General features: G+C 38.2%; 14 protein-coding genes and 1 long non-coding RNA gene across 24 annotated transcripts in view; 11 read left to right on the top strand and 4 right to left on the bottom strand.

Moving 5' to 3' along the window:
- zgc:100868 (uncharacterized protein LOC554458 homolog) overlaps nt 1-6,576 on the top strand; it is a 7,642-nt gene extending 1,066 nt beyond the window's left edge. Inside the window, exons 1-10 of one of the 2 annotated variants that reach the window (XM_027161196.2) lie at nt 1,579-1,607; nt 1,954-1,974; nt 2,178-2,340; nt 2,443-2,705; nt 2,890-3,035; nt 3,133-3,391; nt 3,510-3,681; nt 3,762-4,015; nt 4,142-4,239; nt 4,344-6,576. In XM_027161196.2, the coding sequence (XP_027016997.2) occupies nt 2,471-2,705; nt 2,890-3,035; nt 3,133-3,391; nt 3,510-3,681; nt 3,762-4,015; nt 4,142-4,239; nt 4,344-4,937 (1,758 nt within the window). In that variant the 5' untranslated portion in view covers nt 1,579-1,607; nt 1,954-1,974; nt 2,178-2,340; nt 2,443-2,470 and the 3' untranslated portion in view covers nt 4,938-6,576. Of the gene's footprint in view, nt 1-1,578; nt 1,608-1,953; nt 1,975-2,177; nt 2,341-2,442; nt 2,706-2,889; nt 3,036-3,132; nt 3,392-3,509; nt 3,682-3,761; nt 4,016-4,141; nt 4,240-4,343 lie in introns of those variants that run through there. The other variant, XM_027161195.2, reaches the window with a different exon arrangement.
- Nucleotides 6,577-12,535: 5,959 nt separating this feature from the next.
- Nucleotides 12,536-15,529, top strand: si:ch211-198p11.6 (guanine nucleotide-binding protein subunit gamma 4). The gene is made up of 4 exons (XM_027161061.2): nt 12,536-12,740; nt 13,474-13,584; nt 14,061-14,198; nt 14,877-15,529. Exons 1-4 carry the CDS (start codon nt 12,735-12,737, stop codon nt 14,961-14,963), a joined length of 342 nt encoding a protein of 113 aa, XP_027016862.1. The 5' UTR covers nt 12,536-12,734; the 3' UTR covers nt 14,964-15,529.
- Nucleotides 15,530-15,961: 432 nt separating this feature from the next.
- On the top strand, nt 15,962-24,309 carry cln3 (CLN3 lysosomal/endosomal transmembrane protein, battenin). 3 transcript variants are annotated; one of them, XM_027161135.2, is made up of 15 exons: nt 15,964-16,225; nt 16,299-16,335; nt 17,592-17,688; nt 17,875-17,952; nt 18,635-18,714; nt 18,999-19,084; nt 19,170-19,242; nt 20,278-20,421; nt 20,547-20,695; nt 20,780-20,862; nt 21,246-21,314; nt 21,437-21,492; nt 21,603-21,696; nt 22,615-22,755; nt 22,826-24,309. In XM_027161135.2, the coding sequence occupies exons 1-15, from the start codon at nt 16,171-16,173 to the stop codon at nt 22,940-22,942; spliced, it is 1,359 nt and encodes a 452-aa protein (XP_027016936.2). In that variant the 5' UTR covers nt 15,964-16,170; the 3' UTR covers nt 22,943-24,309. The 3 variants fall into 3 exon arrangements, with proteins under 3 accessions (XP_027016938.2, XP_027016936.2, XP_027016937.2); XM_027161136.2 differs by having other exon boundaries at nt 15,965-16,225; nt 20,810-20,862; XM_027161137.2 differs by lacking the exons at nt 22,615-22,755; nt 22,826-24,309 and adding an exon at nt 21,748-22,608 and having other exon boundaries at nt 15,962-16,225; nt 21,603-21,711.
- A 229-nt stretch (nt 24,310-24,538) lies between these two features.
- On the bottom strand, nt 24,539-30,290 carry nudt9 (nudix (nucleoside diphosphate linked moiety X)-type motif 9). The gene is made up of 8 exons (XM_027161138.2): nt 30,123-30,290; nt 29,245-29,475; nt 29,046-29,135; nt 28,863-28,949; nt 26,868-26,979; nt 26,643-26,789; nt 26,471-26,555; nt 24,539-25,211 (listed from the first exon to the last, which is right to left on the bottom strand). Exons 1-8 carry the CDS (start codon nt 30,251-30,253, stop codon nt 25,066-25,068), a joined length of 1,029 nt encoding a protein of 342 aa, XP_027016939.1. The 5' UTR covers nt 30,254-30,290; the 3' UTR covers nt 24,539-25,065.
- Nucleotides 30,291-34,427: 4,137 nt separating this feature from the next.
- On the top strand, nt 34,428-47,241 carry mapk3 (mitogen-activated protein kinase 3). 2 transcript variants are annotated; one of them, XM_027161071.2, is made up of 9 exons: nt 34,432-34,971; nt 36,336-36,518; nt 36,858-37,047; nt 38,078-38,194; nt 38,402-38,516; nt 39,633-39,764; nt 42,593-42,702; nt 43,329-43,458; nt 44,738-47,241. In XM_027161071.2, the coding sequence occupies exons 1-8, from the start codon at nt 34,760-34,762 to the stop codon at nt 43,446-43,448; spliced, it is 1,179 nt and encodes a 392-aa protein (XP_027016872.1). In that variant the 5' UTR covers nt 34,432-34,759; the 3' UTR covers nt 43,449-43,458; nt 44,738-47,241. The 2 variants fall into 2 exon arrangements, with proteins under 2 accessions (XP_027016871.1, XP_027016872.1); XM_027161070.2 differs by lacking the exons at nt 43,329-43,458; nt 44,738-47,241 and adding an exon at nt 43,048-43,306 and having other exon boundaries at nt 34,428-34,971; nt 42,593-42,853.
- On the bottom strand, nt 47,000-50,521 carry LOC125138628. Its single transcript, XR_007137881.1, has 2 exons — nt 50,348-50,521; nt 47,000-48,031 (listed from the first exon to the last, which is right to left on the bottom strand). It is a non-coding gene; the product is annotated as an uncharacterized LOC125138628 (long non-coding RNA).
- Nucleotides 49,390-58,916, top strand: gdpd3a (glycerophosphodiester phosphodiesterase domain containing 3a). The gene is made up of 11 exons (XM_027161072.2): nt 49,390-50,071; nt 50,144-50,333; nt 52,540-52,582; nt 54,887-55,022; nt 56,252-56,297; nt 56,366-56,484; nt 56,996-57,085; nt 57,428-57,561; nt 57,750-57,809; nt 57,956-58,007; nt 58,131-58,916. Exons 2-11 carry the CDS (start codon nt 50,195-50,197, stop codon nt 58,260-58,262), a joined length of 951 nt encoding a protein of 316 aa, XP_027016873.1. The 5' UTR covers nt 49,390-50,071; nt 50,144-50,194; the 3' UTR covers nt 58,263-58,916.
- Nucleotides 58,917-60,600: 1,684 nt separating this feature from the next.
- ypel3 (yippee-like 3) lies at nt 60,601-66,780 on the top strand. Of its 3 annotated transcripts, XM_027161179.2 has the most exons (7): nt 60,601-60,841; nt 62,101-62,152; nt 62,556-62,621; nt 64,334-64,452; nt 64,555-64,598; nt 64,682-64,790; nt 65,416-66,780. In XM_027161179.2, the coding sequence occupies exons 2-7, from the start codon at nt 62,107-62,109 to the stop codon at nt 65,503-65,505; spliced, it is 474 nt and encodes a 157-aa protein (XP_027016980.1). In that variant the 5' UTR covers nt 60,601-60,841; nt 62,101-62,106; the 3' UTR covers nt 65,506-66,780. The 3 variants fall into 3 exon arrangements, with proteins under 3 accessions (XP_027016980.1, XP_027016983.1, XP_027016982.1); XM_027161182.2 differs by lacking the exons at nt 60,601-60,841; nt 62,101-62,152; nt 62,556-62,621 and adding an exon at nt 63,137-63,418; XM_027161181.2 differs by lacking the exons at nt 60,601-60,841; nt 62,101-62,152; nt 62,556-62,621 and adding an exon at nt 63,139-63,484.
- A 1,275-nt stretch (nt 66,781-68,055) lies between these two features.
- LOC113652125 lies at nt 68,056-73,929 on the top strand. The gene is made up of 12 exons (XM_027161040.2): nt 68,056-68,380; nt 69,382-69,493; nt 69,587-69,680; nt 69,795-69,849; nt 69,968-70,108; nt 70,583-70,743; nt 70,840-70,938; nt 71,924-72,069; nt 72,205-72,376; nt 72,495-72,607; nt 72,961-73,045; nt 73,179-73,929. The coding sequence occupies exons 1-12, from the start codon at nt 68,251-68,253 to the stop codon at nt 73,233-73,235; spliced, it is 1,365 nt and encodes a 454-aa protein (XP_027016841.1). The 5' UTR covers nt 68,056-68,250; the 3' UTR covers nt 73,236-73,929.
- Nucleotides 73,930-74,317: 388 nt separating this feature from the next.
- On the top strand, nt 74,318-82,973 carry LOC113652219. Its single transcript, XM_027161150.2, has 15 exons — nt 74,318-75,099; nt 77,208-77,319; nt 77,396-77,474; nt 77,561-77,615; nt 77,859-77,999; nt 78,122-78,282; nt 78,379-78,477; nt 78,655-78,800; nt 79,159-79,324; nt 79,610-79,722; nt 79,818-79,902; nt 81,058-81,169; nt 81,268-81,323; nt 82,283-82,375; nt 82,528-82,973. Exons 1-15 carry the CDS (start codon nt 74,994-74,996, stop codon nt 82,531-82,533), a joined length of 1,530 nt encoding a protein of 509 aa, XP_027016951.2. The 5' UTR covers nt 74,318-74,993; the 3' UTR covers nt 82,534-82,973.
- A 1,461-nt stretch (nt 82,974-84,434) lies between these two features.
- rabep2 (rabaptin, RAB GTPase binding effector protein 2) lies at nt 84,435-94,287 on the top strand. 2 transcript variants are annotated; one of them, XM_047801092.1, is made up of 13 exons: nt 84,435-84,695; nt 85,333-85,503; nt 85,649-85,737; nt 86,222-86,563; nt 87,388-87,483; nt 87,734-87,832; nt 87,986-88,099; nt 90,919-90,997; nt 91,869-91,880; nt 91,984-92,039; nt 92,276-92,374; nt 92,593-92,709; nt 93,017-94,287. In XM_047801092.1, the coding sequence occupies exons 1-13, from the start codon at nt 84,659-84,661 to the stop codon at nt 93,119-93,121; spliced, it is 1,416 nt and encodes a 471-aa protein (XP_047657048.1). In that variant the 5' UTR covers nt 84,435-84,658; the 3' UTR covers nt 93,122-94,287. The 2 variants fall into 2 exon arrangements, with proteins under 2 accessions (XP_047657048.1, XP_027016954.1); XM_027161153.2 differs by having other exon boundaries at nt 84,436-84,683.
- A 675-nt stretch (nt 94,288-94,962) lies between these two features.
- atp2a1 (ATPase sarcoplasmic/endoplasmic reticulum Ca2+ transporting 1) lies at nt 94,963-108,826 on the bottom strand. Its single transcript, XM_027161149.2, has 24 exons — nt 108,669-108,826; nt 108,411-108,548; nt 107,369-107,386; nt 106,507-106,589; nt 104,881-104,985; nt 104,034-104,172; nt 103,202-103,282; nt 103,022-103,107; nt 102,493-102,790; nt 101,799-101,965; nt 100,604-100,692; nt 100,416-100,518; nt 100,166-100,297; nt 99,792-99,917; nt 99,488-99,706; nt 98,998-99,109; nt 98,607-98,830; nt 98,128-98,348; nt 97,835-98,037; nt 97,505-97,590; nt 97,133-97,266; nt 96,362-96,479; nt 96,133-96,250; nt 94,963-95,307 (listed from the first exon to the last, which is right to left on the bottom strand). Exons 2-24 carry the CDS (start codon nt 108,526-108,528, stop codon nt 95,270-95,272), a joined length of 3,018 nt encoding a protein of 1,005 aa, XP_027016950.1. The 5' UTR covers nt 108,529-108,548; nt 108,669-108,826; the 3' UTR covers nt 94,963-95,269.
- Nucleotides 108,827-117,743: 8,917 nt separating this feature from the next.
- Nucleotides 117,744-125,639, bottom strand: LOC113652236 (heat shock 70 kDa protein-like). 3 transcript variants are annotated; one of them, XM_047801084.1, is made up of 3 exons: nt 125,479-125,639; nt 123,293-125,166; nt 117,744-118,072 (listed from the first exon to the last, which is right to left on the bottom strand). In XM_047801084.1, the coding sequence occupies exons 2-3, from the start codon at nt 125,143-125,145 to the stop codon at nt 117,982-117,984; spliced, it is 1,944 nt and encodes a 647-aa protein (XP_047657040.1). In that variant the 5' UTR covers nt 125,146-125,166; nt 125,479-125,639; the 3' UTR covers nt 117,744-117,981. The 3 variants fall into 3 exon arrangements, with proteins under 3 accessions (XP_047657040.1, XP_027016971.2, XP_027016972.2); XM_027161170.2 differs by lacking the exons at nt 123,293-125,166; nt 125,479-125,639 and adding an exon at nt 120,246-120,438 and having other exon boundaries at nt 117,744-119,934; XM_027161171.2 differs by lacking the exon at nt 117,744-118,072 and having other exon boundaries at nt 122,785-125,166.
- Nucleotides 125,640-127,422: 1,783 nt separating this feature from the next.
- LOC125138829 (heat shock 70 kDa protein-like) lies at nt 127,423-129,057 on the top strand. Its single transcript, XM_047801093.1, has one exon. It carries the CDS (start codon nt 127,548-127,550, stop codon nt 128,715-128,717), a length of 1,170 nt encoding a protein of 389 aa, XP_047657049.1. The 5' UTR covers nt 127,423-127,547; the 3' UTR covers nt 128,718-129,057.
- A 5,846-nt stretch (nt 129,058-134,903) lies between these two features.
- Nucleotides 134,904-137,669, top strand: LOC113652235 (heat shock 70 kDa protein-like). The gene is made up of 2 exons (XM_047801083.1): nt 134,904-135,064; nt 135,377-137,669. Exon 2 carries the CDS (start codon nt 135,398-135,400, stop codon nt 137,327-137,329), a length of 1,932 nt encoding a protein of 643 aa, XP_047657039.1. The 5' UTR covers nt 134,904-135,064; nt 135,377-135,397; the 3' UTR covers nt 137,330-137,669.
- The last annotated feature ends 2,546 nt before the right edge of the window (nt 137,670-140,215 follow it).

The following is a 140,215-nucleotide window of genomic DNA, read 5'->3' as shown; positions in this document are numbered from 1 at the left end:
TCAAACATCAAATATATTCTTCAAAATTACATGCATATGCTTTCATTTACTTCATAGTCTTCCTTATAATCATCCAGGAAAGATGATAAAAAACAGAACAGTAAAAACATTTAAAAACAAAAAACAACAACATTTTTTTCTATTTTCACTCAGATATAGAAGAAACTGTCAATAAAAAACAACACTTTACTCTAATAAGCATTATACAAATACTTAAAATATTGATACAGTAACAGCCAATAGATAGTGTCATTTGGAACATCCATTAAATGATAATGTACTGTAGGTGATCTTTATTATTAAGGATCATTCACATCGTCTAGACATTACAGACTCATATGTACTGTATGTACTCTCCGATCATTTTAGCCTAAAACTTTTAATCATACTTCCTCAACACCCACAACACCCAGGCTAAAGCAGTTGCTGAGGATGAATTAATTAGAGGTAAAAAAAAAAAACAACAACAACAAACAATTATGTTGCTGAGTGTGAGTGCAGTCTTTTTACATTGCTGGCATGGGTGGAGGCAGGTTACTGTATATATTAGACACAGCCACACATTTAACACACAAAGCTCAAACAAATAAATAAAAGGTAACAAACAGGGTCTTAAGGAAACAGGTTAAACTGGAAGCCTGCTTATAGGAACAATAATAGAAAGAGAAGAGGAAAAATAGAAAATATCAAAAGATTACACACTGTTTTTTTGGAAACTATATTTAGAGCAGCATGAATGTCATAAGCGTAATGTACTTCAGGGATAACAATATATTACATGTTTACTTTTTACGTCATCTGGACAAACACACGAGTTGAACACCCTGTTTGTCTTTATTACATTTTTTTTTCTTAAAGAAGATAAAGATACAGCATTCAAAAGAGTTCTGTGGCTTGTGCCTCTCAATGAACCTTAAGCCTACATAGACTTTCAAGTAAAACTGCTTTAGAAAGCTATGCTTAGCTTAGCCTAGCTGACACGTTACACTTCACAACGCATTGTTGAGGAATCTTTTTTACTTAAATGAATCGGATTCCCTGCACTATATTAGTCAAGTCTGTTGTGCGTCCATAATTAATCATTTTAAAGATTTTAATTTGCTAGGAACAAATACCAGGGATGCATCATTGCTAATTCTTCTCTGCATTTAAATAAGATAATTAGACCAAAAAAATTATAATATAAAAAAGAAAAAAAAAGATTCTTTTTCAGCTTAGGCATAATGCTTTTCAGAGCCACTAAGTCAGGGGTGGGCAACCCGTGTCTCCGACCCGTGTCTCCGGAGCCGCAAGTGGCTCTTTCATCCCTCTGCTGCGGCTCCATGTAGATTTGGAAAAGAAATATTTAATTTAAATTTATTTTAGTTAGTTATTTAAAAAAAAAATTCTAAGATTATGATGCTCTTGTAACATTAAAATAAAGGTGTTTAATTTGTCTGTCGCTCAAAATATGCGTCATAACTGCCGACTTGCAAAATCCGACACATGTTTGGTTTGCTGCAGCCGGCAAGTTAAAATTTTGATGTCATGAATACGAAGAGGACTCAATTAGACATTGAACATTTTATCTGAAAGTAACCTTCAACCCAGCGTCTTTTTTTGTTAAGGTTAGTTCAAACTGTTCAAAATATTTTTGTTTGCTTGCAGAAATAAAATTTCGTTTACTCGGTAGCACTTCATTGATTTCATAAATGCAACAAACAGTGTTTTCTATACTTTCCATAAAGGTAAAAAATGATATATGCAGTTATCTTCATTTTAGATGTCAAAAGGGTTTTGTGGCTCCCTGTGTTTTTTTTTTCTGTGGGAAACGGGTCCAAATGGCTCTTTGGGTGTTTAAGGTTGCCGACCCCTGCATTAAGTCAATCAGATTAGACCAGTACTACGCAAAACTTTGCTACCAGTACATTTTTGCCTAACTAATGATTAATGTAATTTTCCTTTGTTTTCCAGGCTGTCATTCACAGCTAAACGGTAAGTTTTTATATGAAATATTGAGAATCCTAACGTAGTATAATCGCTAACAAAAGAAATATACAGAATGAAATCAAACGTTGGTAAATGAGATTGATTTATTGGTAAAATAAAGATATTATAAGTGTATTGAAACATGCCCAGAAAAAAAACAGGGCGCAGTCATCAATGTAGCAGAAACATTGTTTTTCTGTTTTTATCAGTCTGTGGCATAGCTTCTCTGAACACCAGGATCGTAGGAGGACAGAATGCTGTTCAGGGGTCCTGGCCTTGGCAAGTCAGCTTTCAAGTGTCAGGCCGCCATTTCTGTGGTGGATCCCTTATCAGTAGCGGCTGGGTCCTTTCGGCAGCTCACTGCTTTAAAAGGTGTAATAGAGAATAAAAAAAGCACACGTGGTTTTGGCATATAGTATAATAGTGATGAGGTGATAATGACTTTAACGGTTATCTATTTTTTTCCCGTATAAGTTACACCGGAGTGACTGTGAAACTCGGGATGTATGCTCTGTCTGAAAGCAACCCAAACAGTGTGTCGAGCTCCATCTCTATGGTCTACATACATCCCAACTACAGCAGTACTACTAGTGACAATGACGTCGCCCTGTTGAAGCTGTCTTCTTCTGTAACTTTCACAACTTATGTCACTCCAGTCTGCCTGGCTGCAGCAGGGAGCACTTTATTCACTAACCTCCAGACGTGGGTCACTGGCTGGGGAAATATCAAAACTGGAGGTGAGAAATTTTATTGTTGCTGTTATCACTTTACAGAAATCTAGTGGAGTTGTAAATGTACAAAAAATGTTTAGCTTGTCCAGAACTTTTTTTGTTCAAATTTCAATTCATAATATTATCAGAGAGTCTTGGTTAGGTGATTAAGGAATGAAGAAGTTCCAATGAGGTTCATTTGTTTCCGCAGTCAGTCTACCCTCTCCTGGGACACTACAGGAAGTTCAAGTCCCAATTATTGGAAACAGGAAGTGTAACTGTTTATATGGAGTTGGAACTATCACTGACAACATGGTGTGTGCTGGGTTACTGCAAGGGGGCAAGGACTCATGCCAGGTATTATCATCAAGTTTTACTTCTTGTATTCTGACCATTTAAATTTGAAGCTTTGTTAATTAGAAGACATAAATGAATGCCTGCCTGCACTATACAGGGTGACTCCGGAGGTCCATTGGTCGTCAAACAGGGCTCTAAGTGGGTCCAGGCTGGCATTGTGAGCTTCGGTGAAGAGTGCGCTTTAGCAAACTTTCCCGGTGTGTATTCGAGAGTTTCTCGGTATCAAGGTTGGATCAACCAAGTCACCACCAATCAGCCTGGCTTTCTGACATTTACATCCAGTGGCACTGACAGTGATCTCCAGGTGACCTGCACTGGCCTGCCACCTGTTACTACGGCAGCTCCTACATTAGCACGTATGTATATCTGCATTTAGTCTAAACTGTTCCTGATGGGGTTACCAGAAGCATATTAGCATATGGCATTGTGCTAAAATAAGCATTTAATCATTTTACATATCTCTTTTCTCTTCAGCTGTGGTGTGTGGAAGTGCTAATCTCAATAATATTCCCAGCACAAACAGTCCTTTGGCATCAGCCGGTGCATGGCCATGGATGGCCAGCCTGCAGCTTAACGGTACTCATGTTTGTGGCGGAACGCTGATAGCCCAGCAGTTTGTCATGAGCTCAGCTGATTGCTTCTCTAGGTAAAAAAAATAAATAAAAGAATAACAGTTGCTGATCACTTTTATCCAGATATTAAAACACATTTGTACCTTTCTGCCAGGTCGAGCCAACCCTCTGACTGGACCGTGAAACTGGGTCGACTCAATCAGAATGGCTCCAACCCCAACGAAGTAAATGTCTCCGTGGCTAATATCACATTCAGCAATAGTAGCAGCAATAACATAGCAGTGCTCATGTTGTCTACCACACCGACCCTTTCCAACTTCATCCAGCCTATATGTGTGGACCTAGGGAACAGCAACTTTAACATTGGCACTCAGTGCTGGACAGCTGGCTGGGGCTCAGGAGGAGGAGGTATAGGTTTTTATTTTGTGTGTAAAACAAAACAGTATATCATTCCATATCAAAACAGTTAATGCCAGCATTTTATAAGCTCTTACTGATCCTTTCCACCTCTTCTTTGTTATCTGTCTTCTATAGTTCAACAAACACTTCAGCAGTTCAACACGACTATAGTGAGCTGTGGAAATACATCTTCATCAAACAGCATCTGCATCAACGCCATACAGTTAGAACAGGTCTCTGAGTCTTTTTACTTACATTTCATTTCCACAGTTAGCAAACGCACAATAAGGAAAACTGATTGACATGTGGTCTTTGTTTCTCCATTTCTCTTCATTAGACTCATACCGGAGGTCCTCTAATGTGCATGAGTGGGCAATCTTGGGTGCAGATTGCTGTTTTAACCTTCACCAACAACAACTTGAACAGCACCACTAATTCTACCACCAGCTCCAACAGCACCACTAATTCTACCACCAGCTCCAACAGCACCACTAATTCTACCACCAGCTCCAACAGCACCACTAATTCTACCACCAGCTCCAACAGCACCACTAATTCTACCACCAGCTCCAACAGCACCACTAATTCTACCACCAGCTCCAACAGCACCACTAATTCTACCACCAGCTCCAACAGCACCACTAATTCTACCACCAGCTCCAACAGCACCACTAATTCTACCACCAGCTCCAACAGCACTACTGGCTCCACAAAATCATTGTCACCACGTGCCTCAGGTATACAAACCTTCACTAAGCTATCCACTTTTTCATCTTTCTTGGAGGCTACAGTGAAATCCTTCCCTCCATCCTCAGTATCCAGCAACTTAATTTCCACAACTTCTGGCTCTAAATCTCTGCCACTTCATTCAATTACCTCAGTCCTTCTACTGTCCCTTATTGCACTCATCCAAACCTTTGGTTTGGAATAAGTGTCTCTAATAAGCTAATATACGGGAAATGGTACCATTTATAAGGAGAAAAGTACATGATATCTCTACTGATTCATCTTTCACGTTTACAATTTTTGTTGTTGTTGTTGCACTTTTTACCTGACTGGGAGGTTACCATCCAGATCTGGAATACATATAGCTAATTTTTGAGCATTTTGATTATGTAGGCTAAATTCTATTTAAAACAAAGCAGCATGTCAACCTACAAGAAAACAAAACTAGTTTTATGGTTATAATTTGTTGAATAGTAAGGAGTTGAAGACTAGATAATAAATCAAATCTAGTTCCATTCCATATACACACGAGTGTAGGCCTCTGTGTGCTCGTGTGTATATAGAAAAGAACAGATAATACTCTAAGCATGTTTAGCATTCCTACACATTGTGTAGGGCAAAATGCTAGTTTACTATTTCATATTATTTTGCTAAATTCTGTTGGACAGTTAAAGTGGTGCATTGGTTTAGATTAAAATGCCAGACAATGCTGTACAGTGTAGGAGAGAATTCTATACAATTGGGAAATTTCAGATCTTAATATCACCAAACTGCCTACAGTCTGGTTTTTAACCCTCAAATGCTCAGCTTTATCCTGCCTCAACTGTAAGTCACTTTAAAATAAGTAATCAGGTAAATGTGTCATTATATTTTTATTTAAAATTTATTTTCTGTATGTTACTGGAAACATAAAGTGATGTAAAATAAAGTACAGTAAAGATACAGTACAATATATTTAATATGTATTACAATTATCTAATGTGAACTTTATAGTGCTGAAAGTACAGGCCAGTAAATTACTGTACATTTTTATTTAATTTCATTTTTATTTTTTTTTTATTTTTTATGATCTGTCAGTGGAATAGAGCTTAAGTTGTCGGGTATAAACTGGCAGTGATTATACTTTGGGAAATATCGGTCAAAACACAAATAAATAAATCAGCGAAGTAAAAGAAAAAAACAACTAGGCAGCATAGTTAAAGTATTTAAAGTTTAGTTGATCATTTTTTTACTTTAATATGTCATACAATTAGGAGTCATTTACTCATCTAAATTAGTAAAGATTGATTGTGGAGCTGTGTGAGAAAAGAAAAGAAAAGATAGCTTCAGCTTCAGAGTTGATGAATAGTAGAGAGTTGAAGATTAAAAACTTCAGAAACTTTATCTCTAATAGGAAAAGAGACAGAAATAGTACCAAAAGTTCCCTAATGTGATATATTAATAGTGCAAAATCAATAGCAGGCTGCGTTAGAAGATTTTAAGTTAGGGTTGTTGTTGTTTTGTTTTTCCGAGCTTTGCTCATATTCTGCAAGCATTATTGTTTCATTTATTATTTTTTAAAAGTTGAGTACATGTTGAATGTAACTATGAAACTATAACTATTCTGCTACTATAGGTTTAATAGTTTTTCTCTTACTTTGGAAAGTTTCCTATAATATGTGGTACATAAAAAAAAGGTTTGTTGGGTTGTGTGTCATATTATAGGTTTCCTTTAAAGTTTTATTTATTTTTTACATAAAGAAAAATCAGTGCACAGAAAGGATTTGTGTATTGTAATGTAAAGAAATTGAGCATAAGGTTAAATAAAAAAAATGACCTTCATGCACACATTATTAATCACTGTTTATTTACATGTCTTATGAGTCATTATTTCATGCCACCACTTGTCAGTCCTTCATATGTGCGATTCTTTCTCGTTTCTTCAGCTGAGTCAGGATTGGTCAAGATGAATCACACTTGTGGTTTTATAAACAGACTCTTAATCATAATCTTAACAATGGAATAATTGTGCTGTTTTATAAAGCACTTTGTGTCAACATCACACAGGCTTTATTATAATACAATACATGCAATGATGAGAAACTAGCTTTTTTCTGTTAGGGTTCGCCATTGCGAATCATCAGTTTCCACCTAACTCTATCCTCGGCATCCTCTACTCTCACACCAATTACCTTCATGCATGGTCGTAAATTTCATTTAACAGTAGGTGGGGACAATAAATATAAAATTTCTCATGAGCAATTTTTGAAGGGGGAACACAAATAATAGTCTAATTGTACTTATAAAGATTATTATTGTAGCATGGACACGCGTCATTATGGGCATTTTCAAAGTTTTTATTCAAAGAAAGTAAAACTATAAAAAATAATCACAACAATAAAAACAAGGAATTAAAAAAGGTTTGAAATTTTATTTAAAATTAATTAAGACACTTATGAACCATAGAAATTGATTATACAAAAAAAATACAGTGTGGTCAGTTCGGACGTAGCACAGTGCTCATTTAGTAAATATGCTAAACAGCTAAACAATATGCTAATTGTGGCCATTAGTGTTAAGTTAACATTATGCCAAGTCGTCCCAAATAAAACAATGAATGGGAAACGGCTTTGGCGTGTTAGTTACAGTGCACTATGCAACAAGCAAGTAAACAAGCTAACGTTAACCAGATAAGTCATATCTTAATCGCTAATACAGCAGATTCATGGAAAATTACATCCGTAATCAGCATTTTTGCCACAACTAAATTATGAATGAGTCTGCATCAACTACATTAAAGAGAATCGCCTTATTTAAAGTGAATAAAATCCCCTACTTAATGGAGTTGAACATTAACTGAGCTGCAGCCACACACCTGACTTGTGTGTGCAGAGTAGGTGAGATGACCTGGGAAAACAGGCAGTGGGTCAAACCATTGTGAGGAAGGGGAGGGGGAACTCAACTGTTTCTAAATGCCTTTTTGCGTTTGGTTTTTTTCTACTTACACAATTATTTAGGTATACATACATATATATATTTTTCACAATAGAGAGTGCGATATTTTTTAAATATTTTTTTTTGGGGGGGGGGCAATCCTCGGATGGGGGGGACATGTTCCCCCGTCCCCCCCGGGATTTACGCCCATGCCTTCATGTCCTTTTTAACACATCCATATATCTCCTCTATAGCCTTACTCTTAACCTCTTAACTGGAGCTCCATCTCCAACATCCTTCTAACAATATAACCATCTCCCTATTCTGTACATATACAAACCATCTCAATCTAGCCTCTCTGACCTTGTCCTCAAAATAGCCAACCTGAGCTGTCCCTCTGATATGCTCGTTCCTAATCCTGTCCATCCTCATTTCTCCTAAAGAGAACCTCAACATCCTCATCTCTGCTACATCCATCTCTTCCTCGTCTTTTCCTCACTGCTACAGTCTCTAACCCATACAAAAGAGCTGGTCTCACAACTGTCCTGTACACCTTTCCTTTGATTCTTGCTGACATTCTGCTGTCACACGACACCCCTGACACTTTTCTCCTCTCACTCCAACCCGCCTGCACTCACCTCATCACCTCTTTTCCTCACTCCCTATCACACTAGATGGTTGGCCACAAATACTTAAACTCCTGCACCTTCTTGACCTCTGGCCCTTGTAACCTCACTGTACTACTTCCCTCCCTCTTGTTCATACACATGTGTTCTCTCTTACTACAGTGGAATGAAAGTCAGCTGAGCACTCCTGACAGAAAGTCAGCTATGCCACTCCTGACATCGTCATACAGTACCATAGCTCCTCTCTCGTCGCCCTGTCATATGCGTTCTCTAAATCCACAAAGATGCACTGCAGCTCCTTTTGACCATACTGTATCTGTAGTTCTCCATTAACATTGTCAGAGCAAAAATTGCATCAGTAGTGCTCTTTCTGAGAATGAAGCCATACTGCTGCTCACAAATGTCCCCTTCATTTCTTAGCCTAGTGTCCACTGCTCTTTCCCATAGCTTCATTGTGTGGCTCAACAACTTTATGCCTCATCAGTTGCTACAAAGATGCATTCCTATCTAGAAACAAACTCCACTGCTGTCACTCTTAGACACTTTCATACCTCCACAGGTATGTCACCTGGCCAGCAGTCTTTCCATTCTTGATTCTCCTCAGAGCCTTCCTCACCTCATACTTTCTAATCTTTGATATTTCTTGCTCTACAATATACACCCCCTTCTTTCCCTCTCATTTTCCTCATTCATCAGCTCCTCAAAATACTCCTTCCATCTTATCTGCACACTCTCCTTACCTGTCAGCACATTTAAATCTTTATCTTTAATCACCCCTATTTGTTGTACATCCTTCCCCTCTCTATCTCTCTTTCTTGCTAATCTGTACAAGTCCTTCTTGCCTCACATCATGTCTAACCTGGCATTACACTCATTGTATGCTTTCTGTCTGGTTCAATCACTACTCTCTCCAATCTGAGAATACTCTCCATCACCTGATCTAACTCACTCCAGAATCTCTCCTTCTCTTCTAACTCACAGCCTAACTGTGGAGCCTAACTACTGACCACATTCAATAGCATCCCTTCAATTTCTAACTTCAAACTGAATGCCTTTTCTGGCATTCTTTCCACCTCTAAAACATTCCTCACAAACTCATCCTTCAGGATCACTTCTACCCCATTTCTCTTCCTATCCACACCATAATAAAACAGTTTGTACCCCCTCCAATAATACATACTTTGCTCCCCTTCCACCTGGCCTCCTGCACAAACAGTTTACCTACCTTCCTTCTCTCTATCATGCCTACCAGCTCTCTACCTTTCCCTGTCATTATACCAACGTTAAGAATCCCTATTCTCAGGCCTATACTCCTGCTTATCCTCCTCTCTCTCTGCCTATGAACCCTTCTACCTCTTCTCCTTCCTCCTCTCCAACCTGTAGGTCGATAGTGCCGGAGCCTATAGTTGTTAACCAGGGCCTCGACAAATCCGGTATGGAATTCACACTGAAGACTCGCATGTTTAATTTTGTTTTTCACCAGATGCCCTTCCTGACGCAACCCTCTCTAGGCTGGGACCAGCAAAGAAATCACTGGCTTGCAACCCCTGTGGCTAGATTTACAAATAATATGGATACAAACCTGTAAATTCAGGCCATATTTAACATGTTTTGTTAGATATTTTTCAGTATGCTTACAAATTGCATATTAAACCTATTGGTAAATATAATTAGATATTTCCATAAATAATTGAATTAACTTTATACATTTTTTGAAAGCTTTTATAACCAGCAATTCAATTTCACAATGCAGCTTTACAGAAATATATTTACAGAAATAAGAGAAAAGAACATTTACAAGGAACCAGACTCAAACTTACACTCCTCATCCTCATAACTACTTCAGTTTCACTGTATTTGCTGAACAGTTTTTAGTAGTTACTAGGTTATGGTTTAAGATTTTTGTGTCCTGATTGGTTTGGATTCATATCTGGTTGTTGGTTGTTAGTGTGTTCTGCTGTGTTCAAACTTATTGATTAGGATACATGTCTCCCTGAGATAGACTGCTGTCCCATCCTGCTGGCCGATGTTCCCAGGATATTTTCTAAATCCCCAGAGAAACCGACCCCGATAAAACATTTACAGCAGATAAAGCTGAATGAAAAAAAATATTAATTAATTGAGGTTAATCAGAAATAGGAACCAACTCAATTCAATTCAATTCGATTCAAGTTTATTTGTATAGCGCTTTTTACAATGGGCTTCGTCTCAAAGCAGCTTTACAGAACATAAACATAGAACAGAAGTTAAAACATAAGGAGAAAAAATAATTAATATAGTAAAAAATTAAGATATATATAGTGCACAGTGTGTATGTATGTATGTATGTATGTATGTATGTATGTTTGTATGTATGTATGTATGTATGTATTTATTTAATTATCCCCAATGAGCAAGTCTGAGGTGACTCAGGCAGCAGTGGCAAGGAAAAACTCCATTAAATTGGTAAGGAACAAACCTTGAGAGGAACCGGACTCAAAGGGGAACCCATCCTCATATGGGTGGAACTGGGGGTGAGATTACAAATATACAGTCAAACAAGTGTTGAATTGGTGTAAAGATCACATGGAGTTCAGATCTCCTCTTGGTATCATTGAGTCCAACTGGAGCTGGTAGATCTGTAGATGTCTCAGGATTTTCATAGAGTCAGCCTCATCTCAGTGGAGGTCCAAAATCTTCATTGCATGGAAGAAGATCGGAGCTGGTACAATGTCTGGATGCCTCGGGATGGGTAGAAAGAGAGAAGCAGTGTAGGGGGATCAACATATCTGCTGTTCATAAAAAAGGTGCAAATCTAAAGTATTGGTGCATAATTTTATGTGATATATTATGTGTGTGTACGCCTGACTAAAGAGATGAGTTTTTAATCTGCTTTTGAACTGGGAAAGTGTGTCTGAGCCCCGAACACTATCAGGAAGACTATTTCAAAGTTTGGGAGCTAAATAAGAAAACGCTCTACCACCTTTAGTAGACTTAGATATTCTGGAACTACCAGAAGTCCTGAGTTTTGTGATCTCAGAGAGCATGAAGGATTGTAACGTGTTAGAAGACTAGTTAGATACATGGGAGCTAAACCATTAAGAGCCTTGTACGTAAGTAGCAGCAGTTTGTAATCAATTCTAAACTTGACAGGTAGCCAGTTTAGAGATGATAAAATTGGGGTTATATGGTCATACTTTCTTGTCCTAGTGAGAACTCTGGCAGCGGCATTTTGGACTAACTGTAGCCTATTTAAGCATTTCAATGTTCATGCTGTATACAGTATCATTATATACAGGACAAATTACAAATGTGACTTGACCTGAAATTAACCATAAAATAACTATGAAAAAAAAAATTAGATGATTTAATTTACAATAAGTGCTTTGGGTGTAAGCGATCTAATGTTCAGAAGCCCAAACTTTAGGAACTGTTTTTGTTTGTTTCTATGGCATTTTTCTGGTCTAATTACAGTAAGATTATTTCGAGAACTTCTCACATATTTACTTTTTGATCTCACTGCTCGGGGAACAGACAGTTTCTATAGGGTGAACTATGTGTGCAATTGCGTCAATGTGTTGAGGTGAAGGATGACTCATTTGTGTTGTGAAGCTAATTAAACCATCATCAACAAAAGTCTAATTTAAACAATGAAAGTTTAAGCAATTAAGTACAAGCAATTAACTGACAGGTTGAGCAAAGGTATTAAATATATCTTTCAACATAGAATAATAGAGAAGGTTTTTTTCCCTAGTTATTTTATGGTTAATTTCAGGTCAAGTCACATTTGTAATTTGTCCTGTATATAATGATACTGTATACAGCATGAACATTGAAATGCTTACAGAATATACAATTATATATTCATTATTTAGTTCATTGATTCATCTTTAATAAATGCTTTAAGTGTCAGGATTGCAGAGCATATTCTGGGAAGGTGCCACACAAGAGCTGAAACAAATGATCAAAATAGAAAAATTAGTACAATAAGAATAAGAATATGAACAAAAGACAAAGAACAAAACACATAATTAGCCAAAGGGAGAGTGAACATTGTTGTATTGCACTGTGCTGAAGTGGGGAAACTAAACTGACCACATGGCGATATGTCAAATATTATGTGACTCAGTGACCCTGTGAATAATCTGTAATTTTTATTGAAAGAGTTTTAAAGAATTTATGTGATTTTATCAGTTTTTTCAAAGCTTTCCCTATAGCAGTGAGAAGCTCCACCATGGCGCAGTACAGCAGGTGTCAGTGTTGCACCATCAAGCTGATTTTTCGGTCAGTATTAAAACAAGGAAGAAGAAAAGAAACCTATAGTTACCTGGTTGCCAGGACAACGTTGTTACGTTTAGCTAAAATTGTGTTTATGGAACGCTAAATTTGTTTATTGTATAGTTTTATCCACGATTTACAACGCCGAGATGATGTACTTAAAGCGATGAATATAAAGACGGAGGAATACACGAGTACATGTGATAATGACGGTGTGTATGAACAATAGCATCGTTAGCAACGTTAGCTCTTGTATCTTTCTGAATGTTCATTTATTTTTGACCGTATAACTAAATAAAGTGTGATAGCTCTCTTACTAGGAACCTGAATATGAAGGAAGTTTTCCTTTCAGTCGTTTAGCTAGTAAAGCTAAGATAAATAGCGTTTATGCTAGCAGACAAATTTAATGTGTTTATCGTTAACGCTAAAGAAAATCTAGACCTTGCCTTGTTTTAAGTTAAAGGAAAAATAACATTAGATAACATGCTGTAAAATAATTATTAATGCTGGATAATAATGATCCTATAATATACATGCTGTATAATAATTATCAATGATAGAAATCAGCAATTAGGTTGATTATTTTACTGTAAAATCTGACAACCTAAAGAGAATTTATTTTAGAGACAAAAATGTTCTTCTTGGACATTTCTTTTATACAAAATAAAATAATTTTAGTTTTATATTTTTTAGAATATAAAATATATATTAGTTACATGCATGCATATATATATATACATACATACATACATACACACACACACACACACACACACACACACACACAATGTCTTGACGTCTTGACCTTAACGTCTTGACCTTAAGCTGCCATTAGTCAGAGCTTATTTTAGAAAATGAATCAACACGTTCTGACCAGTCAAAATCGAGAATTTAACGGAGTTACTGTGTAAAGCATCATTAATATGGAAATTGTTTATTCCTTAGGCTGTCCCCTTGTGGGCTCTCTCCCTTCCACTCCCTGCCATAATCCTGGTCTCCGTTGGACTCTATATGCTGTTTCTTGCCGGTGTCTTATGGTGCCATCACTGTCTCAAGGTTTGGCAGGACTGAGACATTGTGCTTTTCATCAATTGGCTATGTGGCTTTTTTTTTTTTTTTTTTTAAAGGTTCTTTATTTGTCATACATTTTAAATATACGTGATTTAGTGAAATATTTTCCAACAAAACAAAAACAAACTTATCAGTACCTCCTAAACTTCTAGGATTTTACGATTCTGCAATCACATACATACAAACACAAAACCAGGCAAACTCTGATAACAGACAATAACACAAAAAAGCACAAAAACGGCAAGGTACATTGCAGATTATTCTTTTGTATCAAGTATTCAAGTAAAATCAAATATTTTTTGCTGCAACAATCACAGAAAAATACACACACATACTGTAATGGTGTCTCTTATATACACATAAATGTGTAAATAAATGGAATGTGAATTAAATAGTTTCTATACAGAAGCTACACCAACTGCATGAAACTTTGATTGATAATGACTAATCTTCTTTCATAGACCCAGTGCGATCCTCAGTGTACAGACTGTTGCCCAAGCATGTCTCCTTTTGAGTACTGTCACATGTGTGCTCAGTCATGTGACTGCCGTCCGCCATCTCTCCACATGTGCCTTGACCAATCCTGTCCTTCTTCTAATGTAAGAACTACCACTTTTTTGAGACAGTGGATTGTGAACAGTCAAAACAATCTGCACTTCATATTGCATTGTAACCCAGTAAAATATTTTTAATGTCACATATCAGATAATTCACATTTACTCTTACACTGGGGGAAAATACTTCATAAAAACAATCTGATATGATGTAATGCTTGGTGGTGTTCATTACTGCCCTATCAAAGAGGCGACAAGCGAATAGCTAACGTGATTGAAGGTAACGTGAGGTATTAGCAGAGAGAAGAGAGTGTAGTTCATACGGGCAGTTCAGTTCAGCAAGCACTGTTCGCAAGTAAGACTTTACTTGCAATTCAAAGCTCAGTGTTTAAAGTGCTGGACTACTGAACAGAAGTTCAAATCCCAGTACCACCAATTTTCCATTGCTGGGCTCCTGAGCAAGGCCCTCAACTGAGATAAATGTAAGTTGCTCTATATAAAGGCATCTACTAAATAATTCTAAATGTACTCAGTCTGAAAAGGTTTTATCGTCTGCAGCCTCATTATAACTCTCAAAGGTGATGACTAACATTTTACATTTAGATTTTATTATTATCATTACGCTCTGTTTTAATGTCCTGACTTAAAGGCGTGTGCATGATCCAAAATTAATTTCTGTTGTTGTATGGTGCTCTGTTTATAATCTGATCTTGTGTGTTACAGTGTGCCATGTGGGACTGCACCTGCAACCCTCAGCCACCTCAGTGTGACTCCATCAACTGCATATGCTGTGAGATCAAGTTCAAATAGAGACAGATTTGTAACACCATGTGAGTCCAGAACGTCCAAAAGGTTTCCATATGAGGGTTTAGAGCTGCGAATGTGCTCACGTGTTCAGAAATGCATTTAATTTTTTAAGTTTCTCCATATTGATTTCACATTTAGTTAAACACATTTCTTGAATGCCTTTATGTTTTATGTTTACTGTTTACTTTCGCTGCTAACGTGCAAGTACATGCTTTTGGAAGATCATAAACCTAGCAAAGCCATTTTTCAATGTTTACTAATAGCTAATAAATGTGATCTGTTACTAAATTTTCAACTGTTTATACCAGCATTAAAAACTGGCATCATGGTCTTTCTTTTCTGTAATCTGGTCTCTTAAAAATTTGTCCATGTGATAATTTGTCCAGAAATAATGAGCACATATTGTGTTTACTATAATCATAATGCACATACTGTGTACTGTGCAATATGTAATCGGTTTTCTAGAACTGTTTTTATAGATACTTAGTTTATTTTTGTATTTGTGTAGAAACATGCTCTATAGACTTCAAATAAGAAAATAAATACTTTCATTTGTGGAAATGTGTAGATTTGTGTTCTTTCTTACTGTGGCATTTCAGTTAGAGATTGATTTATATTTACAGCATTTAGCAGATGCCCTTATCCAGAGCAACTTACATTTTATCTCATTTTTATACAACTGAGCAATTGAGGGTTAAGGGCCTTGCTCAGGGGCCCAGCAGTGGCAGCTTGGTGGACGTAGGAATCGTACTCACAACCTTCCGATTGGTAGTCCAACATCTTAACCACTAGGTTACCACATCCCCCACCACATTGATGGCATCAATGTACACGGACTGTATAATGTGGAACACTTTGCCTCTTATTCTGCATTAATAGGGAAGTATTTTCGTGTTGCACTTATTTTTCTACCTATAGTCACGCCTCCTGCGCAATGATTGGTTAACGGTTTATAAAGTCCAGTCTGATTGGTGCAGTTTTGTATGAGTACGAGGTTTTACCCAATCAAAGTACAGGAGGCGGGCATTGTCAAAAAATCGGTGTTGTCAAAACATGAAACGTTGATATGGCTGAAAAACTGAAACTTTTTTTTATGGAACTGAAAGAAAGAGATTTGTTTTCGTTGTGGGTTTGCTGACAACTCAAAACTGCGTTTTATCTCATTTAAACCCATCTGCGAAGTTACAGATTGTGTGATTTTGTCTTCACCATGGATCAGAGAGACAGTGTTAATGCTGATCCTGATGTATTGACTGGATCACAAGGTACGTAGCTAAACAAATTTTGTGCAAACTTCACTTAGTTTGTCTTATTATTTATTATGCGTTTTGTCTTTAGGTCGCTGTCAGCGATTGAGGAATCAAAGCGGGTTTTGGTGAGTCCTATTTAGCCAGTAAACAATATACTACTACACTATACTATATTAGATATGGTATGTTTATATATTAGTTATAGTTCAATTCAATGCAATAGTTCACTACATACTATCTTAAATATCCACAAAATATACTACTGCCTATATATTAAACTACTGAACCTAATGTTAATACACTACAGACCTATTAAATATACTACAGATCCGAATAGTATGTCATATGACCATATGCTACTAGACTACAGACCAATATAATATAATTCAGATATAAATAATGTACCACAGACCCATATAACACACTACAGATTCAGATAATAATCGACTGCAGACGTCCATAGGGTCTGAACTCTGTAGGATTTAATTGCCAGATATTCTGTAGGACAGTTTCAGTCATAGCTGAGAAAAATTATCAGACTCAGATCAGAAAGAGCTTTATTGACAGCCATGTTTTCACATGCAAGGAATTTGTTATAGTGACAGAAACTCCACAGTATAGCAGAATGACATATACAATATAGACAAATTGTATGTACAAATGTACAAGTGTGAAATGAGCAATTGAAATGTACAATATAGGCAATTTGTATGTATAAGTGTGAAATGTTCAATTGAAATATACGTAGTATATGTTTTAAGTAAATAGTGTGTGAGAATAGAGTATGTTCCGTGTATGTTAAGTGTTCATAAGATGGATTGCCTGACTGACGAAACTGTTCCTTTGTCTGGTCGTTCTGGTGCTCAAGGCTCTGTAGCAACATAATACACAATGATGAGCGCTATGTTGTTTCGGACACAATCGTTGACTTGTCTGACACACGTGTCTGTCATCATCAGAGACGGGTGTCCTCGGTTTACATGATTGATTACACCTGTATCTGAAACCATATCTGCAACAAACATTTAATGGTTGATAAAATATTCAGCATTTCTGGGCGCTGTGCAAATGTGGTATCTTGTAGTTTTCTTTCCTGTATCTTACTTTTTACTTTTGGCCCTTAACCGCTTCTCTTTTCCGAGGTAATCAGTGCACTGTTTATGCCACAGTCATGATTGTAGCATATTACCAATATGACATCATTATGAAAATTTAATACCTGGAATACGTTAACCCTCTTGATTGTTACTACACTTCATGAAATAATTCAAGGGTTAATACATATGTAATGCAATGTATAATTAATATTATAGTGTACTTTTCATAGTTAGACAGAAGCTTGGAGGTTCACTGTCCCTTTTTTTAATGATTATTAATCTAGGTTGCTTGGTCTGTGCAATAACTTTGGCTATGTGGTGATGCTGAGTGCTGCTCATGACATCTTAAAACAACAGGAGTCTCAGAATGTGACGGTGCCTGTAAGTGTTGATTTCTTTATTCATTTATTTTTATGTTTCTTGTCTATACTGTACATTACGCGAGCTGTCATGATTTTTAATGTGTTAATTGAGTGGTTAATCTGATTCGTAAGACTACATTTGAAAGTATTTCCAGCTGAAGAAAATTATATAATTTGTCCCTCTATGTATTTTATATTCTTCAAGACTCCAGGACTCTTACATTCACACAGTGGAAACAACAGCAGCAGCAACCGCTATGACTGCAACCCTGTGTCCACTGCAGTAAGTCTTTAACACTCATATTCCTTCACTTTCAATTCTCTCAAACTGTCAAGTCAAGTTTTATTGTCATTTCAACCATATATAGCTGTTGCAGTACACAGTGAAATGAGACAACATTTCTCCAGGATCATGGTGCTACATAAAACATAAGACAGGGCTAAGGACTTGTAAGTAGTCTTAGCCACATAAAGTGCAACTGTGTAACCTGGTGCAAATAGTGCTGGACAAGACAAACAAGACAGGCAAGACAGTGCAGGACAAAAGACAGTGTAGACAAAAAGTTACAAGGCAATAATAAAAAAAAAACAATACACAATATTTTGTGCAGTAACATTAGAATGAACACAGTTTCTTAGCAGCAGGTCCTTGAGATAATATATAGAATTGTGCAAAAAACAGCAAATGACTGAAATATTGTATAGTATGTGCAAAATGGCTGAGATATTGTACAATATGTGCAAAAACGGCTGAAATGTTGGAACTGGTAGGAAACTTTAAGCAAACTATTTTATGTAAGATAAATGTGACTTTGGTTTATGGTTTGGCTACTTGTCTCTGACTGGTACGAAAGGAAACAGTTTATTTTTTGGCACCAGTTCTCTACAACATTTCACCTCTATTGTGTTATTGTTTTATAGCTTCATATTATAATGAATTAATATGAATTTCTTTATGTTTTCAGGCAGTCCTTCTGGCTGACATCTTACCCACTCTACTGATCAAACTGACAGCACCATTTATCATACACAAAATGCCTTATGGGTAATTCCCCCCTCTTGCTGGCCATTGGTATGCATTGGCTTTTGTTTCTGGCTTTTGTTTGCTTGATAACCTTTTATTAAATTGTAATTGACCTTTTGGGCACCAAGGAACTCTACTGCATTAAGAATTTAGTGATCAATTGATTAATTAATGTTTCTAGTATAAAGGAGCAGTTTACTACAAATGAATGCAAGACAGAAGCCATTGCATGCTATCACAAGGTTTGCATGGTATCAGCTTCACATTATTGCTGTGTCTTGATGTCCATGTACTTTGATTGACAGTTTCCGTATTCTGGTGTGTGTCGCCACGGCAATGATTAGCTTCTTGGTGGTGTCATTTTCTTCAACTGTGTGGATGAGCATATTAGGTAATGTGTGTGTTTATATATGTGAGTGTGTGTTTCTCTTATTTCGTCACGGTGCTGAGCGTTGTGTTACTGGTTTTGTCTGTAGGTGTGATCTTTGCCAGTGTGAGTTCAGGACTAGGCGAGCTCTCCTTCCTCTCCCTCACAGTGTATTTCAGCAGGTAAGACTTGTTTAACATGGGTAACAAGTTAAGAAGCTTTTATTATAATTTTTAACCATATACTGTACAGATGGTAGAGTACACAGTAAAAATGAAATGATGTTCCTCCAGGACCATGCTCTGCTATATATATATATAAGTGAATAACAATAAATAAAAAATTTCAAATAACTTAATAAAATAAAAAACTGTAGGATTTTGCTGTATATGTGTGTATATGTATGGAAATAGTTCCCCTAGGTCACTGTAAACTCTGGGTGAACCTAATCCTACATAATTTCTGACTTAACATTCTTATTTGCATTTTTTTGTGTGTGCCATGCTTTAAATAAAGGTATGTCTCTCACCTTTGCATCAGTGTGAAAAACAGGCTTGACATTTGGCTATCACTGTAACTGAGCCTTGCATTATAGCATGATTAAGTCATTTTAAAATCAATTCTGAATCATGAAGGAGTCATTTTTTGAATCCTTTCTTCATGCTTTAATAGAACCACTTCAAACTCATCTAATTCAGCTTCCTGTGTCAGCTATGCAGCATTAGTGTTAATGGCACAAGAATTTTAAAGTTTTTAAATTGTTATGATGAATGTTAAATTTTTTTAAATTGTTATGATAAAGTTTTAAATTGTTATGATGAATTAGGAGTTGTTTTATCAAGACTGTTGACAGATATTCCTTACGAATATGAAAGGTGAATGAAGGAAAGCTTTTGTTACACCTGGATATTTAGTCTAGATGCTTGTGGTGTAGATTGGAGGTGGATGAAATCGATATTCAGATTCGGATATTCGATTCATTGAACAGACTGTTCAAAAGAGTCGAATCACTCAATTGAATCCTAAATTTCAAAGTTTTTTACAGTGGTGCTGATGAAATGTGTATATTTAACTGATCAGCAGTGAAACAACCCTGAGTTATTTCCTTATTTCTGCGCATTTCCTGTTTGTATGTGTTCATATTAATTCCTAAATGGTTAGCTTGTGTATTGTGCATTTATGTGTTTTAAATATTCTTCTGTCTGTCTCTCTGTCAGTAATGTGCTGAGTGGATGGGGATCAGGTACAGGAGGAGCAGGAGTTGCCGGGGCTGTTCTTTATTCTGCTTTCACACAGGCTGGGCTTTCACCTCGGGTTACTCTGCTCATAATGCTGATCATCCCTGCCGTTATGATGATCAGGTCAGAGCTGCTCTTTCAACATTTTGAAGGCTGATTTAGCATCCCCACCAGAGTATTAATGTACATTAAGCATCAGTTATCAGGTTCCTGCTTCTTCACATTCTTCATCTTTTCCTTCTTTTCAGTTACTTTTTCCTGCTAGACTTCTCTCCTTCATTTACACACTGGAGGTCCGGGTCTGGTTTGTCCTCTGAGGGAGATTTTCACGAACGGAGACCCTTAATAGTGGATGATAACGACGAAGACTGTGTTCAAGATGAGAAAGGGAGGAGAGGTGGGATGTACTACATTTGTTTGCTGGAATAACGTTTGTGTGTCTAAGTGTGTTGTTTGTGTAATGTGACTTCAAATCATTTAGATAACAGGAATGCTTTCTACCTCCTGACAGAGGACCAACACTCCAGACCCCTGACCTTCTCAGACAAACTACACATCCTAAAAGTGAGCCGCTTGTGTGTATATCCGCAAATATGTGTGTATGCATGTGTCTGCATGTGTGTGTGGATGCACATGAGCTGCATATGTGTGTGTTTGCATGCACACCTACTTTTTATGTTTGCCTGTGTCTACATTAGCATTAGTAATCATTTATATTTGTATGTAATGTGATTACGTTCAATCTATCGAATTACTTCTCAGATGTTTGGTGCCAGATATTTCTGTGTATCTCCAGAATCTCATCAAAAATGAAAACCAAAATCTCTTTTTAGTTCAGAAGAGTGGTAATACCTACATATTATAATTTTTTTTTTGTGTGTGTGTGTGTTTGTATATGTATGTGTGTGTGTGTGTGTGTGTGTGTGTGTGTTTTTTTACCATTTCAGGGTCTGCTAAAATTCACTGTTCCTCTATGCGTGGTCTACTTTGCAGAATACTTCATTAACCAGGGACTAGTAAGTGTAACACACGAGGGTTAGAAATTCAAATGTATTTCCCTTTTAGTCCCATTAGAAGCCTTGATATTAAGAGATAAATATTAGTTTCTCCTTTCTTTGTTCTCTCTTTCACTCTGCAGTTGGAGTTGCTCTACTTCCCTGATTCCAGTTTGTCTCATGCAGAGCAATATCGTTGGTAGGATTCAGTCCAAATGTTTGAATGAAACAGACATGCAAAAAAACAAACCCCAATTTTTTTTTATCTATTAATTCTTTTTGTATGACTGATCAGTGTTTGTGTTTCAGGTATCAGACTCTGTACCAGATTGGCGTGTTCATATCCCGCACCTCACTCTACTGCTTTAAGTTCAGGAGAGTCTGGGTGCTTTCTCTCCTGCAGGTGTGTTAAAAGTTTGTGAATATATTTTCTCATACAACAAAAGAATATAAGGGCAAAAGACATTAAGGTCAAACACAAGAGAAGAAGCACAGAAGATTAATAGAGACTGCAAACATTTCGACTCCTAGGTCCAGAAAGCATACAGAGTTTTAGCAATGAGCATGATCTCTGGTGTTTTCAATGTGGATTTTTGCTTCCTTTGGCAACCAAAGTATTTCTTTAGTGTTGTAGATGAATCCCTGGAATATTATTTACAGGATCTGTATAAACCCTGATAGATCCACATAATTCCATACAAGCACCAGGCGTGGGTTAGTTTCGTCCCACATAAAAGTTAAATGAATAAATAAATATGCAAAGTAACATTTCACTTTTTATTAAATTTAGATCAGGAGTCTTCGAAGAGACACAATTAAGCCTCAAATCAAAATATGGGTCACTTTTATCAACCTAGAATAGATCAGTCAAAATCTACTCTAGAAATAAAAAAAAAACACAACAGGATATTCCTAGAACATTCAAGGGAAAAAGAGAATTTCATTTTGAAGTGTGTTGTTTTTCATGACAGGACCAAAGAGCATCCCAGGATGAATTGCCTTTAAAAGTCTAAAAGGTGTTTTCACACCTAGTAGCTCATGGTGCAACATGAAGTCAGTGCATTTGGATCGTTAGCATCTTGGTTTGGTTTAGTGTCAAGTTGCATATGATTCGTTCTCTGAGTTGCAGTGAAAACAGACTAATTTATTGATGAGAAATACAGTGATGGAAAGTTAAACTTTTACCAAGTACATGTAGAAATCCCAGAATTCACCCAAGCTTGGAAAACATAAAGACAGAGCTTCATAGATTAAAAGATAATTCTATATGTAAACTGAATTAAATGTACACCTAAAAACTAACCTCTTCTTTGTCTTTCAGTGTGTGAACGCAGTTGTGTTGCTTATTTCGGTGTATTACCAGTTCTGGCCAAGTGTTTGGGTTGTATTTGCAGTAGTTCTGTATGAAGGTTTGCTGGGAGGAGCCGCCTACGTTAACGTCTTCTACTTAATCAGAGTTGAGGTGTGTTCACTTTAATGGTTTTTAGCTTGAATACAGCAAATCACTGTGTACTGACCGTTTTGTGTTTCAGACTGGAGAGCATGAGAGGGAATTTGCGATGGCTGCAGCAAGTGTAGGAGACAGTATTGGCATCGCTCTCTCTGCAGCACCGGCCATCCCAATCCACAACTACTTCTGTTCTCTGTGAGGAGAACACGCATTCATTTCAAGATGGACGACTGTGAGGAGCAGCAGTCTTCTTCCTGTAGTCGTGTAAATTGTAAGAACACGTAGTCAACAAGCAATAACTACAGTACAGGGGTTTGTCAACTTGTAACTCGCATATGTCATCCCCATGTTTTAATATGGTGGTACATTTCAAATAATGGAAGTAAATGAAAAAATGTAAATGTGTTTTTCTAGAACATTCACTTCTAGCGTGAAAAGACTACATAACACTGTAGTGTTGCCAGGTCGCTCTTGCCACAGACAGCCCCGATACTTACCTTTGTTTGTTTTATTTTAATCAGAACTGCTGCTTATGCTACATTACAGGGCACATGATGAGGAAAGTATTAATCGCACATTTCCACATAGTTAGGCTTACAGAGGCCAATGATTCTTTAGTGTCACGGTGATTGACATGGAAGAAAAACAATAATCTCCCCGTGAAAAGGCAAATGATTTTCTGTTGCCTTTGCGTTTTTATCACTAAAATATATTGTAGTGTGTTTTGCAATAATAGACACTTGAATTGTCGATGTATAGATGTATAGAGCCTGAAAAAGGCATTTTTTCCTTTTTAAGTTGCTTTTTAGTAGATCTGGCAATCTCATCGAACTCAATAAATTAATATATAATACATTTCAAAAACAATTTAGTGTGAATCTAGGCACAAATGCTTCAGACAAGCATCAACTGGTTCATATAAGTAAACCGACATACGATATTTTATTTTCCTTTATCCTGCTTTCCTGACTTAGAAATGCAGTAATTATGACTGTGATTTAAACATTCCTATTTCACTATATATACTGAATATTATTTATTGTGAAATTAGGTGTGCTTGTGAGACAGTTCCACATTAACCTGTTTCTGTCTCGGGTCATGCCAACTTTGGGCCTGTTTAATTATTAATAATAATGACTTCCTGAATGCTGTTCCGAATTAATGCAAATTATAAATATATAGACTCGGTAAATGATTTCTCGGCTTGACAGGTGTCAAGCCGAGAAATCATTTACCGAGTCTATATATTTAATTTGCATTAATAGTGACAAGCCAAATAAAACGGTTATTAAAAAAAGATAGTTACTAGGTCTTGTTGTGAATAATAAGCCTTATTAGATGTACTTATACAATTAATCTTTTAGAAAGTTTCAACATTCAAAGTGCAATTATATGCATTACACCAGATGTGACAGACGAATGTGTGTCCATTTACAGAGCAATGGCAATCGTGTAGCAGATGTTTTACGAATAAAGTTTAAAAACATTTCCTGTGAGTTTTGGGACACACTGTAATCCTTGCTCAATGCTTGATAATTATTTTGAAAATAAATTTTATATTACAAATTATGTATTTATTTCTTTACAGCTTGACAACGATTAACAATTTTGGCTGGAATCAAACAACAAACCTCACATATAATTTGTTTTCACATCTTCTGCACTCTAACATGTACTGTACAGTTCATCAGTGGAAATATAAAAGAGCACAAGACCTGAATTAAAACCCATTAATGAAACCGAGCGAAGTAGTTTATTAGTTAGTAAAGATAAAGGGATAAAACAGAGACTATGATTTTAAGTAATAGAGAGACTTCAAGGTGCATTTATTATATCAGTGTCACAATACAGTGGTTAGTCTTCTTTTATTCAATCCTAAAGGTCTTTAAAAAAATTACCTTCATTTCCCAACCTCTAAAATGTCTAAGTTGCACACATACAGTTTAGAATACATACTATGACCATCTGATCCTTCCATGTACATGCAAGTGGTTACTGGGGTGTGTTTTGGCTTTTTCCCCCACAGCAAGTATATAAAATGAACTCAGATTGAAACTGCTGACAGAGTCAGTTGTATTGATGATTATGATCTTTAGAGAACAAAACAGGTATTTTTCTGTAGTTTGAGTACTTAATTTTAGACTGTATGGTCTACAAAAGAACACGACTCAATCAAAAGCCAGTCCACAGTCTGTAACTTCTGTATCGATGTAGACATTCGGTTATTTATGACTAATATCACACAATACAAGGGTAACATTATTGTGCACAAATGTTATTTCTTTTGACAGTATCTTCACAGGCACTTGTCATTTCCCTATTTTACCAGTGGGCTTGTTTTTCCTCCGCTACTGACTGGAGGAAATGTGAGTGACTGGCGTACAGGGGCTGTGTAGAATCGACGTCGCACCAGCTCACCTGTCCCGCATCGTCGCCTGCTTGCAGAGGCAGCTCGCTTACACTGTCACCTGAGTCACAAGGAGAAACAAGAGTTTAGAAACTATTTAAAGCCGTTATATTACATGTTGTATTCTTTAGGGGTTAGGTTATCTCTCAATGATCTCTCAGTGAACAATCTCAGTATACAAACCAAAACAATCAGTGATGTTAGCTAGCTTAATATTACAAAGTTGAGCTCATTAGTTTATTTACATCTTTCAGAATCTGCCAAATGCTTGTCATTTAAAAAAAAAAAGATTTAATACCAACCCTGAATAATCTTTTTCACATAAGGGATGTTTACTGTATACGTACTGTATATAGGCCACAATACACAATAACTGACAAATGAAGCAGAAGAACGATCAGAGACTGTTTTTATGTTTTGTGGGAGCTGTTCACTAGTGTCTGGTTAGTCTTAAGCAGTTAAACTGTCCTCGGAAAAATCCTCCAGCTTCTTTGTGTTCCCTGCATCTGCATATACACTACAGTATATACTTTTACAAAAGCTGCAAACATTCACTGATGTTCAACACCATACACTGTGTCGGGGGTGTAAACTTTTGAACAGAATGGTTGGTGGAACTTTTTTAAGCTTCTGAAGCTACATAATTTGTATATAAAAATGGATATGTGGAATTTATACAGTGTCACTGAAGAAGAGACAGGAGCTAGAGGTAGCCAAGCTGAAGATGTTGAGGTTCTCTTTAGGAGTGACAAGATTGGACAGGATTAGGAACGAGTACATCAGAGGGACAGCTCATGTTGGATGTTTGGGGGACAAGGTTTTGATGGTTTGGACATGTTCAGAGGAGGGAGAGTGAGTGAGTACTGTATATTGGTAGGAAAATGTTGGACATGGAGCTGCCAGGCAGGAGGCAAAGAGGAAGGCCAAAGAGGAGGTATATGGATGTAATTAATGAGGATATGAAGCTAGTGAGTGCAAGTGTTGAGGATGCAGAAGACAGGGATGGGTGGAGAGAAATGATTCGCTGTGGCGACCCCTGAAGGGAAAAGCCGAAGGAAGAAGATATGTGGAATTTATACATTTGTGTAAAGCCATAGAAATAAAAATATATTTAAATTTCCAGTCAAACAGCCATTAAGTTCAATATTAAATAAAAATATTTACAAACTTTATACTGTTGAGGACCTTTGCATGACTTATGAACAATAATGATGGGAAAATGTATTTAACAGAAACAGATATCATACACAGGTTTTACATAGAGTCACCTTTTGAACTTTAACAAATAATGTGGATTATTCCAAGCGTGTGGTCAGTTACCTGTTTCGTCATGAAAATTAACTGCAACTGTTTCCATCCATGAATTGTCTGTGTTTCTCGGGTCATCCACATAACCTTTGTAAACCTAAACAAGTAACAGCATGACTGTATCAAGGTACAAGATAATTATTTATTCTGTAGTTATACTTTATTACAGAGATCATTTCTGAACCTGAAAACTAGGTGTGCTGAAGAGTTTTGAGATCCGGGCGTGGAGGTCTTTGCGTTCTTGTGGAGAAGCTTCAAGTGAGTTCAAAGCTTCCTCTGTGAATTCTCGCTGCAGTGTCAGAGACACCATCTCTCCTGGGTCCACCATACCCTAAACACATAGGTACAGATTAGAAAACACCAGAATGCATAAAGAACTCATAATTTTATGTAATGTATACACACTCACCCCAGGGATGGCCCATTCTCCACAGTCATTTCTCTTGATGGACACAAACTGCAACACAGGTCGTTTAGTGACATCATGAGACACGCGCTTGCCTGCAGAATCCCGCTTCCACCTGGAAGAAGAGGAATTGTTACAGATGATCCTATGCATGAAAAATAAAAGACCAAATGCTTTCTAATGCTACGTTCAGACATAAAACGACCAAAGTTCATTGCTGAGCGTTGGTGATTAGATGTGGACATGGAAAAGTTGAAAAATTCAAATATGGAGCAACACTTTGCTTCTCCTTCGTCTAGTATGATATAATGCATATACTGTACACATTGCTGAATTTTATATATCCCTTCAAAAAGGTTTCATTTTAGCGGCAAGAAACAGATTTGAAATGCTTTGTGCTCCACCCACCAATAAATGGTATCACTATGGCAACCAGTAGTAAGAATCGTTGTATGTGTGACATAGCTTAAATATCCCATCACAGAAAAAGTCACAATTGCATAAATCGTGTATGTTGCACGTTCATCGTAAAAACAGTATCCAAGGTATCCAGGCATCTGATGCAATAATTCTAGTTTAACACTCACATGCTCCATTTTGCTGGATATTCTTAATGTTATATACAAATTCTAAAATTCTTTACTGTTCACATACACGATCATAGACAGTATGAGGTGCTGTAAAAGCTTTTTTTTTTTTAACTGAAAAATATAGAAAGTATATATGAATATGTTTATATGAATACACTATGACTTTAAATAAATAAAGTGTGAATGCCTGCAATTATGTGCCAATTTCATATTAAAATCTGTGTCATTGTACAAGCTGTTCTTTTGCATGCGGTCCAAACCCTTGCAGGAGGAAATGGTGGGAAGAAAATCAATAAGTCCAAAAGAGCATGTGGAGTTAGTGCAATGATGGAGTAATAATACATTTAACTTCCCTAAAGCATTCAGAGTGCTTATTGATCTCAGGACAGGTCGATGTTTATGCTTTGATAATCCATTCAGTCGATACAAGATATTTCTCTCTATAGACTGTAGAGAATACACTTGGCTCATCAGCAATGCTGTTAATTATCTCTTAAAAACAAAACAGTTCCTGAATGCTTTGGTTTTATTCTGAGTGCAGACGTAATTGCAAAAATCTTGTGATGAGCCACTAATGTGACATCTCTCCCAAACTCTCTTGAGTTTGGTTACCATTAAAGGAAGATCACGTACTGTATGCAGTGAATCTTACTGTTTGAGTACATGTTCTAGTGCTCTAGCTAATGCAAGACAAACACGGATCTTCATTAAAATAAATAAATAAAAAATAATCCAAGTGAATTTCGTGAGTGAATGAGAGTATGTGTGCCCTGTGATGGGTTGGCACTCCGTCCAGGGTGTATCCTGCCTTGATGCCCGATGACGCCCGAGAAGTTCGGATAAGCGGTAGAAAATGAGTGAGTGAGTAATCCAAGTGATGTTAAAAGCAGAGTGATAAGGTGGTGGCTCACATAATCTTAAAAATACTTTTAAAAAAAACTTTAATTTCTTTAACTCATTTCAAACTATGCCAGTTCAAAAAGATATTTTTTTACTAATATGTCTTCTTTTTTTTAATATAATCAGAATTTAGAAATATTTTTAGGGAATTTGTAGTAAACAAAGAAACAAATAAATAAATGTTTAATTCAATCATTTTTTTTCAAAATAAATAAATACATTTTATCTAATTAATCTTTTTTCATTTCCACAAATGGAAGTTTAATTTTTCCCAAAAATAAAAGGCTTGATCATTTGCCCAATTGTTCCAAAAAAATACATCACTCTAATTTTCAAAAATATGTTATGCTCTTGATAAAAAGGACTTTGTTCTGTCACTAATTTCTATTCCACGTGTTCGTTCTTACTGCAGTACGATTTTAAACTGCACAAGTGTGTAGCTGAAATGAATGTTTATTTAAAGAATAGCAGTGTATCTGAAAATACATCTCATGCAGGGACACTGTACCTGGTAACTATAGGATCTGCGGCATGGTTAGGACCCCACCTGCCAAGAAGGCCCCGACCAGACAGACCAGTTCTTCCTCTTGGGTTACTGAAAGAGGTTAAAATGGAAACTGTGTGTGAGATGCCTGTGAGGGAAAGTGAGTTTGTGTAAACGCAGAGGCTAATGATTTAGTGCTTGTCTTACAGTGGATGTCCATCCTGTATGCTATAATCTCCCTCATGGCTCCGCCTATCCACGGACCCATCAAGCACGTTAAACCGTGGACAGAAAGAACTGAAAAAGAAATAGAGCCATTAGTGGCTGAAATGCCAATTGCATTACCATGCAGTAGGTACAGCACACTTAGTCAAGCTAGAAATTTACAGTAAAGACAATAACACACCCAATGTCTGGATCAGCCCAGGCAGGGTTCTGCAGCACAGAAGGTGCGGTGTAGTTTACGGGACTGTAATCTGGCCACACAGTCGCCCAGCTCACTTTATCGTCTGGAACAGGGAAGCGATGTTTGTCTGAGCCAGGGTACACTGTACATCGGGCCTTGATGTGTGTTGCAGATGACATTGAGACAGAATTTAAAGTACACACACTTGATACTCTGGTGTTGATGGATTTACTGTGCACAGACAGAGACACAAAACAGTCGAGATTAGAGCAATCAAAGAATGATTGAAATCCATTGATACACATCTAAGTGAAAGTAAGTAAGAATTTCCCAATTGGCATATATACAATTCACAAGATTCGTACGTTCTGTACAGAAAGGTTAGCCTAAAAAATAATGTTGTTTTATACCACAGTTCTGTTAAGATTAGTCAGGAAGTGGTAATTATTGTTCTTTAACAGGAACTCTGTTAATTTTCAGCTGCAATGTTTAGGAACCATATGCACTAATAACACCACAGCTTTCTGAAAGGAGACCTTTCTTTGTCATGAATGGAAGAAGTCTCTATTGTACATCTGACAAGATCATTCTCAAAGATTTGGGATTTCTTGATAACAAGACAAGCTTTGTTTTGATTTGGATGGTTAAGAGAAAAACTGTTATAGTCGCTGCATAATGATAACAGGAAATAACATGCTATTCATTCATTAATTAGTAAAAGAAAATCATAATTGTTGATCGGTAAATTGCTGTATCAGCCTCCTAACCACATTAGACCTGTCTGTCATTGGTTATTTACCTATGGACAGTATAAATCAATATAGGTTTTAATTTCTAGAATTGTCAGAAGTAAACAACATTAATTTCAATAATCTTACCAGAATCCACGAACAGTGAACGGTAATGTCACAAGTGTAAGAGCGATATGCACCGACCCTGTCCAGTTTCTTAACACTTGTTTCATTACAACAGTTTCCAGGAAGTGAAGTTTCGTTAGAGATGAAATCATTGACTCATCCTGTCACATGCAGCAACCATGCTGTTTATTCACACTGCGCATGCGCACCATTTATTACGCCCTACAGCGCCTCATGATCTGTACAGCGCATGCGTGTCTTTTTTTTTACGCTATTAGCGTATGTTTGTAAACAAACCGACTCCAGCAGAACGTTTACGGAGAAGAGGTTACTTTCTAGTGAAATATGTACCTGTTTTTATTTCACCAACAAACCACTATTTTCACGTCTGTTGTATTTGTTAATTTATGTGATTTTACAGAAACGCAAACCTAATTTTTATAAGAAAGCGTCATATTGGAACTGGGCGTTATCGAACTTACTCGGTGGCGACACCTACTGGTGAGGAGATATTGTGCAAATAGTCAAGTCAAGTCAAGAAGATTTTATGGTCATTTCAACCATATGTGGCTTTTGCAGTACACAGTGAAACGAGACAACGTTTCTCCAGGAACAGGGTGCTACATAGAACAAAGACAGAGATATAAGTACTTAGTAAGTTAGTCCTAGATACATAAAGTGCATCTGCGCAACCTTGTGCCGGCAGTGCAGGACAAGACCAACAAGACGGAAAGACAGTGCAAACAAATAATATAAAACAAAAGACAATACACAAAAGACAATAAACAGAAACAGCACCGATCAGTGTAAATACTGTATGTTCAAACAATATTGCATGTGTGGAAATACTGGAATGAACACATTAGTATTATAGCAGAAGTTACATGAGGTATTGTAAAGCATTGTGCAAAACAGCAAAAGACTGAAATGTGAGACAGCATATGCAGAGAGCAAAAAAACAGTGTGCAAAACAGTAAACAGTTTGATGGATATATATTTGAAGTGTATGTATTTGTTGTAGGCCTGCGCAGTCCATACAGTTGATGTGCTTATGTGTGTTGTGCTCAGTTCAGTTCAGTTATTGAGGAGTCTGATGGCTTGTGGAAAAAAACTGTTACACAGTCTGGTTGTGAGGGCTCGAATGATTCAGCAGGAGGGTGAAGAGTGTGTGTGAGGGGTGTGTGGGGTCATCCACAATACTCTTGTCTTTGTGGATGCAGTGTGTGGTGTAAATGTCCATGATAGTGGGAAGAGAGACTCCAATGATCTTCTCAGCTGTCCTCACTATCCGCTGCAGGGTCCTGCAATCCGAGATGGTGCAGTTCCCAAACCAGACAATGACGCAGCTGCTCAGATTGCTCTCAATGGTCCCTCTGTAAAAAGTAGTCAGGATGGGGGAGGGAGATGTGCCTTTCTCAGACTGTGTAAGAAGTAGAGACGCTGCTGGTCTTTCTTGGTGATGGTGTTGAGTGACCAGGTGAGGTTCTCTGCTATATGAACACGGAGAAATTTGGTGCTCTTGAGGATCTCTACAGATGATCCCGTCGATGTTCAGCGGAGAGTGGTCGCTTTATGCTTTCCGAAATAGTGCAGTCATGGAGGATGCATTCCTTTTAAATATGGGATCATTTTAGAATGTAATGCACAGACCCATTAATAACATTTGTATTTCTGATTTTTCTGTTAATATTTTTGTCAACATTTGACTGACTTGCTGCTGATTTATGCATTTACATTTCCTGGTCTGGCTCATACCATCTGTAATGCTTGATAAACAAGGTATTACCAATTCAACATGATTAACACAATATTTTTGCACTCAGTCATTACAAAAATATTTTAAATCAGAAATTGTTGCAGTGAGACAGCTTGGGGTTAAAGAAAATAAATCCATCATTGTATTATGATATTGTTTAAATAGAGAAATATTATTGTTTTGGACTAGGCATGCTAGAGTCAAGACCTATTACAATGCTGTGATATGAAATGTTTTGAAACCAAAACAGTTATGGAGGAGTAGTCTAAAATTCCTCCTCACAATTATGAAAAGTAGATAAGCAGGTACAGAAAATGTGTTTTTTGTTGTTAAACAAACATGATCTCCAATTAAATTTTTATTTGTCACATACACAGACATGCAGTGAAATGCTTTATCACATATCCCAGGTTATTATGAGCCTGGGGTCAGACCGCAGGGTCAGCCATTGTACAGCACCCCTGGAGCAGGTGATGTTAAGGGCCTTGCTCAAGGACCCAACATTGATGTCAGCAGCTCTGCAGGGAGTTTTTTTATTGCATCTTTTTAATCAACATTTCCAACATTTCCAACTTAAATAGAGACAGAGATGCCCAGGAATTAGGAAAAAAAAATTTTTTACACTTATAAAGAAACCCATACATACATACATAAATATTATGATGTGTTGTACCTCAGAATACTTAAAGGAACATCATTACAATCAAAGATATTAAGTCCAGACATGATGGAAAGCTTTAGTAGATGAGTGAGTGACACATTTTATAAATTCTAAAGGATTTATTTCTCTAACAATCTTATGCCATCCCTTCAAAGAAGGGGGTTTATTGCTGATCAGGCTTAACAGTCTATTTTTCCTATCAGCAAAGGCTAGGATATCAAATAACCGTCTAGTGGATTTTTTTTTAGCAAACAGCTCATTGGAAGACCTAAAACCAAAGATCCAAACATCCTACTCATATATCGTACAATTTTTGACCAATGAGTCTGCTTAACAGAACAATTCTAAATTCAATGAGTATAATCTACCACTTCCACCTTACATTTAAGGCATAAAGAAGAGCTATTTGGATCAAATTTACTTTAGAGGAATGGTGTAATGTGTCATGTATGCACAATCCTCAGCTGAATAGCTCTGACCCTGTTACAGACAGAGATCCCGTTTGCACGATGCCAGACAAAATCCCAATCCTTTTCAGTTATGGTCAGATGAAACTCCCTTTCCCATAGTCTTCTGAGCTCTTGTGTGTTTGCTGCTTCATATAAGCAAAGTACTTTATAAAACTAAGAAAACCAACTCAATCACATACTCGGTAAGACGTCAAAGGAATCTGCAATAAATCTGAGTACAGGCCAATTGGTGGTTTCTAATATTTGGTAGATCTAAGCCTCCCAAAGAGCAAGAGAGCTGCAACATTGAAAATGTTAGTCTTAGCCAGCTATTAAATTCTTTTGTTTAGCCATAAGATTGGTGTCATTTTTAGTGGATAAAGCAGCCTGAACATTATACTCATTTTAACTGCAGCAATTCTACCAAGCCAGGAAAGAGGGAGATTGGACCATCATCAAGAATGATATGTTCATATCTTCTGGCTCTAGTTAGGACATTCTGGACTAACTGGAGCTTGTTTATGCTCCTACTGCAATATCCAAAAAGAAAAGCATAACAATAATCCAACCGAGAGGTAATGAATGCATGAACTAGTGTTTTTGCACCATGTACTATGACCACATAAAGCCTGAAGTAAGTTTTCTGATTAGAGTGCTTACTTCAGGCTTTATTTGGTCCTAGTACGAGCACCTGTGTATTGTCAGACTTAAGCAGAAGGAAGTTGGTAAGCATCTACTGTCTAATGTCTTTTAGACATTCTTCACTTTTGATAAGCTGGGGTCTTTCATCTGAATTATCCAAAACATATAGCTGCGTGTCATCAGCAAAACAGTGGAAGCTAATACCATGTTTACAAATCATTGCATCGAGGGGTAGCATATATAAAGAGGAACGCAGTGGGCTTAAAACAGAACCTTGTGGAACACCAAAGATAGTCTTAGTATACTTCAAAAATTCACCATTTAGATCCATGTACTTGTATCAGTCAAATAAGACCTGAGCTAGGAGTCTAGTAGTATAGTATGGTCAATGGTGTCAAAAGCTGCACTAAGGTCAAGTAACACCAGTAAGGAGACACAAACCTGATCAGAGATAATTTACCACTATTAGTATTAACTATATTAATATCAAGCAGCATGGTGGCTGCTGGGATCTCCGGTTTCCTCACCTCCATAGCAGTAGGTAGGGGTGTGTGTGTGTGTGTGTGTGTGTCATGATGGACTAGTATCACATCCAGGGTGTATTCCCAGGGTAATTTGAATTTGGTTGATAAGTCTTATTTTCGCAGAACAAAAGAACATTAATATATCAGGATATCAGGTCACGATTGGTGTAGACAACACATAAGGACGATTATAATAATAAATAACAAATCACTACTCCACTACTCCTACTCCCTGCCAAGCCTTCATACCGGTGCCATGCACAGTTCGTGCCGCGCACGCGCAATGTAACAAATGCGGCCCGAAGATTGTTTTCAAGAGGCGCCTCCGCGCATTTGCGTTTTTCAAGCTTGCGCGCACGCGCTACCCGATGTAGTACGGGAGGAAAAATCCGCTTTCACTTAGGCCACACACACACGCGCGCACACACACACACACACATTTACGCACTTCTGTGGTCTTGATCGAAGCACGCAGGGCGCTTTAACGACTCCTGTTTGACTGTCAGTTGAAGTGCGTTGTTGTGATCGTTCACGGAAATAAACGACGTTGTCGATAAACTGAAATCAGTTGAAGGCCCCCAACAGGACTGAGCGCCGGAACCGAGCGGGACTTGTGGAGCGGAACGATGGAGGCTTCGGGCAACAGTGCAACGGTGGCAGGAGCCGCGGACTCGAACAGTAGCGCCGCCAATGCTGGAGGAACAGCCGCGCCCGTTGGAGCCACTGGAGCCGCGGGACCCAAACCTGGCCTGGAGTCGGTGAAAGGACAAAATTTTGACGTGGGCCCACGTTACACCGACCTCCACTACATCGGGGAGGGTGCCTACGGGATGGTCTGGTAAGAGGGTATTATAAATGTTATTTATTTTTAACAACACAACAGATAGCCGAGCTCAGTATGCTAACCAGTTCGGCTAGCTAACTTACCTTTAGCTAGCGTGCTAACATTTTATATGAAAAAATATGGTGTTTTTTTTTTGGTTGTTTTTTTTTTTTGAAGGGTCTAATGAAAAAAAAGGCTACATCATTCTTTGAAGCAAAGCAAAGCGACATTTTATGCTAAAATAAAAAAAGTCGTTTGTTTACAATGCAGCAGAATTTGGGCGGCTCAACAAGTTCGCCTCGTAGCACGTAAAGCTAACACATTCCAGAACCGACCGGAACATCCAAAGAAAATCAAAAACAAGTGGATGGTCCATTTAAATGTTGGTACAGTTAACGACAACGTACTAAAATACACCACGTCTAGCTGTTTATTCTGTAGACGTGATTAGATGTAAACTAAAGCGTATCTAGCTAATCGTTAACGAGACTTTTACATCGTTTCACGAATAAGACGTCTGCCTGCATTAAACTAGCAGATGACAGTTGCTTTAGTTCTAAGAATTTGTTTTGCTGATCAAGATTAGCATACGTTTAGCTAGATAGATGACAAAAGTAAAGATGCAGGAAGCTAAAACTGCATGCTAATACGTTAGCATTTAGCTCCTTGACATGTCATTATGTCGAAGCTGTAACATAGGCGTGGTTTTAATGGTTATTGATGCTGTTTTTATTTTAAAACTTCCCACTTACTATTAACTAAAAACTTGGGAATTTACCTTATTTTATTACATCACTACGATGTTAAGTAGATGTGTTAATTTCAGGCTGTAAGTTTATGTAATTATCTTTGTATTTGTAGCTAGCTGATAAATCATTATCTTGTGTTATGATGTTATTTTATCATGATAAATAACCCAGCTAACTTTGAGTTCTCGGTTATCTGGATCATGTAAGCATAATGTCTGGGAATTTAGTCCCTACGTATGTAAATCTGTAAGATTTTGCTTTTAACATCATTTCATTTTTAGTGTAATGTTGTCTAACATCTATGGTTGTTATACGTAATGCATTGTTAATAAATCTGCTGATTTTTTGGAATGACGTGCAATTCGAAAGATTATTATTTCCAAATAAAGTAAAATGAATAATATTTTATTGTTGTTTAATAATATATAAACTGTTAAATGGGAAGATCATAAACTAGTGTATTTTTGTAGTGTATACTGGATGTAGTTGGATTTCAAAATCAAAACAAGCATTTTTTTTTTTGCAGCTAACCTTTTTTTTTTCTTTTTCTTTTTTTCTTTTTAATAGTTTAGCCACCAAAATTGATTGAGCAAACTAACTCTTTCTTCACTTCCTTACCCATGCATTTAGCTCTGCTTTAGACAATGTGAACAAGTGCAGAGTGGCCATTAAGAAGATCAGCCCGTTCGAGCACCAGACATATTGCCAGCGTACGCTGAGGGAGATCAAGATCCTGCTGCGCTTCCGCCACGAGAACATCATCGGCATCAACGACATCCTGAGAGCGCGCCGCATTGACTACATGCGCGATGTGTATCCTTTACCCGAGCAGAGCGTTCGGCCACGCCTGAAGAGTCAGGCTGCACTGCGATGAGGAGTCAGGTTTCCAACCATTGTCCTAAAGAGTAGTGAGGCCCGAGGGTTGTGCATTAGAGATTTGCCTGATAGATTTATGCTGTATTTCACTGTGGTCCAAAATGGAATGTAAATGTTTTGCGATTTATCATCCTAGATCATTTGCATTCATGTCCAAACATCAACTAGCACTTTTAACACTCATTTAAAGTAGTAATTGGCATGTGTGCCTGTCTTCGCTCTGGGATTATCCCTGTGAGCTGCTGTAAAGTCGATTAATTCCTTGACCGCCTGCAGCTACATTGTACAGGACCTGATGGAGACAGACATGTACAAGTTGCTGAAGACCCAGCAGCTCAGCAACGATCACATCTGCTACTTTCTGTACCAGATCCTGCGTGGGCTGAAGTACATTCACTCTGCGAATGTTCTCCACAGAGACCTGAAGCCCTCCAACCTGCTCATCAACACCACCTGTGACCTCAAGGTCAGATTCAGTCTGTGAAGAGTATTTTCTTTACTTTTTGAATATACTCTTCTTAAATTTTATGCATACATGTCATTGATGTCTGGTTAGAGGACAAACTCTCTGTGGCCTTTGTAAATTGGAGGGGGGATCAGAACAAGAACGCATCTCTGTCCGTCATTTCAGAACGCTCCCTCTCTTGCATGAGCATTCACGTGTTCAAGCCTAGGCATGTTTTGTGGTTGGTGCTCTAAAGCACAAAAATTGTCTCTATGGTAACCTTATTGGCTTACTACAATATTAAAATTGAAATGGTATTATGTAACTTGAACATTTATTGTAAAGCACTTATAACTTTTTTTGCTTTTGCCAAAATACTGCATAGGTCACAACCACGAGATAAACTAGAACCTGTAATCAGGTAGTTGCACAAAGGATAAGGCTTTGATTTACTGAAGGTAGTTTTTCAGCAATTCCCCAATCCCAACATTAAGCAAGACATGTCAGGTGTGGACAACCACAAATATATTTAGGTAGCCCACTGGATAGTAAAAGTTCGAGTCTTTTCATTGTATAAAATTTGGTAGATCTGTATAAGATCCAAGTGCATTAATACAGACTAAGAAAAAAACCCCAGATTGTTATTGACCAATTAATCTGCCTGGTGTCTATGGTCTCTCTCAATATGTTTAACCATAAGGTCACTGTTAGTAGTAAGTAGAACAGTTATATAACAGCTTGCTAGTTTTCTTAATGTTTCCAAATAACTTCTTGTTCCTGATTTACAAAAATGTCACCTAAAAATTTGCTCGTCCCAGAAACCGGGAGTAGGTTTGTCCACACTTCCATGTCATGGTATACAATTCTCACACAAATTTTCCAACATAACATAGACACTTGTATCGAGATGTTGTTTGTTATTCTTTGCATTTGGCCACGTTTTATGTTACAGCTTTGATTTCCTGGGACAGATTTAGTGCATGCATGATTGTGTTTCTCAGATAGCCAGTAAGGCTGATTTTGTATTGTATTATGTTTTCTGCATTCTCAGATCTGTGACTTTGGGTTGGCGCGGATAGCTGACCCAGAGCATGACCACACTGGGTTCCTCACAGAGTATGTGGCCACTCGCTGGTACCGTGCTCCAGAGATCATGCTCAATTCCAAGGTAACAGTATCTCTGCATATGATTAGGCTCCTGTACACATCTCCATGTATATATGTAGGAATATGAGTTTTTTATATATGAGGAGTATGAATTTTGTTAATTCTCTCTCTCTCTCTCTTTATCTCTCTCTCTCTCTCTCTCTCTCTCTCTCTCTCTCTCTGTGTCTTTGTCTCTGTCTCCCTCTCCCCCTTTTCTTCTGTGTGTCAGGGCTACACAAAGTCCATTGATATCTGGTCAGTGGGTTGCATCCTGGCTGAAATGTTGTCCAATCGGCCCATTTTCCCAGGAAAGCACTATCTGGACCAACTCAATCACATACTCGGTAAGACGTCAATTTTTAAAACTAAAATGTGGATTCAGCAACAAGACAACAGTCAAAACCTGAGGGAAATCAATAGAGCACTAATTTTAACAATCAGGTCACTTCAATTTTGTGCAGTTTACTTAGCAACTGTACAGAAACCCAGTAGTAGATTTATTTCATAGAATTGTTTGAATTCAGATTTTCATTGTTTTTTAGTATTAATATTGAAATGCATTGTAATTTAGCTATTTAGTTGATTGTGAAACCCAAATACACTAAATGCCTACATTTTACATCTAGCAGACGCCCTTATCCAGAGCGACTTGCATTTTATCTCATTTTTATACAACTGAGAAATTGAGTGTTAATGGCCTTGCTCAGGGCCCCAGCAGTGGCAGCTTGGTGGACGTAGGATTCGAACTCACAACCTTCCAATTGGTAGCCCAACACCTTAACCACTAAGCTACCACATCCCTATCTGCTAGGGATGTGGCAGTTTGACTGTATTTTAGCAGTTTACAGTCTAACTGCTGTAAATTAAATTTGGAGATATTTTGCATTGGGGTATGCAAACATTTGCACCCAACCGTATACAGCACCTAATCCAAGGACTGAAACGATAGCAGCTGCTGTTGATTTGCTCCATTTTGCTTATGAAGTTGTGGTCAGGGTGGAAAACTGACACACATTTTCCATCTAACTTAAATGTAGTCGGTCAGTCAAGACATCCTTATGTCCAGGTTTTGCTCTGTTAGCTTCACACCATTGTTACAAGCCTAAATCTAGCCTAGCAGCTATCGAGTAACACGATGTATTGACTGCATGTTACCATTGTGCAAACTACGGTCTGAAGTTAACACATTTCTCAAACCACATAGTTAGATAACCTCAGACAGGCTTGTGGTTTCTGACACATTATGAAGGGAAACAGCATGGAAATGCTCAATTCAGCATGTATTTTAAGTTTAACACTTTTTTTTTTTTTTAGATTTTTTAACATTTTGTAATCAAAGTTTATTAATGTATGTGCAGCGCCAATTTCGCTATAAACATGAAACATTAAAACCACATGCTGTGAAGAGTGCAGGTGTAAAAATGATGGGCTTTGTATAAATGTATGTGTGGTTTTTCTAGGTATCCTGGGTTCTCCTTCTCAGGAAGATCTAAACTGTATAATCAACATGAAAGCCAGGAGCTACTTGCAGTCTCTCCCACCGAAGCCCAAAGTTCCATGGAGCAAACTCTTTCAAAAGGCAGATAGCAAAGGTATACACGTGTACACACATGCACCTACTGAGAATAGACGATATTCAGTAGTCGAGTCCAAATCCAGATCTATAATTAATCTATATTGGTAGATGTTTTTTTCTTTCTTTCTTTCCTTTTTTATTTATTTAATTAATTAATTAATTAATTTTTTGGAAGTGTTTCAAAATGTACATTGTTTGAGCATTGTGTATGTTCGAGTTAATGAGTTTCAAAAATGTGATTTGACATGTAAACCTGGGAAAGTTGGTCAGGTTATTTTGAACCCTTTTTTCCTGTATATCAAATTAACAATCTTTTGGCAGGTGGTCTTGTCTAAACTTGATTTTCATGCTTGAAAGCTGTGTTTTTGCTTTGTGTCGAGGTAAATCGAATCCATTCTTGTATGTTTGGCAAGGAACTGATCATAAAAGGCATAAAAGTGAAATAGGCCACTTTTCATTATAAAGATCATATGAAGTTGATGAGAGCAACCGTTTGCATGCTTTGCTATTCAGTCGATCTGCATAGCTGCAGTAGGAGTGTGTGTGCAACAGATTTTGTTTTAAAATCCTTGATTTGTCACTGTGTGTTATTATTATTCTGGATGTAGCTATCAAAAGATGGGTAAGCTGAGGTCAAAAAGGGATACACATGGTCAGTGAAAATATTAAAATATGTGACATACAAATGAAGATTGTTTGGCATTAACATGCCTAGAGTTTGCCAAGAAAACATTCCCCACGCTATTATTCTACCTCCACCAGTCGGGAGTGTTAACACAAGACAGGTTGGTCCAAGGATACATGCGTCTGGTGCCATATTCAAAGCCCTACCATCTGTGTGCCTCAGCAGAAATGGAGATTTATCAGATCGGGATATTTTTTCTCAGTCTTTAGTTGTCTTGTTTTGTTGAGCCAGAGCTCACTGCAGCCTCAGCTTTCTGTTCTTGCCTGACACAAGTGGATGTTTTTTCTATATTGCACCATTCTGAGTGAACTCGCAGATAAGCAGTTCAGAAATACTCAAACCAGCTTGCCTGGCACCAACAGTCATGCCACGGTCATAATCATTGAAATCACATTTTTCACCAAAACAGATGCTGGAAAATAGCATGAATGTATCTGTATATAGGTTCTTATAAGGTGAGTGATCATTCACTTGGCAGGTTGATGATAATGATACATTTAACTATTGCTGTGATTATTTTCACTGTTTACTAGTTTAAAATTCAGTGATTGTAAAATGTTTGTATTTTGATGAGCAGGGAGAGTAAGAGCTGAGCTGTTTTGCTCATCATTAGCGTGATTTTGTTGCATAAGGTGCATGGTGCAACATGTACAAACGAGTCTTCTATAAAGGATGGCATTCAGTTATGCTGGTAGTATCATGGCAACACTCTACATTTCTTTTTTTCTCTCTACTGAATCACAGTGTTGTCTTTAAGAGTGCTTACAATATGTTTGGCATTAATGCAGCATTATAATTACGTCAGCATGATTCAGTGGCACTCACACTAATGTAAGAGAGAGCTTTAATATTCAAGGTAGAGCTGTACTAAAAGCCTGAAAGCCTTAGACATCTGCGCACTGTACATATGTGGGCATTCAGGCATCTGTGTGTATGCATGTGTGTAATATGACACACACTGATCAGCCATAACAGTTAAACCACCTGGCTACTAACATGTAGGTTCTTCTTGTGCCACCAAAACAGATCTGGCCCATCGAGGCATGAACTTCAAATCCTCCAAGACCTTTAAAGGTGTGCTGTGGTTTCTGATACCAAGACATTAGCAGCAGATTCTTTAAGTCCTCAAAGTTGTGAGGTTTGCCTTCCAGACTTGATTTTTCAGCACGTCCCACAGATGCTCAATCTGATTGACATCTGGGAAATTTGAAGGCCATATCAACTCTGTGACCTCAAATCATTTCTTAACAATTATTACAGGGTGGCATGGAGTGTTATCCTGCTGAAAGAGAACACGTATACTGATGCCATGAAGGTGTGCCTGGTCTGCAACAGTGATTGGTAGGTGATGCGTGTTATAGTAACATCCACGTGAAAGCCAAGACTTTAAGGTTCTACAGCAGATCATTGCCCAGATCATCACACTGCCTCTGAAGATTTGCCTTCTTTGTGACACACACTCGGGCATCCGTCTTATGTAAAAGCTTCATCAGAACAGAACTCTTTCTTCCATTCCTCCATGGTGGATGGATATTTATATGTGTACTGTATGTATATTACACGTGTGTAAAGGCCTTTGGAAAGTTTGAATGGTAATTAAGATTAACATTTCAGGTCTTAGAGTGGTCTTTTGTTTGTTATCTGGTTGGCTTGTGTGTGGGTGTGTGTGTAGGAGTGTGAGCTGGATGTAGCTGCAAAAGAATGGTGAATATACTGTGCAAAATATTAGCTCTGAACATTGCACAATATTTAATAACATGTCATTTTGTGCTTTTTGGTTTATTTATTTTACTGGAAGATAACAAAACATTCCAATTATACATTAACTTTGAGATATTTTAAGAAATTGATGGATTTATAGCAGTGAATGTTCAACACTGCGAGCACAGATTGCAAACAAAAACAATTGTGGTTTGTTGAATGTGGCAGCCAGTGACAATAGGGAAGATATTCCATTTAAAGTTGAATGTGTGTGGGTTTAATTTGTATAGTAATTTCCCTTTACACAATAAAACTTTATCAGACGATTTTTAATTAGGCTTCTTCCTGAAATTCCGCTGTTTTTGTTTACATCGGCAAACACAACATTGTAAGCTTGTGTGTTCATAATCTGTGTGTGTATGGTAAAAACTTATCATTGTTGTCTGTCTTCTGTTTAGCTCTGGATTTGTTGGACCGTATGTTGACTTTTAACCCCATCAAGCGTATAACTGTGGAAGAAGCACTGGCACACCCTTACCTGGAGCAGTACTATGACCCCACTGATGAGGTACTCTCGATCTCTCCTCTGCAGCACGTACCCCACCTCTCACTATTACTACTTACTGTAAAGCATAAAAGCTGCATTTGTTCTGTAAAAGCTATGATCCAACGACTGCTGCCTTTCATCCCACGCCTAAGCTGCACATAAAATGAATTATGTGGGATGTGGTAGCTCAGTGGATAAGGTGTTGGGCTACTGATCGGAAGGTCATGGGTTCGAACCCCAGGTCCACTAAGCTGCCACTGCTGGGCCCCTGAGCAAGGCCCTTAACCCTCAGTTGCTCAGTTGTAAGTCACTCTGGATAAGGGTGTCTGCTAAATGCCGTAAATGTAAATGTAAATGTAAAATTAGGAATGCATCAATCTGTGTACTATAATGGTGTCCTTTTGTAATGTTTAGAGCCCTCTGCTGCATGAAAAGAAAGGTACAGTACAATTCCAGTGAAAGTTAGCAAGCCTCCCTTTCCCAGGCAACACATTCCCAAACTCTTAACTTTTAAGGAGAAGAAGCAGAGTTTAACAAATATGCTGAAACAGGAGGCAGAGCAAAATTTCTGACTTGAAATTGAATTGGAATGATGAAACACAGATGCCAGTCAATGAGAGTTTTCACTTTTTTATGTCTGTGTGTAGCCGGTGACTGAGGAGCCCTTCACCTTTAACATGGAGCTAGATGACCTTCCTAAAGAGAGGCTGAAGGAGCTCATCTTTGAGGAGACGGCACGGTTCCAGGCCAACTACCAAGGCTCCTGAGGAAAACGAGGTAAAGATGAAGTGAAAACATTTCAGCTAGCCGTCCATTTACTGGTGTGGATTTAAATGTATTGATTCATAACCAGGCTGGTCAAAGCAAGCACAGAGTATTGATGAATTATGTCGCAGTACACTTTTCTGACATATTTTGGAAATTATAGTGTCTGTCTCTTCTTTTTTATTTTTTATTCTATTTATTTATTTTTTATTTAGGTCGTTTCATGTGTCTTTGCTATTTCACTGTTCTCTCCTCTTGAGTTTAAACAAATAAAAAACATCAGCAGCGTTGCTTTTTAATAGCAGCCACATTTTGACCCCAGCTGCTTTGCAACAAATAATTGCTGGTGAATTAGGAAAAAACAGCAATGAAATGTGTAGCTGTGGGGTTGAATGCAGATGAAGGGGAGGTTTCAGGTTTTCTAGAAAACTATAAGGAGCTGAAATCTGTGTGTGTAGGTCGGTAGGCCAAGAATGACACTACCTCTGTGTTTATACATGAGCTGTAAAAAAAAAAAAAACACAACGTCTCTGTGCTGAACAAATGTAAACACTTTCATACGGCTGCTGATGCCAGCCTGCAGCTGTGAGATTGTTGCCATGGTGATAGCATCAGATGTTGCACTTATATTGCAAGCTGCTAGAAAGCTAGGGCAAAGTCACACTGATGTCATCGTGCCAAACAAATAAGAACCACCTTGAATTTATTGAATTAAGAATTTTTTTAAATATATATTATTGTGTATATATAGTTGGTTAAGTATTTGTTGATTTATAGTATTTGTCGAAATATATTACCACAGCTGGCTAGCTAACATTGAAATATAGGGATGAATGTGTAGCTGAGACTTGAGGGGGAGCTTTGGAGAACTCAAGGTTGAGGTTTATTTATAGATTACTGATTATAATGATTAGGACTGGTTCTCTAAATATGTTCTTCCAGTTTTTTTGCACTGCTGATTAAACATCCTGTTGTTGTTTTGATTGTTTGTTTGTTTTTTGTTTTTTTGCCACGGTTGCTGCCATTGGCCCAAATTTCCATTACTGCTCTATTTGTTAAAAAAACGAAACCTCAAATTTGCATTGTTCCATCTTGATGTAAACAAAAAATACCTCCCACGATTTGTTCCATCCACTTAAATCTATTACATTACAACAGCCAGCCAACCAGTGGAAAACATAAGACTTCTGAGTCTGTACATATGTTTTCAGCTAATTTTTTGTGTTCTCTCTCTCTCTCTCTCTCTCTCTCTCTCTCTCTCTCTCTCTCTCTTTCTCTCTCTCTCTTTTAGTACCCAAGGAGAGGTATCAAGCCACGTTTAGGCTAAGAACAACATAACTCCAAACAAGCTACAAAAGTTATACACACGTTATCCAAAAAAAAAAAAAAAAATCTAAAAAAGGAGAAAAAAAAATGTACATGGAAAACTTGAGCATTTCTTTTCTTTCTCTCTCGCCTGGAGGCTGTGTTCGGGTTTTTAACCTGCTATGTAAACGCCATTGAACGGGGGGCAGCTATATCCACCGTGTCACTCCATGCTGCACACAACCCACTATACCTTCACCCTTCCTGCTTTTCTTTTCTCACACTTCTGCTCTTTCTCGCATTCTCTTCCCCTCTCATCTCGCCACATTCAGCCTGTTAACGTTTTGGTGTTTATGCCGTTCAAACAGAGAAAGCGTAGAGAGGGAGAGGAAGAGCGAGCATATCGTTACTGTGGGCTCCGCCTGGGTGTATACGTGTATGCATATGTAATTTGGACTATTTTTTTTTTGTTTGCATTCTCTCTGAGTATTATATGTCTGAGATCTGTTTGTACACTGTAATTTGAACGTTATGATCCTTTGCAAAATGTGTTTTGTATGTGGAGAGTTTATATTTGAGTATTTGTTAGAATTATTATTTTTTTCTTTCTTTTTAAATCAAAACACACGAGAAGCCTGGTTAGTTTTCCTTGTGAGCTTTTCTGCTCTAGATTGTCAGTCAATGCTGGCAATTACAAAAAAAAAAAAAGGAAAATATACAGGACGAAGATGTATAGAACGGAATCTTGTGTTATTTTACTGTACCATATCTGCTTCCATTGGTGTTTTCCTCCCCATCAGTGCTCTTGGAAAATGAAGCCATCAGTATCATCTAACTCTATCATCCCAACATCCGTTGCGTTTTTTCCTCCTTCTGTTTAAATTTTTGCAGCAGCAAGAATGAACCAATTGAGAGAAAACACTCTATACCTTGAATGTTCATTTCCTCAATGTTCCTCAGTGTGTAGATTTTCTGCAAGTTATTTTCTTAGTGTTGGTCGTCAATCACTTCCTTTTTTTTTTCTTCCTCCAGCGAAACATATTTTATCTCAGATTTTAACCGCTGATCCCCTATCATTTTTCTCCAGCACCTGCAGCATTCTTTTACATTCGTTCTCCTCACGTTGCCAGTTGAGGAGGCATAGCCAAGCCGATCGCTTTCAGAGCCATAGCACACACTCCTTCCCCCCTGGTGATGTCACAATTTTTTCGAAAAGGGCTTTTTTCCACGGGGCTTGCTGACCTCAACGCCTCTCTTGCCTGTGATTGGCTGACCTTGTGATAATGTAGTCTGTGACTGGCTGAATTTGCATGCACCAAATCACAGGTAGTGTTTCCTATTTTCCTGCTCGTTTGAAGAAGTGTTATTGCCTTGTTTGTTTCCTGCAACTGACTTAAACGCCTGTAACAAACGCAGATATACGCTTTTTGTCTGGTCACCAACGAGGAAAGCTAGCTCTTGAGAGATGGAACAGAGAGAGATTTTAAACAGCGGGGTACGTTTTACTTTGAATAAAAACCGAGCTCTGTTCCTACACGATGTTAATTGTATATTTTTTGTGTAGGTACAGCGAAAGCACACCCTGCAGCACATTTCATACATCGGCTGAATGACGTTTTTCAATCTGTGCACCTGCACTTTGTGTCTCACGACCAAATGCTTTGTTTTATTTCTACTTTATATCTAATGCTGTTTTTTTTTTTGCTCTGTCCTCTTTCCTGTCTTCTCTTTATAGAAACATTTTTGATCGATGGAGATGTGACATAACCTCTGTAGTACTCACTCCATTTGGGTCCCGTTTCTTTTCTCCTTTAAGGAACTCTGCTTCCCCCCCCCCTTGCTTTGTTGTGCATTGTGGGACAGGAAGACACAGATGATCGGGCTGCATCCCCATGTCTGTGTCTGCATGTCTGTCTGCTTTATTATTTATTTTCTTTTTCCCCTCTGCGTCCTCTCACTGCAAGTGACTCTGCGCCGCTCACTGAGCCAAGGGGAACAAATCGTTACCAAGGAAAAACTTATGCCGCGTTGTTGATGTATCGCTTATTTACAAAAATGGGACCATAGGGACTGAACAATCGCACAACACACGTACAGATCTCCATCTCTCACACACACAGTATATTATTTGAGACCTACAAATTAATAGATTTAATAATGTCCTTTTAATGGCTGTTCTTATAATTATTGATGTTCTATTGATGAGTATTTTTTAAGAATGAAAAGGGATGTAAAACTTTTTTTTTTCTCTCTTTCATTTCTCTCTTCGTGTGTGAATTAATCAGGTGTGTTGTCACTCTATCGGAAAACTATCCCCCTCCCAATCTTTTAAGGAATTATTTTAAAAGATGATTTAAAGCTATGAGTAGATTGTCAAGAGTTATGAACCATGGATGGTTTTAGTGTATGTACATGCTTATGGGTATTATGAATTAAACAGTTAACAAAGAAACAGACTTATATACATAAATAAAATTCCTGATGATGTAATTTGGTGTGTTGCAGTTTGATTTCTTGTAAATGTTTTCATCTCCGGTGCAGAATACATCGGCCTCAATCCATTTTCCTGCCTGTCCTATAACTCCTCAATCTGAGGCACTGCATAATGATAAGAGTTTAAAGCATTTATTTGATATTGGGTGGAAAAACTGTTCACATAGAGCTCTATAGTAACAGACTGAGGAAAAATCAAGGATGTTTAAATACTTTTTGCCAGTTTTCCCAGTTCACGGTCACTGGACATATTTTCTGGCCAGATTTTTAGTCTTGCTTGTGCTTTAGGTGATGCCAAGTTACACAGATTTATGTGTAGGGGTATAAAAAAAAACAACTCAAGAGCCTTTGAGATTTTCATACCCAGATACTACAAGCCTTATGTATTCCAAGGAGCTACACACTTGCTTGGTAAGTTTCAGGGCTAAACGTTTTGAGTGTTAAGTTGGATTGTTTGTCCTGTTCTTACTCAAGTGCGTGGCATGTCCAGACAGCTGCTGCTAGCTTCACTGAGAATCAGGATTCCAGAGGCAAACACGCTCACATGGCCCTGCCTAGGCCAAGCTCTGATATAGCTATAACACAACTCGCCAATCTCAACCAGTATTTCGGTGCTCTAAACATTTCTAAGCAAGGCAGAGTTACTTTCAGCAGTATTTTGAGCTGATTTAAGAAGCCTGTCTGTAAGGTTCTCAGTGTCCTTCGGTTGTTCATCCAGATCAACCGGTTTTTCAGCTTCCACGGCGTGCTCTGGGCAAGCCGAACATCATGTAAAAGGGTGTTAAATCTGTAAAATATATATATATATATATAAATTACACGACAGAAGTACCAAGAGATACAAACTATCTTACATCAACATGGATGTTCCATAAAGTTCCTCGCATTTATGATGAGCCATCCCAGGTCGTTGAACCACACTATGAAATCTAGCAAAAGAGCAAACCCGAAGCACATTTTTAGATTTAAAAGATCTCCTTTCCATCAGCAATGTCTTTCATTTATTCTTTCATTTATTGTCCTTGGAAAGAAATGTTCAGCCTTACAGAAATGAGCTCAGAATTGAACATAGGTGGTGCAGCACTCCCCCACAACTACCCTCACTAACCAGGTCACCCTGCCACTATGTTCCACCGTGATTCTTTTTAGTGTTTACTGTATATATACTTTATATATATATAAGGTTTTCCTCTCTGAAATGTCTCGCAAACCTGAACAAAAAAAAAATTCTTATTAATAAATAAATCAATCTTTTTAGTGTTGTGAACCAGTTGACATTTTCACATCACTATTGTACATGAAATTGTTTACAATATGAGAGAAGGCCATAGTTTACTTTCTTAAATTTTATTTGGAAATTTCTGTAGGTGATTCATTAAATGACTTTAGGTGTTTCAAATGTTTAAAAAAATAGTATAAGAAACAACATAATTATCAATGCAATCCTGTGCTTGTAGGCAGCAACGAATAATCAGAGACCTGCTTTTACACTACTTTTATCTAGTATGACTGCTGAAGATCCTGATCATTTGGCAGCTTTTAAAACTCCTCAAGGTACAGCTTATCACTACCTATAAATTACACTGCTGAAAGCTATTAATTGAGTGTAAAAACAGAAAGAAAGAAAAAACCTAGCTATATGCAGTGTATGTCACATAGATCATCTCAGGTTGGATAAAAGAGTGAGTTTCTCATTAATGTTAAACCTTTGTAAAATGGTGTGTGAGTCATGTAATAAAAAAATACATAAGTTAATGTTTTGTTTAACAGCTAAGTTAGGTAGTGTTTCTTAGCTCGCTATGTAGCAAACATGTTTGTTTGCATAAGATTAAATTTCCTCAGCTAACTATTCATAGACAATTAGAGCTAACTATAGATAATTTGATCTAACAATTCATAGATAAATATCTCTCTCTCTCTCTCTCTCTCTCTCTCTCTCTCTCTCTCTCTCTCTCTTTCTTTCTTTGTACAGAAAAGCCTGTCAGCTTTTCTGTACAAATACACACAATAGAAAACATCTGCTGACTAACACAGATTTTCACTTTAGAAATGTTGACTTGTATGTCTGGTGTGTGTTTAACCACTATTGAGGAACAAATGTGCTCAATACTGTATGTGAACTTTTTTTTTTTTCTAAATTAAGTGTGTGTGTGAAAGAGAGAGAGAGAGAGATAGATAGATATCCAGCCTTTAACAAATATACATTATACTTCAGCAATAACTGTTCATATACATATGCCACCATTTGATAAACAAGAACAACCTTTGAACCAACCCAACAGCTCAGAAGCTAGTTCAGTCACGCCCTCAGTTTTATTTGAACCTCACACATGCAAATCAAGATTTCATATAAACCTTCAGACACAAGCAATGAAACCTGAATGATGAAAACATTCTTTTACACACACACACACATACACACACAATTACAGAAAAAGCAGGAGAACAGAAGGAGAGAAAGGGCTGCTGGCTGTCACTGACTAACCACAAACAATGATACACTAATCCCAAACACCCGTCCAAAGAGAGCAGGACTAAAGAAAAGAAGAACTGTTGCACCATTTAGGTTTTATGGTCTATGTCGAAGGAGTGTCTGAGGTTTTACTTTTTTTCAGGCTTCTAGTCCGGTTTGACTAGTTCTGGGTTTAACAAGAAGGAGGGGATATATAGAGGGAAAAAGGAAGGTTTAGAGAAAGACGGCAAATAGGTCAGCAGTGAAAGAGATTATGGAAAGTCTTTGGATCAGTGTTTAATCCATCTCTCTGTCTCACATTATCTGTGAAGATAAAGCATCAAGAATCAGAACCAGAAGAAAAATCAGAATCAGGTAATCTGGGAATACCTTCTTAATGCCAAATACAACCTTTTTTTTTTTGACAGCTGAATTCTTTTCCTGCAGTGACTTGTCACCACTCTCTGGATTCCTTGGAGTTACCAGCCTGTGGAAAGTATGTCCAGTTTCCTGTATTACCTCCTCCCAGCGGTAGGGGGGTACACCATAGCATCCCTATACCTGCTGAAGAATCCACACATTCTGCACAAGAAGAAGCAGACAGCCTTCCACTGCACACACATCTCACACAGAGGAGGTAAGTTGTCTCACCTTCCCGGTCCATTCCTCTGTACAAATCACTTATCCCCGTGTCCAGTTAACAACTGAGAATCTTACAATAGAAGGCAGAGTTTGTGAGTGAAGTTAATGATTTCACTTGTTCATGTGAATGATGTAAATAATTTCCCTACACTATATTCATACAGGCCTCAGGACAGTTTTGAAGCAAACATGATGTGAAGTTATAGAAATGACTCCACAAACTTTTCTGTTTGCACTTGTAAGAAATCTGAATGGATGTTTCTCTTGAAGCTTGCTGTGTTGCTTAATAAATGTGACCTCACATCAACCCACACACAATGCATAATGGTTAGGGTTCATAATTTGTATGTTACTCATCACAGTTGTGAAATAGGAATAGTTTCATTCATAAGCAGCAACTTCCTGCAGTCAAAGTCTAATCTGGGATTGGAATTGTGTTCTGCGTATGGTTTGGTACACCGATGCACCGTTTTGTGAATAGGACGTAGTTGTGATAAGAGCACAGGACTCTTTTTTTCATGAGAGAAATTTTGTAAAGCTTGTGATTTACCTACATTTGATCTTACTGGAACATAATCCAAAAAATCAAATATTGCACACTTTAGCGAAAGGTGTGCCTTCACATTTAATCGTATTGAATTACATGATTAATTTTATGTTCTCTATTATTTTCTATTCTTCATAAATTATTTATATTCCTGGATATTCAACCCGTATAACTTACCTTTGAAAGATGACATTCTGTTCATGATAAGACATGGAAATTAATAATTGTCCCTGAGAAACACAATAGTGTTTAAACTCCTATAGTTTAACTGACCAATCGGTGAAGCTTATGATATAAACATACTGTAATAAGTACAACCTCAAACTACAAAAAACAGGAAAAAAGGAAAAGTATCTCATGTATTATATCATTACATTTTCTGGTGAAAGTCCCATATGGTGTGTGTTTGTTCATTCTGTGAAGTCTCACATGGGTTCATTTTGTCTGAAGTTTCACCTGGTTTAACTTTGTCCTCACCTAGCAATACAGAATGCAACAGATGTTCAGGGTCAGTAATCAACACAGAACCTGCTGCAGAAGAATTGTAAAGTTCCTCAATCCATGTAGCCAGATTCATTTAAATCTGATCTAGATTCATTTAAATCTGTTTCTTAATCTCAATCCTGACCCCATGTATAGTACCGCAAGTTTTTTCAATTTACTTCGGTTCTATTTGCATATTGCTTGTAGCAAGAGGCATTAAGGAATCATCAAACTGTTCATGTTAGCTGGGTCAGAGGATGTTGGAAGACAGAATGCAATCCATGGGAGTGCCAGAGTTAAGACTTGAAAAACCGCTCCCCTGAGAAATGTGTACTCTGTGATTTGCTCGTGATACTTGTGTTTGCACAATCCAGGTATGTAGGTTATAAATGCGTTACTCTCATATCGGAATAATAGATGATGTAACTGCTGTACAATTCACTGAATTAGCCCTACTGTACATTGCATCTACTCTTTTTATAGATCTGTATATGCAGTATACCAATGTAAACTGACTATGAATTCTCTGTTGTTATACTCATATCTACATTAAACCAAATTCTTCTTCTTCTACACGTATGCAGCCTGTCATCTGTGATTTCTGACCACAGCACCACTGCTCAGTATGTTGATGTTACTGATTGATGGTTAAAAAAAAAAAAAAACAGCAACACTGCTGCTGTGCCTGATCATGTCAGTGTTCCTGCTGTGCTGAGAAGGAACCTCGACTAATCAGTAGTGACAGGTTCATTTTGCCTTTCCATGAAGATATACTGTATTGGTGTGAAATGCTGACATATTGCACATAGCACAGACCTGTCTACCTTTAATATTTTGCACATGAGCTCTGCTATTGTTTTTTACTTCATTAATCTTTTTTTGTCCACATTTTGCCACTTGGCACTTGGGATAGGATAAGTGCTACAGAAAATTGATGGATGTACCCACAATCTAAACTTATGTGTTTTCTTCCTGCGACATAATAGTCCACTCCTGAAATGTGGCTAGTTGATAGAATGTCATCAGTTCATGAAAATGTGCCGTAAATATTATGTCATATTGTATTGAATGATGTATGTATATAGGATGTACATAGTAAGGCTACAGGTACAGCTATGAGTTTTATTAATTGCTATGAATTTTTAATATTTGGCATCTCGGATTTTTCCAGGTTCTGGTGAGAGAATCGAAAGCACCATGGAGGCTTTTACACAGTGAGTAATCACTGATCTCAGATCAGGCCACATAAACCTCCTTCTTATAGCAAGAGTCAATAATATGGATGGATGGATGGATGGATGGATGGATGGATGGATGATACTTAGTTGCATGCATGCATACATACAGTGCATACATACATACATACATACATACATACATACATATATACATACTTACATACATACATACACTGGAAAAGGAGATCAGAGTGGCAAAGAGGAATTATTCCGAAAAATTACGGATTCAATTTTCCTCCAATGACTCAGCTTCAGTGTGGAAAGGTTTAAAAGCCATCACCAACTACATGACACCATCCCCCAAGCACTGTGGTGAATCAACAACTGGCAGACAACCTGAATGAGTTCTACTGTAGGTTTGAAAAAGCCCAATTCTCACCTTCTTTAACCCCCGAATCAGTCACACCTTCAATCCAGTTCAGTGAAGATGGTGTGTGTCAGGTCTTCAGGAAGACCAAGAGAAGAAAGGCTCCAGGCCCAGACAGCGTTTCACCAGCCTGTCTGAAAGCCTGTGCTGATCAGCTGGCCCCCATCTTCACGCAGATATTCACCACGTCACTGGAGCTGTGTGAAGTATCCTCATGCTTCAAAAGCTCCACCATCATCCCCGTTCCAAAGAAACCCAAAATCACCGGACTTAATGACTACAGACCTGTGGCTCTAACATCTGTGGTCATGAAATCATTTGAAAGACTGGTTCTGGCTTATCTGAAGGACATCATTGGACCCTTACTTGGACCCCTTGCAGTTTGCCTACAGAGCAAACAGGTCTGTGAATGATGCAGTCAATATGGGACTGCATTATGTTCTGCAGCATCTGGACAGACCAGGGACTTATGTGAGGATCCTGTTTGTGGACTTCAGCTCTGCTTTCAACAACATCATCCCATCACTCCTCCAGCCCAAATTAAGCCGGCTCTCCGTACCCTCATCTGTCTGTCAGTGGATCACCAGCTTTCTGACAGACAGGCAGCAGCTAGTGCGACTGGGGAAACTCAAATCAAGCACCCGCACCATCAGCACTGGCGCCCCCCAGGTCTGTGTTCTCTCCCCACTACTCTTCTCCCTGTACATGAATGACTGCACCTCTCATGACCCATCTGTCAAGCTCCTGAAGTTTGCAGACGACACCACACTTATTGGCCTCATCCAGGACGGTGACGAGTCTGCTTACAGACTGGAGGTTGAGCGGCTGGCTGTCTGGTGCAGCCTTAACAACCTGGAGCTGAACACGCTCAAGACAGTGGAGTTGATAGTGGACTTCAGGAGAAACCCCCCCTGCTCTTCCCCCACTAACCATCATAGACAGCATTGTCACAGCAGTGGAGTCATTCAGATTCCTGGGAACCACAATCTCCCAGGACCTGAAGTGGGACATTCACATTGACTCCATTGTGAAAAAGGCTCAGCAGAGGTTGTACTTCCTTCGTCAGCTGAAGAAGTTCAACCTGCCACAGGATTTGCTGAAACCATCCTCTGCACCTCAGTAACTGTTTGGTTCAGCCCAGCCACCAAATTCGACCTCAGAAGAATACAGAGTGTAGTCCGGACTGCTGAGCGAATCATTGGCACAACTCTCCCCACTCTTCAAGACCTGTACTCCTCCAGAGTGTGCAAAAGAGCAAAGAAAATCACCCTGGACCCCTCACATCCAGCACACTCCCTCTTTGAACTGTTGCCATCTGGTCGGCGCTACAGAGCCCTGAGCTCCAGAACGACCAGACGTAGGAACAGTTTCTTCCCTCAAGCAATCCACCTGATGAACAATTAACACCATGGAACACACAACACATAATATTTGCACTATGTATACCTCAATTTGCACATTTCATACATGCACTCTGTACATACATGCATACATATTGTCTGAATGTTTGTTTACTTCAACTGCACATTTCACAATTGCACATGTGTACATACAAATTGTATATATTATATACTTATTTGCATATGTATATTTCATATGTTTATTTTAACTGCACATTTCACACCTGTATATGTGTACATACAATTTAATCTATACTACATATGTCATTCTGTTACACTGTGGAAATTATGTCACTAAAACAAATTCCTCGCATGTGAAAACATGCCTAGCAATAAAGCTGATTCTGATTTCTGATACATACATACATACAAACATACATACAAACAAACAAACTCACTCAAATGTAAAATGGTCAGTGACATTCCTAAACCCTTTATTCTAATAACGCTACATTATCCAGCTCCTACTGTTTATTACTGCTGATGTCTTTCAAACTCCTTCTCCTCCCTCAGTGCAGTGGACTTGGGCACAGAGATGCTCGAGCTGGACTGCCACCTTACTCGAGATGGTCACGTGATAGTGTCGCATGATGAGAATCTCCTGCGGCAGACTGGGCTCGATGCCAACATCTCCGATCTAAACTTAGAGGTCAGGGTTTCAAATGAGTTTGAATAGTCAAAAGACTTCAAATGAAAGAAGAAAGATTATCTTAAGTGTATACAGTAGGTGCATAACCAAGTGCTGAGTATTTTATACATTTTGCTCATGATGAGGATACAAACAGTGCTTTGCATAATTATTCACCTACTTTGAACTTTTCCACATTTTGTACAGGACTTCATTTGGATTTATTGTGGTGAATCTTTGCAGAGATTTATACAAAGTTTTAATTCTTAATATCTAAATCACATCTCTGAATGTGAGAAAACTAAACTTAAATTTACAAATAGTAAATATCGCATAACTTAAGTTTTGCATCTGTAAACAAATATTTAGTTGCAGACAATGAATTTAACTATGATTTTTTTTCCCCTTTGTACGATGTTTGCTTTATACTTCCAGAATTCAGTTTCAGCCTATTTTCTGTGAGTGTGGAGTTTACATGTTCTCCTCATAGGTCCAGCATTTCCTCTGGGTGCGCTGGTTTCCTCCACCAGTCTAAAGACATGAGCTTTGGGATGATTGGCATCTCTAAATTGTCTGTAGAGTGTAAAACGGTGTGTGATGATGTTGCTCCAGGTTTCTTGGAATAGGCTCCACTCTCCTTGTGACCCTGTCTAAAGAAAATTGATAGTGAATCAGATTGATGGACTAAAAGCAGGCATTATTTTTTCAGAGAAATATTTGTCCACAAAAACTAGAACTCCTGTTATCTGAATATGTTCACATGCAACATCAAACAAAAAGTTGTCAAAAATCACAGTTGTTTTTTATATAATTTTTTATGTTGTTTTTTTTTTTTTTGAAGGAAATAAGTTTCCTATTTTTATTTTGCTGTAGGTTTTCTTTTCATTTTATACTTTTTGTTATTATTAATCAAAAATAGCCTTTAGTTTTGGAAGTGCTTGTTCGCAGGAATTCTTTTTCAAACTGTCAAACAAACTCTAAATGATCTCATGTGATTTAGATATAGAAGGCTTGCAAATAGGAATACAGAGTAACAAAGTAAAATCTATGTAACTTGGAGGAATACAGATCATCATTCACTTCAAAAGTGTACAACATAACATAAGACAGGCATTTATTTCTGTCTACACTATGTGATGATCCACCTTTGAGTGGCAGAATATTGCCGATAAAATACTCTAGCTTCCTGTAACAATAGAAATAAACTTTTTTCATGATTGCTGGTCTTATTTTTAATTATTGTTCTCCAGGAGATACCACAGTACAAGGAACAACTCGAGGTTACGTTTTACACAGGTGGGTTTCCAAACACACACACACACATAATTGTAATTCATTTGTAACACACACCGTTGTTTGCACAGGTCGCTACAGCACTGGCTCTGACAGAAAGTTTGCCCTGTTAGAAGAAGTCTTCCGCAAGTTTCCCAAGATGCCCGTGAACATCGAGGTGAAAGAGCTCAACATAGAGCTGATTGAAAAGGTGGGATATCCTACTAATGTCCAATTTTAATTTTTGCCCTTAGTTGTGAATCTCTTTTTTCTGAGTCGCAGCTTGTTTTCTCCATGTTTACGCTACACAATGTTCGCTCTGTCTTCTTTGTTTTGTTTTTTTTTCTCAATTCAATTCAATTCATTTCAATTTAAGTTTATTTGTATAGCGCTTTTTACAATAGACATTGTCTCAAAGCAGTTTTACAGATCATAAACAAAGAACAGAAGGTAAACATAAGGAATAATATAAAGAATTAATATAATAAAAAATTAAAGATTATTATTAGATATATATATAGTTCACAATGTGTATGTATTTATCCCCAATGAGCAAGTCTGAGGTGACTCAGGCAGCGGTGGCAAGGAAAAACTCCCTAAGATGGTAAAGGAAGAAACCTTGAGAGGAACCAGACTCAAGGGGAACCTCATCCTCATATGGGTGACACTGGAGGGTGTGATTACAAATATACAGAATATACAAATATAACTTTTTCTCCTAGGTATCCGCACTTGTTAAGAAGTATGACCGAGAAGACATCACAGTATGGGCATCTGTGGAGACAACGATCATGAAGGAATGTCGTAAAGTGGTGTGTGTAATGCATTCATGATACCGTAACACTGTCGTGCCACAGACTTTGTAAAATGGAGGATTAACAAATGATATCATTCAGCATTCAAAAATCAGTACAAATGAAAAAGTCTATCTGTATATCATAATAACCAAGCTTTTAGGAAAAAGTACTGGCATAATGCCTTTTAAAAATATGTGTGGAAATTTCTAAAGACCCATGTCTTTACAAAAATGCTAGCTTCTGCAAACTTACCTCTAAATTCACTGATAGTCACTTTGAATGAAACTTTTTTATTTACCTCCCTGATTTTCTTACCCGTGTCCTGAATCTCATCATCTCATTTTCTGTGTTGTCTAGAATTCCACGATGCCTTACATGTTCACAGAGACGCGTGGTATTCAGCTGCTCCTGCTTTACTACACTGGCCTTTTGCCCTTCATCACGTTGGGAGAAAGCTTCCTGCAGTACTACCTGCCTCAAATCATCAATACGTATGTGTGCTTTATTACTTAAGATCATTTTTCTACTCTTATGAACTTATTAGCTATTGTATAATTAGTGTATATTATGTATTTTTAAATGTGTACAGACTGTCTGTAGACTGCACAATTTCTCTGGCCATGTCAGGCATTACAGTACTAGATTAGGGTCATTTATTAATTTGAATTTTCCTTTTCAGGACTTACATCCCAGAGCCTGGCATTCTAAGGAACAAATGGGTCATCTGTCTCATTGAAAAGTATTTACAAATTAAACTGTCTAATTAATGCAAACTACAAAAGTAGTACTTAATCCACACGAAGTAAAAAAAAAAACACTTTTGTATTCATGCAAGGTTTATTTAGTTATTGATTGATTGATTGATTGATTGATTGATTGTTATAGGTTGACTTTGAGGAAAGCTTTGTTTCAGCATCTTAAAGACCGAGGAATTCAGGTGTAGAAATCCGTCCAATAATTTTTTTTTATTTTGTGTCTTTCATTATGGTTTCCAATAAGTTCTAGTTTAGCAATTGTATCTTTGCTTGTCTTTTTTTCTTTCTTTTTTTGTGTCATTCAGATCCATCTGTTTGTTTGCAATGAAGAACGGGACATCGAGGCTGCTTTTGCGGCGGGAGCAACCGGAGTCATGACTGATTATCCCACTCTCTTAGCAGACTACCTAAGGAGGCATAGACAGGCCAAAAAATGACGAGTTGAATGTGATTGAGAATAATACACAGCAGTGATAATTATATTAAATGATTAACAATTTATTTGTAACAATGATTAAAATATAAAATGAAAAAGGATTAAAATTTATAATGTTAGATCTACACTATTGATTTTAATTCTCTCATTTATATAATATATCCACTGGCTTCCTTGTTTTCTAGATTGTATAGCCATTATAATTTCTGTTGGTTTTGCTACAGATTGCAGATTTTATCACCTTTGTGAGAACATCGGGGTCTGGGGGATATTAGAGTCCAGTGAAATAAAACAAATCACAAAACAAAACTATTCTCAAGAACAGTTTGTCATTCCTGGATTTTGCGATTCTCTCAGGAATACATTGTTCCAATCACATGTCGACACAGAGATTTCTAATAAACTCAGCAAGCTGTTGTGCAGAGAAGTGCTCATGTCTTGTGTCTCTCTGCTTACAGTTATGTCTTACTTGTGTAAGTAAATCGCTGGCTTGAAGGGCAGCAAAGGATTTAATTGATTATATATTTTCATGAAATGATAGTCAGGGGCACTGAACCTAATCATGTTGTGTTACATCTGATACATTTTATGTAATAACGTTTAACTGTATCATCACTGCCAGATAAATTACAGATTAATTAAATTAATATCACAATGCTGTTGAATATGGTGTTAATGCATTTTTCCCTAACAGCAGTTCTGTCAGTAACTCTGTCAGTAATTCAAATGACCCGGTTACATTAACGCACTCTACTGTATGTTATTGTTTCTGTAGTTATGATTCTTTATTATAGATAATTGTATGGCAGATGATCTACGTAATTTCAGTCGAATAATATACAGAATAAGAAAATGTATAATCTGTGAAGTGGATGTATTCTGTAAGATGTATATTTAATATTTTTGGAAGGAGTCTCCAGTGTCAGTGTTTTGCAGGGGCAGTTCTAGGATTTCATCTTTAGAGAATTTAAAACAAGATGTTTTATATTATATATTATATGACTACATATTAAGCCAAAAGTTATGGTATTATTTAAAATGGCAAAAGTGGACACCAAAATTTTATGCATGATGTAATGCTGCCAGTCTTGAATCAAATCAGTTCATGTATGTGTGCATTCTCTACGAACAGTGTGTCCAATGAATGTCCAATAAGTCATTAATTAAAAAAATATTCACAAGACAAGGACCACATCAATAAATGTTATTTTTATTTAGTATTGAATGGATTGTTTGCATAAATATTTTGTTTGTGCTATCAACTCTGGTAATAAGAATTGTGAAATTTCACTGCTTTTGGTTGCAGTCTTTGCGGTTTTCCGCCGATTAATGTTATAGATAAACGCCTACAGCTCTGGCTGACTCTGAGCTTCTCCGTTCAAATAAAGCAGACAGCTGATGACGCACTTTTGAAAGACTACAACGCACGCGCGTAAAAGCAAAGTAAAAAATAAATAATTTACTTTCTCGTCGACGACATGTCCTGCATTTTAACGTAATTTTTATTGCTTATTTATGAAAGTAAAAATTATACTTTTAGTTCTAGGGTGGCTGAGATCACAGACAGGGGGGGATGGAGACACCCTAAAAAAGGCCTAGAACCGCCCCTGGTGTTTTTTTTAACAGTAAATATGTTTAGAATGACAGGAAAAAGAGGACTTTGTGCTCTCCTGTAACATAACAAGCTACGCTGTTACATTTATGCTAGTTCAAGGAACATCTCGCTGATGTTCTTGTGGCTGAATGAACACAACCTTACAAACCACACTCCAACATCCTGCTGAAAACTTCCCAGAAGAGGTTTACTTACAAACGGGAACTAAATCTGTAATGGGATGTTCAGCAAACATATACTGGGTGTGATGGTGAGGTGTCCATACTTTTGGCCAAACAATGTAGTTGCTATAACGTAAATGATAATAGAAATTAAATGTAACGTTACATGGATAAGATTGTCATTTGTTGAAACACTTTTTTTTCAAATGTTTTATTCTAAGAAACAAATTTTTATCGGTGTGGTAGTTTGCTGTTTATCTTGCTATAACATCGAACCCTTCAAAGTTTCTTTGCTTTGTTTAACTTGTTGATCGCAAACTTTGAAACCAGACCATGTTTTGACGTCTCACATTCGCAATTCACTTTATTCTGATCGAGAAGGTGTGACGCAATTCACTTTATTCTGATCGAGAAGGCGTGACGTAATTAAATTTATTCTGATCACGAAGACGTGACGTAATTCACTTTATGCTGATCGCGAAGGCGTGAGGTCACACAAAAGGCTGCAGTTCATTGGTTAACATCGTTTACTGAATTCGCTCTCTTTGTTCTGATTGGTCAAAGGTTGTTCACTTTTACCCCACGTTATCTAGGTGAAAAAAAAATAGTCGGGGCGGTAAACAAACAAACAAACACAAATTTCCAGAGCAAATATTTTGGTTTCGTAATTGTTGTTGTTCAGAGTTTTAAGGAGGCTTGAAGGCGGACAGTAAAAGAGAAAAGAGGAGGGATTTCAGCTGACTGGGTGCTTATTTTATTATTGTTGTCGGATTTAAACCTCAGCCGCAAGTTATTCATATTTAGGTGAGTCTGTTTTAATGTTTATGTAGCTGCTTGTTTATAGACCCTGACTTTCTTGTGCACGTTCTGTTTGTTTGTTTGTTTGCTTTTGTTTATTTCTGCTTTATCACTATCTTTTGCACTGCACAACTATTCTCATATATCCGCCTCGGTATTAATGTAAAGGGTCTGACATGCAAGTGTAATGTGTTTTTATTGTATCCTGTTTGCATTGCAGTCTGTCTGTTTATAGCTGTTGAGGTCTGTGACTTTTTACAGATTTTACTGCATATGGAAGGAGTCTCCAGTGCCAGTGTATTGTAACAGTAAATAATATTAAATAGATGAAGGAAGACTGTTTAATAAACTATATGGCCAATTTTTGTGGACTTCTGACCATCATAAATGTTCTTCAAACGGTTGGCACAAAGTTGTAAGCAAACAAAAAATCTTTATAGTATGTTTTTGTAGGCTGTAGCATTACATGTTTGCTTCCCTGTGCACAAAGCGAGCTCCATGAAAACAGTCTAACTGAACACCTTTGTGTTGGATGAACTGAATTCACCCCAGACATTCGTATCTGATCTTCAGTCTTCTGTTCAGCAAGTATATGCTGGGTGTGATGATGAGGTGTTCACATACTTTGGCCAAACAATGTAGTTGCTATAACATAAGTGATAAGTGATAATAATAATAATAATAGCTGACTCGTCTCCATAACATTAAATGTAACTTTACATGGACATGTTCATGTAAACAAGGCTAGCCCCTTTTTAGGGATGCTTCAGAACGAGAAACACACACAGAGTGAGAACCCGTTATGTAGTGTTATGAATCAACTAAGTTGCTCCAAAGCTGTGTCAGTATCCTGAATCACCATGGTACACCTATAATAAGTGTTTCCCAGAGTGAAAACAAATGACATATTCTACCAGTATGTGTGACAACACCCACTGTGGCTTTTTAAATGAATTGTTATTCATTCCTAATGATTTATATCTGTTATTTTTCAGTTGTGGCTGACTATCAGACTAGACAATTATAGAAAGTTTAATGTTTTTCTTGTGCTGTATTTATTCATTCCTCACACACATAGGATTTAACCTGAACCAGGCTTAACTCCTGAACTCCTAGCATTAATCTCTCTCTCTCTCTCTCTCTCTCTCTCTCTCTCTCTCTCTCTCTCTCTCTCTCTCTCTCTCTCTCTCTCTCTCTGTGTGTGTGTGTGTGTGTGTGTGTGTGTGTGTGTGTGTGTGTGTGTGTGTGTGTGTGTGGCCTGCCAGTGAGCAATGGACATGCGACAGTTCTTTAAAAAAAAAAAGAAGACACATTCAGGTGAGAGACTACAGTCCATAATGACCTCTGTCTTGTTTTTTTTCTTTTTTGTTCTTCTGAAAAGTGTTAAGCCAGCTAAAGTAACAGATAATGCAAACCAGCTGTTGTTCTATCAAATTACTTATCTAGGCAATGGTCCCCTGCTTTTATTTATTTTTTTATTTATTTCCAACCTACAATGGAGAATACAGCTTCTCTTGTGAAAGGAATTTGTCATTTAAAAAAGTTTCTAAGCCCAATAATAATAATAATAATAATAATAATAATAATAAAGACATTTAAAATGACACGCCTCTGTGTGCCTTTGGATATTATCCTTAGAATCTGTAAATGGTCTCCATAACATTTTTGTGACATGACAAACTGACCTCCTGCCTACAATATATTTGTGTATGATTGTCAGTGCCAAGGGAAAGAGAGGAAGATGGAGAAGAAGAAAAGGAAAGGGAGAGCATGCAGGAAGAACCAGGTGAGGAAACAACAACAATAAATTGACATACAGTATAATGAATTGTGGCAAGCAAAACAGTAACTACTCGTACTCCTATAAGCTGGTGTTCTGAAAAGGTCTAAAAAAAAAAAGCATCCCATAAGCTCTGACCCTATAATCGCCCCTGGATATGTTGTTGTCATTTGTTGTAACTTTATTTATTTATTTATTTATTTATTTATTTATTTATTTATTTATTTATTTATTAATTGATTAAATGTTTTATTCTAAGAAATTCATTTATATCGGTGTGATAGTTTGCTGTTTATCTTGCTTTAACATCGCACCCTTCAGGCTAACTTTGCTTGGTTTAACGTGTTGATCGCAAACTTTGAAACCAGACCATGTTTTGACGTCTCGGAGGCGTGACATCACACGCAAGGCTGCAGTTCATTGGTTGGCGCTGTTCAGGGAATTCGCTCTCTTAATTCTGATTGGTCAGAGGCGGCTCACTTTTACGCCACGTGACGTCGGTGAAATTATTTAAGGCGTCGCGGTAAACAAACAAAAACACCAAACAAACAAACAAACACACGTCAAGAGAAAACGTTTTGTTTTGTCGCCGTTCGTGAGCTCGTGAACGTTTATCGTGTTGTTATTGTTGGGGCTCGGAGTCGGGGTTTTAAGGAGGTTTGAAGGCGGACAGTACAGGAGGAAAGAGGAGGGACTCCGCAGTAACACGCTTGTCTGCTTGTTTAGGGGAGAAAAAAAAAAAACACGAGTGACGTTAAGATTTTCATAACAACGTCGACTTCTGATGTCTTTCAGCTGACTGGGTGCGTTTTTATGTTGTTATTATTGTGGGATTTATACCTCAGCCATCGCAAGTTATTCATATTTCGGTGAGTCTGCGTTAATGTTTATGTAGCTGTTTGTTTATAGACCCTGACGGTCTCGTGCACGTTCTGTTTGTTTATTTGTTTTTGTTTATTTCCGCGTTATCACTATCTTGCTTTTGCACCGCACGACTACTCATAGATATCCATGTTAAGGATCTGACATGCAAGTGTAATGTGTTTTTATTGTAGTCTGTTTGCATAGCAGTCTGTCTGTTTATAGCTGCAATGTCGAGGCCTGTGACGTTTTACAGATTTTACTGCATATGTTATATTTTATAACAATAATAATCTTACATGTGATATTAAAGCATGCTACAGATATCCTACAATGCTTAGCCCAGCTACAGTGAAGGCTACCAGGCCAAGTAGGTCAGACTGTGTGTGTGTGTGTCTGTTCTGATGATCATTAAACCCGGAAGTGTAGCTCAAATTAGTTTCTCACCCTGCTGATAAATAAACAAACACACACCAGATTTTAAAGGTCACAAAAGTAACGTCTTGTATCATTTCAAACAATTGAATTTGTGTCAGTGTAGACAAAATTCTACGCTGAAAAATTCATATGTTTGTTTCCTCTTTGTTTAAATGTGTACAGTAAATTTCTGGCTGTTTTCTAAAGCTGTTAATAAGTTGATTTGGGTTCCAGGCAAGCAGGTGGGATAGGTATAAGAATATAAATAAAAGTAATTATCATGATAATAATAGTAGTAGTAATAATAATAATAATAGTATTTGATGTCTTGCACTGTGACCAAACCACTGCACTGCATGTGAATGTTGTTCTGAAAGTCTGGTTGGTTATCTCATATTTCTGGAGTTTGATCACTTGACTATTCTTTTTTTTTTATGCAGCCATGGTGAAAGAGACTAAAGCCAAAACTTTTCAGGCGTACCTCGACTCCTGTCACCGCCGGTACAGCTGTGTTCACTGTCGTGCTCACCTAGCCAATCACGATGAGCTCATCTCCAAGGTGAGCTGATATAAAGTAAAATAAAAATGCGATTATCATAATATAGAAAAATAGCCTCGTTTATCAAGCACAAGATTGAGAAACTTTTTCGGGTTTTTTTAGTCTTTCCAAGGGAGCCAGGGCCGTGCCTACCTGTTCAACTCAGTGTGAGTATCTGACAGTATGTAAAGCAAATTTAGTATGTTGTGTCCTCTTGGTTGGTGTCTTATTCAGTGCCGCTTGATTTCAGGGTGAACGTAGGCTGTGGTCCGGCTGAGGAGAGGGTGCTGCTGACTGGACTTCATGCTGTGGCTGATATTTACTGTGAGAACTGTCACACCACTTTGGGCTGGAAATATGTAAGCGCACCCTCCTAAACACAACATGTGTACATGTCTTGCACCACAGTGCTGTTGATTCTTGTTTCTGTTGTTTAGTTTTCTAAAACATCAACAGTTTTCTTTGCCTACAGTGTTTGAACAAGTCACTTTACACCGAAATTTACTATTCATAAGTGCCCAACATGATAGATTTAGACGTATATTGTTTGCATTGATGAAACCTGTCGGTTATGCATTTATCATGAGCGCAAAGACTTTATACCTGATAATGTTGTGTGATTTCAAAAACTAAAATTTTTAGTTATGCACATCATGTAAAATGTCTAATCTTTTGGGTAAATTTAGAAAATTATTTGGTGTGTTTTGGCTGTCAGTGTTGCTCTCAAATTTTATTTTTCACATAGACATCCACAGTTAACAGTTTAATTATTAAAAAATAAATAAATTATACAGCATTTCTAAAATTATTCAGATATTTCATCGACTCATGAAATTTTTTTTTTTTTTACCTGCAGATACGTGCTTATTTATCTACATGTAAACATGCTAAAATATTCTCTTACTGTATATAACAGAGTTCTCTGAGCTTCAACCGTGTGTGTAAAGTGCTTTAACTCTGACGTGATTATTTGTGTCTCTACAGGAGCAGGCGTTCGAGTTGAGTCAGAAGTATAAGGAGGGAAAGTACATCATTGAACTTTCCCACATGATTAAGGACAATGGCTGGGACTAAAGCTTTTGCTGCCCACCGTCAGCATGATACACTTTTTTACTTTGACTTTGCATTACTATTGAGCACTTTTTTCCCCATTCTTGATAACTCGATTCATCGGTCTTGCATTAATATGTGAAAATCAATCAAATGAGTTTAGCTAAGTAGTTGAAATGTACAAAAAACAGCTTAAAAGGAGCTCAAAAAACTTTGCTGGAAATACAATATTAAAATTAAACAGCTTTTCATATCCAGTTTAAGTGTAATTCACAAAGCTGGGCAAAATATTGACCTTTATTGAAAGGTCCAGTGATGTTATTTAGCATTATTAGGTTCAGAATTAAAAGCACGAGGTAGCAGATATGATTGTTTTGGATAAAAGATTTACTCTGCATTGTTTTGTGGTATTTACCACTCGAGGTATCATTTTTATTTCAGTGTGAACTGCATTGAGAGACTGAAGGCAATGTGCAATGTGTGTATGAGACTGTGATTGTGTTTGTGTCTGTGTGTGAGCTAGTGAAAGTGTTTCTCTTAATCTTTTGCTATTTTTCTTTTAAATGTTTCAAGGTATAAAAGGAATCATGTTAATGCTGGTTGTAGCATGTAGGCCATATGGTGTACATTGTCCACAAGACATCAGTTACAGCTTAATTTAGAATGTAATTGTGACTTTTTTGCTTGAGAAACTATAAAAAAAAAAAAGACAGTCATTTTGATCATGTTAGAATATGAGAGAATTTGTAGTAAATGTCTGTAAATGCTAAATAATTTAGGTTTATTTTATCATTTGATGTGATGTTACATTGTGATGAATGACTGTTGACTTTAGTTTATGTAAATACAAAATATAAAAATAAAGATAAGGGTTGTTATTCGTGTTGTGGTGTTATGACTGCTTATGAATGTTTTTTAAATGCTGTGTGTATTCGTTGAGTTGCATTGGCGTAGCAGGATTCAGGGCTGAGCTTTGGTTACAGCGTGTGAGCTTTTTTGTGCATGCTGATACGGTGCCCATGTGGGTTTCTCACGGGTTCTCTAGTTTCCTCTCACAAGAGTGTGTTTGTGTGAGACAACAGAGTCACATCATGGATCATCTATAACCCTGACAAGGATAAAGTGTTTACTAAAACTTCATACAATTTGCCCATTGTTTTTATTCAAAGCAACTTCAACTGTGTGACAAGCTGAAATATTTTTGTCAGTCTACCAAGACTATGTAAATACGTGGTTCAATATACAAATAAATTTGGGTCCTGCACATAACCTGCAGTTTTTCTGACTCATTAAGCACTACTTGTGAAATGTTTCTTTTTGTCTGCTATGAATCAATTGCATTAGTAATTGGTTCAATTTACTGATTCAAATGTTTGATTTTTTTTGTGCAATGTAACATTTTGGCTTATGTTTGCATGTGGAAACGTTTTTTATGGAAGTCGGTTGTTTGTGGTTAAAATTTTGTGCCGTTTTAGGAAACCTATTTCCTGGCTGTTGTAAAAGGGTAATTTTTAAATAGCCTAAATTTCAATTACATCATCCGTTAATACTACTACTACTTCTATTACTACTACTAATAATAATGGAAAATAGTAAATATATGGCTAGATCTTCCTAAGTATAAGGTCAGGAAAACTAGGAACTATTGCTGATACAGAAGTTCCATAGTCTTTTTTTCTACTGATAAACAAGGTTAATGGGCCACATTTCACTAGTCCAATATCAGTATGGCCTAACAACAACAAAAAGGTTTAATAACCAATAACACACCACCACCTTGTAACTGTGTTCATATATTGATAATTATCTAAAAGGTAGGCTATATGGCCAATGCTATGTGGCACCTAACTGTAACACCAAAATTTGTTTGTTGAGCATGTTATTCCAAAGACGTGGCATTAATTTTAATACTGATATTTACAGAGTTGTTAATTTTCTGTTATACTAAGCTCCACTCTTCTTTTCTGGGAAGGCTTTCCATTAGATGTTGGAGCATGGCTGTAAGGATTTGTGTTCATTCAGGTACAAGAGCATCAGTGAGCTCAAACACTGATGGATGAGGAGTTCTCTAGTCAGTGTTCCAGTTCATCCCAAAGGTGTTCGGTGTAGCAGATTTCGAGTCAGGGCTCTGTGTGGGACATTTTGAGATCTTTCACTCCGACCTTAACAGACCGTCTTCATGGAGGACACCTGGAGACTGTCATCTCATTACATGGCACAATTACATGGTACATATACACACACATCCATCCATTCACACACTTTTCTAGACAAAATAGGCAATGATATTACAGTCACAAATAAAACTGTACACCTTGTGTTTGCAAAAAATATTTCCGTGAAACCCCTAAAATTAGATATTTTAAATCATCATCGGATTTGATCTTAATAATGAACAATTACTCTGCACGTGTGTAGCACATTTTGTCAGCAGGCGTGTTCATGGTCCTGTTTATGCACTATATTGCCCCCTAGTGGACAAATTGAGACTAGCTATGTGGTTTACCGTACAACCCTGTATATACGCGCATAGAAATGTCGATCATATTTAGGTTACGGGATCTGCCGTGAACCAATCAGAAGATAACTACAAATCCCAGACGACTTCGCGAGCGTCGGTTGACGTGGCCGGCGCTGTTAAGCATACCGGGCCGATTTAAATTCAGTTCAGCCGTTAAGTACTCGTCCTTCTCGGGTTCGTTTTTAACGGCTTTTGTAGTATTTTTCCCTGAAGTTTTACAGTCTAAGTCTTTGTAGCTACGTCAGAAAATGTCGGGAAAAACGTCTGGGAAAATGAAGAGCAGAAACGCAGCAAACGCGGACTCGGTGTCGGGCAGCGTGTCCTGCGATGAGCGGATCCTCAAAGACTGCCATCAGATGTACACCGATACAGCCAGCGGTAATATATTTCCCCTAGTTAAGATGTTTTATTAGTTTTTACACGTTATCTTCAGCGCTAATGACGGTTGGTTCTAAGCTAACACCAGTTAGCCGGCTCGCGCTCCGGCTAGTTAGTTCTTTGCTAACTTGAGTTCGAAATAAACTTCATCGGCTCTGAAAATAAAGTTACTTTGAATTGAACCGTGAATTTTGTCCCAGAAAGGACAAAGGCCTGTGTCTCTGATTGGAAAGAACTGATGATGTTTACTCTTACTTTACAGTCTGAAGTGAAATATTTGTGGATATGAATCAAGTTTAAGTTGAATCAAGGCTGTGATAATGATAATGAAACTAATCTCCTAAAATGTCTTCGTTTATTAACGTCATCTGTTTATCCTTCCTTTTATCTTTTCAACCTTCTGTCTAAACGTATGTCTGTTTACGTGACTGACCTTCTGTCTCTATTCTCTCTGTGTCTTTCTGTCCCTCATTCATTCTCTCTCTCTCTCTCTCTCTCTCTCTCTCTCTCTCTCTCTCTCTCTGTGTGTCTCTCTGTCCCTCATTCATTCTCTCTCTCTCTCTCTCTCTCTCTGTGTCTCTCTGTGTCTCTCTGTGTCTCTCTGTCCCTCATTCATTCTCTCTCTCTGTGTCTCTCTGTCCCTCACTCTCTCTCTGTCCCTCGTTCATTCTCTCTCTCCCCTCTCGTTCTCTCTCTCCCCTCCCTCTTGTTCTCTCTCTCTCTCTCTCTCTCTCTCTCTCTCTCTCACGCGCACACACACTGGCATGTTTGCCGGCATGTTTGCCAGGAGGTAAGAGGAAACCAGACGAAAGGACCCCACTCAGACCCCAATTTTTTTGTCTTAATCTTAAACTGATTGCGTGCAAACCTTTGCCTGTGACTTGACAATGTTTATAAGCACTGAACCGTTCAGCATGCCAGGCTTTTCCCACCAAATCTAAGGTTTGATGACTTGGGTGAAATAATCTAATCTGTATTTTGTTCGTTTCCTGTATTTGTAGGATTAATAGCGATTGCTGAGTCTGTTGGTGTGACTCTGCTGCCTCCCAGGAAGAAGATCACTGTGATGCTGATGGGAAATCACTCAGCTGGAAAAAGCTCCTTTATCAACTGGTATATATGTGCATGTGTTTAGCTATAAAAACTTTAGAGGGTGAGGAGTTTTTGTGAAAGCTACTGATTTTCTTATCAAACATTTTGTTTCAGGTATATCGAGGAGCACATCCAAAGGACAGGAGTCGCGATAGAGACACAGGGCTTCACCTTTGTTACTAGTGGGCGTAAGAGGGAGTCGCTGACGGTAAATAAATACAATTTTATGTCGTGTGAAATCGGGACGTTTATGGGAAGAGCTTGAGGTGGAAATTATCACCATATTTGTTTCTGGTTTGACGTTTCACCTCTGCTTCTTTAGGGAAATGCAACGCTCCACCTGTATCCTCACTTCAAACCACTTCAAGAGTTTAAAGGTACGTAACCTAAATTTATTGTTAAATAATATCTTGTACTTATCATTAATGTGAACTTGACTCTCTTTGCTCTGTGTGAACATTAATGGGAACTGACTCTTTGCTCTGTGTGTCTCAGGCGTGTCTGAATACGTTGGCACCGAGATCTGCACTTCTCGGCAGAAGCGTTTCAGTTTGGTGACTTTTGTGGACACTCCTGGACTGGTGGATGGAGATATGAAGTATCCCTTCGATGTGGACCAGGCCGTCCTTTGGCTAGGTGGGATTTGCGCTGATATTTGTGTCGGAATACTAGACTGATGTAGCGTCAGCGTTGCTCGTTTAGCTGCATCACAGTCGCACATCTGTAAAGCGATAATACAGGAGAAAAACAGGATATAGGAAATTACAGGAAATTTATTTTGACACTTTCTGAAATTCACGAGGAGTTAGAAGTTGTTCACCGAAAGGATGTTAAAGTTGTACACTTGCTCCTGGACACCGTTAATTCCACTTTGAAAATGAATTATAGTGGTATTATGGACTGTGGTATTGTGAACCAAAAGAAAACTAGAGCGGCGCGATACCGATTATATACTGAGGAGTTTTTGTAGCAAAATGATTTTCTGAATGTTGTGGTTTAATTCTTAACAGTATTTGGACCGTAACAGTATGTGTTACAGCGATGACTTCTTGGACATTTTATCCATATGATATTAGCTGCATGTGTTACGGTTATGTTCCTCCTCTTCAGGTGATGTGTGCGATTTGATCCTGGTCTTCTTCGACCCCATGGGACAGGCTCTGTGCAAACGCACACTTAACATCGTGGAGCAACTCAACGAAAAGCAGGGAGATCGACTCCGTTTTTTTCTCAGCAAAGCTGACGAAGCTGGAGGAGAGTCAGACAGACAGGTGAGCGGTGGCGGTGTTAGTGTTGCTCTTTGGGTCTCTCTATTACTTGTAAACACTTTGTCAGAACTAAGTGCGGGTTGTGATTTCTCCTTGCAGAGAGTGATGATGCAGATTGTGCAGGAGTTGTGTAAACGTCCAGGACTTAACAAGTGTGGCTTTGACATGCCTACAATCTACATCCCCAATCCCAACAAGGTAACATCAAAAACAGACCTTGATTTGCACATTAAGTATGTTGTTAATAAACAATCCGTACCCCGTGACCCGAGAAGTTCGGATAAGTGGTAGAAAATGAATGAATGAATAATGCAGCTAATAATTAGTCCTATTATGTTTGGGACATAAAGAGCCCAATGATTGGATGTGTGGGTGGACGTGGCAACAGGGCTTTAAAGGTGAAATGTGTCTGAAGCCACTAGAGGGCGTATTTAAAGTAAAATGTATTCCCACCCATTCCCATGTTGGAGAATGGGACATCAGCCAAATTCACATTAAGATGATTCTTCACACAGGTTTTTTACCAACAATGTTTCGGTTGTGCAGTTCACTTGACCTTGATATTTCCCCCATTGTTTTTATAAATAAAATATATTTTATTTAAGGGCATATTTGAGGAAAGTGATTGACAGTCACTCCTTTTATAAATGCATATGAATGCACACGCGCACACTTCTGTAGGATTTGTGCATTTTTCATAAGAAAAATATTGGTTTTGTTCTACTGTAAAGAGTTTTTCCTGTTTTTGGTATGTTGCTCATTTTGAGCTTGTTATACTGATTATTATTAGATATTATTTACTCGCAAACTGGAAGGTCGGGGGTGTGCTCACTGCCTGATCAATGACTATTTTCAATTCAACCAAAAAAAAAAAAAAAAGACCCAGACATGCTTAACTCATCTTGAGTTAAGCATTTTGTGTGCTGTCTAAGCTTTTGTCGTAATCAGGACCGAGAGTTTGAACAAGGCGATGGAAAGCTTGCCTTTTACTTTTGTCACCCACCAATGAACAATACATTATCTGAGCTCATGTATACAGATTGGGAAATTTAGTACTGTTGTACAAGCAGCAGTTTTTTTTCCCCCCAAAGTGTTATTACATGTGATTTTAGTGTTCATAGATACTTGTATGCAAGGTCGCTGCAGCATCTCATCCTTTTGATTTGATTTATTTTGTCTACAGCCTAGTCGATGTGTCAATCAGATTGAGGAAGTGTGTCGCACCATAGAGAAGACCATAAACCAAACTGTGCAGAACACTCTGAACACACTGGAGAAAGACTGTGAGCTGATCTGCGAGGCTGTTACTGATACGCTCGACAACGACCGGTAAAAAAATAACTGAACATGTGGATGTGATGTGAACTATAGAGATGTGTCACACTGGTCTTCTTTATTTATTTATTTATTTATTTATTTATTTATTTATTTATTTATTTATTTGTCGTGCACTAAACCTCACAGGCAGTGCAGTGTGAAGAACAGGCGTGCTCGCTGTAAGAGCTGTCTCTTGAGCCTTCTGGGCTTCAGTGTGCCGTTACTGCTGCTCTTTGTTCTGGTACTCGGAAGTCTGTCAAGGGAAATGCTGGAGATAGCACTGGGTGCTAAGGGCACTGAGACACTCTCTCTCTATCTGGTGAGTGCATGCATAAGCATGTGTTTTTCATTTGAAGAGAACCAGTGAAGTTATCATGTTGCAATTTTTCAGTGTATAGTTCTTTATTTGTTTGCTCTTGTTCTGTCACTCTCTGTAGGCTCCAGTAGTGAAGGTGTCTGAATCTCTGTCTGTGGAGACACAGCTGTATGTTTGTGGTGGCCTTGTCCTGCTCTCTTTCCTCCTTCTTATCCTCGCTCGCTTCTCTTCCCGGTTAGTAAATTTGTCTGCCTTAAGATGTTGGGTAGAGCCCATTTCTTTTAGTATCTGACAAGATTTAAGTAAAAAAAAAAGGACAGATAAAGTAATGAGGGGAAGAAACAGTAAAAACACTCAATTTATATCTATACTTAAGTTATTGAATTACGGTTTGCTGACTCCGGCAACTCGGTCAAAATGTTTATTAGGCTAAGCTTATATTGTTACTATAGTAACTAACATGTTCAATCATTTAAATCTGTGATTTATCAATGATTTCAAGAAGCATTAAAATATATATGCTAATAAATTGTGTGTGTTTATTGTGTCTGACAATTTCTTACTTATCTGCTTCTGTGGGTCTACAGAACCATGCCAACTCTGTCTGGAAAACAAAAAAGGCAGTTGCAGGAAAAACTGGAGTATGTTCAGGACGTGGTGAAATCTAAAAAGGTAGCATGTCGTGTGTTTTTTTTTTTTTTTAGTTTTTTATTTATATTTTGGGGATGTAAATAATTTTTACTTTTTTATTGAGTGCAAAATGTACAGCATCTTTAAACCTCTGTGTGTATGTGTGAATCCACAGAAGAAGCTGTATGAGGAGTACCTGCGGCAGAGTGTTGGTGATCAGGATATGGACTAGATTATTATTTTTTTTTTTTTTGGTTGAAGATCTACTGGAGTAACGAACGGAAAGAGCAATGAACAAATAGCAGGGAGGATCTTAATAACCACTAAACGTTCCTGCATTTTAGAACAACAAAGGTCATGTAGACTCAAGCTTTCTAGGATCACCTTCCAGAAGATACACACCAGCATGTTTCAACATTGATGGGTAAAAGTAAATTTATCAACTATTTATGAGGAGAGGAAAACATTATTAATGTCAACACAATGTGTTGAGGGTTACTGTTATGGCACGCACTTTGAACTTGTCCCAACCAAGGCACACACACTTCAGTTTTTCTAAAAATGGAATCTTGTCACCTGCCAATTTCACTCCACTACAACCTTAGTGCTTTGCATCATGTGAGTTGAACTTAATGCCTTGCACTGCTTTTATGTGCATCATGTTATGTATCAGGTGTTTTTTAAGACTATTTGATTCCAGCATGAAGCTTATAAAACGCACACCTCACTTCATCACTGTACGATTTTAACACGATGAAATAGTGCTTATTTGATGTTTATAAGTACCATTTACAAAATAAGCTTACACAAAAGCCATACAAGGACAGGAATTTTACTAAACAAGAAGGAACCATGTTTGTATGCCTTTGTCATTTTTACTGTTTTCTTATTGTAGCGCTCATAATAAAGTACAATATACAATCTGAGCAAGTATATTGCCTTTTTAGTTAAACTTGTCCCTAGCATTAGGTGAAATATCTTTTGCTTCTTCACAGATTTCTCTAGGGGGGCTGTTGGCTGTTTTTTGCATAATAAAAAAAATTCTGCTTAAATTTTACACTTCTGTAAACATTTATGGATTTGCATTATGCATGTGGATTTGCACTTCTGTCCTCCTTCTGGACTTGCAGAAGCATTTTCTAAATGTGTTTTGATTCCATTATTCTGTTAGCTGAATGCCCCTTCAACAAGCAGACCATCCCACTCATCCCAGCTGCCTCTTTACATGCCTGATAGTCAAACACCTGTCACCATTCATTCAGTAATCTACTCCATCTATCCATCCATCCACAGAGGTGTAGGGAACCTGAAACCATATTCCCAGAGACTCGCGCACAAGTCAGGGGAAACACTTCTGTACATATGTATACTCTAGCCAATTTAGAGATGCCAGTCAGGGGAGCATTATAGTGCAAATAAAGGGGAAAGAGAGTCAGGGCGAGAATCGACCACAATTTTAATGTTCACCTTTATAAGAGCCGAATCAAAGAGTCGACTCCTCAGTGAATGACATTCAGCTGCTTTTTTTTTTCTGAAAATCATTTTAATTGTTAAAATCAGTGATGGATAATTCATGCTTTCTATCTAAACCATTCAGGTAAAAGGGAGGAAAAATAGCCAAACCAGCTTATGTAATGTTTGAGTGTTTAGAAATTGTGTGATTTAAACCGATTATTTTTTTGCAGTCTTCTCATAGACACGCATTCAGAAAGATCAAACAATTTGTTCAATTTTTTCAACTAGTTGCGGTGTAATGTGCAGTGCAATATACAGTGCAAACTTTGTTCAACTTTGCTGATGAAAAAAACAACAAATTTGTGTTTGCCAGAAGTGCAAAGCATCCTGTGATCTGGGGATTGGTGTAGTTTTGGTTTGCAAACCAGTCGTTAATCACATGACTTTATGAAGACGACTCTTTGGGGACGTTTCACACTCTCCAAAGCTTTAGTGTTTTTACTCTGCATCACTGTGTGGACACAGAGGTTTAAAAATGTCCAGGAAAATGAAAGGGAGGAAAGCATCAAGAGTGGAATCGATGACCTTGGAAGAGAGCATCCTGAAGAATTGTCAACAGATATACACGGATTCAGACAACGGTAATGAATCATCAGCTCATATTACTTTATCAGCCTTAAACACTTTGCCTTGTGCCTTTTATTTAATATCTTACATTGACCATGTTTGATAAAGGAAGTAAGTTTATTCAGGACCTCAATGTGGGAAAGTATTTTTAGTTAGTAATCAGGAATCTCTCATTCTCTCTCACACACACAAACACACGCACAGTACAGATTTATATAATGAAATAGCACCTAACACCTTCTATGTTAAACCATTATATTACTATTTTTTTTAGAGTCATTAATTAAAAAAAGTACAAAATGTATTTGGGTTATCTATTAAGCCAAAGAGCTTTTTTTTTATTCATATTAGATGTAACTTTCATTTATTTGGTTTTAAGTTTAAGCCATGCTGACAGCACAATTCCATGATCCCTGGCTTGATCCCGAGCTCTGCACTCTCGGTACAGGTTTTCACATGTTCTTTCCTTTGTCCCAGTGGGTTTCCAATCCAGGGTGAATTTTCATGTGTCAGACTTGGTGTTTGCTGCAACCCTGACCAGTATAAATAGGTTACTGCAGATGAATGAATAGATGAGGGTTTAGATTAAACTGCACAATAAAAGAATGAGGGTTAATTCTGCTTCAGAATGACCAGGCTGATCTGTAAGGCCTTCAGTCGTGTCTGGCACATTTGACTTTGAAAGTCTTTTTCCAATGCAAATTTCAATAGACTAAAAATTCAAATCTGCTTGATTTAGGCAGGGCTTGATTTGTATTTTTTTTTTAAGGAATAAGGATGAGGATGAAAAAGAATTCCATTCACAAATCCCAAATCAACCCAAGGGCAAAGAAGTGGCTTATATGGCTTCAACGCCTATATAAGATTAAACCTTTTGTTTAATGGAGCCATTGATCTCTATTTCACCTGATTCTTCTTTTCCCTGTATCTTCTCTGTGACTACAAGTCGGGTTTGTTGTTTCTGAAAATCTTATGCAATAACCTTCCCTCTGTATATTTGAAATTTTGCATATTATTATTTCCACTAATTAGTCCAAATATATATAGATTTAACTTTGTTTGCCCGGTTATATATTCCAGTTAAGTGTCAAGTCAGTTACTTGTATGAAATGTAAACATTTTTAATTTTAATTGTAATATTTAATTTAATTTGATTAATTTTTTTAATTCAGAATTGGTTCTGTCCCCCCCCCCCCCCCCACAGACCAAATACAGAGACTAAGAACATATTTTAAATCCAAAATATGCTTAAAAAAGGTTGGAATCTGATCAATCAAATCAATTCAAGAGACAATTCCACAATGATGTTTGTCTCAGCCTCAAACACTGAGCTTCTCATGTGTTATTTATTAGTTATTGTGTGTGTGTGTGTGTGTGTGTGTGTGTGTGTGTGTGTGTGTGTGTGTGTGTGTGTGTGTGTGTGTATGTGTGTGTGTGCGTGAATATATACCTATATATGTATAAAAAAAATATTAAAAAATGGGAATATGTCTGAATTGTTATTTTATTATTTAGTTGTTTTTTTTTATGCCACATAATTCTAAAGGTTACAAGTTTGTCAACAACAAAATTTTCTCGTCTCTCAAATGAAAGCTACGTCTGGCTTCCAACACTGCAAGACTAAATATCTCTAAGGCATATTTGACAACCAAAACAACTCTAAAAGCACATTGCCAAACACATGTAGCTCAACTCACCGAAAGTGCTCAACAGGAAGAAATGTTGTTTTGGGCCTCAGACATTAATAATGTTCTATTCACACTCTATGCACTCTATACACAGTTGTCATCACACGCACCACTTTCTACAGCCCCGGTGTTTGGTCTTTTATTCTTATTTCTTTTTTTATGTGGCAATCATGAAATTGTACCGAAATGTTCAATCATATCAGAATTAAGAATTAGCATAAGCAGAATTTCAAATAACAATAGCAATTGCTATGGCAATTTATTTTTTTCAGCAATAATAAGAAAATATATTTTTCAAACAAATTTGTAATATTTTATAATATTTGTAAAAAAAATAATCAGTAATCATTTAGGCACAAAGAAATCATTTATTTATTTATTTATTTAAAAATCTATTCATTGTCTTATAGCTAACACCTGAAATCTTTTTGTAGGATTAATAGCAATAGCTCAGTCTGTTGGCATGACTCTGATGCCTCCCAGGAAGAAGATCACCGTGATGTTGATTGGGAACCACTCAGCTGGAAAACGCTCCTTCATCAACTGGTATATATGTGCAATTTTACAAATGTTTAGAAGCATTGTAAGTGAATGTGCTTCTCATTGAGACATTTTGTTGTAGGTACATAGAAGACCAAATCCTCTTCAAGGCGCAGGCCTTCACTTTTGTGACTAGCGGGTGTGAGAGAAAGTCTCTTACGGTAACTTTGTTCATTTTGTTCATTCAGAGATTCACTTTGTGTGAAATTTGGCATTGTGCGTTACAGAATTGTCTCCACTCTTTTAGAGCAATGAAACTTTCCAGATGTATCCACACTTTAAGCCACTTCAGGAGGTTAAAGGTTAGTTACGAAGATGTTAAATGTAAAGTTTCTATAATGGTTTAACTATAATAATATTTCTCGGTGTATACAGTACGTATTTATAGGCATATTTAAAATGATTATAAGCATTATCTGGGATTCATTTACGCTAAAGTTTTGCACACACTTTGCTTTAAGCGACTAAACCTACCCGACTATTTACAGTAAGTGAAAGGCTGCAAATCATCAAAGTGTGTGTCTGTCTGTCTGTCTTTGTTTAAGGTGTGTCTGAATATGTTGGCACTGAGATCTGCACTTCTCAGCAGAAGCATTTCAGTTTGGTGACTTTTGTGAACACTCCAGGACTGGTGGATGGAGATATGAAGTATCCCTTTGATGTGGACCAGGCCATCCTTCAGCTAGGTGTGTGTGTGTGTGTGTGTGTGTGTTTTGCATAATTGTTTTATGTGTCATGTCCAACTACTTAGACATTTTATCCATATGATGTTAGCTGCATGTGTTACGGTTATGTTCCTCCTCTTCAGGTGATGTGTGCGATTTGATCCTGGTCTTCTTCGACCCCATGGGACAGGCTCTGTGCAAACGCACGCTTAACATCGTGGAGCAACTCAACGAAAAGCAGGGAGATCGACTCCGCTTTTACCTCAGCAAAGCTGACGAAGCTGGAGGAGAGTCAGACAGAAAGGTGAGCGGTGGCGGTGTTAGTGTTGCTTCTTGTGTCTCTTTATTACTTGTAAACACTTTGTCAGAACTAAGTGCAGGTTGTGATTGCTCCTTACAGAGAGTGATGATGCAGATTGTGCAGGAGTTGTGTAAACGTCCAGGTCTTAACAAATGTGGCTTTGACATGCCTACAATCTACATCCCCAATCCCAACAAGGTACTACCAAGGATCTAAAATCACCTCTGTTTGGATTAATAAATTATAAGAATCAGATATCTTTGATAATAAAATAATTCATTTGTTTATACTGATTGAAAATGTCAATAAGTGTAAAATGGTGGGAAATAAAGATTTTTTTATAGCTGGTTGTTATTTTTGTGTTTGTTTCAACAGCCTAGTCTATGTGTCAATCAGATTGAGGAGGTGTGTCACACCATACAGGAGGCCATCAAACAGACTGTACAGAACACACGGAATACGCTGATGGAGGATTGTGATCTCGTCTGTGAGGCTGTTATTGATACGCTCAACAATGACCAGTAATACAGCTTTCTGTGCTCGTGTTATGTTTTCACTGCTTTTTCAATGGGGTCCTCAGGTATCTAGTTTGATAGCAATTTAATCAGAATTGATTTAAATAGAACAATAGACACCTGACGACACTCTTGGAAGTACGGATGCACAGTTCTTTACTTTCATTTTTTCTTGTGATTCTGAGGTAGAAATGAACTAAATATAAAACTAAGCTGATTCTAGGGCAGAATGTTAAAGACGTAAATGCTAGTGTGCGGTTTAATTCAAACCCAAAAGTAGCATTAGTGGTAACTACTGGAGCAAAACAGAGATTAATAATGGCATGTAAACCTGATTAAATTAACTCTTGTATCACTGATGTAGGCAGTATTTCCAGGAGAAAAGGAAAGCCTGGCGTTTGAGCTGCTCCCTGGGCCTGCTGGGCTTCAGCATACACATGCTCTTTATCTTGATGCTGGGAATCCTTTACAGGGACCTGCTGGAACAGGCACTGGGTATTTATGGTGTAGAGACACTGTTGATCTATCTGGTGAGTGGCATTGGCATTAGGCATTTAACAGAACACGAATACATGTTTGGGATAAACAAATACTCTGCTCTAAAGGGATACTCTGCTCTAATGTGGATATTTGAAGCACTAAACAGATACAAATAGTGTCATTGCAGTACATATGTCTGTTTTATTTTATGACCAAAGACATAAAGACATTATCCATATTTCTGGTAACTGTATGAATTTGAATGGTGAGTATGCATTGCGTACACACTCTGCTGATTTATACTAATATAAATTTTGTTTGCGCTCTTTTTGTAGGCTCCAGTGATTATGGTGCTTGATTTGATGCCAGTGCAATTTCAGCTCATTACATGTGGTTTCTTGATGCAACTCTCTGTAATTTTCAACATCCTAGCTTTCCTCCTTTTTCAGTAAGTAAACCTGTGTGTGTGTTGGGTGCATGTTTGCTCGGTCTATGTATACATCTTTGACATTTTCATGTCTATCTGTGTCGCTGTTTCTATAGAACTAAGCCGACTCTGTCCAGAAAACAAAAGAGAGAGTTGCAGGAAAAACTGGAATATGTGCAGCAGGTCGTGAAAACTAAAAAGGTAGTATGTGTGTTTAAATAGGTTAATACTGTATATGAGGGGTGCTTAAGAAAATAAATACATTATGGCTATGTGCATTTGTTTTTACTTTAATCAGGTACTGCCTTGAGAATAATTAGCTGGTGTGTTGGTAGAGTTGCCATTTTACAGCTCCAAGCTGTGTAAAAACCTGGAGTTTGCAGTTGCTGATAAATGAATGAACGACTTACATTATCTAATTTGTTTTTATAAAACTGAGCAATTGAGGGTTAAGGGCCTTGCTCAGGGGTGCAACAGTGGCAGCTTGGTGGACCTGGAATCCACCACGACCTTCCGATTGGTAGCCCAACACCTTAACCACTAGGCTACCACATGCCCGTTGATTTTATGTATGAATGAACGATTAACTTACTATCATTATTAAATATTGTATACAACACATTTCTTCCCCTCTTCAACTTTTGGCCATTTTCTCCTCTGCTAAAGAAACTCTTAAGCCTTTTTTAAGTCCTCCTCACTACTCTTAATACTTTTTTACCTCATGAGCTCTTTTAAGGGTTAAAATGCTTCATGAATAACTTTTTTCTTTACTAGCTTCTTCTCTTTAATCTTAAGGGAAAACAACCACATTTCTAAGAATTTTCTTCGCATTATGCCATTCAGAGAAACTCTTTACACTAAGAAGCTTTATCAATATAAACCCTGATCTATTTACAAATGAAAACAACCATCAAACTCCAAACTCCAAATTAAAGTCCATTTATATATGTATTTGAATTGTTGTTCGTGTTGCGGTGTGTTTTTATAAATTGCTATACAATAATGTACAGTTCAGCTTCCTCTCTGTCGGTGTCTGTCACTCACAATCTGTTTGTCTTTTTGTAACTCTATCTCTCTGTTCCTCTGTCACTCTTTCTTTCTATCTATCCAATTCTTCCCTTTCTTTCTCTTTATCTCACTCTAGCAAATACCCGAGAAAAAATATGTAGGACCATATCAAAAATACTGCTTGTGTTAAAATTCTAGATAGCATCTTGGATAAAACAGTGTGTAGTCTTTCTATTGACATTGTTTTACATTACATTTTTTATTGTATTAACTTGTTTTCACTTAAAGCTTAACATAGCTACATCTTCTTTTTCTCATTTTAACTTTCTGTATCTCTGGTATGAACAGGAACTAACTCCAGGGTTTGGAGTCCTATCTCCACCACCATCAGCTCTTTCTCTGCCTCCAGGTGTAGGCACGCTGTTTTCCATGCCCCCTCCTGCACCAAAGGCTGAAAAAGGTAAAGATGTTCTTGATCACAATTAAGGATGATCTCACAGAGAGTGAGAGAAACACAGACATGTGAATAATCCATGTTTTTGTGTTTTCCTGCAAAAGTTAAGTGCAGAAAGTTCCAGCCGCAGCCCAACTTTGATGATGAGCCTCTGTTAGAGGTGAGGCATGAGGCACAAACAGCACATAGATATTTTAATAGAAGCAATACAATTATTGGTATAAAAATATGAACTCTTCCTATATGTTTATGGGCAAAGATTATTTGATTAGACCCTTGTGGTATGTGGACCTTTTGGACCATTTCGTACTGTTCTGGTCAAATTGACTATTAGGCTTTTAAAAGCACTACAGTAAAAAAAACAACTACAGATTCCTTTACTCATATTGTCCTTATATTAATTCCTTAACAATATAGATAACATTTGTGAATAATATAATATAATATAATATAATATAATATAATATAATATAATATAATATAATAAATTCAATTTTGAGACAGCTTTCAAACATGCAGCTACAAATGAGGCTGATTTACAACAAACAAAAAATACTTTTAGTAAAAATACATTTTCCAAAAATAGTATACACTATATTCATAAATATAGAAAGTATGCACTTAAAGAGATGCTTAGAAAAAACAAATTACCAACAGACACAGAAACTGATATGATTTTAATGTTCTACAGACTGTATCTCAATCCGTTCTTTAATTCAGGTACTTAATTTAGTTAAGGTACTGATCAGAGAGTTGGCCAATTTATGGGTTGTCTCCTCTTTAATCGCAAAGTATTTCCAGGCCACTGGAAAAGCCTCTCAACCAACTTTATCTACAGATGTATGTAGCTTGTTTCCATTGTTGTAGCTCTCAAATGATTACTTACATTAGTGTTTACATTTATTAACTTTATTCAACATTCTATATATGGTTTGTTTAAATCTAGCAACTTTTATTTGATACATTGATCTCTTAAATGCTTATATGTTTAAAAAAAAAGTCAAAGATATCGGTCCTGACTGCTGTTGGTAAATGTCAGTGATATTATCATGTCGCAGTGAGCCAGGGTCCTTACCGGTGAGCTAACCTGGGTACATGATATACTGAAATTCTTATTAGAGTCATCGTAAGACACCCAAGGTGCCTCTGAAGGATATGATAACAGAGAAGAAAGACACCACACTGCTGCAGAAAGATACCACACCTTGTAAGGTCAGACTCACATCTCTATCTTTTCCTTTGTCTCCATTTAAAATGTTCCATGTAATAAAAAGCAGTCTGACCTGGTGCTTTTCCATTAGTCTATTTCCCATGACATATTTGTGTGTGTGTGTGCGTGTGTGTGTGCAATTTTGTCTCATCAGACTTGACAAGTTCTCCATAATGGTGACCAGCGCAGCGGCATGAAACTTGAACTGAATTTTGACCTTCAAATATGTTCATATAAACAATGTTTTCAATGTGTTCTAATAACAATCTTGTATAAAATAGAAACAGCTTTTAACACAAGTGCAGCCATACTTATAGTTTACATGTCAGTCTCAGATTTAAGCCCTATCGAAATGATTGGAATTGACACACATAAATCCACACTATATACAGTATAATGCTAAAGATGTTGTATATGAAATTAAAAAAACATCAATTTCTGACATTCAAACCAGCAAAATGGGTTACATATAAATACCAGGAAATAAAAACTGAAATTCTAAACTTTCTCCTTATGTCCATCTTTTCATCTCAAACACAAATGTCTTCACTCTAAAGAGAAAAAGATTTTGTTGTTCCAATATTTATGAGAGGAATGTATGTATTATATTTTATAAAAATCTATCTGTCCACAGAAAAAGCTAAAAGATCTATATATATATATATATATATATATATATATATATATATATATATATATATATATATATATATATGTATGTATATAGGTTTTGTGTTGTAGACCTACTGGAGTGACAAATGCACTGTATCACTATATGTTTTTAATGATTGGTTATGCACAGTTTTACTAAGCATAAATAAACCAAATTTGTATACCTTTTATGAGTCCAGAAATCATCTGCACTGGTGATGCACTGAAAAACTTTAGTACAAAATCTTAAATGCTTGTTGCTCTGTTTAACTATTTAATTAAGAGCTGGAAATTAACTCACCAGTTGGTAAAACAGGAACAGCGTGGTCTGTGTTTTGGAAGCAGACCGAGCTGTGTTTTTATACAGAGTTCTACCTTTACATGATGTGATATATGGCTTGAAATAAATACTTTTACACTATTCATGTGTACTGTATATTTAAAAAAAATGGACCAATTGTGAATTCATTTTGGATCTTATATTGATATTAAATAATTATTGTAACTAGCAGATGAACGGATTAGGTTTTGAAATCAAGCCAAACAGGGTCAAGATCACAGCAATTACAAATGCATGAAATAGTCGTTCTTCAATAGCTTCCTTCCTGTTTGTCATACAGAGCTGTTACATACATGTTTAAGTTTGTTGTTTGTTGGCCATTTAAGCCAACTTTTTGCCATTGGTCAATCTACCGTCCCATCCCTCCATGCAGTATGCCTATATTCAAGATATCTCATGAATAAGTGAATATTTCTAGGAATTATATGAAATGATCTTTGTGACAAGCAAACGAAGATGGAATGAATACAAACAGCAAGGTCAAGGTCACAGCAAGATTAACTATCTGGAATAGTTTTTCTTATATAGCTTCCTTCCTGTCTGGAGTATATTTCAAGGGTATTTCAGGCATTACAATTTTGCAACAAGAAGAAAAAGAGACTGTGGGAGCACTTCTGCTTGTTTAATGAGGAACAAGCTGCTGCCCGATCCACACTGTAGATCATTTTGAAGATAAATTGCATTTTCTACAATATTGTGTATTAATGATGTTTGTGTGTGTGTGTGTGTGTGTGTGTGTATATATATATATATATATATATATATATATATATATATATATATATACTTTAGATACTACACTACATTTTCTATATACATTATAGAAACATATATAGATAGTAATATAAATAATATATATAAATAATATAATATTTGTTTGTGTGTGTGTGTGTGTGTTTGCGCGCGCGCGCTAAAAGGTTTGAATGACCCTGAAGTGTTCAACTGTTAATATTTGGACAGATTAGATTAGCCAGCTGGCGCTTGTGCAGCTTTTCTTAGTCTATACTCTGAGATAACAAGCCGAGAAATAAAACTTGCTCTAAACTTGCTTTACCTCGTTCCTAATCTTCCTTGTGAGCCGAGCTCTAGCCTGCAGGAAGGATGGTGACGTCACTTCCGCAGGGTTAAACCGGGGAAAGTTGTTTCCTGAACATCTAGCAGTTGTGGACGTGTATTTTCATTTTTAATGGATTTTCAGCTGAACTCGCAGCATTAACAGGCGACAGGATTTTAAAATGCACGGAGACAGATAATAATGCTGAAACGGATAGGAAGTGTTAAAGAGTTTTAGAGCATGGAGGTGACGAGCAAAGAGAACAGTAAGTCTGTTGGTATGTAAACTAACCTGAGATGTTAGCTAACTAGCAAACAAGGCGCTATTGTTGTAAACAAAGTTACTTCGACGTGTTTTTCGCTCGTGTATAATCCAAATTTAGCTCCTTTTTTGTGATATTTGCTCCATAACAAAGCAGTTAAAACTGTAACTGCTGTCAAAATCCCAGAATTAATTTTGGGATATTTTGACAGCTGGAACATTTGACAGCTGGAAAGTTAATGGTAAGAAAAGCATTAAAAAACATCACCAGGATGAACCAGGATCTGGTTTAGTATCGAGAAAAGTTTGTGTATTTCTGTCATCAACAGGTGTTTATGACGATTCTTTCACTTGCATGCCACTTTGGATTAAACCAATCAGACCAAATCTGCTCTAATCCAATTAAATGAGTGTTTTGTAACTGTATATAAAAGTAAAAGGCAGAAACATTCTGTCATTTTTGTTTAATTTCATTTAATCTGATCTGCAATACTTAATGAGTAGGCAGTGACCTACCAGTTAAACACAACAGCTTGCGAGAAAGTGTTTAATTCCTTGTGTCCAACATGTTTAAAAAGAAAGGTGCATGGTGTAATGGAGGTACATGTGCAGGGTCGTTCGGTGACCTTGTGTCTTTCTCTTTTTCTCATCAGCGTTGCCTGATGATGAAGTGAATATACAGCTCCAGCTGCTTGAGTGTCGAGCACAATTGGAGCACTGGCAGGGAGTGGCGAAGATCTGTGAGCTGAGCAAACAGGAGGAGCTACAGGACCTGCAGAGACAGTGTGACCAGGAGATACAGTCTCTTCATGAGGCTATACGAGGTAAGGAGCAGAAGAGAAAGTGAAAGGGAACGTTCTAGCAGATTGTATGGTTTCGCTACAGCTAGCTTGATCAAGTAAGCTGTTAAACTCTGCAGAAAACCCCACTTCTCTTCTCTCTGACTTTTTTTCTCTCTTCATTTCTCAGAAACAGCCTCTCAGTATGAAGCCAGAATATCTGCTCTACAATCAGAGCGCTCCCAGTGGAGGAGAGCAGGGTTCACTCCAGAAAACAGGGTGTGTGTCTGTGTTTGTGTGTCTGTGTTTGTGTGTCTGTGTTTGTGTGTCTGTGTATGTGTGTCTGTGTGTCTGTGTATGTGTCAGTGTTTGTGAGTGTGAGTGTGAAATTATTGTTTACTTGTCTGAGCAGGCCATGATGTGAAAAGGAAATGGAAATTCTTTACAATTTAAAGAAATACACCAGTATATTTTTACCATCATGATCTGCATTTTAATTTATTTAGACATGTTTAAAAATATTATGCAACACAAAAGCTAGTACCATAAAATGAGTCTAATTTCTAAAGATGATGAATTTGACACATTTGCAACTTTATTTACGAATCCTTTTTATTCAGGAGTCTATAAAGGTAGAATTATTGGAAAGATTGCTTTATAAAGTGAGAGACAATTAGTTTTTTCTGTTCTTTCCTTAGAAAAGTACAAGTTGAAAAGTACAAGTTGCTTGTGGCAGTTCATGTTGTTTACTTTTGAACTGTAGGACAGCGTAAAGAAAGGAAGGATAGAGAGCGGCTCTCCGCCTAGTGACAGGCTGAAGAACGAGTGTGCTGCAGGAGACGGTGACTCTCGGGAGCTGCTGGCCGAGCCCTCTGATGCTGAGAGTACGGGGCTCCATATGGAGGGTTTCTACACACAGCAGTGTGATTCCTCTTCTCTGTCCTGCTTCTCTTTGGATACCCCATCTCTGCCCCGGCGCATGCCCCCTCAGGATGACACTGCTTCCCTGGTCTCAACAGGAACTCTTGTGCCTGAAGCTATCTACCTGCCCCCACCAGGACACCATCTGGTCACACATGCAGACTGGGATGGACTCCATGCACAAGTCAGTACAGCCTCTTTTTTTTTTTAAATGTATTAAATTATTATTATTATTATTTTATACAAGAGTTACTTGTTCGATAGTGAAGAATAATGTTAGATACTTTAAAGCGTTTTCCAGTACAACGTATATGTAGCAGGATTTGTATATCAATCATAGTCGTAACATGCATGGGCTTAAAGGGAATGAGTGAATTAATTGAATTTCTGATCAGACTTTACAATATTGTGGGATTTGTTGCCTTATTAAAAAAGAGAAGCTGGTTGTAGTGTAAAGAGAAGCTGTCTGTAAAGTGTTAAAGGAACTGAATTGTTTTGTGGATGTTCTGCAACATCAAATATAACTATAAATTAATTAGAATGTATGACATTGTTCCTTATTTAATAAGATGTAATGACTGGCAAATTGCTGTGGATTAAGAGAATTAAAACACTTCAGCTCTTGTTTTAGAAAATAGGGTGTCTATATTAATGTCAAACACAGTCTGAAGGCAATCATTAGTCCGATGCTCGGTCAGCGGCACTGTGGTTGAATTTAACATGTGCCTGCCTGCTCAGCAGTGAATACAGGGAAGTTCTGTTTTTATTTTTTTTGTTCCCTAGATTGAGTTTGTTTGTTACATTCAAAGATATTAACAGTCTTTACTCTGATCAACACTTATAGCAGTGCAGCTTACGATGCAGTGGTGCATCTGTGGTCTTCTGAAGCTTAGTTTCAGAATGGAGCTTTAATTTTTGGTAGATTTGTTGTAACTAATATCCGGTTCTTAGCTATATTATATCTGATCACTGCACAGATGTGACTCATTGTGTTCCTGCGATTATCAGGTGGCAGAACTTCAGGAGGAATTAACTCACTTGAAGGAGCAGAAGGCACAACTTGAGAAGGAGCTGGACATTCAGACAACAGAAACCAAGAAACAGGTAGAGACTTACTTGTGACTTTTGAGAGGAACTTTGTTATTTATATATATATATATATATAAGTTCCTCTCAAAGGTTACAAGCTGTGTGTAAGCTGCACTGCTATATATATATATGTATGTGTGTGTGTGCGCGTGTTTATAGTATAATTAGTAATTAGAAGTTCTCAATTTTTTTTGTTAATACTGTGTGTGTGTGTGTATGTGTGTGTGTGTGTGTGTGTGTGTGTGTGTGTGTGTGTGATACATAGGTGGCAGTACTGCAGTCCCAGGCGCAGACTTCTGAGACTCTCCTCCAAGAGCTGCAGAAATCTTTCAGCCAAGCACAGAGCACTGTACAGAGCAGACTGGTGAGTAAGGACAGATGAAGCAGTGAGCAAAAAATTCATTTTGGGTAATATAGTGAGGAAAGATTTGCATTTACATGTAGACATGAGAAAGATTCTCTTATATTAAAAGTTTATTCTGACTTTGTTTGGTGAAACTGCTCCACTTGTGTGCAGAAAGAGCTGTCTCTGTCTCAGAGGAGAGTATGTAGTGAGCTGTCCAGGTTGAAAGGGGGGGAGATGGAAGAAAGCACAGCTGGAGATGAACACTCAGAGCTATTTACTCTACAGGTAAAACACCCCTATTGTGTCTGCCTGTGTGTGTGTATCTCTGGCTGTGTGTGTATCTGTATCTCTGGCTGTGTGTGTATCTGTATCTCTGGCTGTGTGTGTATCTGTATCTCTGCCTGTGTGTGTGTGTATCTGTATCTCTGCCTGTGTGTGTGTATCTCTGGCTGTGTGTGTATCTGTATCTCTGGCTCTGCCTGTGTGTGTATCTCTGCCTGCCTGTGTGTGTATCTCTGCCTGCCTGTGTGTGTATCTCTGCCTGCCTGTGTGTGTGTATCTCTGCCTGCCTGTGTGTGTGTATCTCTGCCTGCCTGTGTGTGTGTGTCTCTGCCTGAGTGTGTGTGTGTGTGTCTCTGCCTGAGTGTGTGTGTCTCTGCCTGAGTGTGTGTGTGTGTCTCTGCCTGAGTGTGTGTGTGTGTCTCTGCCTGAGTGTGTGTGTGTGTCTCTGCCTGAGTGTGTGTGTGTGTCTCTGCCTGAGTGTGTGTGTCTCTGCCTGAGTGTGTCTGCCTGAGTGTGTGTGTGTGTCTCTGCCTGAGTGTGTGTGTGTGTCTCTGCCTGAGTGTGTCTGCCTGAGTGTGTGTGTGTGTCTCTGCCTGAGTGTGTGTGCCTGAGTGTGTGTGTATCTCTGCCGGAGTGTGTGTGTATCTCTGCCGGAGTGTGTGTGTATCTCTGCCGGAGTGTGTGTGTATCTCTGCCGGAGTGTGTGTGTGTGTGTATCTCTGCCGGAGTGTGTGTGTGTGTGTATCTCTGCCGGAGTGTGTGTGTGTGTGTATCTCTGCCGGAGTGTGTGTGTGTGTGTATCTCTGCCGGAGTGTGTGTGTGTGTGTATCTCTGCCGGAGTGTGTGTTTGTGTATCTCTGCCGGAGTGTGTGTTTGTGTATCTCTGCCGGAGTGTGTGTGTGTGTATCTCTGCCGGAGTGTGTGTGTGTGTATCTCTGCCGGAGTGTGTGTGTGTGTATCTCTGCCGGAGTGTGTGTGTGTGTATCTCTGCCGGAGTGTGTGTGTGTGTATCTCTGCCGGAGTGTGTGTGTGTGTATCTCTGCCGGAGTGTGTGTGTGTGTATCTCTGCCGGAGTGTGTGTGTGTGTATCTCTGCCGGAGTGTGTGTGTGTGTATCTCTGCCGGAGTGTGTGTGTGTGTATCTCTGCCGGAGTGTGTGTGTGTGTATCTCTGCCGGAGTGTGTGTGTGTGTATCTCTGCCGGAGTGTGTGTGTGTGTATCTCTGCCGGAGTGTGTGTGTGTCTCTGCCTGAGTGTGTGTGTGTCTCTGCCTGAGTGTGTGTGTGTGTGTCTCTGCCTGAGTGTGTGTGTGTGTGTCTCTGCCTGAGTGTGTGTGTGTGTGTCTCTGCCTGAGTGTGTGTGTGTGTCTGTCTCTGCCTGAGTGTGTGTGTGTGTCTGTCTCTGCCTGAGTGTGTGTGTGTGTGTCTCTGCCTGAGTGTGTGTGTGTGTCTGTCTCTGCCTGAGTGTGTGTGTGTGTCTGTCTCTGCCTGAGTGTGTGTGTGTCTGTCTCTGCCTGAGTGTGTCTGTCTCTGCCTGAGTGTGTGTGTGTGTGTGTCTGTGCGTGAGTGTGTGTGTGTGTGTCTCTGCCTGAGTGTGTGTGTGTGTCTCTGCCTGAGTGTGTGTGTGTGTGTGTCTCTGCCTGAGTGTGTGTGTGTGTGTGTGTCTCTGCCTGAGTGTGTGTGTGTGTGTCTCTGCCTGAGTTGTGTGTGTGGTGTCTTCTCTGCCTGAGTTTGTGTGTGTGTGTCCTCTCTGCCTGAGTGTGTGTGTGTGTGTCTCTGCCTGAGTGTGTGTGTGTGTGTCTCTGCCTGAGTGTGTGTGTGTGTGTCTCTGCCTGAGTGTGTGTGTGTGTGTGTCTCTGCCTGAGTGTGTGTGTGTGTGTGTCTCTGCCTGAGTGTGTGTGTGTGTGTCTCTGCCTGAGTGTGTGTGTGTGTGTGTCTCTGCCTGAGTGTGTGTGTGTGTGTGTCTCTGCCTGAGTGTGTGTGTGTGTGTGTCTCTGCCTGCCTGAGGGTGTTGTGTGTGTGTCTCTGTCCTGAGTGTGTGTGTGGTGGTGTGTCTGCTGCCTGAGTGTTGTGTGTGTGTGTGTCTTCTGCCTGAGCTGTGTGTGTGTGTGTGTCTGCTGCCTAGTGTTGGTGTGTGTGGTGTCTCTGCGCTGAGGTGGTGGTTGTGTGTGTGTGTCTCTGCCTGAGGTGTGTGTGTGTGTGTCTCGTCCTGAGTTGTGTGTGTGTGTGCTCTGCCTGAGTGTGTGTGTGTCTCTGCCTGAGTGTGTGTGTGTCTCTGCCTGAGTGTGTGTGTGTGTCTCTGCCTGAGTGTGTGTGTGTGTCTCTGCCTGAGTGTGTGTGTGTGTCTCTGCCTGAGTGTGTGTGTGTGGCTCTGCCTGAGTGTGTGTGTGTGGCTCTGCCTGAGTGTGTGTGTGTGGCTCTGCCTGAGTGTGTGTGTGTGTCTCTGCCTGAGTGTGTGTGTGTGTCTCTGCCTGAGTGTGTGTGTGTGTCTCTGCCTGAGTGTGTGTGTGTGTCTCTGCCTGAGTGTGTGTGTGTGTCTCTGCCTGAGTGTGTGTGTGTCTCTGCCTGAGTGTGGGTGTGTCTCTGCCTGAGTGTGTGTGTGTCTCTGCCTGAGTGTGTGTGTGTCTCTGCCTGAGTGTGTGTGTGTGTCTCTGCCTGAGTGTGTGTGTGTCTCTGCCTGTGTGTCTCTGCCTGAGTGTGTGTGTGTGTCTCTGCCTGAGTGTGTGTGTGTGTGTGTCTCTGCCTGTCTGCCATTCTGTCTGTCTGTCTGTCTGGGTGCCTGTCTGTCTGTGTAAGATGTATTTACTCAGCCTGTGTCTGTGTAGGGAGCACACACAGAAGAGAGGCTACGTATTGAAATTGTGAACTTGAGGGAGCAGCTGGAGATGCGAACAGAAGAGAGTGGTTAGTACTTTTAAATTTCTGTAATTTCTTAAAATTACTTTAGTTTCTGATGTCTTCTTCTTAAAGGTGGGATCTCCGATGTTTAAGAAATGCTTCAGAAAACTGAGTCCGGAGGACAAACTAAACAAAAATCATAACAAACATGTAGCCAATGAGCAGAAAGGGGCGGGTCTTGTCAATATGCGGCGGAGAGAGTGTTCAGTGCGCATGTGTGACATTAGACATTAGAAGTAGGACGTGTTAATATAGGATCAGCTTTCCAGCGCTGGAGAGAACTGAAGGAGCAGGAAGTTGGCCACAAATTCACAGGTTGGAGTTTCCCGAGTCAATAACTCCTGAGCTAAACGCTGTTACTACACAAATAACACCTCTTTTCTATCGTAGTAATGTAGAGACGCAGCTACAACCGCGTTTTGTGTAGTAACAGCGTTTAGCTCAGGAGTTTTTGACTCGGGAAACTTAACTTTACTTAAGACGCCGAGGCGCTTTTTTCCTTCTCGATAGGTGAGTAACGTTGGTTTTGCTTTGTTACACAGAACTAATATATGCCTTTGTCCTTTGCATGATTATGCTTGTGTGTCATTTTTGCTTGTTTGTTTATCTGCAATCGTTATCTGCAATTCCCTTCAGCTATGATAAAGACATATTTCTTTCCATTAGTTGCCTGGGTTACGTATGTATGTGTGGGCGGAGCTATGAATACAGGGGTGGGACCCATTGGGTTAGGGGCGTGTTTGTTTTGGTGATTTTATATGTCAACATTGGCTTTTAAACATCGGAGACCCTGCCTTTAATTAGTGTACTTTTTATTTTCTTCTGTATGTTTAATTGCTGCTTATAATAACTTGTTGCACTTTCTCTGTTCCTTCAGAGGTCCTGGAGGGTGAGTTGGATATATCTTTACAATTTTGCAATATATGTACAGAATAAACAGTTGCTGTTTCATTATAAAATTATGTGTACATGTGTGTGTTTGTAATCCTCAGTCCAGCTCTCCAGCCTTAAAACAGAGACCGACCGCATTCAGAGCGATAAAGAAAAGGTGTGTGTATCTTTGTGTATTACACCATGGTAGGGCTGCATAATATGCATAAACAAAGGACATGCAAATTTTACTGCTTCAAATGATCATGTGACGCATCTTGCAGGATCAAAAACTGTTGAACTTGTAATTTACCCATTTTGATTTGTTCTAAAAGTATTATAGTCCGGATATTTTAGTGTATTAAAATAAGAAGAAGGACATGAAGAGGTTTATATGTTCGTGTGATTTCATAGTTGGAGGGTGAACTACAGGAATCTCGCACTGAGCTACAAGGCCTCCGGGTGGCCCTATCACACCTCCAGAGGGACATCAAGACCCAAAGCCATGACAAGGTATTCGGAGCTGGCATTTGTGTGCTTATTTGCATGTGGAACTATCCGCCACCACCTTCCCACTCACCTGCTCTCCTCCAACATTCACTCAAATTCAGAAGTTTGAAAGTTTAAAAGCACAATATTACTTTAATCACAATCATTTCTATTTTAAATATTTAGAAAATCAGATTTGATTTGAAAGCATCTTGATTTGACCTCTCTTTTCTTTCCCTCAGACAGTGCTGCATGGTCAGTGTTTAGAGTTGCGCAGTCAGGTGATCAGTCTGCGCAGTCAGTTGGATACCAGCCAGGCTGTGCAGAGAGACTTTGTGCAGCTTTCACAGTCACTACAGGTACACAAACCTAACATCTGCTCATTTGGCCGTGTTCACATATAGTGTCTTTTTTTTTTTTAGGTAGCTTTCTTGGTGATTATAAGCAAACATGCAAGTTCTTAAAGTGTCTAGCTAATACTAACTAACCAGTGAATTACTTCAAGCTAATGAAACTGTTACAATTGCACCCGGTGTGGTAGCGAAGAGCACCCGCGGGACTCTACTAGCTAGTATCTCTGCCTGTTAGCTTTGAACCAATGAATATTCTGTCTTCATTTATTAGCAGTTTTCCACACAAGCATGTAAGCTGCTGTAATCTTTTTAGGTGAAGATGGAGCAGATTCGTCAGGCAGAATCTCTGGATCAAGTCAGGCGTGTCCTTGGAGAACCACTTGAAGAAGAAAGTGACCAGCTCAGTAGTGCCACATGAGCCAGTTGGACATTATCAAGCTTTCTCTGGACCAAAGTGAAAAGGATCTCTCTATGTTATGTCCACAGAAATGAACCAGGATCACGCTCAGACTCTAACAAACTACCGATTATTATTAACTGTGGTAAATTTAGGAAACCAGCTTATTTTACTGTTTCAGTGGATGTTGTGTTCTCATACAGCTAACTAACTGAAACATTTTACTATATACGCCGGTTGAAGTTCAGCGAATTAGAGCTAACAGATGATGAACTTAACAAGTCTTTGTCACTGTGTCCACTAACCAGATATCAACTTGATTATAATAACTGTAGATTAAAGTAGAGGGTGAGTATCACTTGGACAGTATCCATAATGACTCCTGCTAAACCTTTCATGCACATAGTCTTACATATATTATATACATTTCTTTATTTTCATGTCTGTCACCAGCCAAAATATCAGAAAATGACCAGAAATCTTCCTAAAAAGGCACACTTTTTCATACTATTCGATGCAAAAAAGAGCAATAATGAAATTTTGAAGGAACTTATTGTTTAGCAGTGTGCAGTATCTGATAAAACTTAGTGTTGTACATTGGAGCAGCAATGATGAAGGTTAACTTGTGTATTTTACTGTATAAAACTGCCCAAAGTTAGACACAAATGACCACCTCAGGCATGTTCTACTGCAGGGAACAATAATATCTTTATATATGAACTTTCTAGACTGTGACCTGATATGACTCCATGTAAAGTAAATTAACACTAGGCTTAATCTGGGTCTCAGACCCCAGTTTTATGAGTGCATGTACCATGGTAATATTTATCTTCTTGTTTGCCATGATGGGCTTCATACATCATGCAACTGTAAATTAACATTTGGCTTCACAGTGAGCATTTTCTGTGTGGTTTTGTGTTCTACTTGGACATGTTTTATTAAAAACACCCTTATGCCCAAAACAGAAGTGGTGGATTTGTATGCATTTATCTCTTTCACCTTTCATTTCAGCATGTCATCTTTATACAGTATATAAGTGAGAACATGCTGGAAATATATAGTTACAGTCAAAAGTACATTTAATTTATACCAACAAGTCATTTAGTGTGCTAGATTTTACAGATTCCTTCAAAACCATTAAACTGTAAATGTTTCACTTTAAATATATAAAATCTTCTGTTCTAATATTTTTTTTCAGGGTCCATTTTCTCTGAACTTTTCCTTAAAATCTGCAGCATTAGTAGCTCGTTGGTTAAGAGTTGGGATTACATTTACGTCATTTTGCAGACTCCCTTATCCAGAGCAACTTACATTTTTATACAACTGAGAAATTGAGGTTTAAGGGCCTTGCAGCTTAGTGGACATAGGAATCGAACTCACAACCTTCCGATTGGTAGCCCAACACCTTCACTAGGATACCACATCCCCCTTTCTGTTTGGATGATCATAATTTCATGCCTCAGATCTGTTGGGTCTTTCAGCAAGGTTCTTAATTGAAGGTTCTTAATAAATGGCTTTATTTAAACCAGCATAAGGGTAAAATTCTGACATAATTTCTATTGCTTCTTTTCAAACCAGTTTCTTAATGTTTTATTTTTAACTAATTGTGTTTTTTCTAAATAAATAAACTGTAAAATAGAGATACATTTTTTATATTTCACACTCAGCTGTGATTTCTCAGGTTTCTCCAGTGTGAACATTCAGCTTTGAGCACACCAAAAATCCCCTGGGTTGTATTTACACATATAATATTTATCAAAAATGACGTGAATGCTATAGGAGTTTGTTAAACATTAGCATTTTTTCTTATTCTCATGTATTAGAATTTAAATAGTTTGAGAGACCCAGAACAGAAGCAAAGCTTTTTTTCAATATATATCTTTATTAAGAAATATATTTTTATTTTTTAGGAATAGAATCCTTAAAATATTAGCTATAATGGTTATAATGTTAATATATTTAAATACATAAACTTAGATCACATTCATATTCACAGAACATTGTGTATTTTATACATTGTCATCTCTTCCTTTTTTTTTTTTTTTTTTTTGTATTTTAGGGTATGTTGACTTGTTCACTGTTGGTTGCTTGAATGTTTCTTGTAATCCATTTCATGATGGGAAATTGTTCTCATTCTTTAAAGCCAGTTCTTATTCATTTTATCTTCTCTTAGTCCCATTTCTTAGCCACCAGGTTCTCTTCTTTTTCTGGAGAAGCAAAAGTCACACATATAAGACACCAAGTGTGCAGGAGGTTTATCTTGGAGCCAGCGTTCGTTACCATCTGCTTTAATCAGCCATGTTCATATAAGCACTGAGTGACATAATTACCTTTTGCGATCTGATACTTCATGCAAACGGAAATAATCAGCAACTCTAAACTACATCTAAAATTAGGAGGCTTATCTAGTCATAAATTTACGCAAACACACACTCATATCCTTTGGAATATGATTTATTTCCAAAGTTCACATCAGCCTCACTACATTAGAACAGAGCAAAATCAGACACCACTATGTTTATTATTTCATGCACTACTGTAAAAAAAAAATGCATCAGTAAAGCACACAACACTAAAATACATACTCACATAGCAGTCTTTTTTCGCACACAGGAACATAAAGACAGATCTTATGCTTAACAAAAAGACAGGGAGGATTGTGGGATGCCTTGCTTTGTTACAGGTATTGTGAAGGGAACAGGATTAGGCTGGAATAAAATTGTGAAGGTGATCAGAGGAGAAGGTAAGGAAGGAACGACAAGTAGTTGAAGTGAAGTGAAAGTCAGTGATTTTCAGGAAAGAGAGGAAGGAAATTATCCAGGTTTTAAAGGTAGGAAGGGAGAATTCTAGTAAATTAGCGATTATTAACATTTAGTTATCAGGGAAATTGTTACAGAACCTTAAAATATTAAAAAAAATAATCAGATTAAATCAAGAAACTAACTTGAGCACAAATTATACTATATTATAATATGAGTCTTCTATATAATCAGTTTTATATTGAGTGATAAGGAGCGTACGCATTCACTTACGTTCCAAGTAGGTGCGAGAGATGTACTTGAGCACCTCATCGATGAGGATGACGGGGAGAGAGAGCTTTAGCACCACGATCCACTGTTCCAGACTCAGATGAGTCAGCTTGAAAATCATCTGTAGTGCAAAAGAGAAACATAGAAATGTATAGAATGTTTAGAAATGTAGAAGTTCATGTAAATTGTCAAACTGTGTCTTTAGTGGAACTGAATTGGAAGTGGGACTCACAGGTAGAGGATCGACATAGATGATCATAAAGTGCAGGGACATGGAAAGGGACATGGCAGCTACCAACCAGAGGTTGCTCCAGGGAGGCATACGCACTAGAGACTGGTTCTCTGACAAGCTGCACACATACACAAAGGTTATAAAGGATGGCATCAAGATACCAAGGTATTAAAGTACTGATCCATTTTTGTGTATGTACACAGTAATATGTGAATGACAGGGGGAAACTTATGTATTACCAAATGAATATACGTATAATCAGATTTAATTAAAAATATCTTGTAAATACCTTTGCATGTTATCTTAATCACAAGTTAAGAAATCACTAAAATTACTTTTGGTAGAAATTTACATACAATTAACGTGTATTCGAAAATGTGGTATCATCAAGGTGACATTTAAACTTTTAAACACACACTTTTAAACAACTTTTAGACATTTAAACACTTAAACTTTCAGCTTGGGTACTTTGAATAAAAACACTTGCATACAAAGAAACTTAATTGCTACCAAGAAGACATTTCTCTTCTGTTAAGTCAAATTCAAAAATCATACTTAGCTTGTCTCAAACGTCTTATAAAACCTTTTAAAAATATTTAGATTTGAGCACTCAACCATAAACTGTACAATTAACAGGCTGGCTATATCAGTGCTGACATGGAATTCTTCCTGAATAATGGAAGTGTGACATGATATCTTTAATGTAATGAAAGTTTGTTGAGCCATTTTGTTAAGGTGGCAGATATAAAGCGTCAAGAGTGTCAGTCTGACCTGTTGAGGGCATTGCACATCTCGATGGTGACCAGAACAGACAGGGCCATGGTCATCGGGGGGGCAGACTCAAACACCTCACATCTAATGTCAGCGAAGTCCTCGTTCTCTTCAGTGCACTGCATGAAGTGGGACTGAAAAACACAAAGCCACCCGGTGAGTACTATTACAGTAGGGAATCTGGTTAAAAAGCCAGGTAGATTTGGTCAATTTTTGTCAGTCCTTTAAGATGTAAAATTTTAAAGGTTATTAGTATGACATTAATGAATTTAGAACATCCTTGGTGTAAAGGAAGAATCTTTTGTGTGCTGTAGTGGATTATATAAGGATTAGGAATCAGTAAAGCTATGTGGTGGTTATTTGGGTATTCACCAGCTGGTAGAAGGTCACCATTGGACCATCCTCACAATAAATGAACCACCATGCAGCAGCAGCCACAGTAGCAGCTCCAACATAACCTGACGGAGAACAAACAGAGAAATACAGACACCCAATGATAAGTAAATGAGGTATATCATTTCTTGAAGATAGGAGGTGGCTCATTGTTTAGTATCTGTATCCAGAACAGGGAGGTTGCAGCAATCTGACATTTTTGTTGGTGAGATTCTTTGTTAAAGAAAATTTTATTTGATTGTACAGTCAACTCTACAGTAATTGTTATCTTTATATGTTTGTATATTAACTTGGGCTGTATTAAGGTACCTCCAATAGCAAGGTATCTGAAGAAGAGCCAGCCAGAAATCAGTGGTTCTTTGGGAGATCGAGGAGCCTTTCCCATTATATCCAGGTCAGGGGGGTTAAAACCCAGAGCGGTAGCAGGAAGACCATCAGTGACCAGATTGACCCACAACAACTGCACTGGGATCAGGGCCTCGGGCAGACCAAGAGCGGCAGTCAGGAAGATACTGAGAGGGAATGAGAAATGTGAGGTTTATAATCGTCTTGAACATGAACTCAAATTGCTGGACTGAGATTGTGGGTAAAATATTACCCACCAGACGACCTCTCCAACATTGGAGGAGATGAGGTAGCGGATGAACTGCTTCATGTTGTTGTAGATGGCTCTACCTTCCTCAACAGCAGATACGATAGAAGAGAAGTTGTCGTCGGCCAGGACCATCTCTGAGGCTGACTTGGCAACGGCTGTGCCAGAGCCCATGGCAATACCAATTTCTGCCTTCTTCAAAGCAGGGGCATCATTCACACCATCACCAGTCTGTTCAAGGGCATTAAAATGTTATTTTTAAAAACTGAACATAATGAAATGTTGCTAAATTTTACTTCTTTACTGTAACTGACTACATACAGTATTAATCTATATCTTACATGAGGATATATTGTTAGTATATTATAATTTAAAAATGGTTAAATTCTATTTAAGCAGCATTAAGATATCTATTAATTAATATACTGTATTTGTAACCTAAAAACGTCTATTGCTGCGGATGCCCTGAGAGAGTTGTAGTCCTCTCACCATGGCAGTGATCTCATCATAACTCTGTAGGAATTCCACAATCTTGCTCTTGTGAGAAGGCTCAACACGGGCATAGCAGCAGGCCTTGCGCACTGCCTCTCTCTGTTGTGTCAGGGGCAGATCATCAAACTCACGACCTGTGAAAGCACGCCCAGTGACGTCTTCATCTTCTCCGAAGATCCCGATGCGACGGCAGATGGCTACAGCAGTGCCCTTGTTATCACCTGTGAGATAGGGAAAAGTTGTACTTATACAGGACAAAGTGTGAGAAATAGTGGAATAAGATCTAATGTATAGTATAGTATAGATTAGAGTATATAGTATAGTATAATCTAGTATAGATTTAAAAAAAAACCTTGGAAGTCAATATGTAGAAAGTGAAGCATCTCACCAGTGATCATAATAACCCGGATGCCAGCAGCCTTGCACAGCTTAATGGAGCCCATGACCTCTTTGCGAGGGGGATCCAGCATGCCAACACAGCCCACAAAGGTGAGATCAGTCTAAGCATAAAAAAGCATGGTGAGTTTGGATCATAACAGCCTCTATATTAACATTTAGAGGTACCTTCAGAGGGTCAAAATGAACAATCTATGACTCTTTTAGATTAGTAGAATGGTAGAATGTCTTGGTTTTGGTATGCCTTGTCATAACAAACATATGTTTGACCAGTGGCATTCATCAGGTTCTACTGCTTTATTGCTAGAACATGCATATCCATCCATCCATCCATCCATCCATCCATCCATCCATCCATCCATCCATCCATCCATCCATCCATCCATCCATCCACCCATCCATACATACATACATACATACATACATACATACATACATACATACATACATACATACATACATACATACATATATTTATTCACCTCATAATCAACAAATTTGGTGGAATCCTCCAGGTTCATCTCCTCCTTCCTCAGAGGGGAGTCTCTAGTGGCCAGAGCCAGACAGCGTAGCGTGTCACGACCAGTACCCCATTCCTTTATCACAGCCATGATCTTATCTTTCACTGGCCCAGTCAGGGGAAGGCGGGTGGTTCCAACACGCACATATGCACATCTGTCAATCACACCCTCAGGAGCACCCTGCATGAAGATATATTAAGATAAGGTTCATTACGTGCAAAGATCTTCATATTTTGACTGTAAAGTTGTCAGGTGGTTCACTTACTTTGACAAACATCTTATTGCCAAGAGAAGCCTTGGAGGACTTGGCAGGAGAGCAATAGACAGACATGGACTTCCTGTCACGGGAGAATTCCAGAGTGAACTCCTTCTTCATCAACTGCTTAATTACCTAGTGAAAGTAACACAATTGGACACAAGGAGAACACTATTAGAGAGCAAGAACTCAGTCTATGAGCATGAAAAGGGTTTTATACAATCAACCTCGTAGAAATCAGTTTGTAGAATTTTTTAATTTTTTTAAGAGGTGTAAAAGAAAAACTTTGTGAAATTTTATGAATTGAGGCATTATATTTGGCATTATTCTAAGCCAAGAAGAGGTAAGGTAATAAAATAATAGAATACAGTAATCATACTTACAGTGCAACAGGTATTGGCTCTTTCCACCTTGGACAGGCCACGGACATCAGTGTTGAACACGTTCATTTTTTCCACCAGGCAGCAGAGTGCAGTTTCAGTGGCTTCACCCACCTTCTCAAAGATTCCCTTAGACTATCAAAAAAGAATGAATACAAATTTTAATTTAAAGCCTCACCAATAAAAACACTTTTTTTGAATATTAATCAGAAAATGAAAAAGGAAAGCGATTGCGTGTGGGTGAAGGGCCGACCTCATTGTAATCCAGAGAGGAGTCGTTACACAGGGCACAGATGGTAGCCAACTCAACCAGCCCATCATACTGGCCACATTTCACTGGAACACCAAATTTAGTTCTGCAGAAAATAAAAGTTTCCATATTCAATAATTGTATAGTTTTTATTTTGTTCGTAGCTCCCCAGTAATTTGTTGTGTACTTACACTTCTCCTTCAGGAGTGTATTTTGAGCCAGAGATATCATATTGGTCAAGAGTCATATTCTCCCCTTCCACCTTCTCAATGATGAACATCTAAACAGACAGTTTAGATGCTTTTGTTAGCATTATATTTTATAATAACACATTTGGATGAAGTCCCATCTTTTTCAGTGTATCTGCACAAACAAAAAACCAAACCTAGTATAATTTTCCTGCTCTGAACCTGATTCCATTTATTGGAAAGTCTGTCTGAGGTACAGTAGAGCTTTATTTATCTTGGGCACATGACAATCAACTCAGTTTTAATAAGCATGCAGTACAAAAAACAAGCTTCCAACAAGCACCAGCAACCAAACCATAAGTACTACAGATGACAACAGAATTATATGTCTCCCTACAGATAAAATGTGGATTGTATCAATCAAATCATCTTGCAAAGGACTAATGTTTGAACCTGTAAGAACCTTTTTAGAAACCATAAACTATTAACTATACAAAGCTTTTGTGAACCCATTTTTATTTTCAGACTGCTGGATTATAACAAAATTTATCCTAACTGAACTGAGCCACAAATAATCTAACATGACCTAGCCAAGCCTTATATAACAGGGATAATAAATAAATAAATATGCCTAATAAATATTTCATTTAGAATCTAGAATTCTTAGGTTTGTCCTTCTGTTGGAACATCTCAAATTTCTAACAAGAATGTTTACAACAACATGGTTTTCTTTCAGAAATGGTTTCTAGTAGAATTTCATTGGAGTGGCAGTACTTTTAACCATAAAGAACTCTTGGGTTGTGTGATCAAACCCAGAGATCAAACTACTTGAACCTACTCTATACCTTCAAGGGAGATAGTTTATTTAGAACCCTTAAGGATTCTATGGCTTGTCACTGAAAGAAAAAAGCTTATAACAAAACATATATATTTCAGGAACATCTTAAAAAATATGCCCTTTAGGAAGCTAGAGTTCCAATTAATCCTTGAACTCTTTTTGTTAATGACGCTTAACTTACTTGAATCTAACCAAATTTAAGTAATTTATCTAAACCTTACTTTTCCAGACGTGTGTGTGTGTGTGTGTGTGTGTGTGCGTGCGTGCGTGCGTGCGTGCGTGCGTGCGTGCGTGCGTGCGTGCGTGCGTGCGTGCGTGCGTGCGTTTGTAATTGAGTATGTGTTTGTATCTGTTACCCACCTTGGTCACGCACATCTGGTTGGTGGTTAGAGTGCCGGTCTTGTCGGAGCAGATGACTGAGGTGCAGCCCAGAGTCTCCACAGAGGGCAGAGAGCGCACAATAGCATTCTTCTTGGCCATACGCCTTGTACCCAGAGCCAAGCATGTAGTAATCACAGCAGGAAGACCTACCAACAGTTCAGGTGTGTATTAATTAATGTGTGGTAAGGAACGCAGAAAAGAACCCAATACAAAACAACCTGACGTGAAGGAAAGCTACTGTTCCCTCCCTGTAGTTCATTATTTTCCTACAGCAGCATGTCTCAATATGTGTTTTCCTTTTAAATGATAAAAAATTTAATGTTGTGGAAGAAGTATGAAACTATTTTGTTGCTGCTATCTATTATAGCAGCTGATAAAATTTAAAAGAGCAAACTCATCTGTCCTGAATACGTTCCTGTGTTGGAAAATCTACTATTATTAAGCAAGGACGCTTTGCACTCCTTTCATAAATGCTCAATAAAAATGATAATTCGGCTTAGGTTATGTTAAGCATCTGCCATACAACTGTAAATTAGCAGTTGCTGTAGAAACCACAATGCCTTAATATGAACCTGTAATTTGTAGCTACTACTTCTGTTAGTGCTCAAAAAGTTTGACCAATCAGAAGTAAGAATACTACAGGGCTTTGGTATAGCAGTCATTATTCTCTCACCCTCAGGAATGGCAGCCACAGCCAGGGCCACAGCGATTTTAAAATAGTAAATGGCGCCACGGAACCAGGAACCGCCATGCACAGGGTCGTTGAAGTGGCCAATGTTGATGAGCCACACAGCCACACAGATGAGAGAGATGACTTTGGAGAGCTGTTCTCCGAATTCATCCAACTTCTGCTGCAGTGGTGTCTTCTCCTGCTCAGTGGCTGCCATCTGGTCACGGATCTTTCCAATCTCGGTGGAGACACCTGTGGCTATGGCTACACCGATGGCTTTTCCTGCAGCAATGTTTGTTCCCTGTACAGTATAGACAGAAATGGGAGAGTTCATATAGAATTAATGCAGATGATAGGTTATTGAAAGAAAGTAGTGTGTATAGATGGCGAAAGCTGAAGGTAAGAGACTCATAAACAGATGCGTAGTTACATACTCTGAAAGAGAAATAGATTAAAGGTGATGTGAAATAGCAGAGTAAGGTGATGTGAGATAACAGAGTATAAAATGAATGGTAATGAAAGAAATACTCACAGAAAAGAGCATGTTCTTCTTGTCCTGATTGACAGCTCTTGGGTCAGGCACAGACTCTGTGTGCTTAATCACACTCACAGACTCACCTAGAAGAGACAGTTTATGGTGTTTTTTGGTGGTTAATATTTTTATGACTTAATTGTATGTAGAAACGTCTGAATGATGTCTAGGAGCCTGTACCAGTAAGGATGGACTGGTCAACACGCAGAGTTGTGGATTTGATTGAAGTGATTCTGATATCAGCAGGAACTTTATCACCAACTGCAGGAAAGGGAAAACACACATATACACACACTTTACTACTATTATACTAGGACTATTAATACTACTAAACAATAACAACAACAACAACAACAATAATAATAATAATAATAATAATAATAATAATAATAATAATAATAATAATAATAATAATAATAATAATAATAGGATGTTTTTTCACTGAGTATGTCTTACTTATATATAATATAAGACCTGAAACTGATTGGTGGTTCACATTAAATGTGTGGCATCATAATCCCATAATAATCTTTATTGTTTACAAAGGACATAGTTACACAAACAGAGTACATTTATTGCTTATTTATTAGGAAAGATTGAGCCTGATTTGTAGTACAGACACAAAGCACACTTAGTCGGCAAAAAGTCATACAGTAAATCAACTGACCGAAGAGAGAAAGGAGTGAACAGGTGGGAGAATGAAAGAGAAGGAGAGAGGGATAAAGGGAGAGAGAGGTGGGGTTGAGATTTGGGGCAAGTGGAAGACAGGTGCTGGGCCATATTTATACACCAGCTTTTCTTTGACTGTGCTCTTAACCTTCTCAGATCCCTTTATTCCCTGCCTCTCTTTATATATCTTGTTCTTTCTTTGTTCCTGTTTATGCACACACCTATTCTGATCACCATAAAAGAATAGTTTAAGTCTCCCAAGGACATGAGTACCATATCACTATGTTAGTCATCTGTGGCTGTGTTTCCCATATTAGGTTTTTAAGTGTGTGTTTGTGTGTACCTGACACTTCCACAATGTCTCCAGGTACTATCTCCCTGGCCTTGATCCTCTGCACGCTCTTCCTGTCAGCTCGGTACACCTTTCCCATCTCTGGTTCATACTCCTTCAGAGCCTCAATGGCGCTCTCAGCATTGCGCTCCTGAGGAAGGAAGTATACATGCGAAGTCAGTTCCTATATTCCACCTCCTCTCTTTAGAGCTCAGAGCCTTTCTTTATCTTCCTCTGCTATGCATAGTTTCCATATGAGCATTGTTGTCAGCCTTCGGTTTCATGCTTCTGTACCAAGCCTTCAACAGCCTTAGGATATACTGCGATTAACTTTTAAATGCTTCACCACAAAAAAGATCCCTTTCCTATCACTGCACATGTATAGACAAATCCATCATGGAACCACTTTGTAATTAATCTTCATGCAGTTTCAACATTTTTAGGTCTTGTATGTTCTTAGGTTCATACTTATGGACTTCCTGCTTCAGTTCAAACCCCATGTTTTAAAATATATGATGATCAGATTTTGATTTTTAAAAAATGTCATGCTGAAACGCAGCCCAAATCATCAATAATCCACTAAGGTAGTGTGTGTGAGGGCATTTGTTTGTATGTTATTATTGTTTATTCTTTTCATTAATGACCAAAACGACACTATGGTCCACAGGTTGGCTAGAACAAAGTTAAAAAAACATTTGAACCTTGAGATTTTAATTATATTTTAACTACTTACATCTATTTCCCCCCTTTTTACCTGTGTGTGTGTGTGTGTGTGTGTGTGTGTGTGTGTGTGTGTGTGTGTGTGTGTGTGTGTGTGTGTGTGTGTGTGTGTGTGTGTGTGTGTGTGTGTGTGTCTCACCTGCCAAACTCCAACTACAGCATTGGCAATAAGGATGAGCAGAATAACAAAAGGTTCGACGAAGGCAGTTACAGTTTCCTCACCCTCCTCAAACAAGGCCAGAACCTGAGGTACAATGAAAAAAACTCCTCAGAATAACATCATAACACCAATAACCTTATGTATGTGTGTTTGTGTTACAGTGTAAGATGTTATTTTCCTACCCTAGTAAATCAATGAGCAAGAAAAGACGTTTGGTCCTGAATATTATATTTAATCATAATCATTATTCATATATCATTCTTATCTCTTTGGCTCCATCTTCTCTTCACACCATGAACATATACTGCATTGGAAAGTACTTCTAATTCCTCCCTGTCTTTGTCTGTCTGTTTCTCTGTGACGGAGAGATGGTATGAGAACAGCTGCCTTGGCTCATTGTGTCTTCCTCCTGAAACTCTCACACGCAGCACTTGCTTTATGGCACATTAACACCAGCTCTCTGACATTCTTTCTCTCCTTTGCTGTCTTTTTTGTTTCTATCTCTGTCTCTCTACCAAGTAATCCTCGTATCTTCCATACCTGACCTTTTGTTCATGGGGTCCTGTTCCTCAGCCTGGCTTTAAATAATGATCTCCTTTTTTCTTTACTCCTCCCTTTGTTCTCTCTCTCTCTCTCTCTCTCTCTCTCTCTCTCTCTCTCTCTCTCTCTCTCTCTCTCTCTCTCTCTCTCTCTCCACTAGCTGTTTAAAGCCATAATGTCAGCTGTTCTTGCACAGAGAAGAATTATTGTTGCATAGTCACCCATATGATGACGATTCAAAACAAATTAGAAGTAGAAAAGCGAGAGAGATGATTTAATTGGTGACCATTTTAGTAAACCAAACACATACAGTACATATAATTATATCAATATCATCATTAGGGGTTATCATTAGAATTGACAGATGTGGTTATGCATGTAATCATTGTATGACAGGCATACAAACTATATACAAACTGAAAATTTGAACATTGAAGTACACCAGTAGCAGGAAATAATGTGTACCAATCACTTGAATAGATTTCCAGCCACAAAATCCTAGACTCATAGAAAGACATATTGAAATCTTTACAAGCACTAAAATCTTGTCAAGTTTTAAAACTGTCAGATATCTGTTAAAAATAGTCTGTAACATGTGTGAAATTATATCCCTGTGAAGTCTAACATTTCTGCCATACATCACGTCTCTGAACTTTCAGTTTACCCACAATCCATCGCTCAGGGCTAAAGGGTGAAGAGGTCACTTTTTGATAGACAGTGAGGCTTGGGTATGCAACAAATGTGTCCCTGCCATTCACATCAGTGTTAACTGTGGTATCTGTGTCTCAGTATGAAGTCCAGCTTCCTTTTAAGTGCTCTACACACCCACATTTGGCACCTCACTTAGAACAATAGTCCCTTTCTTTATGTCCTGTAAAGGGTAGGTAAACGTTGTTTGTGTTCTATTTTTGGGAAAAATATCAGGAAAGGACTATCGCTTGCACTTTTAAATTCAGATATATCTAGCTTAATACATTACTGTTATTTTCCTAATGTTTTTTTAATTAAACATTGGATTTGGATTTGATTTGATTTGATTTTAAACACTGATTTGGATTTACTTACAAAAGAGATGCAGGCAGCTAGCAACAGGATCCTGACCAACAAATCCTCAAATTGCTCTGCAACCAGCTCCCAGATTGATTTACCTGAGAGAAAGTGAAAAAGTGCATGAGATGCAATGTTTGCATTTGGTAAAGCTGGAACTAATGAACACATTTAAAACAAAATTTAAAACTTAAGGTTGTTGATTTTGTAAATCTTTTAAAAAAATTGTGAGAGACTCATACGTTTTGTCTTATATAATTATATAATTTATCCGATTTTGCTTCCTCGTTTTTTAATTCTTGAATCCGATTAGTCAAAATGGTATAATTTTTTTTCTGTTTTTTTTTTTTGTAACAGCAGCTCTAACAGTAGATTTGGTTGAATTAATTTAGATTTCATGGGTATAATATTAATGCACTTTTTAAATAAGTTTTTAATGAAATAAAAATGTATTACATAAAATTTAACTTTTTAATAATAATTAATTTTTTTCTATAATAACAGCTCATTCATAGTAATTTTAACTGCCAAATGCTATATGTACTTATAAAAAGTGTTGCTTTCTTGTGGCTCATTAATTTTAAATTCAATTAGAAAAAGCTAAAAACTGGTTATAGCTTCTACAAAATTATTGCCATATCATCGTCGTATAAGAGGAATAAAACACTTTGCTGTTATTGAAAAAATAATAATATACGTCAAGGTTGCAATGACCTTTCTCTTCATATCACATAAATTTTTTTCCTATAACAGTGTGCCTTGTAATGTTTTAGTCTTTGCTCGGTTCATATATATCAGCTAATAGTTTTGAAAATTGCTTGCAAGAAGGAGCTGAGTAAACAATCACAAAAATCTAAAAGAGAGAGAGAAAAACATTCACCTTCCTCAGCAGGCAGCTCTGTGATTGGCGAGTTCAGTCCAGTAGGTGGGATAAAGAAAGAATACAAAATAATGATTAGTCATATTCACTATTGTTTTCAGTAATTGTTTTGGTTAAACATTTGTAATCAACGCAGCTTTTATATATTAATATGATTAAGTAAAAGTTGATTTCTCTAGATGTCAATATTTGTCTTAATTTATTGAATCTCTGCTTATTAGAAGTGAAGTGACATACGGCTAAGAATGGTGAACCATACTCAGAATTCGTTCTCTGCATTTGACCCATCCAAAGTGCACACACACAGCAGTGAACACACACACACACCGTGAACACACATCAGGAGCAGTGGGCAGCCATTTATGCTGCAGCGCCCGGGGAACAGTTGGGGGGTTCGGTGCCTTGCTCAAGGGCACCTCAGTCGTGGCCGGCCCGAGACTCGAACCCACAACCTTAGGATTACGAGTCAGACTCTCTAACCATTAGGCCACGACTTGCCGCATTATTATTATTTAACATTTACTATAATTCTTCAAAGGCCTAGTTTCCCTCAAAATAATTTGTAATTAATTTGACATCCAGACATCCAGGCTTAAAGATTGGTGTATAACATAAATGATAGACAGATGTTAGATTGGATGTGTACTCCACAGATACTAATGCAAATAATGTATAAATAATAATAATAAGTATACAGTCTCTAATTTATTTTTATAACATAATTAGGGTTATAATATATTTTCCATATTCATAATCTCTGCTTGACCTAAGAGGAGAATGAGGTTCTCTATAGAGAAACTGTTCTTGGTTCTATTCAATAACTTTTTCCTAATATAACCTCTGCTTGTTTGTATAACCATCCATCCTTCCGTCCATCCATCCATCCATCCATCCATCCATCCATCCATCTATCTATCTATCTATCTATCTATCTATCTATCTATCTATCTATCTATCTATCTATCTATCTATCTATCTATCATTCCATCCATCCAACCATCTATCAATCTATCCATCCATTCATGCGTCATGTGGCCCTCACCGTTATAGCCATACTTGGCCAGGTTCTTCTTGACCTGGTCAGGTGAGAGGCCTGTATTCTCGTTGACACCAAAGTAGGCCAGGCAGGGACCTGCCTCCTGAATGTGTGCGTTCTCCATCCTCTCAGCTCAAGGGGAAGCTTCACAAAAAAAAAATAAAATAAAAACAACAACCCAAGGTCAGATCCCAACTTAGTGCTCAGAAAAGTCCACCATGAAGTGGAAAAAATTGGTCTAATTCCGGTAGATGTGTTACCCACCAACACCTTCTAAAAGTATGGAAATTGGGACAAAATCAACAGCCCCAGTCGTTCTCTCTCTCTCTCTTACTCTCTCCCCTCTCTTGCTCACCTCCTCTTCTCCCTGGGCTGACAGAAAGTGCTAATTGTTGCTCATCACCGTACGGTTTTATAAAGACAACCCAAAGCCTCTTTCCTAGAGGCACACTTTCACAAGTCTTCCTATTGGCTGAGGTGGCACATATATGGTGAAGGGGCAGTGCCTGTGATGGAGAGTGGTGGTTGGAGTAATTTGGCAGCAACTGTGGGCCTGAGTGTATTTGTGTGTGAGGGGTTAGCCTTGAAGCAGGGGTCTGAAAATGGTGTCTGTTTTTGGAACATACATGGTCAGTATAGGATGGAAGGCATGGAGTCAGGGATTGTGGCATTGAGTGTGAGGGATAGGAGGTGTATTGAGTGATGGCTCAAGTGTCTTATTGGTCTTACAGGGGCAGAAAGAGGTCACCTTGGCTCACCATTAGGGAGCTAGTATGTAATAACTATAACTCCTGGGTGAGAGAAAGAGAGATAGGTGGGGGTCTGAGAATAAGTAAGGACATTCTGTTCAGGGGATTAACAGCCCAAATGACTAGGCATGGAAAAGGTCTAGTGTGTGTGTGTGTGTGTGTGTGTGTGTGTGTGTGTGTGTGTGTGTGTGTGTGTGTGTGTGTGTGTGTATGTATTATTGAAATTGAGATGCCTTAAGACTTCAAATTAGGAATTCAAAAACAATATGACATAAAAGACAAGCCTGCGTAACGAGTAGTTAAGGGAGAAAGAGAGACACAGAGTGCACTATAAAGTCAGTGTGAACCGGGAGATCCACTGCTTCCACTGTTCCCTTCTGAGCCTGGTTCCTCTCAAGGTGGAGTTTGCATGTTCTCCCCGTGCCTCTGGGGTTTCCTCTGGGTACTCCGGTTTCCTCCCCCAGTCCAAAGACATGCATGGTAGGTTGATTGGCATCTCTGGAAAATTGTCTGTAGTGTGTGAGTGAATGAGAGTGTGTGTGTGCCCTGTGTTGGGTCGGCACTCCGTCCAGGGTGTACCTGCCTTGATGCCCAAAGTCGCCTGAGATAGGCACAGGCTCCCCGTGACCCGAGAAGTTCGAACAAGCGGTAGAAAATGAATGAATGAATGAATGAATGAATGAATGAATGAATTTTAAACTATAATTGTATATATTCACTTATTTATTTTTATTCTTATTTCTTCTTCTTCTTCTTCTTCTTCTTCTTCTTCTTCTTCTTCTAATTATTATTATTATTATTATTATTATTATTATTATTATTATTATTATTATTATTATTATTATTATATATTTATTTCTTTTTCTCTCTCTTCTGTTTCCATACTTCTGTAAAGCTGCTTTGAGCTAATGGGAAATTGTTAAAAGTGCTATACAAATGAATTGAATTGAATTGAATTGAATTGAATTGAATTGAATTGAATTGAATTGAATTGAATTGAATCCACATGCATCCAGTCACAGACTAAACTTAACGCACTATTCCCGGTGTGCTATTTATTAAATATTAATTATGATTCATTAAAATAAATTTAGTCTTAAATGGTATAGAGATTAGAAAGAAACAAAGTGGGACCTTTTATTTTTAGATGTTGACAGGGTGTCATGACAAAGAAAATGACTAAAATGTGTTGAAAGAAAATGCACAAACATGGTAAGAAACCCCTCAAAGGAGAAGACAGTATATATGTGGAAAGTAAGAAAATCTATCTGTCTTTCTTTCTTTCTTTCTTTCTTTCTTTCTTTCTTTCTTTCTTTCTTTCTTTCTTTCTTTCTTTTTGAGATAATCAGCTGCTGTTCTGTACTTTGACCTTTGACCTTAGCACAGACTGATCTGTCATCATGTACCTCACGGAGGCACAATGACATTTAACTCAATATCCCCCAAGATCAGCTTACAGACCCACAACACACATACATACACACATTGATCAGTGTTAATGCGCCCTACACACTCCATAGAAGCTTATGGCCACGTAACACACTCCTACACCGCACACATGCACTCTGATCAACGAGCAGACCTTTCTCATGGCTGTCTGTTCATACAAACTTAGTGTGTACCTTTCGGGGGGGTGGAGTTAAATCAAGAACCTTGAAAGGTTTTATCAGTTTGCGCTGTAGTCACTCTGGCAGTGTTTTCCATATAAAAGAACCCTAGGTTATATAGAGTCATCCTTACGTTGTATAATTTGGGACTCCTTTGTTGTATGCATATATGTTATGTATGTTATATATGTGATGCTGGAACCCATGTCACTATTTGTCGAGCAGCAGTTGTGTCAGTCCAGTATAAATAGATCTTGTGTGGTACAGGCGAACAACAGCACAGGCTGATTGTCTTTTTTGTGTGTTTACATTTCAGGGGTGGCAATTGTGTTATGACCTCCATGCCATACAACATTCATGAAATTCATACATGAGTGTGCATTTTTGCTGCAAATGATTTGCAACAGTTGCGATAAATAATGCTCCTTATTGTGATACAAATAAGCCATGAATCCATTAATAGTATTATTACAATGGTAACAGGTCCACCTGCTATCAGAGTTGTGCAACTTTCACAATTTCTAAAAATAAACTGATCATTAAATACACAATAAATCTATTTTTATTAATAATGCTTATTTTCCTGGCACAATATTAATCTTCTTGAATTGTTTCCCTGTTCTTTATCTTGCTCATTTTCACCCTTTTTTTAACCTTTAACCTGTGAACCTTTACACTTTTTTTGAACCTTGAGACCACAGATAGACACCATGTGTCCTTGCTTTCACACCAGAGTCACCGCTACTGTGGACAAAGGCTTTTCTTGAAGGTCTTCACTTATTATAAGGTGAGTAATTGTGAACACTGGTTCTAAGTCCCAAACCCTTATTTAAAAAGTCACTCTTGAACTTATTTCAACCTCTTGGTCATTAATTTTTCTCAGTTAAGTGTCCACCTCACTACCTTATTCATGGACAAATGCAGGATAATTCAGCTATGGATGTTTTTATTAGAGCATTGTGTATAAAAATATATTTATGATAAATGGAATATTAAAATGTAAAAATATATGTTTAGTTCACAGCTCCAAGGTCCCAGTTTAAATTTCAGCTTAATGTTTGTGTGGAGTTTTGCAAATTCTAATTCTAATCAAGGTATGTTGTAGATATGGTGTGTGTGTGTGTGTGTGTGTGTGTGTGTGTGTGTGTGTGTGTGTGTGTGTGTGTGTGTGTGTGTGTGTGTGTGTGTGTGTGTGTGTGTGTGTGTGTGTGTGTGTGTGTGTGAGCACACGCACGCGTGCATGCTAATGGCAAGTTCTCCTGTGACCCAGCTTCAGTGCTATCCTGACCCTTATAGACTGGTTACTGAGTGAATGCATTCATTCATTCACTTCTACTTTTTTCAGGTTCTTTGGGTTTTTTCCAAATAAAATATGTTGTAGATATGGCCACTCTGAGTGTGTTTTCATTCGTCCATCCATTCATCCATTTTGTGTGTGCATGGTGCCCTGCCATGACTGGCATCACATCCAGTGTGTATTCCCTTTTCATGCCAAGTGTTCTTGGGATAGACTCGGGATTCAATGCAGTCCTCACAGTGAGTGAATGAATGAATGAATGAATGGATGGATTTATGGATGGATGGATAGATGGATGGATGGATGGATGGATGGATAGATGGATGGATGGATAAAATATAATTTCACAGTTATAAAAATGTGTGTTTAAAAAGTGTGCCTCAGCAATCCAAGGACTGTGGAACAGTATGGTGGTGGTGGTGGTGATGGGAGGTTGCAGATGATTTATAGAACGCTTTCTTTGACCATGTAGGTATTTAGTGTAGGTGTAAGAGTGAGCCCCATTGATGAGCATGTGGGGAAAAATGTTTTGATCCATAGGACAATGGTGATATCAGAGTGGGAATGAGAAAGCTGAGGTTGAAGAATTCAGTGATTGAAATTCAAATGTGTGATAGTGAATGAAAATTGTAAAATAGCAAGAGGGGAAGCAAATTTACCTCCTTTTTTCCCAGTTTGTTTCTCATAAGCATGTATCTAGACATGAATTATAGTTATACCGTGTTTATACATAATTCGATACCAATATCAATATCCAGAAGGAGTCAGAAGGAGTTTCTTAATTTTCTGTAGTAGCTGCTCTAAAGATAGAGCTGGCTATAATTCAACACAGGACAGGACAGGATTATAGTAATGTGCTCACTCATACCTCATTGTTTCTATAGTATCTGTTCATTCATAGGGACTTCAGATGCTCCACATAAACACAAAAAGTGAGGTCTTCTCTGAGAAGATGTTTGTTTTCCATTTTTTGATTGTTGTCTCTTCAAGACAGATGAGTTTCTGCTTTGTAGTTTCTTGGTAATATGATGTTCTTTTCTTATTAGCTTCTTACTGATTATTAAATATCAGCATCATCAAGGATGTCCTGTTGTTATCTATGTATAGGGATAATTCACTAAACTAAAACAACCAAAAAATACCTGAAATAAAGGTAAATTTTATAAAATGCATCAAGCAAAACCTAAAAAAATATTGTGTGCTATCATTTTTGTCTGATATTTCCTCGAATTCTAGTCATTCTGCAGGCCAAAAAAAGTTAATTGCTGTTTTCAAGATGTGAAACAATTTGCAGTGTGTATTACATGTGCATTCTTCTCTAAAAATAACACAATCGTGTTTTTTATGTTTTTTGTTTTTTTGTAAGACTATTAAGTTTAACAACTGCAATCTGCAACACAGGCAGACTTTATAAGGTGAACGTTGGCATGAGAGACAAAGTCACGATCCAGAAGTCACTGGACATTACGTTACCATTCAGACACCATTAAAAGTATGTTCATTTCATAATTCCTCTGCCGTTGAAAGACAGAGGAGGATCAGATGACACTGTTGGATGCAGGAGGATTTAGAAGCGTGTGTGAGTGAGCTGATCAGGTGTTTGAGGAGGGAGGGAGCAGACTGTTAGGAATAGACTGTAAGAGAGCATTTCTGATGAGACAGTTGCTAACACTATTTAATTATAGTGAGGGATGTCCTTGGGTATTCTTAAAAGAGGAGAGGGTGGAGGATATCCCAATGAAAGCACCATCCAAAACACACTCTCTCTCTCTCTCTCTCTCTCTCTCTCTCTCTCTCTCACACACACACACACTCTCTCGCTCTCTCTTTATGTCTCTCGCTTTGTGAGTTATTTTTAGTCAGGCTTGCTTTTCAACCCCTTACTTTGCTAGAGTATCAGACCTTACAAGGTCCCTGTATCTGTTGCCTGGCAACTCAATGTGTTGTTTTCACTAAAGCAGAGTGCTCATTAATCAATCTCGCTCAAATGTGATAATTATTGTCTCATCATCATCCTGAGAGCATCATCACAATTCTGTATCAATTCTTCTGGTGCTGCGCTATTCCAGCTGATTGGTTAAGAGACTTTGTTTTGTTATTTTGTTTTACCTGATATGTTTCGGATGAAAGGAGGAGGAGGAGGAGGAGGAGGAGGAGGAGAGAGAGAGAGAGAGAGAGAGAGAGAGAGTAACAGTAGGAAGACAATGTGTGACAGAGGTCATAAAGAGACTCAGTATGAAGGAACAGCTGCAGGACTTGGGGGGTGGGGGTGGGGGGGGGGTTGTTCACTGTGTCCACACTGAATATTAAATAACAGGAAACACAAACACATCAGTCACTTACACAAAATAAAATGACAGAAGATCTTATCTCTGATTTGATTAACTATTACTGTCACAAGCAGCTGTAGCACTGTGAGAACTGTGCCACTGAGTGCAAAAGTTTGCATTCCAATTGCTGCTGAATGGAAAAAAAAATTATTGAAGCATATCTAATTTAGATGACTTTAAAATGTTAATATTAACATTTGGGTTCATCTCACAGCATAAAAATCGATTGTATTATTAGATATATGAAGAAGACATGGTGGTGCAAACTTTTTGTACTGCTATAAATAAAATTTCTGCTTATTTCTGCTTCCTTCATTTTGTCCTCTGTAAAGTTTGCTAAAGTTAAGTTTAGTTAAGTTAAGTAATGTTTGCTAAGTTAACTTTGTAAACTTTTGCATTCAACTGTGCTTCAGAGCCATAGTGGGGTTGTTGAAGCATAGCCAGGGCATCTATGTGATTTTTTGTTGTTGTTGTTAAAGTAGTTCAAATCACAACCTATCATTGTCAAAATTAATATACTGAGTGTTCTGTGAGTGTGAAGTTCAAGATTAAATCCTACTATCTTCAGGAAATATATCCTGAATATTACTGTACAAGTTTAACTAATGCTTAAATAAGCTTAATATGTGAAGGCTTGATGGGATCTGTGAAACTTGTGTCATGGTCACATTTATTTCATAGTCATAGTTCCTGTATGCAAAAGGTTTGAAAAGAATGCACACAAATATGGCTTTATCTGATGATCTAACATAATTTTTATTCATTGAGATGATTCCAACCCTGTGAGGATCTTGATTCTAAGGCATCTAGAGACGTTCCAGCTCCAGTTGGACTCTGCTCCATGAGGTATTCTGACATTCTAAGAGGAGACGTCAACTCCAAGTGGTCTTTGAGGACAACAACCGCATAATCAGTACACAATTATCAGACTGCATATTTATAATCACACCCTCCAGTGTCACCCAAATGAGGATGAGGTTCAACTTTTGAGTCTGGTTCCTCTCAAGGTTTCTTCCTTTTCCATCTAAGGGAGTTTTTCTCTAATACAGTCACCTCAGGCTTATTCATTGGTGATGAATACAATATATCTAATATAATCTATGTATTATATTAATCTTTGCATAATATAAATTGTGTTTGTATTACGTTTCTTATGTTCTGTAAAGCTGCTTTGAGACAATGTCCATTGTTAAAAGCACTATACAATTAATTTTGAATTTAATTGAATTTTATATTTTGAGTCCAGCTACAGTGTTTTGTTTGGACATGTTGCATAAAAACCAAACTAGGATCTATTTATGCTGATGTACAGAGTATGAACATACGCCTTGCTCCACTTTGCATGATGTTGTTAAGATAACAATGGATGAGATCCACAGCCCAGAGGGAACATTTTGTTTAGTTATGCGTATACAATTACACCATGTATATATACATCCTAACTAATTTTCTAATAATAATTAGAGGCCAAAGCTTATGTTTGCATGTGTTTTTAGATACAGAAGGACCACCTGTTCATGATGGATCATTTGTCCATGTCATAAATGCGTACATGGATGAATACACTTTACTCAGGTTCTCCAGCTGGTAGGAGGTGCTAGCAACTTTTATTGTTCTGTGCCTGTGACCGAGCCCGAGCCTGAGTTTTTGTTTTCACTGACGTTCTTTCTGGGATTTTATTTCAGGCTTGGCATTCCAGGAAGTGGAATGAAGAGGGCACTCATGTTAAAGCAACCTTAGACACAGGGAGAAATTTCTTAAGGGGGGGATGAAGAGAGGACAGAGAGGGTATAATTTATACTTCATACTTCACATACTTAAACGAAATCAACCGCATCTTGTCGCAGTCTCTACATACCAGACAAACACCACAGCAGTCCCTAGGGTCCTTTGTGCACCTGATTCTTGAAGGGTCACTTATTGTACATGAGCAGCAACTGTATTATTGTTACTGTGCACTCAGAAAGGTAACTGATAATAATTGTCTCATTGATTTACAATAATTCACAGTAAGAAATTAAAAAGCTTTTATATTCAAAATGCTCCAACATGTATACTCATTCAAGGAAACTATGCTCTAACATTAAAATAAAATGTCCACTCATATTTGCTGTCAGTAGCAATGTGTCTTCAATGCTATGGTATTTGCATAATAAAGCTAGTAATAAATGTCCTTATTGTGCATATGCATTCTCCAGGAAGAATTTTTAATTGCCTTATTTGCACATCTTTCACCCAAATGTTTGCACAGAACTTACTTGTATCTGCACTACCTACTTTAGAGACAATGCTTTATAGCCGATTTATAGACAATGGTACTGAATATACTGAATTTTTTGGCAATTCAGACAACCCTGACCTCTGCTGGTGAATGTTGGTCAGTTTCTTCATTTGTTCAATATATAGGGTCTCTACAACTTTTCAGTTTAAAAAATACATTTGTGTTAAATTGCATTCAAACCAGGATTTACAGTACATTTGTTTAAAAGTGAATTACTACAGTTACAACATTTGCAAAATATCACGTTGCCAATATACTAAAAATATGACAGCAAACTGCCAAATGTAAAAGTGCTCAAAAAGACAAAATGAATGCTTCAGCTATGAGGTTAATTTTATTTCAGTTCAGTTCATTACTCCACTTCTTCAATAGTCGGTCGACGAGGTTTCAGAAACCTACAGCGTTTATTGTTGATCCTGTTTAATATAATGTCATTTTAATAAATTAACAACACTGACTTGACTAAAAGCATACTATAAGATTATCCAACCCTTTCTAATCTCTAAAAGTGATGTGACAGGATTAATAATGTCAGTCTGTGTTCTATTTAAATGTTATACTTTGCAAATGATGAAATGTCAAAGAAAGAGGTTGTATAATATACCCATTTTTTAAACTTAGCTGGAACGATTATAGCATGTTACCCTATAAGTTACACAATGCTATGTGGGATTTTTTTCTAAATCTTGAGTAACTTGTAGAGAAACAGTCTGTACATCATTTGAAATGAATAATATTGGATAACAACTAAAACATTTTGGAAATGATCAATCTGTCAATAATGATTAAAACCCTCCATGATTAAAAATCCATCATGACTTCTCTGTAAATTATTGAAACAATGGACAATTTTTTTTTTTTAACCCAAAGGGCAATACTGACTGGGTTACAGATTGAATAAGTGACCTGAGCAAGTATCATTGCACAAAGTACTGATACTAATAAACAAAGAAGTTTCTTGTTCTTTGTTGAAAGTTTTGTGCTGGTAGTAATGATGAGCAGATTTCTAGTCTGTCAATGTTAAAACAATGAAAACATATGAAATGTTTTCAGGAATATTGAAACAACAAATGGCAAATTTTCAAATGTTGTATAAACATTTATTAACAATAGAAAAATAAAAGTAATTATACAGCATAAATCTTTGTATCACCATGTAAATTTAGCTCAACATTTGCTACTAAATTTTATTGTACTAAACCTAAATCTAATTTGGATCATACCAGCAAGTGGTGAGAGACATATAACACAAACATTTTACAATGAATAGCTTATATTTCAGTCATAAGTCCACTTAAGTCCATATCAGCATTTTAATCGACTTCTTCAATAGTCGGTCCCTGGGCGTTTGTTCCTGAAGTGCCTTGTGCCTGATCTCCACAGCTTCCAGTTGGCATTCCTCCCTGGTACAGCTTAGTGATGATGGGTTTGCAGACTTTCTCCAGTTCCTTCAGCTCATGTTCGTATTCCTCTTTTTCAGCCAGTTGGTTGTTCTCGAGCCAAGAAATGGCCTTGTTACACCTCTCAATTACTATCTTCTTGTCCTCCTCATTGATTTTGCCTTTCATGCTTTCATCTTCCACACTGTTCTTCATGTTAAAGACGTATGACTCCAGGGAGTTCTTAGCCGTGATCTTCTCTCTCTGAAGGTCGTCCTCTGCTTTGTACGCATCTGCTTCCTGCACCATCCTTTCAATCTCCTCCTTGCTTAGCCTGCCTTTGTCATTGGTGATGGTGATCTTGTTCTCTTTACCTGTGCTTTTGTCCACGGCAGATACGTTCAGAATGCCGTTGGCATCTACGTCAAAGGTGACTTCAATCTGAGGAACTCCACGTGGAGCAGGCGGGATGCCCGTCAGATCAAACTTCCCCAGTAGGTTGTTGTCTTTGGTCATTGCTCTCTCACCTTCATACACCTGGATCAGAACCCCAGGCTGGTTGTCTGCATACGTGCTGAAGATTTGCGTCTGCTTTGTGGGGATGGTGGTGTTGCGTTTGATGAGCGGGGTCATGACTCCTCCCGCTGTCTCGATGCCCAGGGACAGCGGAGCCACATCCAAGAGCAGCAAGTCCTGGACGTTTCCAGAGGTGTCGCCCATAAGGATGGCAGCCTGAACCGCCGCACCGTAAGCTACGGCCTCGTCTGGGTTGATGCTTTTGTTCAGTTCCCGTCCGTTAAAGAAGTCCTGCAGAAGTTTTTGGATTTTCGGGATTCTTGTAGAACCTCCAACCAGGACAATTTCATGGATCTGGGATTTGTCCATCTTGGCATCTCGCAGGGCTCTCTCCACCGGCTCAAGTGTACCTCTGAACAGGTCCGAACACAACTCTTCAAAGCGTGCTCTGGTGACGGAAGTATAGAAGTCAGTGCCCTCATACAGAGAGTCGATTTCAATGCTGGCTTGAGAGCTGGAGGATAGGGTTCTCTTGGCTCTCTCACAGGCTGTACGCAGCCTCCTCAGGGCTCGCTTGTTTTGGCTCATGTCCTTCTTGTGCTTCCTCTTAAACTCCTCCACAAAGTGGTTCACCAGACGGTTGTCAAAGTCCTCTCCGCCCAGGTGAGTGTCTCCCGAGGTGGCTTTCACTTCAAAGATGCCATCGTCGATGGTAAGGATGGACACGTCGAACGTACCACCTCCCAGGTCAAAGATCAGGACATTGCGCTCCGCTTTCTTGACTTTATCCAGGCCGTAGGCGATCGCCGCGGCCGTGGGCTCGTTGATGATCCTCAGGACGTTCAGTCCGGCGATCACTCCAGCATCCTTGGTGGCTTGTCTCTGAGAGTCATTGAAGTAGGCAGGAACAGTAATAACAGCATTTGTTACTTTCTGTCCAAGATAGGCTTCTGCGATTTCCTTCATTTTCACCAGGACCATGGAGGAGATCTCTTCAGGGTTAAAGGATTTCTCCTCCCCTTTGTATTCGACCTGAACCTTCGGCTTGCCTCCTTCACTGGTAACCCGGAAAGGCCAGTGCTTCATGTCGGACTGTACGACAGGATCGTCGAACTTCCTGCCGATCAGCCTCTTGGCATCAAACACCGTGTTGTTGGGGTTCATGGCCACTTGGTTTTTAGCAGCATCTCCAATGAGCCTCTCTGTGTCTGTGAAGGCCACGTAGCTGGGTGTTGTTCTGTTTCCCTGGTCATTAGCAATGATCTCCACTTTTCCATGCTGAAACACCCCCACACAGGAGTAGGTGGTGCCCAGGTCAATCCCAATAGCAATTCCTTTGGATGAAGACATCTTGCTTGTTTTGTCAGATATCTAAAAGCGTCACAAAAACAAACACAACGGCAGGAGTTAGGTCAAGCTGAATATGTCAAGTTGTCAGTTTGAACACACGATCACTTTAAACCAATAAAACTGTTAACTGAGAGTTCATTTCATTTATTATTCTACTGGTAATAAAATACATAAAAGATTGTTTTGTATTTCAAAAGTTATAATAAGGTCTCACAATACATTTTAATATTATTCTCCTGTCCAGTTACACCATAACAGTATGAGTCCTTAGAAGAGATTATAAATCCTGTCATATAACTACAGTCAATATGGACATGAATAATTCTACTTACAGTTATTAGTCTCCTGAAATATATGAAGATTATAGGTTAACTCGTATTAAATCTGCGGCTTTGCTCCTCTTCGTCGTTGTAGATGTCACTACTCGTAGACGGCTGTTTGTTACACAAACCTTCATTCTCTCTTTTATACTTTCCAGCAGACACAGTCATTCTCTTCTCGCGCTTTCTAGACGCTTCTCAAAAGCTCGTACCAATATGACCAATCATTCGTTACCCTGCCGTCTAAACCCCGCCCACCTATGATTTAGGAACATACCAATATGCCCAGAACAGAGGAGGGACTTCCAGACTCTTCGGGAACATTTCTCTCATTTCTGACTACACGAAACACTGCTCTAATTTTTAGATATAATTTGGCAAAATGAAGGGGGGCACGGTGGCTTAGTGGGTAGCACGTTCGCCTCACACCTCCAGGGTCGGGGTTCGATTCCCGCCTCCGCCTTGTGTGTGCGGAGTTTGCATGTTCTCCCCGTGCCTCGGGGGTTTCCTCCGAGTACTCCGGTTTCCTCCCCCAGTCCAAAGACATGCATGGTAGGTTAATTGGCATCTCTGGAAAATTGTCCGTAGTGTGTGAATGCGTGAGTGAATGAGAGTGTGTGTGCCCTGCGATGGGTTGGCACTCCGTCCAGGGTGTATCCTGCCTTGATGCCCGATGACGCCTGAGATAGGCACAGGCTCCCCTTGACCCGAGAAGTTCGGATAAAGCGGTAGAAAATGAATGAATTTGGCAAAATGTATTTTTTCTTAAAATTGTCAAACTAGTAAACAAAGTAGAAACAGAATAGAAATAAACTGGTGTTGACTCGAATCTCAGAAATGTGTAAGTTAATAATTACTTTGTTAAACTTTACCTGAGTTTGACATTAAATGGTATTTAATGTCAAACTCAGGTAAAGTTTAACAAAGTAATTTTTAATAAACAATTTTAATTATAAGCACTTTATTCATTTCATGTTAGTTAAATGATCAAAAATTATTTATGGCAAATTAGTATAATAAGCCAATTCAGTTTAGAAGTTACTTGAATAAAGGATTCTTAAGTTAGTGCTGTTATCATTATCTACTAAATCATACAGAAAATGTAAAGATTTTGTTACATCTCGTGGTTAATATTTGGTGTTTTAAAGTAAAGAAAATGATGGCAGTCTTCAGAACACACCTTACAAAGGTCTCTGTAACAGCTAAAGTCATCAAAACACAAACAGAGCATTCACATTATTTAGTACTTTTTAAAGTGTGGAACAGTGTCAGAGATATACTTCAGTCTGTTTTTGCTTCCAATGTCTCTATTCTACAGGAGTATGATTATACTACATTTTGTTGTGCCATAATGTAAACAAAACATATATTCAAACCGACATAATTCCACACAGCAAGTGCACACACACACACACACACACACACACACACACACACACGTTTGTGTGTGTGTGTGTGTGTTTGTGTGTGTGTGCACATGCTTGTGTACGCACAAGCATACAAACACACACACAAACACACACACAAACACACACACTCACACCCACACACACGCACGCACGCACACACACACACACACACACACACACACACACACACACACACACACACACACACACATAATACAATACATGATCTTTAAAAATTCACACACAATGAGACATTACCATCAGTATTAGGAATCAGTTGAGTGAGCTAAGGGATAAAAGGCTAAATCTTAAAATAAATTACATCAGTAATAATTGAGTAATATCCTCAAAATACACCCATGTTTGCATATATATTTTATATTGTTGTAAATCCCCTAGGTAACTGTCATTTTAAGTGTTCTTTAACCAACCTGCAGGGGACAGGGAGTGTTAGATCTGCAAATGATTAAACTCTGCTTATTGGCAAAAAGTGATGAGAGTTATTATGTCATATTACTTTTCATTCATAAAATGGTATTCTTATAAACCAGAAGTTATCTCAAATAATTATTTAAGGGGTTATAAAGCATTTGATCTTTTGGTGCTTGCATTCATAATCTGTATCATACATTATCTCTTTATCTGGGTTTGGGACTGCTTGTTATGCTTTGCATGAACACTTCATTGCAACAGGGACAGAAATAGCCAGAATGGATCATTTTGTCTCCTACAGCACTTTTTAGGTTCCCCTGATATAACAAAACTGGTTTAATTTCTAAACATGTACAAGACATGAAGTGGAAAACATAAGAAGAAACTAGACTGTACTGGAAAATGAAGGTGAGCACTGACCTCTGCTGCTCAAATCAACCACTATACTGTCATTTCTGTGCTAAACACTAAGCATCAAATAATCCTAAACTGAATTTTCATGGGAGTTGCAGCACAAACATCAGCTTCTCTTGGGTGTTGTTTAAAATCTAGAACTGATTTACACATCAGATTAAGGAAATTCCCAGATCTGCACATTTGATTTTTTTTTTATACTTTTGTCTTTCCCCCACATACTGTTTAATGTCATCACCAGTATTATTTAGTGGCACAAATGTCCAAAATATTGACCACACTGTAACTGAAGCACATGAATTTGAGAATAGAATATTTTATTTATGTAGTCTTTCAAAAAAAAATGTATTCAAGATCGTGTTTTAAAGAATCAGCTAATGAATAGTACATGAAATATACAATTTTAATAACAATAAAAAAAAAACAGTAATAGTACACATATAAACAAATATGTACACTATAAATCTTTGTAGCTCCAGGCCCAAAACTTTACAGAGTAATAAATCTAATGTAAATCATACTAACTAGGATTAACACACAAACATTTTACAAAGAATATCATACATTTTACTTATCCTTTCACATCATAAAGACAGCATAAATATTTGTATAACCATTTAGAATTAGCTCAAAGTTAGGTTCATTTTAACAATGTCACCCAAAAAAGTTTCAGTGAATAGCTTATATTTTAGTCTGAAGTCCACTTATTAATACCGCATTAGTTTTTAATCAACTTCTTCAATAGTCGGTTCATGGAAGTTTGATCCTGAAGCGGCTCGTGCCTGATCTCCACAGCTTCCAGTTGGCATTCCTCCCTGGTACAGCTTAGTGATGATGGGGTTGCAGACTTTCTCCAGTTCCTTTAGCTCATGTTCGTATTCCTCTTTTTCAGCCAGTTGGTTGTTCTCCAGCCAGGAAATGGCCTTGTTACACCTCTCAATTACTTTCTTCTTGTCCTCTTCACTGATTTTGCCTTTCATGCTTTCATCTTCCACACTGTTCTTCATGTTAAAGGCGTACGACTCCAGGGAGTTCTTAGCCGCGATCTTCTCTCTCTGAAGGTCGTCCTCCGCTTTGTACGCATCTGCTTCCTGCACCATCCTTTCAATCTCCTCCTTGCTTAGCCTGCCTTTGTCATTAGTGATGGTGATCTTGTTCTCTTTGCCTGTGCTTTTGTCCATGGCAGACACGTTCAGAATGCCGTTGGCATCTACGTCGAAGGTGACTTCAATCTGAGGAACTCCACGTGGAGCAGGCGGGATGCCCGTCAGATCAAACTTCCCCAGTAGGTTGTTGTCTTTGGTCATTGCTCTCTCACCTTCATACACCTGGATCAGAACCCCAGGCTGGTTGTCTGCATACGTGCTGAAGATTTGCGTCTGCTTGGTGGGGATGGTGGTGTTGCGTTTGATGAGCGGGGTCATGACTCCTCCCGCTGTCTCGATGCCCAGGGACAGCGGAGCCACATCCAACAGCAGCAAGTCCTGGACGTTTCCAGAGGTGTCGCCCATAAGGATGGCAGCCTGAACCGCCGCACCGTAAGCTACGGCCTCGTCTGGGTTGATGCTTTTGTTCAGTTCCCGTCCGTTAAAGAAGTCCTGCAGAAGTTTTTGGATCTTGGGGATTCTTGTAGAACCTCCAACCAGGACAATTTCATGGATCTGGGATTTGTCCATCTTGGCATCTCGCAGGGCTTTCTCCACTGGCTCTAGCGTACCTCTGAACAGGTCCGAACACAACTCTTCAAAGCGTGCTCTGGTGACGGAAGTATAGAAGTCAGTGCCCTCATACAGAGAGTCGATTTCAATGCTGGCTTGAGAGCTGGAGGATAGGGTTCTCTTGGCTCTCTCACAGGCTGTACGCAGCCTCCTCAGGGCTCGCTTGTTTTGGCTCATATCCTTCTTGTGCTTCCTCTTGAATTCCTCCACAAAGTGGTTCACCAGGCGGTTGTCAAAGTCCTCTCCGCCCAGGTGAGTGTCTCCCGCGGTGGCTTTCACTTCAAAGATGCCGTCGTCGATGGTAAGGATGGACACGTCGAACGTACCACCTCCCAGGTCAAAGATCAGGACGTTGCGCTCCGCTTTCTTGCCTTTGTCTAGGCCGTAGGCGATCGCCGCGGCCGTGGGCTCGTTGATGATCCTCAGGACGTTCAGTCCGGCGATCACTCCAGCATCCTTAGTGGCTTGTCTCTGAGAGTCATTGAAGTAGGCAGGAACAGTAATAACAGCATTTGTTACTTTCTGTCCAAGATAGGCCTCTGCGATTTCCTTCATTTTCACCAGGACCATGGAGGAGATCTCTTCAGGGTTAAAGGATTTCTCCTCCCCTTTGTATTCGACCTGAACCTTCGGCTTGCCTCCTTCACTGGTAACACGGAAAGGCCAATGCTTCATGTCGGACTGTACGACAGGATCGTCGAACTTCCTGCCGATCAGCCTCTTGGCATCAAACACCGTGTTGTTGGGGTTCATGGCCACTTGGTTTTTAGCAGCATCTCCAATGAGCCTCTCTGTGTCTGTGAAGGCCACGTAGCTGGGTGTTGTTCTGTTTCCCTGGTCATTAGCAATGATCTCCACTTTTCCATGCTGAAACACCCCCACACAGGAGTAAGTGGTGCCCAGGTCAATCCCAATAGCAATTCCTTTGGATGAAGACATCTTGCTTGTTTTGTCAGATATCTAAAAGCGTCACAAAAACAAACACAACGGCAGGAGTTAGGTCAAGCTGAATATGTCAAGTTGTCAGTTTGAACACACGATCAATTTAAACCAATAAAACAGTTAACTAAAAATGTATTCCATTTATTATTCTACTGGTAACAAAAATACATAATAGATTGCTTTGTATTTCTAAGGTTATAATAAGGTCTCACAATACATTTTAATATTATTCTCCTGTCCAGTTACATCATAACAATATGAGTCCTTAGAAGAGATTATAAATCCTGTCATATAACTACAGTCAATATGGACATGAATAATTCTACTTACAGTTATTAGTCTCCTGCAGTATATGAAGATTATATGTTAACTCGTATTAAATCTGCGGCTTTGCTCCTCTTCGTCGTTGTAGATGTCACTACTCGTAGACGGCTGTTTGTTACACAAACCTTCATTCTCTCTTTTATACTTTCCAGCAGACACAGTCATTCTCTTCTCGCGCTTTCTAGACGCTTCTCAAAAGCTCGTACCAATCCGACCAATCATACGTTATCCTGCCGTCTAAAACCCGCCCACCTATGATTCAGGAACATACCAATATGCCCAGAACAGAGGAGGGACTTCCAGACTGTTCGGATCATTTCTCTCTCATTTCTAACTACTGAACACGAAACACTGCTCTAATTTTTAGATATAATTCAGCAAAATGTCTTTTTTCTTAAAATTGTCAAACTAGTAAACAAAGTTTACTACAAAGAATAGAAATAAAACTGGTGTTGCCTCGAATCTCAGAAATGTGTAAGTTAATAATTACTTTGTTAAAGTTTACCTGAGTTTGACATTAAATGTTATTTGCTGTTTTTTTTGTACAGTTAAATTAACTCATTCATTCATTCATTCATTCATTCATTCATTCATTCATTTATCTGTCATGACATTTGTCAAAGTTAAGACCACAGCCACTGGTCTTAATAATAGTTCAAGCATGCAATTAACACGGCTATTAATTGTTTATTAAAAACAATTTAATTTTAAGCACTTTATTCATTTCATGTTAGTTAAATGATCAAAAATGCTTTATGTCAAATTAGTATAATAAGCCAATTCAGTTTAGAAGTTACTTGAATAAAGGATTCTTAAGTTAGTGCTGTTATCATTATCTACTAAATCATACAGAAAATGTAAAGATTTTGTTACATCTCGTGGTTAATATTTGGTGTTTTAAAGTAAAGAAAACGATGGCAGTCTTCAGAACACACCTTACAAAGGTCTCTGTAACAGCTAAAGTCATCAAAACACAAACAGAGCATTCACATTATTTTGTACTTTTTAAAGTGTGGAACAGTGTCAGAGATATATTTCAGTCTGTTTTTCCCTCCAATTTCTCTATTCTACAGGAGTATGATTATACTACAGTTTGTTGTGCTATAATGTAAACAAAACATATATTCAAAGAGACATAATTCCACACAGCAAGTGCACACACACACACTCACACACACACACACAAACAAAAACAAAACACACAGAAACAAACACACAGAAACAAACACAGAAGCACACACTCACACAAACACACACACACACACACACACACACACACACACACACACACACACACACACACAAAAACACACACAAGCACACACACACACACACACACCACACACACAGACACACACATTTATGATCTTTAAAAATCCACACACAACGAGACATTACCATCAGTATTAGGAATCAGTTGAGTGAGCTAAGGGATAAAAGGCTAAATTTGAAAATAAATTAAATCACTAATAATTGAGTATATCCTCAAAATACACCAATGTTTGCATATATATTTTATATTATTGTAAATCCCCTAGGTAACTGTCATTTTACATTTACAGCATTTGGCAGACGCCCTTATCCAGAGCGACATACATAAGTGCTTAAATCTCTAACATTGTTAGAGACATTTTAAGTGTTCTTTAACCAACCTGCAGGGGATATGGAGTGTTAGATCTGCAAATGATTAAACTCTGCTTATTGGCAAAAAGTGATGAGAGAGTTATGATGTCATATTACTTCTCATTTATAAAAAGGTATTCTTATAAACCAGACATTATCTCAAATAATTATTTAAAGGGTTATAAAGCATTTGATCTTTTGGCCTTGCATTCATAATCTGTATTGTACATTATCTCTTTATCTGGGTTTAGGACTGCTTGTTATGCTTTGCATGAACACTTCATTGAAACAGAGACAGAAATAGCCAGAATGGGTCATTTTGTCTCCTCATCGATGACGGCATCTTTGAAGTGAAAGCCACCGCGGGAGACACTCACCTGGGCGGAGAGGACTTTGACAACCGCCTGGTGAACCACTTTGTGGAGGAATTCAAGAGGAAGCACAAGAAGGATATGAGCCAAAACAAGCGAGCCCTGAGGAGGCTGCGTACAGCCTGTGAGAGAGCCAAGAGAACCCTATCCTCCAGCTCTCAAGCCAGCATTGAAATCGACTCTCTGTATGAGGGCACTGACTTCTATACTTCCATCACCAGAGCACGCTTTGAAGAGTTGTGTTCGGACCTGTTCAGAGGTACGCTAGAGCCAGTGGAGAAAGCCCTGCGAGATGCCAAGATGGACAAATCCCAGATCCATGAAATTGTCCTGGTTGGAGGTTCTACAAGAATCCCCAAGATCCAAAAACTTCTGCAGGACTTCTTTAACGGACGGGAACTGAACAAAAGCATCAACCCAGACGAGGCCGTAGCTTACGGTGCGGCGGTTCAGGCTGCCATCCTTATGGGCGACACCTCTGGAAACGTCCAGGACTTGCTGCTGTTGGATGTGGCTCCGCTGTCCCTGGGCATCGAGACAGCGGGAGGAGTCATGACCCCGCTCATCAAACGCAACACCACCATCCCCACCAAGCAGACGCAAATCTTCAGCACGTATGCAGACAACCAGCCTGGGGTTCTGATCCAGGTGTATGAAGGTGAGAGAGCAATGACCAAAGACAACAACCTACTGGGGAAGTTTGATCTGACGGGCATCCCGCCTGCTCCACGTGGAGTTCCTCAGATTGAAGTCACCTTCGACGTAGATGCCAACGGCATTCTGAACGTGTCTGCCATGGACAAAAGCACAGGCAAAGAGAACAAGATCACCATCACTAATGACAAAGGCAGGCTAAGCAAGGAGGAGATTGAAAGGATGGTGCAGGAAGCAGATGCGTACAAAGCGGAGGACGACCTTCAGAGAGAGAAGATCGCGGCTAAGAACTCCCTGGAGTCGTACGCCTTTAACATGAAGAACAGTGTGGAAGATGAAAGCATGAAAGGCAAAATCAGTGAAGAGGACAAGAAGAAAGTAATTGAGAGGTGTAACAAGGCCATTTCCTGGCTGGAGAACAACCAACTGGCTGAAAAAGAGGAATACGAACATGAGCTAAAGGAACTGGAGAAAGTCTGCAACCCCATCATCACTAAGCTGTACCAGGGAGGAATGCCAACTGGAAGCTGTGGAGATCAGGCACGAGCCGCTTCAGGATCAAACTTCCATGAACCGACTATTGAAGAAGTTGATTAAAAACTAATGCGGTCTTAATAAGTGGACATCTGACTAAAATATAAGCTATTCACTGAAACATTTTTGGGTGACATTGTTAAAATGAACCTAACTTTGAGCTAATTCTAACTGGCAATACAAATATTTATGCTGTCTTTATGATGTGAAAGGATAAGTAAAATGTATGATATTAGTTGTAAAATGTTTGTGTGTGTTAATCCTAGCTAGTATGATCCACATTAGATTTAATACTCTTTCAAGTTTTGAGCCTGGAGCTACAAAGATTTATAGTGTACATATTTGTTTGTATATATACTATTATTTTTTTATTGTCATTAAAATTGTATATTACGTGGGAAAAGTTGTCTTCTCTTTCATGTACTATTCATTAGCTGATTCTTTAAAGCACGATCCTGAATAAATTTTTTTTGGTAAGACTAAATAAATAAAATATAATTCTATTCTCAAATTCATGTTCTTCAGTTACAGTGTCGTCAATATTTTGGACATTTGTGCCACTAAATAATACTGGTGATAACACAGTATGTGGGGGGAAGACAATAAAAAAAAAATAGTGAAATGTGCAGATCTGGGAAGTTCCATAATCTGATGTGTAAATCAGTTCTAGATTTTAAACAACAACCAAGAGAAGCTGATGTTTGTACTGCAAGTCCCATGAAAGTTCAGTTTAGGATTATTTGATGCTTAGTGTTTAGCACAGAAATGACAGTATAGTGGTTGATTTGAACAGCAGAGGTCAGTGCTCACCTTCATTTTCCAGTACAGTCTAGTTTCTTCTTATGTTTTCCACCTCATGTATTGTACGTGTTTAGAAATTAAACCAGTTTTGTAATATCAGGGGAACCTAAAAAGTGCTGTAGGAGACAAAATGATCCATTCTGGCTATTTCTGTCCCTGTTGCAATGAAGTGTTCATGCAAAGCATAACAAGCAGTCCTAAACCCAGATAAAGAGATAATGTACAATACAGATTATGAATGCAAGGCCAAAAGATCAAATGCTTTATAACCCTTTAAATAATTATTTGAGATAATGTCTGGTTTATAAGAATACCCTTTTATAAATGAAAAGTAATATGACATAATAACTCTCTCATCACTTTTTGCCAATAAGCAGAGTTTAATCATTTGCAGATCTAACAGTCCCTATCCCCTGCCGGATGGTTAAAGAACACTGTTAAAATGTCTCTAACAATGTTAGAGATTTAAGCACTTATGTACGTCGCTCTGAGGGGGGCATGTTGGCTTAGTGGGTAGCACGTTTGCCTCACACCTCCAGGGTCGGGGTTCGATTCCCGCCTCCGCCTTGTGTGTGCGGAGTTTGCATGTTCTCCCCGTGCCTCAGGGGTTTCCTTCGGATACTCTGGTTTCCTCCCCCGGTCCAAAGACATGCATGGTAGGTTGATTGGCATCTCTGGAAAATTGTCCGGTGTGTGTGTGTGTGTGTGTGTGTGTGTGTGTGTGTGTGTGTGTGTGTGTGTGTGTGTGTGTGTGTGTGTGTGTGTGTGTGTGCCCTCTGATGGGTTGGCACTCCGTCCAGGGTGTATCCTGCCTTGATGCCCGATGACGCCTGAGATAGGCACAGGCTCCCCGTGACCCGAGGTAGTTCGGATAAAGTGGTAGAAAATGAGTGAGTAAGTACGTCGCTCTGGATAAGGGCGTCTGCCAAATGCTGTAAATGTAAAATGACAGTTACCTAGGGGATTTACAACAATATAAAATATATATGCAAACATGGGTGTATTTTGAGGATATTACTCAATTATTACTGATGTAATTTATTTTCAAATTTAGCCTTTTATCCCTTAGCTCACTCAACTGATTCCTAATACTGATGGTAATGTCTCGTTGTGTGTGGATTTTTAAAGATCATAAATTGTGTGTGTGTGTGTGTGTGTGTGTGTGCTTCTGTGTTTGTTTGTTTGTGTGTGTGTGTGCTTCTGTGTTTGTTTCTGTGTGTGTGTGTGTGTGTGTGTGTGTGTGTGTGTGTGTGTGTGTGTGTGTGTGTATGTGTGCACTTGCTGTGTGGAATTATGTTTGTTTGAATATATGTTTTGTTTACATTATAGCACAACAAACTGTACTATAATCATATCGTACAGTTTGAAGAGTTAAATTAAAAGAAAAAGGAGAAACTGCAAGTGGTCTAGAAATCAAGATTCAACAAGTGCTACAGTATCTGAGAATTTGGGTCTCGATGGTACAAAAATTGAGATTGAGCGAGCACATCGGATGGGTCAGTTCCAGGAAGATAGAAAGCAGAGGAAAATTGTTGTTAAGTTTCTGAGATTTAAAGATCGCCAGCGCATCCTTTTTTCTGCGAAGAAATTAAAGGGCACAAATATTTACATCAATGAAGACTTTTCAGACGTGGTGCAGCAAAGGAGAAGGGAATTGCTGCCTAAACTGAAAGCAGCCAGAGAAAAAGGTGAAAGAGACAGTTTAAGGTATGGCAAACTTATTATTTAGCCTGCCATTGGGCAAAGAGAATAACTGACTTTGTTTACTATCCAACTCAAAGTGTGTTTCATTGATGTTTTCAATCTTTTGTAAACATGTCATCTTTATTTGTAAACTTGTCAAAGAAAGGATTACTTTTAGCTCATTTAAACATATGCAGTCTTAGAAACAAGATTCATGAAATCGCAAGAATCTGTTCAACAGAACATATTCATGTTTTAGCTTTATCTGAAACACATCTAGACGACAGTTTTGGGAACTCACAGCTTACTGTTTATAAGTACAAATTATATAGAAGAGATAGAAATCAAAATGGTGGGGGAGTTGCGTTTTATATAAAGGAGAATATTGTTGCTACAATTAAATCAGATTTAATGTGCAAAGATATTGAAATAATATGGTTACAGATTAATCTTCCATTCAATAAGCCATTTTTGGTTGGTTGCTGTTATAGACCTCCAAACTCAAATGTAGAGTATGTACAAAAAATATGTGAAAATATGGACATGGTTTCAGATCAAAATAAGGATATCTTTCTGCTTGGGGATTTTAATATTGATTGGTTTTCAAAAAAGTGCTCATTGCACAAAAGGTTGTTTACAATGGCTACTGTATGTAATCTCAAACAAGTGGTGACACAACCCACAAGAATTGCTATGGATAATACATCTAAATCAACATGCATAGATCATATTTTTACTAATGTTCCTGATTTATGTTCACAAGCTGTTTCTGTGGGGGGTAGGATGCAGTGATCATAACCTGATAGCAATTTCAATAATGATGAAAATTCCTAAATCTGGTGGAAGGATCATGTATCGTAGATCATATAAAAACTTTAATCCTAGATTGTTTGTTGATGAGGTCAATAACTCAAATTGGTCTGCAGTTCTTCAGGAGAGGGATGTAAATGCTTCTCTTAACATTTTTATGGACACTTTTAGTAAAATAGTTGATAAATATGCACCTCTCCGGAAAAGATCTATAAAAATCAACAGTGCTCCATGGTTAGATGAAGAGCTAATGGCCCTTATGAAGCAAAGGGACAATGCCAAAGATATGGCCTTCAAATCAAAATGTGATGTAGACAGAGTACATTATCGCAAGTTGAGAAACAAAGCTACAAAATTAAATAACATAAAAAAGAAAGCATATTATGGACAAAAAATCTCCAATTCTAGGAATGATAGCAAACAATTGTGGAAAGTATTAAAGGAATTGATGTGTAAAAAGTCAAATAATTTGAATATGTACATGGAGACCAACGATGGTGACATTATTGGTAAACCTTGTGATATTGCCAATCATTTGAATGATTTTTTTTATATGCAAAGTAGAGCAATTAAGATCATGTATGACAATGCAAGATATTGAATCTCCTTGTGACAATGTTAGATTTATTATGAGAGGGAAAACTTTAACAACGTTAAGAAGTTGCTTCTCTCCTTATCTGATGAGAAAACACCTGGTAATGATCATCTTGATGGCAAAATTTTTAAAATTGTTGCAAATATTTTGTGCAAACCAATATGTCACATTTTTAATAATTCAGTTCTCAGCGGAGTGTTTCCTATGCTATGGAAACAGTCTAAAATTGTGCCTTTACTTAAAGATGAAAAGGCAGGGTTTACTCCTTCTAATTGCAGACCAATTCATATTCTTCCTGTATTAAGCAAAATATTTGAAAGGTTACTTTTTAATCAAATGCTAGAATACTTTACATTAAATGAATTGCTAACAGGTTCACAGCATGCCTATAGACCAGGCCATGATTTGCCCCATGTTGTTAGAAATGCAGAAGTTGTACTGTATGCAGATGATGCAAGTTTATTTTGTGCATCTCCTTCAATAACCGATCTAAGTATGAACCTTCAAAAGCAATTAAATTTGATTATCAAATGGGTTAATTTGAACAAATTAGTACTGAATATTTTGCTGTAGGAGACAAAATGACCCATTCTGGCTATTTCTGTCTCTGTTTCAATGAAGTGTTCATGCAAAGCATAACAAGCAGTCCTAAACCCAGATAAAGAGATAATGTACAATACAGATTATGAATGCAAGGCCAAAAGATCAAATGCTTTATAACCCTTTAAATAATTATTTGAGATAATGTCTGGTTTATAAGAATACCTTTTTATAAATGAGAAGTAATATGACATCATAACTCTCTCATCACTTTTTGCCAATAAGCAGAGTTTAATCATTTGCAGATCTAACACTCCCATATCCCCTGCAGGTTGGTTAAAGAACACTTAAAATGTCTCTAACAATGTTAGAGATTTAAGCACTTATGTATGTCGCTCTGGATAAGGGCGTCTGCCAAATGCTGTAAATGTAAAATGACAGTTACCTAGGGGATTTACAATAATATAAAATATATATGCAAACATTGGTGTATTTTGAGGATATTACTCAATTATTAGTGATTTAATTTATTTTCAAATTTAGCCTTTTATCCCTTAGCTCACTCAACTGATTCCTAATACTGATGGTAATGTCTCGTTGTGTGTGGATTTTTAAAGATCATAAATGTGTGTGTGTGTGTGTGTGGTGTGTGTGTGTGTGTGTGTTTCTCTCTGTGTTTGTTTGTGTGTGTGTGTGTGTGTGTGTGTGTGGTGTGTGTGTGTGTGTGTTGTGTGTGTCTGTGTGTGTGTGTGCTTCTGTGTTTGTTTCTGTGTGTTTGTGTCTTTGTGTTTGTTTTTGTTTGTGTGTGTGTGTGTGTGTGTGTGTGTGTGCACTTGCTGTGTGGAATTATGTTTGTTTGAATATAGGTTTTGTTTACATTATAGCACAACAAACTGTACTATAATCATACTCCTGTAGAATAGAGAAATTGGAGGGAAAAAACAGACTGAAGTATATCTCTGACACTTTTCCACACTTTAGAATGTACTAAATAATGTGAATGCTCTGTTTGTGTTTTGATGACTTTAGCTGTTACAGAGACCTGTGTAAGGTGTGTTCTGAAGACTGCCATCGTTTTCTTTACTTTAAAACACCAAATATTAACCACGAGATGTAACAAAATCTTTACATTTTCTGTATGATTTAGTAGATAATGATAACAGCACTAACTTAAGAATCCTTTATTCAAGTAACTTCTAAACTGAATTGGCTTATTATACTAATTTGACATAAAGCATTTTTGATCATTTAACTAACATGAAATGAATAAAGTGCTTAAAATTAAATTGTTTTTAATAAACAATTAATAGCCGTGTTAATTGCATGCTTGAACTATTATTAAGACCAGTGGCTGTGGTCTTAACTTTGACAAATGTCATGACAGATAAATGAATGAATGAATGAATGAATGAATGAATGAATGAATGAATGAATTTAACTGTACAAAAAAAACAGCAAATACCATTTAATGTCAAACTCAGGTAAACTTTAACAAAGTAATTATTAACTTACACAGTTTCTGAGATTCGAGGCAACACCAGTTTATTTCTATTCTTTGTAGTAAACTTTGTTTACTAGTTTGACAATTTAGAAAAAGACCTTTTGCTGGATTATATCTAAAAATGAGAGCAGTGTGTTCGTGTTCAGTAGTTAGAAATGAGAGAAAAGATTGTTCCCGAAGAGTCTGGAAGTCCCTCCTCTGTTCTGGGCATATTGGTATGTTCCTGAATCATAGGTGGGCGGGTTTTAGACGGCAGGATAACGTATGATTGGTCGGATTGGTACGAGCTTTTGAGAAGTGTCTAGAAAGCGCGAGAAGAGAATGACTGTGTCTGCTGGAAAGTATAAAAGAGAGAATGAAGGTTTGTGTAACAAACAGCCGTCTACGAGTAGTGACATCTACAGCGACGAAGAGGAGCAAAGCCGCAGATTTAATACGAGTTAACATATAATCTTCATATACTTCAGGAGACTAATAACTGTAAGTAGAATTATTCATGTCCATATTGACTGTAGTTATATGACAGGATTTATAATCTCTTCTAAGGACTCATATTGTTATGGTGTAACTGGACAGGAGAATAATATTAAAATGTATTGTGAGACCTTATTATAACCTTAGAAATACAAAGCAATCTATTATGTATTTTTGTTACCAGTAGAATAATAAATGGAATACATTTTTAGTTAACTGTTTTATTGGTTTAAATTGATCGTGTGTTCAAACTGACAACTTGACATATTCAGCTTGACCTAACTCCTGCCGTTGTGTTTGTTTTTGTGACGCTTTTAGATATCTGACAAAACAAGCAAGATGTCTTCATCCAAAGGAATTGCTATTGGGATTGACCTGGGCACCACTTACTCCTGTGTGGGGGTGTTTCAGCATGGAAAAGTGGAGATCATTGCTAATGACCAGGGAAACAGAACAACACCCAGCTACGTGGCCTTCACAGACACAGAGAGGCTCATTGGAGATGCTGCTAAAAACCAAGTGGCCATGAACCCCAACAACACGGTGTTTGATGCCAAGAGGCTGATCGGCAGGAAGTTCGACGATCCTGTCGTACAGTCCGACATGAAGCATTGGCCTTTCCGTGTTACCAGTGAAGGAGGCAAGCCGAAGGTTCAGGTCGAATACAAAGGGGAGGAGAAATCCTTTAACCCTGAAGAGATCTCCTCCATGGTCCTGGTGAAAATGAAGGAAATCGCAGAGGCCTATCTTGGACAGAAAGTAACAAATGCTGTTATTACTGTTCCTGCCTACTTCAATGACTCTCAGAGACAAGCCACTAAGGATGCTGGAGTGATCGCCGGACTGAACGTCCTGAGGATCATCAACGAGCCCACGGCCGCGGCGATCGCCTACGGCCTAGACAAAGGCAAGAAAGCGGAGCGCAACGTCCTGATCTTTGACCTGGGAGGTGGTACGTTCGACGTGTCCATCCTTACCATCGATGACGGCATCTTTGAAGTGAAAGCCACCGCGGGAGACACTCACCTGGGCGGAGAGGACTTTGACAACCGCCTGGTGAACCACTTTGTGGAGGAATTCAAGAGGAAGCACAAGAAGGATATGAGCCAAAACAAGCGAGCCCTGAGGAGGCTGCGTACAGCCTGTGAGAGAGCCAAGAGAACCCTATCCTCCAGCTCTCAAGCCAGCATTGAAATCGACTCTCTGTATGAGGGCACTGACTTCTATACTTCCATCACCAGAGCACGCTTTGAAGAGTTGTGTTCGGACCTGTTCAGAGGTACGCTAGAGCCAGTGGAGAAAGCCCTGCGAGATGCCAAGATGGACAAATCCCAGATCCATGAAATTGTCCTGGTTGGAGGTTCTACAAGAATCCCCAAGATCCAAAAACTTCTGCAGGACTTCTTTAACGGACGGGAACTGAACAAAAGCATCAACCCAGACGAGGCCGTAGCTTACGGTGCGGCGGTTCAGGCTGCCATCCTTATGGGCGACACCTCTGGAAACGTCCAGGACTTGCTGCTGTTGGATGTGGCTCCGCTGTCCCTGGGCATCGAGACAGCGGGAGGAGTCATGACCCCGCTCATCAAACGCAACACCACCATCCCCACCAAGCAGACGCAAATCTTCAGCACGTATGCAGACAACCAGCCTGGGGTTCTGATCCAGGTGTATGAAGGTGAGAGAGCAATGACCAAAGACAACAACCTACTGGGGAAGTTTGATCTGACGGGCATCCCGCCTGCTCCACGTGGAGTTCCTCAGATTGAAGTCACCTTCGACGTAGATGCCAACGGCATTCTGAACGTGTCTGCCATGGACAAAAGCACAGGCAAAGAGAACAAGATCACCATCACTAATGACAAAGGCAGGCTAAGCAAGGAGGAGATTGAAAGGATGGTGCAGGAAGCAGATGCGTACAAAGCGGAGGACGACCTTCAGAGAGAGAAGATCGCGGCTAAGAACTCCCTGGAGTCGTACGCCTTTAACATGAAGAACAGTGTGGAAGATGAAAGCATGAAAGGCAAAATCAGTGAAGAGGACAAGAAGAAAGTAATTGAGAGGTGTAACAAGGCCATTTCCTGGCTGGAGAACAACCAACTGGCTGAAAAAGAGGAATACGAACATGAGCTAAAGGAACTGGAGAAAGTCTGCAACCCCATCATCACTAAGCTGTACCAGGGAGGAATGCCAACTGGAAGCTGTGGAGATCAGGCACGAGCCGCTTCAGGATCAAACTTCCATCAACCGACTATTGAAGAAGTTGATTAAAAACTAATGCGGTCTTAATAAGTGGACATCTGACTAAAATATAAGCTATTCACTGAAACATTTTTGGGTGACATTGTTAAAATGAACCTAACTTTGAGCTAATTCTAACTGGCAATACAAATATTTATGCTGTCTTTATGATGTGAAAGGATAAGTAAAATGTATGATATTAGTTGTAAAATGTTTGTGTGTGTTAATCCTAGCTAGTATGATCCACATTAGATTTAATACTCTTTCAAGTTTTGAGCCTGGAGCTACAAAGATTTATAGTGTACATATTTGTTTGTATATATACTATTATTTTTTTATTGTCATTAAAATTGTATATTACGTGGGAAAAGTTGTCTTCTCTTTCATGTACTATTCATTAGCTGATTCTTTAAAGCACGATCCTGAATAAATTTTTTTTGGTAAGACTAAATAAATAAAATATAATTCTATTCTCAAATTCATGTTCTTCAGTTACAGTGTCGTCAATATTTTGGACATTTGTGCCACTAAATAATACTGGTGATAACACAGTATGTGGGGGGAAGACAATAAAAAAAAAATAGTGAAATGTGCAGATCTGGGAAGTTCCATAATCTGATGTGTAAATCAGTTCTAGATTTTAAACAACAACCAAGAGAAGCTGATGTTTGTACTGCAAGTCCCATGAAAGTTCAGTTTAGGATTATTTGATGCTTAGTGTTTAGCACAGAAATGACAGTATAGTGGTTGATTTGAGCAGCAGAGGTCAGTGCTCACCTTCATTTTCCAGTACAGTCTAGTTTCTTCTTATGTTTTCCACCTCATGTATTGTACGTGTTTAGAAATTAAACCAGTTTTGTAATATCAGGGGAACCTAAAAAGTGCTGTAGGAGACAAAATGATCCATTCTGGCTATTTCTGTCCCTGTTGCAATGAAGTGTTCATGCAAAGCATAACAAGCAGTCCTAAACCCAGATAAAGAGATAATGTACAATACAGATTATGAATGCAAGGCCAAAAGATCAAATGCTTTATAACCCTTTAAATAATTATTTGAGATAATGTCTGGTTTATAAGAATACCCTTTTATAAATGAAAAGTAATATGACATAATAACTCTCTCATCACTTTTTGCCAATAAGCAGAGTTTAATCATTTGCAGATCTAACAGTCCCTATCCCCTGCCGGATGATTAAAGAACACTGTTAAAATGTCTCTAACAATGTTAGAGATTTAAGCACTTATGTACGTCGCTCTGAGGGGGGCATGTTGGCTTAGTGGGTAGCACGTTTGCCTCACACCTCCAGGGTCGGGGTTCGATTCCCGCCTCCGCCTTGTGTGTGCGGAGTTTGCATGTTCTCCCCGTGCCTCGGGGGTTTCCTTCGGATACTCTGGTTTCCTCCCCCGGTCCAAAGACATGCATGGTAGGTTGATTGGCATCTCTGGAAAATTGTCCGGTGTGTGTGTGTGTGTGTGTGTGTGTGTGTGTGTGTGTGTGTGTGTGTGTGTGTGTGTGCCCTGTGATGGGTTGGCACTCCGTCCAGGGTGTATCCTGCCTTGATGCCCGATGACGCCTGAGATAGGCACAGGCTCCCCGTGACCCGAGGTAGTTCGGATAAAGTGGTAGAAAATGAGTGAGTAAGTACGTCGCTCTGGATAAGGGCGTCTGCCAAATGCTGTAAATGTAAAATGACAGTTACCTAGGGGATTTACAACAATATAAAATATATATGCAAACATGGGTGTATTTTGAGGATATTACTCAATTATTACTGATGTAATTTATTTTCAAATTTAGCCTTTTATCCCTTAGCTCACTCAACTGATTCCTAATACTGATGGTAATGTCTCATTGTGTGTGAATTTTTAAAGATCATGTATTGTGTGTGTGTGTGTGTGTGTGTGTGTGTGCTTCTGTGTTTGTTTGTTTGTGTGTGTGTGTGCTTCTGTGTTTGTTTCTGTCTGTGTGTGTGTGTGTGTGTGTGTGTGTGTGTGTGTGTGTGTGTGTGTGTGTGTGTATGTGTGCACTTGCTGTGTGGAATTATGTTTGTTTGAATATATGTTTTGTTTACATTATAGCACAACAAACTGTACTATAATCATATCGTACAGTTTGAAGAGTTAAATTAAAAGAAAAAGGAGAAACTGCAAGTGGTCTAGAAATCAAGATTCAACAAGTGCTACAGTATCTGAGAATTTGGGTCTCGATGGTACAAAAATTGAGATTGAGCGAGCACATCGGATGGGTCAGTTCCAGGAAGATAGAAAGCAGAGGAAAATTGTTGTTAAGTTTCTGAGATTTAAAGATCGCCAGCGCATCCTTTTTTCTGCGAAGAAATTAAAGGGCACAAATATTTACATCAATGAAGACTTTTCAGACGTGGTGCAGCAAAGGAGAAGGGAATTGCTGCCTAAACTGAAAGCAGCCAGAGAAAAAGGTGAAAGAGACAGTTTAAGGTATGGCAAACTTATTATTTAGCCTGCCATTGGGCAAAGAGAATAACTGACTTTGTTTACTATCCAACTCAAAGTGTGTTTCATTGATGTTTTCAATCTTTTGTAAACATGTCATCTTTATTTGTAAACTTGTCAAAGAAAGGATTACTTTTAGCTCATTTAAACATATGCAGTCTTAGAAACAAGATTCATGAAATCGCAAGAATCTGTTCAACAGAACATATTCATGTTTTAGCTTTATCTGAAACACATCTAGACGACAGTTTTGGGAACTCACAGCTTACTGTTTATAAGTACAAATTATATAGAAGAGATAGAAATCAAAATGGTGGGGGAGTTGCGTTTTATATAAAGGAGAATATTGTTGCTACAATTAAATCAGATTTAATGTGCAAAGATATTGAAATAATATGGTTACAGATTAATCTTCCATTCAATAAGCCATTTTTGGTTGGTTGC

This window comes from Tachysurus fulvidraco, chromosome 15, assembly GCF_022655615.1.
Source record: "Tachysurus fulvidraco isolate hzauxx_2018 chromosome 15, HZAU_PFXX_2.0, whole genome shotgun sequence".
Lineage (NCBI taxonomy): Eukaryota > Metazoa > Chordata > Actinopteri > Siluriformes > Bagridae > Tachysurus > Tachysurus fulvidraco.
Note: the sequence above shows the minus strand (reverse complement) of the source record. Positions and strands in the feature narration are given on the sequence as shown.

Coding starts and splice junctions, on each gene's coding strand:
- atp2a1 (XM_027161149.2), bottom strand. CDS start 108,528: ATGGAGAACGCACACATTCAGGAGGCAGGTCCCTGCCTGGCCTACTTT. Junction 100,519..100,603: donor TACACTCCTGAAGGAGAAGT/GTAAGTACACAA, acceptor TATTTTCTGCAG/AACTAAATTTGGTGTTCCAG. Junction 96,251..96,361: donor TCTATGTCGATCCTCTACCT/GTGAGTCCCACT, acceptor TTTGCACTACAG/ATGATTTTCAAGCTGACTCA.
- LOC113652125 (XM_027161040.2), top strand. CDS start 68,251: ATGTCGGGAAAAACGTCTGGGAAAATGAAGAGCAGAAACGCAGCAAAC. Junction 70,939..71,923: donor ACATCCCCAATCCCAACAAG/GTAACATCAAAA, acceptor TTTTGTCTACAG/CCTAGTCGATGTGTCAATCA. Junction 73,046..73,178: donor ACGTGGTGAAATCTAAAAAG/GTAGCATGTCGT, acceptor GTGAATCCACAG/AAGAAGCTGTATGAGGAGTA.
- ypel3 (XM_027161179.2), top strand. CDS start 62,107: ATGGACATGCGACAGTTCTTTAAAAAAAAAAAGAAGACACATTCAG. Junction 62,622..64,333: donor GAGCATGCAGGAAGAACCAG/GTGAGGAAACAA, acceptor TTTTTTATGCAG/CCATGGTGAAAGAGACTAAA. Junction 64,599..64,681: donor GCCTACCTGTTCAACTCAGT/GTGAGTATCTGA, acceptor GCTTGATTTCAG/GGTGAACGTAGGCTGTGGTC.
- rabep2 (XM_047801092.1), top strand. CDS start 84,659: ATGGAGGTGACGAGCAAAGAGAACAGTAAGTCTGTTG. Junction 88,100..90,918: donor CAGAGCTATTTACTCTACAG/GTAAAACACCCC, acceptor GTGTCTGTGTAG/GGAGCACACACAGAAGAGAG. Junction 92,710..93,016: donor AGCTTTCACAGTCACTACAG/GTACACAAACCT, acceptor TAATCTTTTTAG/GTGAAGATGGAGCAGATTCG.
- mapk3 (XM_027161070.2), top strand. CDS start 34,760: ATGGAGGCTTCGGGCAACAGTGCAACGGTGGCAGGAGCCGCGGACTCG. Junction 36,519..36,857: donor ATTGACTACATGCGCGATGT/GTATCCTTTACC, acceptor GACCGCCTGCAG/CTACATTGTACAGGACCTGA. Junction 38,195..38,401: donor AGATCATGCTCAATTCCAAG/GTAACAGTATCT, acceptor TCTGTGTGTCAG/GGCTACACAAAGTCCATTGA.
- si:ch211-198p11.6 (XM_027161061.2), top strand. Junction 13,585..14,060: donor GGTGCCATCACTGTCTCAAG/GTTTGGCAGGAC, acceptor CTTCTTTCATAG/ACCCAGTGCGATCCTCAGTG. Junction 14,199..14,876: donor AATCCTGTCCTTCTTCTAAT/GTAAGAACTACC, acceptor TGTGTGTTACAG/TGTGCCATGTGGGACTGCAC.
- LOC113652235 (XM_047801083.1), top strand. CDS start 135,398: ATGTCTTCATCCAAAGGAATTGCTATTGGGATTGACCTGGGCACCACT.
- LOC113652219 (XM_027161150.2), top strand. CDS start 74,994: ATGTCCAGGAAAATGAAAGGGAGGAAAGCATCAAGAGTGGAATCGATG. Junction 77,475..77,560: donor GTGAGAGAAAGTCTCTTACG/GTAACTTTGTTC, acceptor CCACTCTTTTAG/AGCAATGAAACTTTCCAGAT. Junction 79,325..79,609: donor AGACACTGTTGATCTATCTG/GTGAGTGGCATT, acceptor CTCTTTTTGTAG/GCTCCAGTGATTATGGTGCT.
- cln3 (XM_027161135.2), top strand. CDS start 16,171: ATGGATCAGAGAGACAGTGTTAATGCTGATCCTGATGTATTGACTGGA. Junction 17,689..17,874: donor CTCAGAATGTGACGGTGCCT/GTAAGTGTTGAT, acceptor ATATTCTTCAAG/ACTCCAGGACTCTTACATTC. Junction 18,715..18,998: donor ATACACAAAATGCCTTATGG/GTAATTCCCCCC, acceptor TTTGATTGACAG/TTTCCGTATTCTGGTGTGTG.
- gdpd3a (XM_027161072.2), top strand. CDS start 50,195: ATGTCCAGTTTCCTGTATTACCTCCTCCCAGCGGTAGGGGGGTACACC. Junction 57,086..57,427: donor TGAAGGAATGTCGTAAAGTG/GTGTGTGTAATG, acceptor TGTGTTGTCTAG/AATTCCACGATGCCTTACAT. Junction 57,810..57,955: donor GTCATCTGTCTCATTGAAAA/GTATTTACAAAT, acceptor TGATTGTTATAG/GTTGACTTTGAGGAAAGCTT.
- nudt9 (XM_027161138.2), bottom strand. CDS start 30,253: ATGATTTCATCTCTAACGAAACTTCACTTCCTGGAAACTGTTGTAATG. Junction 26,980..28,862: donor GCAGATCCTATAGTTACCAG/GTACAGTGTCCC, acceptor CTCTTCTTCCAG/GTGGAAGCGGGATTCTGCAG. Junction 26,790..26,867: donor GAGAATGGGCCATCCCTGGG/GTGAGTGTGTAT, acceptor CTATGTGTTTAG/GGTATGGTGGACCCAGGAGA.
- LOC113652236 (XM_047801084.1), bottom strand. CDS start 125,145: ATGTCTTCATCCAAAGGAATTGCTATTGGGATTGACCTGGGCACCACT. Junction 118,073..123,292: donor CTGTACCAGGGAGGAATGCC/AACTGGAAGCTG, acceptor TAAGCTGTACCA/GGGAGGAATGCCAACTGGAA.
- LOC125138829 (XM_047801093.1), top strand. CDS start 127,548: ATGAGCCAAAACAAGCGAGCCCTGAGGAGGCTGCGTACAGCCTGTGAG.